The 121,896-nt window shown below is 49.1% G+C and overlaps 4 protein-coding genes across 4 annotated transcripts in view; 1 reads left to right on the top strand and 3 right to left on the bottom strand.

Moving 5' to 3' along the window:
• Positions 1 to 1,169: 1,169 nt before the first annotated feature.
• Positions 1,170 to 2,786, top strand: LOC144718017 (delayed-rectifier potassium channel regulatory subunit KCNS3-like). Its single transcript, XM_078593876.1, has one exon. It carries the CDS (start codon positions 1,210 to 1,212, stop codon positions 2,773 to 2,775), a length of 1,566 nt encoding a protein of 521 aa, XP_078450002.1. The 5' UTR covers positions 1,170 to 1,209; the 3' UTR covers positions 2,776 to 2,786.
• An 11,682-nt stretch (positions 2,787 to 14,468) lies between these two features.
• LOC144717983 (serine/threonine-protein kinase 3-like) lies at positions 14,469 to 66,956 on the bottom strand. The gene is made up of 6 exons (XM_078593843.1): positions 66,304 to 66,956; positions 57,843 to 57,968; positions 52,801 to 53,092; positions 45,633 to 45,688; positions 42,111 to 42,341; positions 14,469 to 14,738 (listed from the first exon to the last, which is right to left on the bottom strand). Exons 1-6 carry the CDS (start codon positions 66,430 to 66,432, stop codon positions 14,580 to 14,582), a joined length of 993 nt encoding a protein of 330 aa, XP_078449969.1. The 5' UTR covers positions 66,433 to 66,956; the 3' UTR covers positions 14,469 to 14,579.
• A 20,040-nt stretch (positions 66,957 to 86,996) lies between these two features.
• On the bottom strand, positions 86,997 to 94,295 carry LOC144717982 (serine/threonine-protein kinase 3-like). The gene is made up of 3 exons (XM_078593842.1): positions 94,236 to 94,295; positions 91,640 to 91,804; positions 86,997 to 88,507 (listed from the first exon to the last, which is right to left on the bottom strand). The coding sequence occupies exons 1-3, from the start codon at positions 94,293 to 94,295 to the stop codon at positions 88,052 to 88,054; spliced, it is 681 nt and encodes a 226-aa protein (XP_078449968.1). The 3' UTR covers positions 86,997 to 88,051.
• Positions 94,296 to 119,422: 25,127 nt separating this feature from the next.
• The window catches only part of LOC144717900 (serine/threonine-protein kinase 3-like), a 30,169-nt gene continuing 27,695 nt past the window's right edge, over positions 119,423 to 121,896 (bottom strand). Inside the window, exon 4 of the mRNA XM_078593681.1 lies at positions 119,423 to 120,203. Coding sequence (XP_078449807.1) covers positions 119,921 to 120,203 — 283 coding nt within the window. The 3' untranslated portion in view covers positions 119,423 to 119,920. The remainder of the gene's footprint in view (positions 120,204 to 121,896) is intronic.

Here is a 121,896-nt window from a genome sequence, read left to right as displayed (position 1 = left end):
GCGCGGATTGCGAGTGCGAGAATACTTTTAATAAAGCAGTCGATGCCTCGGGAATGCGCGCCTGCGATCAATTGACGCGAAGATCTTGCCCGGTTGGAACTTGCGTTCGTAACCACGAGGAGGTCTGGTTAAAGTTGGAGTGGAGCCGAGAGGGGTGGCCAGGAGAGGGCAGTGTGGAGTGTCGTCCCACTCGCATGCGCGAGCCCCTCCCCCCTCCCCCCCTTGGGTCCCCGTAGACATCGGTGCAGTTGCATCGCCTGCACACTCGATAGCTTACCACACCGCCGCATCTCCTGCGTGCGTGTGTGCAGGATAATAATGCAGACGCCCTCCGCATATTTCAGTCGGCGGCGACAAAAAAAAACACCACCTCTGTCACTTCACCCGGATGAGTGAATGAATGCAGAGGGGGGATGGGGGGGGGGGAATCCTTCCGTGCGAGTGGAGAGCGGCTCTCGCCCGCTCGCCCACGCACAGCACGAAGACGCAGAGCGGAGGCCAAAAATATCTCAAGCGAAAGGGGGGGGGGGGTATGGCAGGGTGACGCTCATCCACGATGGATATACTGCTCCTTGCCACGTTACTTTACGACAACCACAGCAGCGCGCGTCGGAGGGTTGAGAGCGCAGAGGAGAGATTCCCTTCTTACCCCCCCCCCCACTACCCACCACCACCCCCCCCCCCGTTTCTCCGTTCCCTCCTCCACGCTACCGTCGCTACCCCGCACGTCCGTTCACTCGAGGAGGAGGGAACCTCGCGCATTGCACGCGCCGTGGCAGGGACACGGCGACGCGCCTGGAGGAGCGAGACGCGCCTCTGAGCGCCTGCAGAGGGGGGGGGGGGTAGCGTCTTTGGAAGCCAAAAAGTACACTTTGTTTAAAATGATCGTACGTTGGAGTTGTATATACATGTACAAAATGAGCTTTGATTTAAAGAAGCTAAATTTCGTGCCTTTTAAAGATATATTTGTATTGCCATGTAAAGTTGCTAATTTGATCGAAAAAAAATTGGCGTCATCATAGGGGATTGTTTAAATTTTTTTATCAACAAAATCCATCTCCTCTGTTAAACTCATCCGGCTTGCGTTTCTAAGCCACGTCGGGCTCTCGGTGCGCGGTGCTTGCGAACACGAGGAGCAGCCCGGCTTGGCGTGAACTCGGCACCCTCCCAACCCCCGCAGTCGAGCGCTCACCAGCACCCTCGCTCGCCATGGTTTTCGGACAAATCTTCCAGCGGACCGGCTCCAAGTGCACAGGCGTGGACGAGAGCGTTGGCTCTGCAGCCGCAGCAGCCGCCGCTTCCATCGCGGTGAACGTGGGCGGCTTCAAGCGACGCCTCGAGGCGGGCACGCTGAGCCGGTTCCCGCACACGAGACTCGGCCGGCTGATGAGCTGCGACTCGGAGGAAGCCATCCTGGAGCTGTGCGACGACTACGACGTGGCCGAGCGCGAGTTCTACTTCGACCGCAACCCGTGCGTGTTCCCGTGCATCGTCAACTTCTACTACACGGGCCGGCTGCACGTGGCCGACGACCTGTGCGCCATCTCCTTCAGCCAGGAGATGGAGTACTGGGGCATCCACCGGCTCTTCCTCGACTCGTGCTGCAGCCTGCGCTTCCAGGAGCGCATGCACGACCGCGACGACTACAACAATGACGACGACGACGACGAGGACTGGGACGGGCACAGCGACGACAGTTCGGACCGCTCCTTCATCGAGAACCTACTCTACGAGGCGCCGGCCGAGGCGGCCCAGGGTGGCCGCTGCTCGCGGTGCCGTCGAGAGCTGTGGCTCGTGCTCGAGAACCCCGCGCACTCGCTCGTCGCCAAGCTCGTGGCCGTGTGCTCGCTCGCCGCGGTGCTAGTCTCCATCGCCACCCTGTGCGTCCACAGCGTGCCCGAGTTCCGACGCCACGACGCCGAGGGCAAGGAGATGGAGGACCCGAACCTCGAGCTGGTGGAGGGCGCGTGCGTCGCCTGGTTCACGGTCGAGTTCTTCCTGAGGTTGGCCACGGCGCCCGACGTGAAGGCGTTCGTACGAAATCCGCTCAACGTCATCGACTTCGTGTCCGTGATGCCCTTCTTCGTCACGCTGGCGGTCGACCGGCTGATGGAGAGCGGCGCCGAGCTGCAGAACGTGGGGCGTGTGGTGCAGATCCTCAGGCTGATGCGCATATTTCGCATCCTCAAGCTGGCTCGCCACTCCACGGGGCTCCGCTCGCTGGGCGCCACTCTGAGACACAGCTACGAGGAGGTGGGGGTCCTCCTCCTCTTCCTCTCGGTCGGCATCTCCATCTTCTCCGTGCTCGTGTACTCCGTGGAGAAGGACGAGGAGGAATCCAGCCTGCAGACCATCCCCATGTGCTGGTGGTGGGCCACCATCAGCATGACCACGGTGGGCTACGGGGACACGTACCCCATCACGGTGCTCGGCAAGATGCTGGGCACCGCGTGCATCGTGTGCGGCATCCTCGTGGTCGCGCTGCCCATCACCATCATCTTCAACAAGTTCTCCAAGTACTATCAGCTGCACAAGGCGCTGGAGGCCGCCGTGCGTCAGGCGGACGAGCAGAGCTTGAGCGCAGAGGATGTGCCCGGCGTCAACATCCGCGACTACTACGCGCGCAAGATGACATCGCTGCTGCGTAGCGTGGCCACGAGAGGCGGCGGCGGCGTCGACTACGACGAGGACAGCGACGCGAGCGGCCGCTGGGCAGCCGAGAGGGGCCCTCGGCTCCGGGCGAGGTCTGGCGGCGAGCGGAGGGAGCTGTCGTGATGGCCGGCGGTGTGCGGACTCTTCGATGCCGTGCGCGCGCGCGTGAGCAAGGCGGCCCAGCACGCTTCTTCTGCCTGAAGTTCCCCCACCACCACCACCAACACCACAACCACTCACTTATGGGGTTGTGTTCTTGGTCCTCGTTTTTCACTCATTTCTGCCTTGCGCCATCATCTCCTAGGCCATTCCACTGTTGATTTGAAGCTTTCGTGACTGCAGGAATGCATCATCTTTGGTTCTTTCGGTAAAGTCACGTAGGTATACAAATACAATAAATCACGACGTTTCGGGCGCTGATGACGGACGCTTGTGTTGCGCCCGAAACGTCGTGATTTAATTTATTTTATTTTTTATACCTACGTGACTTTACCGAAAGAACCAACGAGTATGCATTCCACTGCTGCCCCCCCCCAATCCCCACTCATCATCCTCCTCTATGTCCACCTCCTCCTCTTCCTCCTCCCTGTGTCGTACTCCTCCACCTCCCTGTCTCCTCCTTCTCCTCCTCTGACTCCACTCGTCGTTCTGTCGTGGACTATCGTCTTCGCGTCCACTCCACTGTCGGTCGCAATTTAGTTTCACCACTTCGAATCGCCTTGGCTCCTATCTCCTCGGCCTCCGGCTCTGGTGTTTGCATGTTAATCTCCTTGCTTCCGTTTGCTCCTGACACGGTCCTATAGCCATCCAAGGCGACTGCCAAGCGAGCGGCTTGTCCGACACGGGTACCAATCTCGCCTTCTTTCCTCCTCATCCGTTCACTTCTGATCTCGATCGCGTCTCGTCCACTCTGAGAGATCAAATCCCGCTGACGACGGCGGGAGCACAGATGTCCCCCTGCATCTGAGCACCAACGATTTGCTCCATTGCTTTTGTGCGTAGGCAGTGAAGGAGACACCGCCGAGTGCGTCAATGAATCCACGTTGTCGTTTGATGACTTTCTGTTTGTCGGTCATAAAATAATTTGAACACGCGACCGGCACCGGATGAACAAAAACGATCGCTTGGCAATTAGAAGCTCGACGCAGGCCGCCGATGTCGGTACACAAGTTCAAGTTAATGTATTAGGTATAGCACTGTGAGACATTCGGCTCTTGAATCGGGTGCAACCGCAACAAACAGAAAACAAAAACATGAACAAGAAAACATCTTAAAGTGACTATGTGACTGAGTGCAAAAATAAAATCCAAGAAAAGACAGCAAAATATTGCAGAAAAATCACCGTACACCAACCCTGTGCAAATATCCCAGTGGGATGCAAGTCAAACAACAACAACAACAACCACAAGACAACTTAGATTAAGGCCGTCAGTCTAACTCTGTACTACAACAAACAAACATGGCCAAACCAAAAAACTTTTCGAAAATCACCAAAATAAAGCCATAAAAGCAATGAAACAGTGACCATAGGAACTGTAACAATGGGATTCATGAACACAATGACTCCGAAGCGTGGGATCGCCTTGCGAGCTCGATTTGTTTTTATTGCCCGCCTCGCAGTGGGAGCCCAGTGTGCTTTTGGCAAAAAAAAAGGAATTGAACCTTTCCGTCCCGGTGGTAAGCGGCCTTGTGTGGCCACGAGGCGACTCTCGTAGGCCGGCGGTGACCGAAATCGTCCGATGCAGCATTCTCATCTCTCATCCGTGGGCCATGCTGAGCTCCCACCCACCCACGTGCCAGGCCATTCATTACACAGCTGGGCAAATGAAGGTGACGTTCAAGTGCGGGGCCACGCGAGATGCGAGCCGACTGCGTGTGACCATCGCAGTTGCTGTCGACGAACACAGGATGAAGTGTACGAGCAGCAACGCATTCGTGTTTGGACGAACACAAGTCGGCCGGAATGCGTCCGATCTCGTGACATCTCGGGAGGCAAACGCGCAGGGGTTGAGCCTGCAAAGTGCTTGGATGGGACGACCGCGGTGCACGAAACAGGTGCTATAGGCTGCCCGCGGTGATGCGTTGTCAGCGGAGGGCAGTACAGCAGCAATCCACCGTCAGTTACTCCCTACTCACTACTACCCCCCGTGTCTATGCGCCCTTCGCCTTCATCAACGCGCACTCGCCAGCGTGGTGAAATATGGTCAAGCGTAGCCCCCCGAGACCCGCACCACGTGGTGAAGGACCTCACAGCAGTGGACTGACAGAGGTGTGCAGGTCGATGTACATGGACAATGGGCAGTGGTGTACATGAACAATGGTGTACATGAACAATGGGCAGTGGTGTACATGAACAATGGTGTACATGAACAATGGGCAGTGGTGTACATGAACAATGGTGTACATGGACAATGAACAATGGTATACACGGACAATGTTGTATATGAACAATGGTGTACATGGACAATGGATGATGTATATGAGCAATGCACTTTGTTGTATATGAACTATGGGTGGTGTTGTACATGAATAATGGACCGTTGTATATGAGCAATGAATGGCGTTGTACATGAACAACGGTTGATGGACAGTATATGAACAATAGTTATTGTGGGATGTGAACAATGGGTGGTGTAGTTTATGAGCAACTGATGATGAATATGAACAATGGGATTCATGAACAGTAGACATTGTACTGTATATGAACAATGGGGTAGCGTCCTACATGAACAATGGTGCCATGTATGATCAACTGACGGCGTATATGAACAATGGACGGTGTTGTATAGGAGCAACCGACGATTGATATGTGAACAGTTGGCAGTGTGCATGCACTTTGGGCAGTGTTGTTGACATCGACTTAAATGGGGGGTCGGGGGGGGGGCCCTTCGGTCTCTGTTACCCCCAACTTCGAGACCGAGATGGACGCGACTCGCATTGATTGACGTGGCTTGTGGAAACGCAGCCGAGACGGACGATATTGTGGGGGGGGGGGGGGTCCCCCTTATCTCCCTGCCCTTTCCGAGCCATTCGAGGGGACAATGTGATAGATGGCCCGGGCATTTCCGAGGCCAAATGTCGCCCGTGTTTCTATTAATGTTTTGAAGGCCACAGCATCCGCCCATTTTTAAAATAAACAAAGAAAAATCCACCCGCCTCCGGCCCCCTCCACTCCCCGTCTAGACCGGTTGTGGGCAAACGCTGCCAGCGAACCCCTTGATAATTGGCTACAGTGTACGGTGCGAAAGAAGTTCAACATGCTTACGTAAATCACAGTAGGCGGGGACTCAGCATGAATGGTGCCGTGTGGCCAGCACCGTGCCCGGCCACCACCCCCCACAGCTGACGTTTACACGCCGCTGCGGCTGAACACCATTCGAGTTAAGGCCGAGTCGATCTAGAGGAGAAACCAGTTCAGATATCACCCGCCGTCGACGTTCGCCGTTAGTCGCGATCGGATCCAAGAGGCCGGGTCCGTAGGGCAAAGAGGAGCACGCTCACCACTAAAGCCGGCACTTCCCAAAATTAAAGTTGAATGGGGAAATGTTTTTTTTAATCACCCGAATCTTGAATTTCGTCGTCCCTCCCCGTTGCTGTTCGAGACGGTCGGGTGGGCGGGCTGCAGTCCACGTGGCCCCTTGGTCTCCGTGTTTCTTACGGCAGCAATGGAGAATGCAGATTGTGATTGCCCATGCATTCGGACTGACACCTTGCATGGCCCCAACCCCTAACCCTGTGGCATAGTGACGACATTATCAGCTCGGGGGGAGGGGGGGGGGGGCAATCGGTCAGGTGGGGCCCCCCAGTTTTTTTATTAGTCTCGCACCCAGGCTATTACGTATCGTGCCTCCTCTTGCGTAATCGCATCATCGTCACGCTCACGGTCTCGGACATTTAACGCTGTAGGGGCAACTCCGTCTTTTTACAGTTGAAAGCATATCTCGTGGTGATAGTCAAGGGGGCCCCAACTCGTAGCATTGGCCACTCGGTGACGGCGTGGGGGGAGGTGGAAAGGAACCCCCTGCCCCCACGCTAGTTATGCTACTGCCCTAACCCCATGGCAGAGGAGGTCATAAAGTTGTAAAAAAAAAGGTAACCTTACAAATACAGCTGGGAACGTAGGCGCACTCTGCGCACTGCGGTCTCCCGGCCACCTTGCAGCCCCCCCACGCCTACAACAGATGGCAGGCCACTTTGCGGCCTTCCATCCGAGTACACTAACGCCTAAATTTTACGTCTTTCCCCTCCCCCCCCCCCCCCCCCATTTTTAACGTTTCGCAAATACGTCGTCACTTTATTAACGATGCCACCCGGTTTGCGTCGCATCGTCCGTCCTTTCTCGCGATCCGTCGCCTCTCAGCCTTCGCCTCCACCACCTGCTACTGCTCTGTACATCGCTTCGATTTACCGTCGTTTCGATATACGTCGTCGCGCATTTACGGGACGCATCCTTGACGTAAACCGGGGTTATTATCGGTACAATCTAACCGGGCTTCGCTTCTCAGATCCGGCATAGGTGAAATCACTGGATCACTGGAATCTGGAGTTTTAAAAAAAAAAAAAGTGCGATTCGCTCCTGGTAAATTGTGAAGATAAAGTTTCTCAAGTCTCCAGCATTGGCATGTGAACACGACAGAAGCAATGTCCCATTTCAAAACACTATCTGGTAATTAATACCCATTTGTAAAAGGCACGCGAGTCTTGGGTGCATTGTACGTAGAGCTATCAAATGTGCACCTCAGCATGTAATGACATTGTACGTACGTTCAGTCTTGACATTGTACGTTGTTTGCGGAGATTATACTCGCAATGGCACCGATGTGTTCCGACGTACGCGGGGGTCACGTGGTACGCGTGTGGCAGTAGAAGTTAACGGTGAAACAAAAACGGTCACTTGCATCGCTCAATTTCAGATGCGCTTCTGCGGCCGTCTGGAACGCTCTTCCTTCCGGCATCAGGATGCCACTGGGAGCTTTCACACTTTTACATGATCTAGATTTAAAATAATTCCTTTCGAACTGCTTTCTGTGTTTAGTTTGTTCTTCCCTCGCACCTCCGATTAGCACGGTTGGCGATGTACGGCGCGAAAGAAGTTAAACACACACACGTGAAATAGCCAAACTTCGTTACTTAAAACTGCAAGTGCAACGATGCACCACCCCACAACCCCTTCACCTCGGTAATTCAATTAAACTGTCGCCATTCGAAATTTGCAATTTGACTCGAAGGGGTCGCGATCAATACATTTTTTTATGTTCACCGTCTTGTTTGTATTGTTTATTCTGCTTCGCTGATTACAATCTTTGTTTCGCTGTTGGTTAGCCTCCTTACGAGTGACAATAATTGTTTCATGGACACGAAGCCGAGCGATACCTTTTTATACTATTAGTTGACTAAATGAAGTGCATTATAAAACAAAAAAATGTATCAATTCTAGATTTGAAGCTTTCGTGACTGCAAGGATTCATACTCTTAGTTCTTTCGGTAAAGTCACGTAGGTAAAAAATGAAATTAAAATGAATAAAAATGAAATTAATTTTAATTTCATTTTTTACCTACGTGACTTTACCGAAAGAACTAAGAGTATGAATCCTTGCAGTCACGAAAGCTTCAAATCTAGAATTTATGCCTTTTTTGTTTTATAATGCACTTCTTTTAGTCGACGTGTATTATTCACAATGGGATCTTCATGAATAAAACAACATCGCTTGTTTACTAATGCGATTCAGTGCATGCATCGTGAGCCTCGCGAATGTAACATTATAACATCGACGAATGGATGCATAGTTCCTCCTGCAATCTAAGACTGTGTGCCGTGCAAGAAAAAAAAACACAAAAGACGAATTTCACGTGTTACATTGTCACAGTTAGTGTTTTAATTATTATTGATAATATTATTATTATTGCAGAAGTGCGATACAATCCATCACATCGGTCAAAAAAGCCGGGCAAAATTGTCGCCAACTGACGTACTTTAAAAGCCCACGTATTCACGTACAAACCCAATAAGAAAGATTGCACACCGTGTTACACCTCTTCACGAGAATAAAACCATGCAATATTTACCGGGTTTCCAATTCACTTTGTTTTTCCACATAAGTTCCGTTTATTCAAATTCAAGTTTTTTTGGGGGGGGGGGGGGGAAATCTCATTTATAGGATGGAGATGGATAAAAATGTACTTGTCCATCTGAAAAATAATTCTTACCTGTAGGCAGGACAAACCAAAAAAAATGCGTATTATATTTCAAATTGATCGAGGACCCACCCAGCGAATGGGTTTACATTTTAAATGACATACACGTGGATGAGTTCCATCCAATCACAGACGGCTGCAATCATGACATCACTGTCAAAACAGATGACGTCGGAAGTGGTCCTTCAAGGCCAACAATTCCCGTATGAGTTTACTCAATTTATTTAAATAATCTTGTCTGGAATACGCCGAATAAGTTCGCACAGCTTATTGGAAACCCAGTTACTGAAATGTTCCTTGGTAGGACACAACACCAGGGCAACTGCTTTAAAAAATCAGTAAAAATCCACAAATTAGCTCGTATAAATTAAGCTAACAATAGTAAACGTCTCTCCATAACGACGGTTTAAAAAAGAAAAATAAACAATCTGTGACGGGCTGTATATGAATTCTAACACTACATTTGAGACTTGATATCACATTGCATGCATCCGACCAACGCTATTTGTTTTCAAGCTACAAATAGTATTATGAACAATACAAGCGTGTGTGGGTGCATACGCGTAATGTACGTGTGGGCACAGTGAAAGAAAAACAGGCAGACGTTTGTAGCGCACGTCTGATGCTCGAATGTGCCCATGAGTCCACTATATGCCCCAGTGCAATTGTACCACCTGCACATTCTCGACAGCCGTGCCCTCTGGCAGCAGTGGTTACGATTGTGGTTTTGTCGCTGGCCAAATCGAGCTTGTGTCAGGCCTCGACCTATGCCGGATTGAGCTTGGCTAGTGCATTGTATGGGAGGCCACCAGGACTTGTCAGATGTTCTCGGCCGTGGTGCTGTGAGGTAGCCAGAAGATGGCAGTGATGAGTGGTACGGACGGTGGGTTTTCTCCGGGCGCCCTGGTTTCCTCTCGCACGCGGCCAAAACCCTCTCTAAAGGTCAAACGCCCCCATTGCATGACCCCGCTGAGGGAGAGCTGACACTCAGTGGGGCTTGGTGCCCTCATTCGTCGGCCATGTTGCTTTGGGTCATTCTGGGTGGGGGAAAATGTCCCCGTGGGTTTCAACTCCTCTGACCTGTGGCCATTTTAAACTGAATGAAGGTGACAGTACGCATTGTGTAATATGTACAGATGGCTACGAGTGAATGACTGAGGGATTCATGTACATTATGATGGTCTAGGTTTACGGTGCTGAAATTTGGTTAGAAAAAATATTAAATCTTCATTACTTGAACAAAAATCTTTAAATACAAAAAGTTACAAAGTCATTCACTTCTGAACGGAGGCTTACGAAAGTTTGAATCTGGAGGTTATTGATGTGGATGATTTGAAAACATGGAAACGTTAAGAATGGAAATTGCCTGTGGTTATTTTGGAAGGGCGCGCCACTAAAGCCGATAGAAAGCTGGCAACCCCCCCCCACTTCCAGTGACCAGTGCACGGTACAGTACATACGTACAGCCCCCCGTTGTGTCAGTCCACTGCTGGATGGGAAACTTCACCACGATTTGTTGGCCTTGAGGAATATATGTTGACGATACTTCACCATTCTAGATTTGAAGTTTTCGTGACTGCAAAGATACATACTCTTTGGTTATTTCGGTAAAGTCACGTAGGTGAAAAAATGTAATAAAAAATAAAAAAATAAGAAGCATACATTTTATTCTTATTGTTTATTTATATTTATATTTGATTATTTTCTATTATATTTTTTCACCTACGTGACTTTACCGAAAGAACCAAAGAGTATGGATGCTTCACCACGCCGGGGTGTTTAAGGTGGGAGGATTGAGGAACCATGAATATGTTTGCACTGCCCTCTGCTGCTGCTGCCCACAGCAGCCTATAACTCCTGCGATGCGAGCACGCTGGTCACACATTGAAGCCATTGTTCAGGCTCGCGCCTGCTTAGCTTGCGATATCGTGGAGCGTTCTGGGTGGCCTTGGTCACAGGCGTATATAATGGGTGTGTGTGTTTGTGTGTGTTCTGTCGAAATGCCAGTGCTGCTCAGCCGTGTCGTGCGCGGATGAATCATGGGGACGTGATGGCCGCCATGTTTTACGAGGCTGACGTTGTAAATCAGAAAATAAATTAATGATCTAATTAATCATTCCAAGGAGCATTGAAGTGACCTCCAAATTGGCACTTCTGTTTTCACATTAAAATCAAAGCGTTTCAGTTTCACTGGATACCCCGACTATTATAATAAAAAAAACAAATCCTTAAAGTGGCAAACGCGTAAATATGCGCACATATTTAAAGTGCATGTGATTCGGAAGCATTAACACACGTACACATATTAAACCATACTCGCATCTGTAAAGTGAACTCTATTAATACATAATTTGGTAACACGATAAGGTAAAGTTATCTTAACAGTGGTAAATTTACAGATTACGCTGATTCATTCTGGCAGTTGAAAGAAACTTCCATAAGAGTGTTTTTGGGTTAGATCACGTAAAATACGAATGTGTCGTTATATCCGTCACCACCCGACACAGCCAATTAGTAGTATGTCGTGTAAACGAAGCGTGCCAATTCGTTACAAGTGCAGCTCACCGGTGTGTTGGAGAGTAAACCCACAACGCTTACAATTCGAGTGCGACGTTTCGCCGGTAATTGCAACTAGCATCATCAGGCGGCAGCCAGAGTTGTGGAGAAATCCGTTTCCTTCTTAAATAGAGGCATAGATGTGATGGCGTCACTTGCAAGCCAATCAGATGCGAAGACCAGAGGGGAGGGGTCAATGTGTGCATATAAATTACAATGGATACCCATTACCGGTTGGGTTATTCATAGGGTAACCAACATACAACATGCATGTACACCGTGCTTGTATATGCTGCCGCTTGTTTTCTTCCGTCGCACTTGAATTGTAAATGTTGTGGGTTTACTCTGCAATGCACAACCGGTGTTGCTGTACTAGTGACGAATTGTCATGTTGTGTTCACGTAAGAAACTAAACTAATTGGCTTTGTTGGGCGGTGGCGGGTTTAAAGACACATCTATAATTACGCGATCTAACCGCCCCTAAAAAAAAACCTCTATGGTTAAAAACATTGGTCGCGAAAGCCTTCGACGTATTAAACCGAAAGAAACGTATTCTCTCAGGTGACGTCACACATCCGTCACCTTTACAACGATACAACTATAATACTACGCAAGCCCTTTTGTCAATCCACTGCTGGATGAAGGCCTCCCCACGCCGTGTCAACCACGTGGTTTGCTTCAACCATCCGTCACCCTGCCGGTCAGTGCGAGTTGGTGAAAGAGGCACAGATTCAGGTATCAACTTGCCCACTCGTGTTACCCGTTGGCTGGACATTGAATACAGCTCAATGGGTTCATAGCGCAGTGTGCTCACCACTCTGCCACCACTCTGTAACCTCACCACCACCCCCTTTCACCAACGATATACCGATTATAAAATTACAGATTGCGATATAAATACTATTTTGTAGATTGCGATATGGAGACACTTTGGGTTGGGTCACCAATTTCGGCTAAATTATTTTTCAGACTTTTGCAAAGTTGGTCCCTAGCCATTTTCCAGCCAAGTTTGGCAACCTTCCCCCTTGAGAGTGTAGTAGCCTCCAAATTCAGAGTGCAGATCGATGCTCCACGATCTGCAGAGATCAAATGCCTCCCAGATTGTTTCGCTAACACGGAGTAGGGGGGGGGGTAACCTTCACCCAACAGGCTGGACATTGTATAACGCCGTGGTCCACAAAGCTGAAATTAAACGGTGCATCCTGCCCAACTTTTGCAACTCTGTTCCAAGCTTCAAATGTTGTGCTTGCCTCTGTTTTTGCAACGCGCTTGTTGCGTTAACCGAGCCATTCAAATCAACGACAGCCCAAGTCGGCGATCGTCAGTAAAGCATCGAGAGGCAGGGTCTGAGCTCCCGCATCCGCCCTCACTTTCTCTCCTGGATGGTCTGAGCCCCCGCATCCGCCCTCACTTTCTCTCCTGGATGGTCTGAGCCCCCGCATCCGCCCTCACTTTCTCTCCTGGATGGTCTGAGCCCCCGCATCCGCCCTCACTTTCTCTCCTGGATGGTCTGAGCCCCCGCATCCGCCCTCACTTTCTCTCCTGGATGGCCCAAATCCAGAAAGTCTGGGAGAGGGGATCTCGGCAAGGAAAGGGAAACTAATGGATTGAAACATATGCAGACATAAAAAAAGGGAATATCTGAAAATTAACCCGGGTGTGTTACTCATCTATATAAACACACAATAATCAAGTTTAATCATGAAGCTTATCCACATTGTCCTATACGTAAATAAAACGCGTGCCATGTAGGAATTCATTATGGCCAAGACCACGTGGTTCGAACTCGATCAGTCCAAGCGCGGCGAGGTTAACTTTTTTTTCAAACTTAAAAAAAAACCACGCTCGGACACAAAAGCTGCTCCAAAGTTGACACCGGGCCTCGTGCAAACTTCCTTTAGCCCGCAGCGCCTACTCGGCGGACCGCGATTATTATGACGAACATCAAACAGCCCTTAAATCATCACGATACCGGTCGGAGAAAAAATAAGTATAACCCGTAAAAACAAAGTTTTTCACTATAAATCCTTTATATGCGTGGCGGCTAGAGTCCTCTCGTCCTCTGGCTTGAGATGGCTGCCACCTATGGGTCAGATGATTGCATTGCACCATTAAGCAATTGGTAATTCAATATCATATTTTTGTCCTAAAAAGTGTAATATTTTGGAAAAAAAATTTCACGAACATTAATTGTCACGCACAACGAGTCTGTGTGGAAAATGTCAGCTCGATTGGATCACGGGAAGTGGGTTAAAAAACGACCGAAAGATTTGCACGGTCCTAAGCAAGCAAGCGAACTTAATATAAATGATTTAAAAAAGAGAATCAACCCACCAGTGTCGCGTCGACCGCGGAGTTTTGCTCGGGGCCGCCCTGCGCCTCTAGCAATGCTACTTTTGTTGCGTTTTAAACGAAGCAAATAAAACAGGACGACGATGTTGTTGTTTATGCGGCGCAGCACGCGCCGTCGCAATGACGACAACAACAACAACAACAACAACAAAAACTCGACGCCGTTTCAACGTCAGCTGTTTTACGAATGGGCGACGGGGCAATATGGTGCAATTAGAGCCGACTACGACACCATCACCGATACCTGCTGATGTGAAGCCAATCAAATATAGGTGGGTTACACGACGACTCGATCCAAATATTGCCAATACATCGATTGCCAATACATCCAGTGCCAATTCATCGACATTTCCAATATGAATTCCCGATCCACTCTGGAGCTGGCTGTGCCGGTTCGACCGAGTTGCATCGCTACGAATTCAAACATCGACTCGCAATCCGCAACGACCCACACGTGGCAGGCAAAGACATGACGCCACGTGCTTGCTTTGCTTCCAAATACAATTGATGGGGTGGGGGGGGGGGGTGGCGACATCTCTGATCGGTGATTCTTGTTGTTGTTTCGATTTAAAACTTTCGTAACTGCAGGGATTCATCTTCTTGGTTCTTTCGGTAAAGTCACGTAGAAGGGAAGTACTAAAAGAATAATTTTTTTGTTATGTTTTATTTTTATTATTTTATTACTTCCCTTCTACGTCACTTTACCGACCGAAAGAACCAAGAAGATCTTGTTGTTGTTGTTGTAGTCGGCTGTCCGATGTCATGGCTCGATCACAACGCCCCGCGTGGCTGAGAACCTCACCCTGCAGCCCGGCAGGCTCCGCTCAAAAGTTCTGTTGGCGGCGCTTTTTCCCGTCGATGGCGTCCAGGATGGGCTGCCGCTTTGCCTGGTAGCGTCGGCGCAGCTGCTCCAGGTCCTGCTCCATCAGGGGGTCGAGTGCACCCAGTCTCATGTGCAGCTCCTCCAGGCTCAGGTTTCTCAACTGTGGTGGTGGTGGTGGAGGTGGAGGAGGAGGAAGGTGGAGGGGGAGGATCATTGAACAGAATTGAGAAATTTCGATTTAAAGCTTTCGTGACTGCAGGGATTCATCTTCTTGGTTCTTTCGGTAAAGTCACGTAGAATGGAAATACTAAAATAATAAAAATAAAACATAATAAAATAATATAATATAAAATAAAATGTAGAAAATTTGGTACAATCTGTTCTCCTATAAGGCGTGTTTTTTAATTTTTATAAAGGCGAATTGGAGATACAGGGGTGCTTCAAATAAAATGTTAGCACTTATGTGGGCTATCGTTTTTGATGGGAAAAAGGAACGGATAATACTCCACTGTAACATGACAACAAAATAATGTATGTTGAATAACTTCAAAAAGTCAGTCCCACTTGTTCGCCATCATCGTCAACAAATGTTCACATTTTTTTAAAGCACCCTGTATAATGCGATCAATGTATTTAGGAGAACGTATTTTCATGTATATATAACGCGGATGCCAATTGGATATAACGCGATCGAGTGAACGGAACAACGTCGCGCGAGTAGGAATAAGCGGTCGTACGGCCGCCTCGGCATAGCAGCATCACACAACAAGGCACTGGGATGCTGCTGGATGCTTCTAGATGCTACCCACGCGCCTCGGTCTTTGATCAGCCCACGTACGCATCTCACGTGTTATCGCGCACTGTGCTTTACCCACTATATATTATATTATTATAACGCGATTTATCCATCACGTGGTACTTGCGCCATGCTTATATCAAGGCAAGGCTTCTGCCGCTAAGGTGCTCTTTCTCAGGAATAGTTTGCATTGCTTTCACCCAAAGGGGGCGATGCCGCTATATGGTAATAACACTGAAGTTGCAGCTTATTTTAAATATTGGGAAACTTTGGGACCATGACACCAGCATACGATGGCCTACTACTTTCAAATGACATCACAGGAAATGTACTGCCCGCAGAGATACAGTGGGTGCATATGTACAGCTACACACGGTACACTCAGTGGTGTTAACCAGGGCGGCCTGCCGGTTTCGAACCACGGACTTCTGCAGCAAGCGGTGAACACCCAGCCGCTGGGTTCGAGGAGAGAACGCTACGAGGGGATTGACACGTGATGTACACAGCATTCTCAGCTTGAATCGGTGCTTTCCATCGCGTGGGATGTGTTCAGGAAAAGTATTGGGCACCCGCGGCGTGTAAAATTCTTGATTAGACAAACGACAATTTACGGAGGAGAATGGCGAAAATTTAAAGGTTCACGTCCCATGGTGGGTCACGAAGAAAATTGGGTTTGGGAATCTTAGCACACACAACCGGCCTGTGTCCCATCACAAGGTGCACTATACGCCGGTACGTACACTAACATTAAAATAAAACCTTTTAAAGGCACGCATTGTGACTCAAACCAAGACGACAAGAAGAGCAATTCTCTTCGGATTATGTAAATAAAAAACCCTCCTATTTTAAGAGCGGCAATGCTTGTGGTGAATACGAGTCGGTGGCCCTGAATCAATAACGCCACGAAAGCAGCAGTCCTTAAAGACCCGACCCCTGCCCTAGACAACGGTTATGATGAGGCCTTAATGTATCGCTGAATATTTCGAGGTCGCCCGGTCACCCGACGAGTAGAAACCCGACGGACAAAGGCAGCTCCACCGGGGGCTGGACGCGCTGTGCCGGGCGCGGACATTCCCTACGGCGTTGGCGAACGCAGACAGACCCTAGATTTGAAGCTTTCGTGACTGCACGAATTCATACTCTTTTGATCTTTTTTGGTAAAGTCACGTAGGTAAAAAATAAAATAAATGAAAACAACTAAATTAAATCACGACGTTTCGGGCGCAACACAAGCGACCCACCTGATGTCGGACGCTTGTGTTGCGCCCAAAACGTCGTGATTTAATTGAGTTCTTTTCATTTATTTTATTTTTTGCCTACGTGACTTTACCGAAAAAAACCAAAGAGTAAAAGCAGACAGACTCGGCAGAAATGAACTCCGTGCTTCTCTCGTCGATCGCGTTTCACCCCCATCGCAGCAGCATGACGGGGAGGCGCTCTCTGTACCAAACAGCAGCCCCATTGGGCCAAGTGCAGTCGTGATTAGCCTCATGGGCAAGCGGCTCGTCGGCAAAGGCTCACGCGGCGCGCGCGTTGGAGTAATTGGGACATGCAACCCGCCGGGTCGATTTGCTATTGAAACGTGGGGGGAGGGGGGGAGGGGTTAACGGTTGCCCCGTTTAGCGAGCGCCTCTTAAATCGTCTGGGATGCGTTGTTTTTATTTATTATTATTTTAAAAAGCTCGTGCTTGGCTCCGGCTCTGGCTCTTGAACAATGAGCTCGATAATATTTCGGCCTGGAAGTTGTGATTTCGAAAAGGGGGGCTGGGCTTGCCTGGCAATCGGGCTCGATCCGCGCGTGGGAATAATGCACGGGGGCAGGCGAGTGGGATCCAGTGGAGTACAATGTAGACATAGACGGGGGGCGGGGGGGGGATATCTTGAGAGTTTAACAGAAGATGGGTTCTTTTTTAAATCCTTTATATTAAGTTCACTTGCTTGCTTGCTTGCGTGCTTGCGTGCTTGCTTGCTTGCTTACGACCGTGCACATCTTTTGGTCGTTTTTTAACCCACTTCCCGTGATCCAATCGAGCTGACATTTTGCACACAGACTCGTTGTGCGTGACAATTTATTTTCGTGAATTTTTTTTTCCAAAATGTTTTTAAATATTTAATTACCAATTGCTTAATGGTGGCAGACAATCATCTGACCCATAGGTGGCAGCCATCTCAAGCCAGAGGACGAGAGGACTCTAGCCGCCACGCATATAAAGGATTTAAAGTGAAAAACTTTGTTTTTACGGGTTAATTTTGTTGTTGTTGGGGAGGTGGGTGGGGGATGTTTTTATGTCTGTGCAGGGAAAGCAGAGATAGACAGCTTCAGATCAGTGACAGGCAGTCACGCCTACGATACGTACGGTGCGAAATAAGTTCGACATACAGGACATACATCACGTTTTCTTGTCTGCTGCGTAGCAGCTGCGACGGCTTAAACTCAAACTAAACTTCTAAATATTACCAGGTAAGACCCACTGAGCTACATAGCTTTTTTGCATAGGCGATGTGGTCACAACGAAGTGGCTTATCGTGTGGAAATGTATAACAGTCAAATACTCTTAAGCGCGTGTTGTTTCTAAATGTGGAGGGGAAAAACTGGAGGACCCGGAGAAAAATCCACGCGATCGAACTCACGGCACCTGCATAGGGGCCATCCATAAATGACGTCACGCACCTAGGGGGGGGGGGGGGGGTCAGACATTTGTGACGAGGTGGGGGTTTGAGAAATGTGACGTCACATCAAAATGCGCAACTTTAAATAAATATAGACAACACGTTCTACTTCATTAAATAGACTTTTTCATAAATGACAATAGTTTAACTCGATTAACAGCATGTTTTTTTTGGGGTGGGGGGGGTCAGAGCTTTGTGACGTCATTTGATTGGGGGTCTGACTTTTTGTGACGCCGTGTGACGAGGGGGGGAGGGGGTCAAAAATCGTCCAAAATCGCGTGACGTCATTTATGGACGGCCCCATACCAGGCGATGGAGTTAACATTTTGCCATCGCGGAGCCCTGAGGTGTGGTGGTAGCATCGACGGCTTAGGCCACGATGGACATCTTTAGCTTGAGCCGTGAAAACGAAGACGCTTCACACACAGAGAGAGAGAGAGGGAATCGCAGGCGGAAAACAAGAGGATGGTCTTGAGCCTCGATCCTCAATATGAGTTGGGGGGGGGGGCCTCATCAGTGCGGACAGGCGGTGGACGGGAATTGCATTAATTCTAGATTTGAAGCTTTCGTGACTGCAAGGATTCACATTCTTAGGTTTTTTTCGGTAAAGTCACGTAGGAAGCTTGTGTTGCCTCCGAAACGTCGTGATTTTTATTTTATTTTTATTTTACTTTTATTAATTTTATTTTTTTACCTACGTGACTTTAACGAAAACAAACCTAAGAATATAAAAATGGGAATTGCATTGACGGTGAGGGCTGCAGTAGAGAAGGAACGACCTCCCCGTTTGAGCGCAGGTTAACAACTGGAGGCTGTCACAAAACTCTGGCGACGCTCCATTCACACGAGGCGGAGTTTTATTGCCGGCGTGCGGCTAGGCAGCGTTGCGTCGGAGAGAAACGCAATTTATTTCTCGGGGAAACTTCATGGCGCGGCCTTGCACGCTAAACTCCCCGCGCCGTTGCGAATTCCGCTCAAGTAAAGTGCTGTTCTCTGTGTTGTAATGCCCACGGATGGGGCTTTTCGCATCTGCGTATCGGTTCAGTGGCCCTGGTGGATAAAAGCAAGGCGTGTTTGGTCCCTGCAGACATAAGTGAAACGCGATGTGCTGATAAACCCGGTGACCTGAATGCGATTCCCCGGCCAAGGCTAACACAGCGTTGAAATACGGTGTTTTTTTCTGGAATACTTTGCTGTTTTTCCCAGGATTTTTCTGTTGCGTGTAGTCACTTTAAGATGTTTCTTGTTCATGTTTTTGTTTTGTCAAGAGCCAGCATGGCTCACAGGGTTATACCTAATCAATGAAACTGAAACATCTGGACCGGTCACCAAAACCCGCTATCGACCATTGCGACAAAGTAGCGGATTTAACAAATGTCCGTAAATTATGATTATTGTTGTAAGGTTGTGTTACAAGGTGGTGATAAGTTGCCTATTCGCCACGCTCCATTGTTCTGGCCCTGCGATCTAGCCAAGCGTGGATTCGATTGTCGTGATTTCTGGAGTCGCAACTCTGTTCTTATTTCAACGCTGCTGTGAATGTAGGCACCTCTAGCACCTGCAACGACCAATCCAAAGCACTTTAAGACGACGTTTGAAAATCATCGTTTCTTAGGCGCGCAATTCGACGCGTGCGTCGTGAGAGTAAGAAGTGGGCCCCTGTTTGCAGCTACACCGAGAGCGGGAGAGCGACGAATAGGAACACGTGGATCGGGGAACAAACACAAATTAGAGACGCCGTATTGACAATAAATAAAAGTCAGTGGCCGTGAGCCGGACATGCACGTTGAACTTCTTTCGCGTCGTAGGTAGCCAGCCAATCGGCAGTGCGGGGGAAGGACAACAAACTAGACGCAAACAGCAGTTCTAAAGAAATTCGTTTTAAAACTAGGTGATTTAAAAGTGCTTGGCTGCAATGGCTTCCTAATGTCGGAAGGAGGAGCGTTCCAGACGGCCGCAGAAGCGGATCTGAAAGCGCCGCGCGATGCCGTCTTTGTTCGACGTTTCGCCAACGATCCGCTGCGAGGATGACCGGGGTTTGCGCGATCGCGGTTCATGTTCCTTGATGAGAACGCAGTGGAGATCGTTTCACTGTGTGTGTCAAAACAGTGGCGTTTTCATTGCTGATGCGCAGGTGGGTAGTATGGAGGTGCACTTCGGAGTCCATTCAGCATTTAAATAAAAGCATCGTTATTTATTCATGGGAACTCCACTCTTCCAATAACCAGCCGCGGCACGTCTTAACGCAGGCGGCACAGAGTGCTGCGATGAAGGCGGCCCACGCCCGTCAAGACCGATTCCGCGATGCGGCGTCGCGTGCACGAACAACGCTGACTCGCGTATACGGAGAGAGAGACAGAGCGCGGGCAAACGGACGAAGAGAGATACAACGACGACAAAACCGAACCCGCGCTGAGCCCGAACCGTGAAGAGAACAACACCTTTAGAGACTAAGCGAGGGGGGGAGAGAAAGAGAGAGAGATTAAAAAAATAACTCAAAGGCTACTGCAGCAGTTAATCACTTTGATTGAACCATTGATTTTCGTTGACGTGCAGCGGTCCTGCCCGTGCGGTTGGAGTTCAGTCGTCCGGCATAATTATGAAGAGCGCGCCGCGTTTTTGGTGGCGGCTGTCGGAACGCGTCGATTGGGCGCGTGCGTGCGCGTGCGTGCGCGTGCGTGCGTGCGCGTGCGTGCGTGCGCGTGCGTGCGCGTGCGTGCGCGTGCTCGTTGCGGGAGACGCGCGGTGGTGACGATGACCGTCGGTGCAACATTCCGAGAGGGAGCAGCATCGCGCGTGCCCAATAAGGGTGACTGTAAAAGCGCAGCCCTGCAATTGCTCGCCCGCGCCACCGCTGATTGAAGGGGCTATCGCTCGAGACGGCCCCTCCGGAAGAGTGTTCGGCCGACTCCTCGACGCTGGTCGAGGCATCTTGGCAGAGGTGGGAGTGGCCAGACTTTGACTCCATCGCACACGACATGCTTGCCGATCGACTGACTCCGAAAGAAGTTCAACAGTTTCATAGCCTCACGCAGAGACCCATAGACTCACGCAGAGACCCATAGACTCACGCAGAGACCCATAGACTCACATGGAGACCCATAGTTGTTGTGCATCCCCCACACCTTCGATTAGCACAGTTGGCTACGTGCAGTGCGAAAGAAGTTCAGCACTGTAGTGTACCCCACGCATGCAGCTGGGTGCACAGATTTGGGTTTTTGTAAAGATGCCCATTGTTTTAACTGTCATGCCGGGTGATTGAACCGTGACCTTGTTACAATGACTTTCAACGGAAAATTGCAACGTCTCCAAGCAGCATCTCACGAACTGCTCGGGAAATGTCATGAGGTTATTGATGAACGTCTTAATAATGATAATAATCATAATGATCCTTTAGCCAACAATTACATTTTTAAAATGCGTTATTTCATTTCCAACTGTACTTTTAGGGTTATGTCGTGAGGTGAAGAATCCATTTGGAGCTCTCCACAGAGTCGTGCCTTAGTGCATTTGGTAGAGAACAACCTGCAGAAGCAAATACTACAGAACTTGTTCCTGAGATCCCTTGCAGAGGCATCTTTGATTCACACACTAGGGGAAGCAGTCTCCCACACGTCCTTTTACAGAGAACAGCTTGTTTCTGACAAGTCAAAATATTGGTGGTCGCAGTGATGGTGGTGGGGAACGGTAGTGTAGTGGTTAGAGCCCTGCGCTATAAATCTGTCGACAGGAGTTCGATTCAAGCTCACGGCAAACACCAGTGACGATTATTTTAACCGGTCCCTGGGCCTCCCCTAGGTCGACTCAGTCTAAAATGAGTAACTTGTGTGGTAAGTTACCATCGCCACTGGGGAGACAAAGGCGGCCGGGCGTGGTGCTGACCACCCACCCCTTCGTGTGCCGTTCCTGCCTTCATAGGTGCTCGCTAACAGCACTTGCCCCAACAGTCTGTTTGTTAAACCCAGGATTTCAGTGGTGCTGCGTCAACGCAGCGTCCCCTGCGTTGTTGCAGCTACCACCAAAGCAGTGCGTTGACAGGTAGGCACAAGAACACAAGGTCATTAATCTGCTGACACAAGCGTAATCTATCAGCCGATAATTAGCAAGAGTATCATTTGCTAAAAATCAATAATATGATTCCAAAAAAAGAAACGCTCTTTTTTAAGCGACCGATGTAATTTCTGTCCCTTCGAATTATTCGTGAATACTGCACCGGCAGTTAATTTTGTTCAAGGTAAAATATGGTCAAATAACTCCCTTGCTGGCGCATGGCATGGGGAGGCCCTCATTAAACAGTGGCTGTACATGAATATAATTACAAACACACCAAAGGAAGCAGCCACATGAAGACAAAACAAATATATTCTTTAATTAAACACAACCCTGCTAACGTGAAAATCCATAGAATCGCCTGGGGCGCTGTTGGGGTTGGGGTAAATCTTCGCACGCCCAATAAATATGTACAGTCTTCCGCTTGTTTACCGCTCTGGCCTCAACACACATTGGCCTCTAGGGACTCCGCGGCATCTAAAAATCACCCTCCGTCTCTTGAGGCCGAGCCAATGCCCCGTCCCATCGTCACACGCGCAAAACGCCGCAGCCCCATTGCCAATCCACTGCTGGATGAGGGCCTTCCCACGGGAACTGAATGCCCACACTTGACCGGTGTGGGTTGATTGAAGGGCGGCTGGCACAGACAACGCGAGCACTTGACATGCAACAGCGCAACGAGGGATGGTCGCCCGCTGAACCTCTTGCCGCCTTACATCGTAGCCCTATTGCAGAGGTCGCAACCGGGTACCCGATACCCGTACCCTACCCGATACCCGGCTACCCGTACCCGGCCGGGTACCCGTACCCGGCCGGGTACGGGTACCCGTTTGCGACCCTGGTGCGGCCGGGTACAGGTACGGGTAGGCCGTGAGTCACTGGTGAGTGACCGTTTGTCACTCATTTCCCAACGTCTTGTCTCTTCTCACAATTCAAGTTCCTAGAATCAACCCACCCCCGCATGCAACATGGCTTCATCCCAGAGGTCGCAATCAGGTACCCGATACCCGTACCCTACGGGTACGACCGGGTACGGGTACCCGTTTGCGACCCTGGTGCGGCCGGGTACGGGTAAGGAATCGAAACCCGTTTGCGACCTCTGCCCCATTGTGGCGTGGTTTCGCAGTTATCGAGCACGAGCCACGCGTTCCATTCGACCGCCGCGCATTTGTAGACAGACGGCGCGTTTAATGCGGGGGGGGGGGGGGCTGCCCATGTTTGGTGGCGGTGACATCGCGTTAAGTCCACCCCCGCCCTCTTGCAGGACAGGGTGCTTCAAAACAATGTTAACACTTGTACGGGACTATCGTTTTTTTTAATTGAAAAGAACGGATGACACCGCAATGTATGTTTAAATGTTGACTTAAAACTATCGTGACTGCAGGAATTCATATTCTTTGGTTCTTTCGGTAAAGTCACGTAGATAGAAAAATAAAAATAAAAAGAAAGTGAATACAAACTAAAATAAAAATATATATAAATAATAGACTGCCAGTACGCTCACTCAGTTTAATAGCCATTGATACAATCTACATTATAGACTGCCAGTACGCTCACCGAGGTTAAGAACCAGGCTACAGTCTACATTATAGACTGCCAGTACACTCACTCCGATTAAGAAGCAGGCTACAGTCGACATTAAGGAGTTATTATTATTATTATTTTTATTATTATTTTTTCATTTTTTATTCACTTTATTTTAATTTTATTTTTATATCTACCTGACTTTACCGAAACATCCAAAGAGTATGTTTAAATAGTTTTTTTTTAAGTCAAAAAGTCTCACACTTGTTCGCCATCATCGTCAACACGTGCCTGGAGTCTTCTCCACGTGGTCTCGGGTCCGGAGAAGACACACTTCTTGTGGTGTTGTTGAAAACTCTCAGAAGTGCACCCTGGATTTATTTTGCCGAAGGGGTGGGGGGTCCGTGGTGGTGGAGGGGGCGGGGATCCGTGGTGGCGGAGGGGGCGGGGGGAGTTCCGTGGTAGCGGGGTTAGCCGGGCCGTGTCGGTGAGTCGATGGGGTCGACCCACCGGCGTTCACTGCAAACAAATTGCCATCGATCGCTGTCCGTGGTGCTGGGTGGGCTCCTGCGTTGTGCCGGCGGCGTGTGCAAACATCGGGGAGGCCAGGCCACTTATCAATATGACTGATCTATCGCTCGAGACACTTGGCAAGCCCTACAGCTGAACAGATTATGGGGAGTTTTTACTGTTCTTAGCAGGCTGATGAATTGCGAGAGGCGAATACGCGCGCACGTGTGTGTGCGTGTAACAGAGATGTGCATGTATGTATGGAGTGATAGAGCCAAAGGAGCAAATGTGTCCGAGAGGGGATGGTCGTTGCGGAGATGGAGCGATGAGATCAGGGCAGGTGCGGGGAAGGAGATGGATGGTAGCAGCACTGGATTATGGGGATGAAGGTGTATGGATAGAGTTGAAAAAATAGATGTCCATTCTTAGATTCAATAAATGTGATTCTTTCAAAACATTCATTCAATCATGCGTGAAAGCCTGTTATTTGCAAGTAATGGGAATGATGCGTTAAAGTCACTTTAGGCTAAGTGGATTGATCAAAAGTGCTCAAATGAGAGGGCACAGCAGCAACATTTATTCATAATAGAGGTTTTTTTGGGTTAGATCGCGTAAATATCTAAATGTGTCGTTAACCCGCTACCACCCGACACAGCCAACTAGCCAGGGTTGTTACGTAAACAGAACGTGGCCAATTCGTCACTAGGCACGTTCTGTTTACGTGACGACCCTTACTAGTTGGCTGTGTCGGGTGGTGGTGGGTTTTAACGACAACATATTTACGCGATCTAACCCCCCCCCCCCCAAATACAACAACAACCCAACAACCTCCTTATGGATGATATTGGTCACGAAATCATGCCACGCGTTGTCGCGACATTGATTGTTGTACAGTGTTCACACACGTGCTCCAACGTGTACGCCTCCGTGTGCACCAGCCCGTACTGGGACATTGTGCTGCATGTTGATCAAACAACCCCCTCGACTCGCCGCGTGAGGCGTCCTTGTGCACGTAGCGTATTCTATCCCTGCGCGCAGCAGCGACATGTTCCGGGAGCTGAATGCCAATGTCGGAGGGGGGGTCTGCTCGTCACGAGAGGGCTTTCAGGAGGGAGTTCGTGTAGTTTTACTATTTCCTCGTCCGTTGAAGGAGCGCAGACTCCAATGGGTGACTGGGTGTGACCATAGGTTGAGTCGCGTGGACACAATTGCACTGTTGTGACTTATATTTAATTTTCCATTCGTGACGGAGATGCGCGCATGTGACTGTTGGTGTTCTGATGCTGTTGATGGTTACATCGGTGTCTGCGAGTGGGGGGAGGGAGGTGTTAAAGCCAGGAGGTGTGATGTTTGGGTCTCGAATAAGGCGTTTATTCTGAGCGACCGCGTTATTCCACTCTTACGTTCCACTCTAAGTCGTAACGTACAAATACATTTATTTTAGCGCAATCAATGACGTTTGTGGGGGCATCGTGTTAAATTCTGAAGAAAATCCCTCCTGGCAACAAACCAAACAAAAACCGCCGTGAAAGACGCACAATTGTAATGAGTGAGACAGAAAATAAAATAAACACGTGGTTTGAGAACAAAACAATACATCGCAACCATTGCCAATTATGGTGAAAAAGAAAACATGCCAGCCGGAAGCGCGTGGGAATTGATGAACGATCCTGGAAAGGGAATATCAAAGAGGAAAACCCAGAGCGGAGATCCAATCGATGATTAATTCAAGCCGCGTACGGAGTCTAAATGGGTTTCATGTGAACAATGTCAACACAGATAAAATCCACGTCCACGCTCAAGATACGTTTATGGGATTGTGTTTGTGTATGCTAGTACGTTGTTTTCGAGTCGTGTATTCGTTATGTATTGTGATTGGTAGTCGGTAGCGGACCTTGTCGACTTTCCTGTGGCTTTAGCCTCACCTAACAACAGCAAGTGACTCACTTAGGTCACCGATGATAGGGTGTAGTACATTTTAAATGTGTTGCTCCGGCTGGTGCCCACTCCCAACACGGCCTTGTGTGATCGCCCGTTGTTTATCGCGTGCGCGCGTTAACTCGCCAACATTTTAACAATGCCGTGCACGTTTAGAAATGCGAAAAAACCGAAAACTTGTCTTTAAACACAGTCAACCTCTGCAGGAAACCAAGAAGAAACATACTGAGACACGCGAGACTGTTTTGATGACACGAGCTTCATCGAAATGATGATCCAGTTCTGTTAATGTTCCAATTTAAAATAAAATAAAATATGTAAAACAAAAAAAACTACACGCTTCTTTTTTGGCACCAATGGACACAGGCATCGTGAAATCCGCGTCCCTGTCAAGCGAATAAATAAATGTGTGTACATCTCGACATGACGGAGCCGGCGGCCATCAATTTAAATGCACTTCGAATCATCGTAAATTATTCCCCAAAAGTGACCTTTAAGTATATGCATAGCAGCACTTATGGATTCGTCGCTGCAGTATGTCACGCTGAAGGGCCATTCCCATTGTCACGGCCGGGTCGGGAATCAGCCGAGTCAGCAGTCACTCCTTCTTGGCCTGTCGCCCTCTCTGTCAACGTGGGACCGATGCTAATTCACTAAGTACAGCAACGCGGGCGCTAAGCATACTCTCACACGGAGCAGACGTCTTTCACTGGAATTAAAATAAGAGGTGGGAGAGGTAGGGGGAGAATAACGCCGCTTATTCAGATCAAAACCACATTGAGAGAGTGAAAGATGAACGCATGGATTATTTTTGGTACCTAGATTAAGAGGGCACGTGCATGTTAAATGCATCGGTCATATTGACGTTAAGCAACTTCAGTGGTTCATCTTCGTGGTTCTTTCGGTAAAGTCACGTAGAAGGGAAATAATAAAATAATATAAATAAAACATAATAAAATACAATTCTCACGACGTTTCGGGCACGTCGTGAGAATTTTATTTTATAATGTTTTATTTGTATTATTTTATTATTTCCCTTCTACGTGACTTTACCGACAGAACCAAGAAGATAAATCCCTGCAGTCACGAAAGCTTTAAATCGGAATTCAACTTCAGTGGGTTCGGCGCAGACTCGTCGAATAGACGGGATGGATGCGTGTCGATCATTTGGATTATTTCGCTGCGATAAATTTCCACGCGATGCGGCACTTTGTCGAGCTATCATTTGTTTTCAGGTCGCTTCTAAAAAAGAAGCTAACGACTCAGTGGGCTTCGCCTGGTAAAATAAACAAAGTCTAGTTGTATTTGTGATTTTTTAAATATATTATTGCGATTTGCTTACCTTTCCAATACTTTGCACTCCTATCAAGATTTTGTATTGTTTTGTCGCTGTGGCTTTCTGACCCCGTGCCCCTACTGGACATCTTTGACAAAAAAAACGGCTTTATAACTCATCGGATTCCTCCGGAATAAATAAAGATTCTGACTGATGCTGGATGACAATGACCATGGAATGGCAGCCAAGCCACCGATAGCCGAGTCGAATGCCACGCTTCGTCGTTCGGTTAACGTCTTCAGATTTTTTTTAAAATATAAAAAAAACACAGCACACGTAATCCTTAAAACACCAGCGTCTCGCTCAAATGGTTACAGCCGTAAAAAAAAACGCACTGCCGCGCGCAAAGAGAGCAAAGCGTGGGTATCTTGTTGAAGCGCGCGTGAACTTCACAACCGACACTCGCAATGCGTCTATTTTATATTTCGCCGTGACATTTTTTTTTGACGTCTTCCGCCCACGCGCCTCTTTGCAACTTGCGACGGCGGCATGGAACCCCTCGAGTATGGCCAGAGAGAATTTTTATTCCATCTCCCCCCCCTCCTATCTCTCTGTCTTCCGAGACTTTTTTGCTCAGAGAATTACATTTGGTCACGCAAGCGCAGCTTTTAAAACACACCCCCCCCCCCCCAACTGCGATACGTTTGAGGTATCCCTCTGTAACACATTCCTGCGGAGGGAGCTGCTAGGAACGTTGGGTTGCTCGGTCAATGGCCAGGGTCAACGGCGGCGTGGTGTATTCCGCAAATATGCCTGACTGTGAGGGCGGGCACAAGCCGGCGTGAGTAGGTTAAACGTTGAGTTTTATAAGGGCACCACGGGGTGACCAACCCCTCCCCACCCAGCCCCACCCTCCTCACCCAGCCCCTCCCCACCCTCCCCTCCCCACCCAGCCCTCCCCACCCAGCCCCTCCCCACCCTCCCCTCTCCACCCAGCCCCACCCCTCCCATTTTTGGATGCACGACGGACGGACGGACACAATAATCCCCTGTGGGCTGGTGTAACCAGGAGGTTCCTACCAGTATTATTGCTGCTGTTGTTGTTATTGTTGAACGTGGTTGGCAGGGCACCAGCTCCCCTGGCCGACACGGGTACACTCTGTTGAACAATCGAAAGCTGCTGTTCTTCAGTCGCCGCCGCAGCAGCAGCGGTTAGTGGCAGAACGTGCCACGTGGAGCCAACGACACGCGTGATCATGGTGCGTTGCGGATGGGAGATGCGTGTAATGTGCTGAACTTTCATTATTGGAGAACGATGACGCTGGTTGTCACCACCAGCGGAACGTCGTACTCAAATTGTAAATGTTGTGGATTTACTCTCCAACACACTCATGCAATGTGTGCTGATATAATAATAGGGGTTTCCCCCTTTTTTCTGGCAACAAAACTGAAACCTTTTAACAAGGAGTCATGTGTGCATTAACCACAATACTTGTGGTCAAAATGCAAACAAAAACATACTCTGATAATATAAGGGGAAAACCCCTATTATGGTACTGGCAAAGGAGGCCTAATGATGTACTTATATACTTTATTTGTTTAATTATACTCGCTTACGTTTTTTTTTCTTTACGATATGAAGTTGTTGTTGTTGTTTTACATATATGTACAAGCACATATCTAGCAGTGAAATAGTAAAACTTGACACCTTACAATTTAAATTTCATAAACATGTGACCAGGTATTCATCTTCTTGGTTCTTTCGGTAAAGTCACGTTTTCTACGTGACTTTACCGAAAGAACCAAGAAGATGAATCCCTGCAGTCACGAAAGCTTTAAATCGAAATGTGACCAGGTGTACTAAAATGCTCAGGAATAAACTGAAATGACTCCAATAACAAGATGAAATCCTTTAGCAAGTTAATGTATTCCTTCGCTCTATAAAGTTTGAGCCCCGATCACGTGCAACGGTCGATCATAATGGGAGCGCAGACAAACTGAATTGACTCCCTTCGCAAGCGGCTGGTTTTATTGATCGTGACTCTTCGGGTGATCTGGCGTCTGTTGGTGGGTGGGATGGAGGAGAGGGACGTGAAGTGTGGGGGGTGGGGTGGGGGAGGGAGATGGGATGGAGGGCAGGGGAGGGATGGAGGCGGGGAGAGAGATTGCGAAATGGAGGAGAGGGATTGATGGAGGGGAGGGAGGGAGGGGGGGAGAAAGAGAGGTGGAGGGAGGGATGGAGGATATGAAGGCAGGTGGAAAGGAGGGGTTAGATGAAAGGGAGAGGTGAAGAGATGGAGGGGAGGGAGGGAGGCAGGCAGAGAGGAGGGATGCATGGATGGTGGGAGAGAGGTGGAGGGATGAACGTAACGGAGGGATGGTGGGGTGGGAAGGAGCAATACAGGGGAGGCAGCTTAGTAATATGTTTTTACCCTTTCAACTGGTACAAAAACTGACACCTTTATACAAGGCGTCATGTTTGCAATAACCACAACACAAGCAGTCAAAATGCAAACAAAAAGAAACAACTCTGATGATGATAAAGATATGCGCCAAAAGGCGTCATCTGGTCCAACACCAATGGAGACTAGGCTCTAAGAAAAGCTGTCTCGGGTGTGGACCAATCAACTTCAAGGACAGTGCATATCTTTATCATCATCAGAGTTGTTTCTTTTCGTTTGCATTTTGACTGCTTGTGTTGTGGTTATTGCAAACATTACGCCTTGTATAAAGGTGTCAATTTTTGTACCAGTTGAAAGGGTTAAAACCTATTACTATATTTTGCCACTGGTAAAAGAGGTCTCATAGTGGGAGGCAGCTTGTTGGCGGGGGAGGGGGGGGCCCGGATTAGTAACAGGGAGTTGCCAGAGCGGTGGGGACTTGGCGTGCCGTGCCGAGACTCCCAGCGCACGGGCTGGCGCTTGCCGGAGTCACTGAGGTGGAGGCCACGGAACAGCTGAACCATCGCTCGCTCGTACGCACGCAAGAGTGGCGCTGTGACAAGTCGTGACGGTGCAAGGAGGCCGTGTACGGATGATATTTAGTTGCCTATGTAGATTAAACAACAACAACAGCAAAAATGTCATCACGTTTGGTGATCATAGGCCCAAAACGTCAGGTGGCCAGCAAGAAAAAAAGCACGAATCACGGTGTAACACGTGATAGTTAAAACGTGCTCTTGACTTGAGCAACGTTGTACGAATTGGGAGAGTACGATTCGATAAGGTTTCACCACGCTTGCCAGTGAAAATTGAAAAAAATGGTTATGCATCGGCTGTGTCTGTAACGAGAGCAAGCACGATAACTCCCACGAAGATGGTGACCCAACATGAACCAAACTTTTTGCGTAAACGTGCGTTGCTAAAATCGGCCACATTCATCACGGGACTCCCCGGAACTTTGGCGAAGCAAGTGCGATTTTCTGCGAACTTCTAAACTAACGCACATATTCGAAACACATAAATACCCCGTATTAACGTCGACCCCCATTTTACGTCGTTTTCGCAAACAAGTCGTCACTCGATTCACACCACCAGCTGATTTGCGTCGCCCCAACCCCACACTCACGTCGGTGACAGCATCGTCCGGCCTGTCTCGTTATCCGTCGCCTCTCAGCCTTCGCCTCCGCCCACTCACCCTGTGAATCGCTTCGAGTCGCGTCGTTTCGACATTGGCCGCCGTTGTCGCACATTGCAGGAACGCATCGCCGATGTAAACCCCCGGGCCGGCGCCGCGAGTCGGAACTTTCGAGTACGAACGCGTCGCGTGCGAAGAACGCGTTACAGAAAACCACGCGTACGCATAACCGCACGCTCCGTTACCCCCACTCCCCGCCCCCCAAAAAACCCACAAGTTGTTGTCTTTGAAGATCACGGCTGTGGGTGCCACTGACGCGCATTTCGGTGGCAGGTGTCCGCCTCGTTCGTTTTTTTCTTTTTACTTGATACAGCGAGCGTGCTGTGACGGTTCCACCTGAAGACGGACGCTTTTGTTGCCTCCGAAACGTCGTGATTTTTATTTATTTATTTTTTACTTTTATTAATTTTAATTTTAATTTTTTACCTACGTGACTTTACCGAAAAAACCTAAGAATATGAATCCTTGCAGTCACGAAAGCTTCAAATCTAGAATCGTTCACTGTCGTTCTGCAGCGCAAGGTCCGCGTGCCACTGGCGGGCCCCGTGGGGGCCGTTCGTGAGGCCTCTGATCTGCGCCCCCCCCCGAAATGAAACAAAGAGTGACAACACCACTCCCCCCTCCCCCCAACATCATCATCATCGTCGTGCTGCTGTGAAAACCCCCCCAATGGTTTCAAATGTGCGGCGACCTTCACACTGATGATGTCTCATCAGCGAGTGGCCCTCCGAAAATTAGTGAAGAACACTGCTCTACACTATGAGACATCTCTTTTACCAGTGGCAAAATATAGCAATAGGTTTTTACCCTTTCAACTGGTACATCTGGTACATCTGGTCCAACACCAATGGAGATTAGGCTCTGAGAAAAGCTGTCTCGGGTGTGGACCAATCAACTTCAAGGACAACTTCAAGGAAAGTGCATATCATTATCATCATCATCAGAGTTGTTTCTTTTTGTTTGCATTTTGACTGCTTGTGTTGTGGTTATTGCAAACATGATGCCTTGTACAAAGGTGTCAGTTTTTGTACCAGTTGAAAGGGTAAAACCCTATTACAACACTGCTCTAGTTGAACCCCGCCCCACCCCTACCTCGCCCCCCCCTTCACCCAGCAGAGGCGTGTCGCGGCCTGGCTGCTGCTGCTGCTGTTGCTGCTGCATGTGTACGTGCGCTGCGCCGTCGCGCGTTTGAGAGACGTCCGATAAGTGGGGGCTTGCGCGGCGGGTCGATGTGCTTGACACCTTCCCGTGATTGGGCCCATTAGACCGCGCGCATCAATCCTTCCCTCCGGTGACAGCGTCTGCATCGGGGGATTTTTCGTGCCGGCTCGGGGAGAGAAGAAGAGGAGGAAGAAAAATCACCCGCGACTTTTCCCTTTTGGCGAAACGAAGGGGAAAGTTGCAACGCGTCGTTATAACGGGGGAAGTGCTGGCTCCGTGAAGTGATATTTAAACTCTAAACTAAACTATGAAAAAAACAAAAAATACATTTTTTATTTTACAGCTTTTTTTTCCAGAAGCGAACTGGCCACACACGATAGCTCAACGAGGTGTCGTATCGCGTGGGAATTTATAGCAACCCCAATACTCGAGACGCATGCCGAGTCTAAACGTGGAGGGAAATACCGGAGGACCCGGAGAAAAATCCACGTGGCCACGGGGAGACGGAGAGACACGCAAACCCCAAATACACAGCAGGCATCGTCAGAGTCGGGATCGAACCCACGACCTCCTGTATACCGGGCGAGTTAGTTAACATCTTCTAGCCACCGTGATGATGATGAGAGAGACACGCAAACCCCAAATACACAGCAGGCATCGTCAGAGTCGGGATCGAACCCACGACCTCCTGTATACCGGGCGAGTTAGTTAACATCTTCTAGCCACCGTGGCGCCGAGAGATGATTTAAAGGGACTGCGTGCAGTGGTTAATGACGCAACGTGGTCCTGTAACACGCGTGCGTGGTGAACCTCTGTGACCCTCTGCGTCAATCCGCTGCTGAATGACGGCCGCCAGACGCCGTGAGAATAGGTGGGGGTTCATTTATCGACTAATAATTATACCATTAAGGAATTATTGACATGTGTTTTTGCTTTTAATTCATTGTCATCTTACCCCCCCCCCCCTCCCATTGATACGACTGTGCGAATAGAGAGGCGTTTGTCCGTCGTTCTGCATTAACTTGAGAGCCAAGCAGTCGTACCAGAATGCCCCTCACGAGAGAGAGAGACACGGGAATTCAATTAAAAATTCTGACCCGTCCCGTTAGGAATTGTACAATCCCATCCCTGCCCGTGACCTTGACAGACATTCCATTCCTGTCCCATCCCCCACTCCGCCAGGAATGGTCTCCTCCCGCAATGAAACGAGCTCATTGAGCAGGTACAGGGCGGAGTGGGCCATCGCGACGGCTCGCGGATGCCTTCATCCAACAGTTGATGGATCATGGTTGATTGATGATGGTAACGACACCCTTTGCCCGTGTCCTTGGGCTCAATTCCCATCCCATCTCGTGAGCTGATAAATAATTAAATCCGCCTCCCGTTCGTTCTCGTGGCCATCATTTCTATTCCAGCACATTCCCATTTTTGTTGTTGTTACTTTATTTTAATTCCCATGGGAATTTTGTGAGGCCCGGGGTGGGGGTGGGGGGGTTCCCGAAAGGAATACCAGTCCCGTCAGTAATTCAATTGAATGTCTTCTTCTTAGTTCTTTCGGTAAAGTCACGTAGAAGGGAAATAATAAAATAATAAAAACAAAACATAATACAATTCTCACGACGTTTCGGCCACAACTCAAGCAGCCGTCCTCAGGTGAAGAACAGAAGAACAGGGAACAAGCCCTGTTCTTCACCTGAGGACGGCTGCTTGCGTTGTGGCCGAAACGTCGTGAGAAATGTATTATGTTTTATTTTTATTATTTTATTATTTCCCTTCTACGTGACTTTACCGAAAGAACCAAGAAGATAAATCCCTGCAGTCACGAAAGCTTTGAATCGAAATTCAATTGAATGTGTTAATTGGGTCAACATTTAGCGTGCCAGTAGTTAAAGTAAACACGTTTTGTTCACATGTGTAATGCCCATTGTGCCATTGTTTGGCATCGCCTCGTCGAGATGAAATATCAATTCAGAGCAATGCGTGACCGTCGTCCGTGCGAGAATGTCCCGCAGAATGAGGGTATCGTAGACCTACCGACAACAACAAATATACAACTTGCTCGGTTTATTTTCACGCGGCCACTGGTGTCTATAGGCTGACACCGTCAACGCACTACGCGAGAGAAATCAGGTTTAAATCACGGACGGATGACCGCGATTCGAATCCAGAATCTCGGTGGGTCAGCGACTGGCTGCTCCGACCGTTGAGCCGGTCAACCACCTCCAAGTGATCAAACGATTTTAAATTGGTTGCCCCGTAGCACTGAGACACAGAAGCCTGATGCGCAGAGGCCACGATCAGTTAACGGGTCGGCTGTGGCAGCACCCGGGGGCAGTTGACTAATAGATAGAGACGTACTGCAGGAGCACAACGATGCAAGCTGACTGCGGATTCACGAGCGCGCACGTGCGTGTGCGTGTGTCAGCACTTGCCCCTACAGTCTGTTAAGGCTATATGGGGGATCTTTGTCTTTGTCGGGGAGTGGGGAGCGGCAGTGTAGCGGTTAGCGCGCTGCGCTATGCACCCGACGACACGGGTTCGATTCCCGCTCACGGCCAACACCGGTGACGATTATCTGAACCGGTCCCGGGCCTCCCCTAGGTCGACTCAGCCTCAAATTAGTACCTGGTACGGCGTGTAAAAATATCGCCACCGAGGAGACAAATGCGTTCGGGCGTGGTGTTGGCCACCCAGCCCCTCGTGTGCCGTGCCGGCCTTTCATAGGTGCTCACGAACAGCACTTGCTCCAACAGTCTGTCAAGGCTACACGGGGTGATCTTTGTCTTTGGTGTCTGGCAGTGGTGAGCAGCAGCGGTGGTTAGCGCACCGCGCTACGAAACCCCGGCGACCTCAATTCCATCGCCGCTCTCAGTGACCAACGTCTGAACTGCTCCTGAGCCCTCCCTGGAGAGACTACACGAGTTACTCGGTGCGGAGTGTGAAAACATCGGCACTGGGGAGACAAAGGCGGTCGGGCAAGGCTCTGGCGACGCCAACCCCCCTCTCGTGCGCCGCAACAGCCCTGGCACCCACAGAGGGCATCCTTACTTTCGTAAGGATGCCCTCTGTGGGTGTCAGGGCAATTCTGGCAATTCCGGCAAATCGCCAAGACGAAGTTGGTTGTAATCACCGGCGAAACCGTCACATTACTCAAATGGTAAATGTTAAATTTCGATCAAAAGCTTTCGTGACTGCAGGGATTCATCTTCTTGGTTCTTCTTGGTTCTTTCGGCTGCATGCGTTGTGGCCTAAACGTCGTGAGAATAATTTTATTATGTTTTATTTTTATTATTTTATTATTTCCCTTCTACGTGACTTTACCGAAAGAACCAAGACGATGGTAAATGTTGTGGGTTTAGTCTCCAACATAACCGTTGTGCGTGCCGACGCAGTGATTGATTGGCGCGTTTTGTGTACGTGACAAACGTTTACTGATTGGCTGTGGCGGGTGGTGGTGGGTTAACGACACGTTTATATTCACGCGATCTTTACCCATACAACCTTCATCATGAAGGATCTAAGGACTCGGAGCTTGGGCTGGCTCTTTGCCACTTTCTATCGGGATTTTCCCACGAGATGCGTTGCTCGTTAAGAACTATAGGCGCCACTTGTTTAATTAAACATCTGACCCACAAAGGGGAGTGCTGAATATTTCACCGATGGTAAGTGCTCAGACACCTGATTGGGGGACATTCACGTTGAAATGTGGCCTTGGGTTGTTCCCTGATGAATCGAAGCTATTAGACATGGTTTAATATTTTATTTTAAGGCCCCTCTGAGCTTTATAGCTATTTTTCTGAAGCGACCTGGCCACAAATGATAGCTCAACGAAGTGGCTTATCACGTGGAAATGTACAGCAGCAGCCAAATACTACAAGCGCATGTGTCTAAAAGTGGAGGGGAAAAACCGGAGGAGCCGGAGAAAAATCTACGCGACCACGGGGAGAACATGCAAACTCCAAATATCAGAATCAGAATGTTTAACTCCAAATGTACAGGCGTCAGGTTCGGGTTTGAACCCACGACTTCCTGTACACCAGGCGAGGTGGTTAACACCTCGCCTCCGCGATGCCCTTCATTGAACCCTTTTATTGAGGCCCGGGGCACGATTTATGTCAGGTGGTTAAATATTTAGGCATATATCCGTCAGCACAACGGCCGGCATTTGAGGTGCACGAACTGTTCTCTAAATGTGTCCACGGCTTGTGTTCTCAATCCACTGCTAGAGGAGGGCCTCCCTAAGACTCTACGGATCGTAGGAATTTTATTTACGTATCGATTGATTGTCCAGTACTTTGACCACGCTGGACATCGCAGGTTGGTGAATGCAGGGGGCGTACAAGCGCGGTACGAGAAAGTGCGTTGCATTGTCCTCTACTGCGCACCACAAAAGCCCCAGGGTTCTATGAGAGAAGCTGTTTTGTGCATTGGCGGTCGCACATCCGAGCGCTGTGCAGGGCCAATGCCGCTCAGCTTCCGAGAACCGGTGATGCGGGGCGAATTCTGTATGGTTTTGTCACGGGCAAATATATGCACACCAACCCTTAATATTACACGTAATAGCCTATTGCCACCAATATCATCCATAATAGAGGTTTTTTTGTGGTTAGATCGCGTAAATATATAAATGTGTCGTTGAACCCGCCACCACCCGACACAGCCAATTAGTCAAGTTTGTCACCTCAACAGAACGTGGCCAATTCGTTACTAGTACAGCACACCGGTGTGTTGGAGAGCCAAGTAAAGCGCTATAGCTCCAGTGGCTTCCTAATATCGGAAGAAAGAGCGTTCCAGACGGCCGCAGACGCGCGTCTGAACGCGCTCGATGCGGTGACCGTCTTTGTTCGATGGCCAGCAGCCAACACGCCGCCGCTCCTGCTGCGGGGATGACCAGCGGAGTTCGCGTGAAGGTTTATGCTCCTTGACGTGATCAGCAAGCTATTGTGGTTCGTTTGCGGCAAGCACTTTGTGTGTGTTGTCTTGCGTGGGCAGTTTATATTTGTATCTCTCGATTGCCCTGATTGAGCCCTTTGTGTATAGAGCGGTGGCATTCTTTACACGGGGATAGTGCTTTGTGATCTTTCGATGAAAGGAGCGCGATAAATTAAAATAAATTAGAATTATTTGTCACGAGGACAAAAATATGAAACCGTGCAATATTGATTGCGAGTGTCTGAATGGTGACGTTTATTTTATCTTGGTCATCTCAGTCAGTCGACCCGTGGCACCTGGGTCTGCCCCGTGACCTCCTGCCAGCGGGCGTTCGACACTTCACGTGGCCTCAAGGTGCACATGGCCTGGCACAAGCGTCGTGGTGACGTCACCGCCACCTAGTGGCGAATGGCGGATGTTTTTGTTATTTTAATAGACTTCGTCATGGTGACATGCAATTTTATCGAAGGGAAACTGCACAAAGTAGGGAGGTTACGGCAATGTTCTGCTGCATTTAGGCCCTAATAAAAAGCCAACGTTGTTTTGCGTTTTGTAAAAAAAGAATTCCCGCCGTCACTATTTATGCTCGCACCGAAAAAGCCAAGACTACAACTAAGTTATGATTCTGAAGGGTCAATAGGCGAGCCAAAATAAATATAATCACAATTGGGGACGCAGCCGACGACTGCTTCTGGAATTGCACGCAATGCTAAAATCGAAATGTCTTTTGTCCGCAAGAAAGGTTCACGTGCAGGAAATTTCCATTAGCCATGATTGTATCCATGCACGTGACTCTTTTCTTTTTTCTTATTGTTATGGAAAGCAGAGCTTCTGTACAATGCAAATGTGGTTTTAACCGATGCATCATAGGGTAGGCTCTCTACGTTGAAGGAACTACGTCGGATTTTTAAAAAAATATACATTTTATTTAAACATTCCGCGCAGTCCATATCTATCTACGGAGTTGGATAACGGCAAACGGCCGTCGTGGGCCGCTCCGCGCAGGGCTTTTGTTTGATCCATTATCGAGAGAGAGAGAGAGAATATACAGCCTGGCTGTACACGGGTGACTTTCCATTAATATAATGAGATTTTTTTTACTCAAGTCGTAAACTTTCCAAAACCGTATGCTAATAACCAAAAAAAACCCAAAACAATAATAACAATAATTAAACAGTGACAAATGGAAGGATAAAGAAAACGTTTTCCTTGCTAAAAATAAATGTGCGGAAAAACCCATCTTCTTTTTCATCATCATCATCATCGGCCATGATCGATTCACTGCTGGATAAAGGCTTCCCCAAGCCGTCACCGTCTCTCATGGAGCTGCGAGGTAACAATCTACTTGACACCCTGCACACCAAGCTCATTCGTTTTGCCACTGTTCACCATCCCTGCCAGCAACAGAGCTCGCTTAATTTCAACACGGTCAATGGCTATGATATATTTATTAGCCTGCCTAGTGCACTTGGGTTGGGCCAGAGGAGGGCCCACAACAATAAATACCGCCATTCACCACGAAGTGGCGGTGACGTTAGCACCGCGCTTGTGCCAGGCTAGGTGCACTTGAAGGCCACGTGAAGTGTCCGGAGGCTTGCTTGGCAAGAGGTCACGGGACAGACCCAGGTGCCACGGGTTGACCGACTTAAGATGACTGGCAGATGCGCCAGCGGTGCCCCCTACTGTGCCAACTCGTCGGGTTTTATCCACCCGGCGCTCCGCCCGTTGTTGTGAGCGTCGCTCCTCTGCCCTCCGCTGTTGTTGTTGTTGCTGGTGGGCGACAATGCCACACACTTGAGGACATCCACCGCAGCAGACACGTGGAGCGATGGAATCAGCTGTTGTGCAGGAAGCGGCATGGCCTTCTGCATCGCAAACTCGCGAGCAATTTCGACGGCTTGATAGCCCTACGTCCAGCAGCCGATAGATCACGACGGATGAAGACGACGACGATGACGTGGGGGGCAGGGGGGGGGGTGCACTCCCCCCAGCCATCGGTAGCCAAAGCTATGAGTTGGGACCCCCTTGACGACCACCATGAGATACTCCACGTGTTAAACCGACCGTGAGATGTGTTTTGAACAACAGTGTGGGGGGGTGAATAATAATAACAAAACACTTACTTATTTCAAACGCGGTTTAAAACGTTTCTCTTATTAAAATGCTTAACGACGTGAGCGGGTAAGGAGGAGGAGCCGCGATGCATACCAGCCTGGGCGGGTGCGACCGTGCGAAACGAATCAAATATTGGGACCTCCACCTAAAACCGATTGCCGCAACGCAGCTGCTGCTACACCACCGCGTCTCCGGTCGAGGGCGGCTGACGACGACTGCTGCTGCCCCCCCTCTCCCCTGCTCGACCCCCCCCCCCCGCGAGTTACTCACCACCCCCCCCCCACGCTCGGCGGACGATGAGCGGAGACGGGGAGTTTGAGTGCTCGCGGCAGTAGAAGCGGCTGACGCAGCAGCGCTCGTAACGGCTCCGCGCAGGTGATGCGCACCTGAAGAGGCGGCTGGGCGCGTGCGCGTCGCTTGGATTATAACACTGGTCAACACACTTTTTCTGGAATAAGGTATTCCAACGGTTAGTTTACCACGTAGGCTTTCGCGACCAATATTGTTCATAATCAACGATTTTTGGGTTTAGATCGCGTTATTTATAAATGTGTCGTAACCCTCCACCACCCGACACGGCCAATCAGTAAAAAAAAAAGTGTCACGTTGACAAAAGACAAATAGTTCACTGCTTTAGCCCACCGGTGTGTTGAAGCGTGAAACCACAACATTTACAATTTGAGTACGACGTTTCGCTGGTAATTGCATCCAGCATCATCGGGCAATTCGCCAGAATGGAACGGTTATAAAGTAATTTTGGGGTGCTGATTTCAAATCTGGCATCAGTTTTTGCCTATCACATCAGGTTTTAGAGATATCAAATATTGCATTTTCAATAAAAACTGCAGAAGAAAAAGATTAAATAAATGCGGATATCTACATAAAATGATGTTATAAACACACTATCCTAAAAATACAGCACCATATTTTAACGCTAAAGCAGTCACTGACTCGCAACAACTTGCAATCATAAGTGACAGAGTTAATTTCGGGTAAAATCAATGAAAATGGGGTATGCCGATAGCATAAAAATGAGATGTGATAGAGCAAATCTGAGATCAGATTTGGAATCAGCACCCTGCTTAAAAAGTCCAGGCCAGAAAAAAAATGTTTTTTTTGTTGACCAGTGTAATTATTCACGAGGTGACGGGGGTGGCACTCGGAGGGTGGAAGCGGTGGCGAAGTGGTCGGGGGAACGTCGGTTTCGGTCGCCCCGTGTGGCACGATGCGACTCGGAGACGCTCGCCTTCAAATGCCAACTTGAACTTTGTCCGCGTGGGAAACGTGCGCGTGGTTTTATTTTTCTTCCTTCAACATTTTCCGAGGAAAATTAAACGGGAAAAAAAATAGTTCACCGCCAAAAGTCTAATGAGTTTTCAGGTCACACTCGTGCAGTGCAGTTTCATTATTAGTTGTAGATCTAATAAAGATCGATTCGCCTCCGTCTTGGTACTGGCCTGCACGTTACGTCAAATGCCACGACATCGGTCCGCTCAATTGACAACAGGATGGGATTCAATGCGGTTGGTAGACCTGAGTGGTGGAAATTCCACATTCCCATGGCAGTGGCCAGCCTCTGTTGGGAGACGACCGATATTGATTGGCTTCCTTCACAGTTCTTAAGTGGCACTGCTATGATCTACAACCGGAGGGACTGATGTCACGTGACGAGTAACAAGATAGTCAAGCGACTGCCTGGACTTTGGCTCCAACCATGCTAATACGCCCACTGCCCTCCGCTGCTGCTGAAGTTCAAGTTCATGTATTAGGTATAGCCCTGTGAGCCATTCGGCTCTTGAATCGGGTGCAACCGCAACAAACAAAAAACAAAAACATGAACAAAAAAACACTTAAAGTGAATATGTGACTGAGTGCACACAGATGATTTTTTTGCCCACAGCAGCCTATAACACTGGTGTCGCGAGCACGGTCGTCGCACATTCAAGCATTGTCCAGCCCCCGCCTGCTTAGCTTCCGACATGGGGGCGCGTTCGTTGTGGCTTGGTCACAGGCGCACGCATGTTTCGGTGTGTGTGTGCGCGTTCTGTCTCAATGCCGGTGCTTCTCGGCGTGTCGCATGCGGATGTACAACCACGACACCTTGCTGATCTCGTCAAGGAGCACAAACCATCACACCACGTGATCTCTGGTCATCCTAGCAGCAGCAGCAGCAGCAGCAGCAGCAGCAAGCAGCAGCAGCAGCAGCAGCAAGCAGCAGCAGCAGCAGCAGCAAGCAGCAGCAGCAGCAGCAAGCAGCAGCAGCAGCAGCAGCAGCAAGCAGCAGCAGCAGCAGCAAGCAGCAGCAGCAGCAGCAAGCAGCAGCAGCAGCAGCAGCAAGCAGCAGCAGCAGCAGCAGCTGCAAGCAGCAGCAGCAGCTTTTGGCTAACAATCGAACAAAGATGGCCGCCGCATCGCGCGCTTTCGGATGCGCTTCTGCGGACGTCTGGAACGCTCTTCCTTCCGATATCAGGCAACCGCTGGAGCTATAGAGATTGAAAGCTCATTGCTTTAGAACCGCTTTTTGTGTTTATTCTGTTGTCCTTCCCCCGCATCTCCGACTCGTGCGGTTGGCCGCGTGCGGTGCCGAAAGAGGTCCCACGTGCCGTACAAGAGCGAGCGTTCCAGACGGCCGCAGAATGGCACCTGCAAGCGCGCGATGCAGGAATGAAGAAACTGGATACAAACACGTGTGTGTATACGTGTATACGTGCAGAGCCGGCCCAGCCACTAAGCGACCCTTGCAATTGCAAACGGCCCCGTGGCTAGCAGAGGGCCCCCTAGAGTCACTGCTAGCTAGTGGGTGAAAAAAAATCATACATCAAAGGGGCCTCCAACCAAATTTTGCTTAGGGCCCCCAAAGGTCTAGGGCCGGTTCTGTATACGTGTATATATACAAAACGGAGATGGCGAGCGTCTCCACTCACGAAGTCAAAGCAGGCGTCCAGGGGGGGCCTCCACGCGTCGGCGGCGCCGTAGTGGCCCTCGCGCCCGTTGAGGCCCCCGCCAGGGTCCCCGTCCGGTTCGGCGCGCTCCGCGTACTGCAGACAGCACGGCCGCAGGGTCTGCTCCGGCCCGGCCTCGCGGCCTGGGGCGTAAGGGGGAGACGAGCAGGAGGATGAATCACTCGACGTGCTTCTCTCTCTCTCTCTGTCTCTCTATCTCTCCGCTCTCGCCGGCTCGGTTTCGTCAGTGGCGTCGTCGTTATCGTTGTTGCCGGCGCTCCGTTAACCCTTTTCCCGTTCCGATGATGTACGTGCATGTACGTGTACGTCATTGGAGTTTATTCCTATTCCGTTCCAATGACGTACGTCCTACACATTTAAACATTGTCCAGACTCGCACCTGCTTAGCTTCTGAGATCGTGTGCCTATGTGTACATCACCGGTTTTTCTTCTGATTTCGTTCCAATGACCTATATATACGTGTACGTCATCGGTTTTTGTTCCGATTCTGTTCAAAAACGGAACCGGAAAAAAACTAAAATAAATAACTTTATTGTTACCAAGGCTCCCACAATGCTATGCAGTAGGGCGTGTGGCACAGTTTGGCGTTACCTATCGTAGAGTGCAGTCGTGTCGCTATGGTTCTCTGCGGGGAGTACAACGTCTTTAAAAACAACAGCACTATGCCTCTCTAAATAAAATTAACACTGAGCCACTTGCATTTTCCGATAATGTAGTCTGCAGCCTCAGACGAGTTTATCATCATCATCATAATCATCATAACTGCCACTGTTAATTTTATAATGATATTAAGCATCATTATCATGATCACGAACAAAATCACGTGAACCACCATCATCATACTCTTTGGTTCTTTCGGTAAAGTCACGTAGGTAGAAAAATAATAGATCACGACGTTTCGATCGCAACACAAGCAATCGTCATCAGGTGGGACAACCACAGCAAGAAAAAACTTTAGCAGTATGGATTCTTGCAGTCACGAAAGCTTCAAATCAACACCATCATCATAATCATCACCTCCACCACTAATGTCATCATCATCGTTACCGCCACTATTTCCACCAGGACCACAACAACTATTATCATCAACATCGTCATCATGATTAACATCACCCCCCAGCATCACCACCATGACCAAAATCACGACCACTGTTATCACCGCTACCATCACCATCCTCGGCATTACCAGCATCATCATCACTACCACCAGCATGATTTAAATCACGAATCCGATCATCGTCACCACCACCATCATCATCAACATCACAGCCAGAATCACCACCACCATCGCCAATTCAATATTTTAAAAGCACGTGACCATTCTGAGCTGAGTGACTCGGATACCCACAATAGAGGTTGTTGTGGGTTAGATCGCGTCAATATATAAATGTGTCGTTAAACCCCTCCACCACCCGACACAGCCAACTAGTAAGGGTTGATACGTAAACAGAACGTGCCAATTCGTCACGAGTACAGCACTAACCGGTGTGTTGGAGAGCCAAGCCACAACATTTACAATCTGAGCACGACGTTTCACCAGTAATTACAACCAGCTTCATCAGGCGACAGATTGTAAATGTTGTGGCTCTTGGCTCTCCAACACACCGGTTGGTGCTGTACTAGTAACGAATTGGCACGTTCTGTTTACGTGACAACCCTTACTAGTTGGCTGTGTCGAGTGGTGGCGGGTTTTAACGACAACATATTTACGCGTTCTAACCCAAAAAAAAACCTATGTTACGGATGATATTGTTCGCGAAACCCTCCTACGTGTTAGACGTGGCAGCATGAAGGCAGCCTCGATGCTGAGCCCCGCACCAGAACATGATGTATGACATATAGAACAGCCATCATCATCATCATCATGGGCCATGCTCAATCCACTGCTCGGTGAATGCCTCCACAGGGGCAGCTGCCATCTCTCACGATCCTGCGAGGCAATGAAGGTGCGGTCGTCGACAATAATTCACTGGGTCGTGTCGTGGAGCGTGACGGCGTCAACAAACGCCAAGATTTGTTTACAGCCCTTGGAAGCTTAAAGTTGTCCGTTGTTTTTTTCGTCTTTAAATGAAAATTGACGTTTGGTGAGAGAAGTTTTAGCGAAAACATCACTCTCTCTCTCTCTCCCACAATGCACTGCTTACAGCGGCGCTATGGAAGGAATTTACCGACGGCTGAATCAGCGCTCAACGTCAGAGCGCATCTCTCACTGCACGGCGAACCCAGTGCCATCGCTCCGTGGCACGGCTAAGTGCCTGTGGCGAGCGACTTGGGACATTGCCCTTCCAATACGAACTTGAACTTTTGTCTGCCCGAGACAACTTTTTTAGTTTCACATTTTCCGAAGAAAATCAACGGTGAATTGTTCACCGGCAAAGTCTAATAAAGGTGCAGGTCACACTCATGCAATGCACTTTCATTGGTTTTAGATATGACAAAGATCGATTCGCCCCCATCTGTGGCACGTGTTGTTACCAAGATCGCACGTTACGTCACATGCCATTACATACGTTTGCTCAATTAACAACAGGACGGCATTCAATGCGGGTGGTAGAGCTGAACCAAGCAATAGTGGAAGTGAAAATTGACATTTGGCTAAAGAAGTTTGGCGACAACTTAACTCTCTCTTTCTCTCCCACAATGCACTGCTGCATGGTCACGGAGGAAGGAGTCGCCGATAAATTAATCAGCGCTAAATGTCGGAACGCCATCGTTTAACACCACGCCGAACAAACACAAAAAATAATAAAAATAAAACATAATAAAATGAAATAATTCTCACGACGTTTCGGCTACATTACTTCCCTTCTACGTGACTTTACCGAAAGAACCAAGAAGATGAATCCCTGCAGTCACGAAAGCTTTAAATTGAAACACAAAAAAATCAACAAAGTCAGCCAAAAATTCCGAATGTCAACAACGCTGTTTTGTAAACTCAGTCTGGAACATCATGTTTGCAGATATGGATATACATATTGAAGGGTAGGTGATTCAATGAATGGTTTGCCTTTAGCGATTGTTCACTTCCATCTGACACAACAAACAGAATGACGGATTTCCTCCGAACGCGTTAGTTTTATTTGGCGAAGCTGTACAAGCCCAGCGCCACAATTGTAATGTGGAATTAAACGCAAGTCAAATTGCGCAAAGGGAATGCACGTGGTTGAGCTAAAAGCACCTTGTGATCCTTACATTTTAGAGACATTATTATTTTATAAGTGACTTACAATCTTTCTGGGAGAAAGTCTCCTCCGGTAATCGAGCCGGATGTAATATATATAGGTCATTGCTTATTTACTATCCTACATCGTTCGTAACAGTCTCGTTATTATATTCATATAAAATACATGTTTTATTAATACCCTGGCGCTGATTGCATGTCACGTGCCAAGTATTCGCGAGCGAATTAAAAATGACCGCAATGGATGATTTCACTTGGCCGTAATAATTTCACGTCGGGGTGAAAAACTATGCCGAGGGCACGGTGTCCGCGAACGCCTTCCGACCTTGGATTGCGACCTTTGTGGAAATGAAACTTTCTGAAAACGAGAGGCATAAGGTCAAGAGTAGTTATCGCGTTGCGTGGCGAGAGGTTAACTGGCTCGCCTGGAATACAGGCGATCGTGGGTTCGATCCCCTGACCCCTGACTCCTGCTGTATATTTGGAGTTTGCGTGTCTGTCTCCCCGTGGTCGCGTGGATTTTTTTCTCCGGGTCCTCTGGGTTGTCCCTCCGCATTTGGAAACACGCGATTAGAGTATTTGGTTGCTATAAATTTCCACGCGATAAGCCACTTCGTTGAGCTATCATTTGTGGCCAGGTCGCTTCTGAAAAAGAGCTTTTTAGCTCAGTGGGCCTTACCTGGTAAAATAATACATTGTTTTTAGATAAAAGCTGATGATGATGTCTTTAGATTTCTAAAATAAAAAGGCTCAGTTTACATCACGACCCTTGTGACGTTTGTTTCGATAATGTAACCATTCATTTAACGTGAAGCGTACCCTTTGCTTTGAATAATCATTGCAATATTTCATATGTGCGGCCGCGTGTGTCGAGTATGCAGATTGAACACTGCAAAACAAAATCTGGCCCATCGCGATTCACCACTCCGGATGATTAATTATCCACGATTCGGGTTGATGCTGCGGGTTTTACTCTCCAACGCACCGGGCGTGCTGAACTCGTAACTCATTGGCACCTTGTGTTTACGTGACAACCCTTATTAATTAGCTGTGTCGGCTGGTGGTTGGTTTAACGACGCATTTATATTTAACCCAATAACACCTTTATTGTGGAATTGATTCGAGACTCAATTATGGTTGAGTGTAGCGGCCTCTACTGGCTGCAGGGGTCAACCGAACCCATTAAGTGCAACAGATACCAATCGAAAACTATCGGTTCTTACGCACACGATTCGATGAACGAACAGCGAGCATATAATCTGAATGCAATGAACGAATTGATGCGTTGTTACATGCCGACTGTACATCCATCAAGGTGACTTTCCGTTGAAAATCGACGTCAACAAAACTAAATGGAACGAAAGCTGAAAAGTGGACGGAGATGCATGGCTAGATGCATGCTGCAAATACACCGAGAGACACAGAGAAAGGAATAGATGGATCAAAGAACAAACGAACATTCGATACATCATATTGACAGCTGCGAAAAGTAATTGGGCCAGGACTGGATAGGTTTCTGTAGCGGACGGTGGGCCTACGGAGGAGACCGATGATGGAACAGCTGCAAAAAGGGGTGAGAAAATGAACGGTGCCCCAAGATTCGCGATCACCACGCAGACAGACGGAGTTACGGGATCGGCGCGCTGAATTCGAGGCGTCGTGGGGTTGGGAACGACGTGGGGAGACCTCTGTTCGGCGGTGAACTTAGAATCAGAATACCTATTTGTGCTGGAAGATTCCGACGAGCTATGTAGCTCGTCGTTGTGTTGCAGTCGAAACGTCGTGAGAATTTTGTTTTGTTTTTTATTTTTATTTTATTTTTATTTCCCTTCTACGTGACTTTACCGAAATAACCAAGAATACGAACTATGAAGCGTTCTTCACAGATCTCCAGCAGTGGATGGGACACGGCTGACGATGAACTTGCCGCTGGTTTCTTTTTTTTGTTTAAATAAATTCCGGCCCATTGTGAGTCCGCGTGACTCAGGTCATCCAGAAGCGTGCGTAGCGTCGCTGTGACCGATGGCGCGCGGTCACAGAGCCACGTTCGTTCTCTTGCCGTGCCAGAGCGAGGCAGGCAGAGGTGGGTGCTGACGCGGGAGTGGGGGTGGAGGATATTCAAATACAGCACAACGGAGATTTACCCTCCCCCCACCGCCCCAACCCTTCGTATGTAAGAACAATAGCTCACGTCAGGACAAGTCACCTTGGCAGTGACGTGCTTTGAATCAATTGCGCAAGAGTGACGGTGAGCTATTGAAGTCGTGAGCCGCGATGTGAAATGGAAGGCATGCACGGAAATCCATTCCATTTCTCTGATTGTGCCGAGATTCTTTTTTGCTTTCAGAGTATGATCTACTGTACATGTTTTTAGAATAATAATAAAGATCATTTATGGCCCTTCGTCATTGCATTGTCGGATAGAGCACGACCCATGCCATTAGGGACGTCACAGTGGTGAGATGTTAACTACCTCGACGGGTATACAGGAGGTCGTGGGTTCGATCCTGACCCTGATGCCTGCTGTATATTTGGAGTTTGCATGTTCTGCAGGTAGTCGCGTGGATTTTTCTCTGGGTCCTCCGGTTTTCCCCTCCACATTTAGAATCTACAAGCGTTTAGAGTGTTTGGCTCCTGCTATACATTTCCACATGATAAGCCACTTCGTTGAGCTATCATTTGTGGCTAGGTCGCTTCAGAGAAAGAGCTATGAAGCTTACCTGGTAAAGTGAAACTAGTTTAGTTATATTTCGTCATAGGGGTTGTTTGACTATACTTACCCCACCCCCCAAGGTGGTTATAGCGAGTTGGTGAAGAAGATGCCTGGGAACGATTCGTATTTCTCTCACCAGTGATGTTAGCCTTTGCCAAGAATCAATCGCAGGTGAAGGGGTTTATCGTGCAATGAGAGAACCGCTACACTACCACCAACATGTTTTGCTCACGGTTATTTATTAAAATCTCTTTGAGCAATGTTTATTATTGTTATTATTTTCTCAGCGTGTGTCCTGTACAGCGGCAATGCAGCGCCACCAGAGGAATCAGCGCAGGCGGGGTCTTCATTCAGCAGCGGATTGACAAAGGAAGGTGCACTTTTCAGGGGGTTACAATCGTTTTTTTTATGTTTGCCACACGAGGGACAAACTCACGTGCCGTGCAACAGCGTTTCACGCGTAGGGAAACATTCCATTTTTTTAAATTTTCCATAACTGGAATATGCCAAGTTAAGCGAGGAATCAAATGTTAATAGGTCCAGCCGCTAGTGTCCAAACTGAGACCAATAGGTTTACTGCCCTTGAGAAGCCAGTTTAATTATGGCCGGGTGCCCAGACGTGGAGCCAAGGGTCTCAGCGGTGCTGTTTCAGTGTCTTACGTCGTTGTAAACTTGTGGCCCATCTCCTGAATCAGGGACTTTGTTAACGAGTGACCAGACGACGCATTGTGCGATAATTTTTTTCCGATTTTATTTTTCGTATGTTGGTATGTAACAATCTCGCAGCGGTGGCTAGGAGATGTTAACTACCACGCCTGGTATACAGGAGGTCGTCGATTCGATCCTGACTCTTAGCCCTGTATAATTTTGAGTTTGCGTGTCTCTCTCTCCCCGTTGTCGCGTGGATTTTTCTCCAGGTCCTCCGGTGTTTCCGTCAACACGCGTTCAAAGCATTTGGCTGCTGCTATAAATTGCCACGTGATAAGCCACTTTGTTGAGGTATCATTCGCGGCCAAGGTGGATTCTGAAACATTCCTGCGGAGAGAACTGGTAGGAACGTTGGGTTGCTCGGTCAATGACCAGGGTCAACGGCAGCGTGGTGTATTCCGCAAATATGCCCAACTGTGAGGGCGGGCACAAGCCGGCGTGAGTAGGTTAAACGTTGAGTTTTATAAGGGCACCACGGGGTGACCAGCCCCTCCCCACCCAGCCCCACCCCTCCCACCCCCCACCCAGCCCCACCCTCCCCACCCAGCCCCTCCCCACCCTCCCCACCCAGCCCCTCCACACCCTCCCCTCCCTACCCAGCCCCTCCCTCCCAAACCAGCCCCTCCCCACCCTCCCCTCCCTTCCCCAGCCCCTCCCTCCCCAACCAGCCCCTCCTTTCACGACGGACGGACGGACACAATAATCCCCTGTGGGCTGGTGTAACCAGGAGGTTCCTACCAGTAAAAAATCGTTAATGTAGCTCAGTGAGCCTTACCCGGTCAAATAAAAAGTTTCATATATGTGTTATTTATTTACCGATTTTGCTACCTGCATTACGACGAGTCAATTGGGATCTCGGACCCTTCGTGTTGTAGAACGGCTCGCGAAAGTGGATGTTGCAGAACTAGATCTCTGATGCCTCCAAGTGTCCTTCGGTGACGCAATGGGCGGCAGCAGCCTCCTGCCCACTTACATCAGAATTGTGTTAGCAGGAGCGCATTCTTCCACTGAGGGTGCGGTTTTAATACCGTACAATTTTGCACTACAATTTGGATTTATATAGCGTGTTTTCTTTATTGCGTACGGATTTAAATAACATCTAAATGCAAATGCACCTCAAGGACATTTCGGGAGGGGCATCTCGCCGGACTCAAGTATATTCCTTCCACTTGTTCACAGCCAGAAAAAAAAACGTGTCAAATTAATGCACGGTCTTTTCCTTTCTTACATTACATTTTTTGTCTACCGGGTTTTCTTAATTGAGTTGCTCCGCATGAATAACGTTTTGCGGAGGCCATATACCAACACGTGTAAACGGAACTACGGCCAAATCACAATCCACGTGGCGCGTGGCTACGCGGCGTGGCTCGTGATCCGGCGTTGTCGGAGGAGGGCGAGGGGATCGCGCACACACACACAGACAGGTATTCATTCTAGATTTGAAGCTTTCGTGACTGCAAGGATTCATACTCTTAGTTCTTTCGGTAAAGTCACGTAGGTAAAAAATTAAATTGAAATTAATAAAAATAAAACAATAAAATCACGACGTTTCGGAGGCAACACAAGTCTCCGAACGTCGTGATTTTATTATTTTATTTTTATTAATTTTAATTTCAGTTTTTTTTACCTACGTGACTTTACCGAAAGAACTAAGAGTATGAACACAGACAGGTGTTGACAAAACTTCCCTTCCCGTGAGCGTCGAGGATGTGGCATAACACAGCAAATGTGGACCTCACCCGTGTCCCTCTCCCCCCCCCCCCCCCCCAACTTATTCCATCTGTACGGGATGAAGCGTTTCCATCCCCATCACGTGCGCGAGGTTTTCTCTGGGCGTTCCGGTTTCCTCCCAGGTGCAAACACCCGTTCATTGGGAGAAGAAGAAAATCCCAGCGCTATATAGAGAGGACCGCAGAGCTTGCAGGGGGATTTAGTGCCAGGCTCCCCACGCGCCTTGCTGCATTCTCCCGCTCGTCTGTGGTTACCTCCTCGCTCCTCCGAGTCGTTCTCTCTCTCTCTTGGAGAGTGAGCGAATACTGTGTGCGCACGTTACAAGTTGTTATAACGTATGAGCAACCCAAAGTTGTCATCGGTGGCTGCGGGGCTAACGTGGTGAGCAATGCAGCAAAAAACAAATCTATTTTTGTACTCTACATCTATACTCCCGCAATCTACGCTCTCTGTATTCGACTAATCCACATATTTGCGGTGTATTCCGCAAATACGCCCGACTGTGAGGGCGGGCACAAGCCGGCGTGAGTAGCTTAAACGTTGAGTTTTATAAGGGCACCATGGGGTGATCAGCCCCTCCCCACCCAGCCTCACCCCTCCCACCCCCCACCCAGCCCCACCCTCCCCACCCAGCCCCTCCCCACCCAGCCCCTCCCCACCCTCCCCAACCAGCCCCTCCCCACCCTCCCTTCTCCACCGAGCCCCACCCTCCCCACCCAGCCCCTCCTCACCCTCCCCTCCCCACCCAGCCCCTCCCTCCCCACCCAGCCCCTCCCTGCACGACGGGCACATTAATCCTCTGTGGGCTGGTGTAACCAGGAGGTTCCTACCAGTCAATAGATCAGTGGGCTTTGCCTGGTAGGATGGGGATAGTTTAGTTGAATTTTTATACATTTTGGGTGATTTGTTTACCTTTCTTGTACATTGCACTACTGTCGTGTTTTTGAATGTTTGTTCTTGTAACGTTCTTACCCTGTGCCCCTACTGGACATCTGCGAACAAGAGCTTTCCGGCTCATCGGATTCCTCCAGTATAAATATTCAGAATCTTGATTCTGATCGCGGCCACCCCCTGAGATGATCATGTAGTCACTACGCCACCGGTGCAAAGGCAACGCGTTTCAAACCCTGGGTGCTGCGCTGGCACAAAACAAAGGGGGCTGGGGAATGAGCTTTGACCTGGGGAGTAGTAGCACTTCTCGAAGTAGCGGTTTGTATAACCATACTTCATCACACTGGTCAGCGCAGGTTGGTTGAAGGGGAGGACGGGGGTAGGTGTGCAGAATGACTGTTTCAGACAGCCTCCTCGCCCCTATTAACCGTGGCCAGGAATGCAGCCCAGGTCTTTTGGGTTTATAGTACGGGGTATTTAACTGCTCCACCACCAGAGCAGCCCTGTAATTAATGTATTTAATCGTGCATTGCTTTGAAATATGGATTTTCTTCACTGGGCACATACAGTAAATATACACGTGGTTTATTTTTACACGTGGCTGCTTGAGCATTACTGCCTGGCCAGTGAGAATGTTTCGCTAATATAAAGATGTGTCATTCTAAATCGATGGAAGCTTATCGTAGCTTTTAGCCACTGTGGTGCAATTACCAGAGTAGCTTCTGCGGTGAACATGTACTGTGTGTGTGTGTTTGCCAATGAAACAGGCAGGACTACGAGAAGAAAGACGCAATAAACGACTTAAACATTATTGTTTTTGCATCATCGAGGGAGACAAAATCGGTGGGCTTTGCGAGTGAATCGGTGGCAGAAAATGCGCGTAAATATTGAACTTCTTTCGCACCCCACGTAGCCAGCCGTGCTAATCGGAGGTGTGGGGTGGTGACAGGTGGGTGAGTGGATAACGACGCTGTGGCGTTCAAAGGTCGCACTCATTTAAAGTCGCGCTCATCACACACAAAGCGCTTGCCACAAATGATCCGCGATACCCAGCTGCTGCTGATGATGATGATAATTCTAGATTTGAAGCTTTCGTGACTGCAAGGATTCATACTCTTAGGTTTTTTTCCGGTAAAGTCACGTAGGTAAAAAATTAAAATTAATATTAATGAAAGTAATAACAGAAACAAAATAATATTAAAATCACGACGAGACTTGTGTTGCCTCCGAAACGTGGTTTTTGAAAATTTTATTTCTATTATTACTTTCATTAATTTTAATTTTATTTTTTTACCTACGTGACTTCATCGGAAAAAAAAAACCTCTAAGAGGACGATGATAATCTCAGGGGCATGGACATGCAGCCGGGCTGAGGACAGACATCGGGCATCGCCGGCAACAACAACGGCCGCGCCACGGACACTCACCGTGATGGCCGCAGCCCGTCCGGCCGTGCTGCCCCGCCGCTGCCTCCTCCCCCTCCTGCTCGTTGTTGATCACCATCGTGTTGAGCTCGCTGCCCAGCAGCCCGGCCCCGTGCTCCGCGACTGATCGAGCGGCAGCCGTCGCCGTGGCCGTGCCCGCCCCAATGACCACCTTCCTCGGAGTGGCACCGCCCGCGTCCATGACACCGCCCTTGACCGCCGTGCGCACCATGGTGCGGCCAACGTCGTTATCGTCGTCGTCGTCTTCGTCGTCGTCATCGTCTTCTTCCTCGGCCTTGGTCGTCGCAGACAAGAGAGGCAGCAAGGAGTTATGATGCTATAGACTTTGTTTTGTTGTTGTTTTACCAGGTGGAGAGGTCCACTAAGCTGCTTGGCTTTGTGTTTTTTTTCTTTTACAGAAGCGACCCGGCTACAAACGATCGGTCGGCGAAGTGGCTTGTCTTCGGGTGGAAATTTACAGCGGGCAAATACTCGCAAAACGCGTGACCTTGATTCTAAATGTGGAGGGGAAAAAAAAACCTGAGGATCCTGGAGAAAAATCCACGTGACCACGGAGAGAACATGCAAACTCCAAATATCAGAATCAGAATGTGTATTTATACTGGAGGAAACCGATGAGCTATGAAGCTGAATTATTTTACAGATGTCCAGAAGTCACAGATGTCCACTAGACGCCTGTCCATATATAGGCGCCAGGGTCGGGATCGAACCTACGACCTCCTGTATACCAGGCGAGGTAGTTAACATCTCCCAGCCACCGTGTACGACGTGGCCACGTGGGTCACCCATCCCCTCCCTTCGAACCCTTGCCACTCAAGTTCTCATTTACTTGATACAGCAAGTGTGCTGTGACGGTTCCACTTGAAGACGGAAGCTTGTGTTGCCTCCGAAACGTCGTGATTTGTATTTAATTTTTATTTTACTTTTATTAATTTACATTTTTACCTACGTGACTTTACCGAAAAAAACCCAACAATATGAATACTCAAGTTCTTATTGAACGGCCTCAACGAGAGAGAGAGCTATGGGAGAGCCGCTCTAGAAGATGTTTTGGCCTTTGCCCTGCCACGTTGGCCGGACGTCGTGGAAGAGGTGCAAGCGCCCACGCTTTACCCCACCACGCGGCACGAAGAGACCTGCCGATCGTCCCAAACCAGCGTGCTTCATTGCAAGGCCCGCATGCCACTGGCTGCCCCTGGTGGCCTTTAGCGCGGCCACTGACTTGCTGTCAAAGGCAATGGTTTCAAATGTGTGGTGGCGGCCGTCACATTGATGATGTCTTATTGGCAAAAGTGCCCCCCTCACCCCTTCTGAAGATTATTGAAGATCGCCGGTCTCAACTGTGGTCAACCCATTTGTTCTTCTGGGTGGACAGAGGGCAGTGGCAATTGAATCAACTCTGCAACCGTTGTTTCAACTGCCGCGCCTGGAGATCGAATGAAACTGTCGACCTCTGGATTGCAAGTCCAGTGCTGAGCTGCGACTAATTAAATGAGCCGTGGCTAATTAAATCAGATCTGAGCTGTGGGCTAATTGAAGCATATTTTTGCATCATTTACTTCGGGTTTTACAAGTTGACCCAGCACAGCAACTGTGCTGGGTCAACTTGGAACCTCACAAACCAAGCAGGTCCGACCCTCGAGTCAAACCACGCTCTTCTCCAGGGGTCGGTAACCCTCGGATCTTTAAGGAACCGTTTCGTGACAGTTCTTTATTACGGACCACCGCCGTCTCGTATTCACCACAGTGCAATGCTGGCTCTTGAATTATTGACAGTTTTTTTTTGTTTTTACCGAATTCTACAATGTTTTTTTTATCTTGTTATGTTAGTTGTCGAGCCCTGCCTGTGAGCCTAGACCAGGGGTCGGCAACCTACGGCTCCGGAGCCGCATGCGGCTCTTTACGGGCTGCTTCTTGACAATATGTACGTATGTACAGTATGTACTCAGATGCATTGCGGCTCTTGAAATACTGAATTTTGTACCGAATTGGAAAGAAATGGCTCTTCTTGTTATTTTGGTTGCCGACCCCTGGCCTAGACCTACGGGAGCTGTGATTCGTGTCCATCATCGCAGTCTACGACAAAGCAGCCACCAAGATAGAACTGCAGGTGGCAGCATTAGCCAGCGTTTGGCCGCTACACCATTCGTGCATCCGTCCTCGCAAGCCACGTGCGTGTGTGCGGGGTGCCAAAGGTTACTCGCGGGTGTTCAGTTACGGTAACTTTCAAAATGTCAATCTAAGATGCGTGCATCTGTCTCTCTGCACACGTAAATGTTTTGCCAGCAGGTGTAAAAAAATATATAATCTAACAAGAGCTCTTAGCATGAGATCCACAATCTCGTTATGCTATTATTTCCATCCTTCACGCTTTACTCATTTCGTATGTATGTTGAAACTTCTTTTGCATCGTACGTAGCCAACCGTGCGACCGCATACTTCTCCATCTCATCCCAGGCACACCACCCCCCCCCCCAATCCCCACTCCTCCTCTACTCCTTCTACAACTTCCTTCTTCTTGCACGTGGCTACGTTCCATTAGCAATAATTATACATTTAGATTTTAAGCTTTCGTGACTGCAGGGATTCATCTTCTTGGTTCTTTCGGTAAAGTCGTGAGAATTGTATTTATGTTTTATTTGTATTACTTTACCGAAAGAACCAAGAAGAATAATTATAAAACTAAATATATCTGCTGAATTTATGCACTTCCTCGAAGGCCGGGTTGCTGATGGGATGTGTCAAGAAATACCTTTAAATAGTTTTACATTTCGGCACATATATGCTATCGTCTGCGTATTTCAATTGTCACGTGTTCCCCACAATGGAGCTGTTGCATATATTCGCTTAACTCATGACAGAGTTTCGCATCGAACTAGGACACATAACTGTGGAACCCGTCTATCTAACACGGAGCAAGTTTCACGGGCATCTCACCAGCACTGGTTGCATGCCAGCATGACTCTGTTAATGAAACACTACATCTCAGAACCAGTGCAGAGTTCGCTTGCATTTGAACTGAAGCAATGGTGATTTAAACAAAAATGAAGTACTCCCAGAAGGCCGTGCAGCTGATGGGATGTACAACAACAAGAAATACGAGACAGATGTGTGAAGTAGGCGCATCGTCGACTTATTTATCCCGCAACTTATATTCCCCACAAAGACGCGTACAAATCTAAATTTAGGTTGTTGTTTTTTTTTTGCGGCAAACATAGCGGGTGTCAGGTTTACGCTGAGCGGAGACCGTCATTCTATTCCTCCATCGAAAGATCGGGGTGGAAGGGGGGGGAGGGAGCAGATGATTGCTCCGTTGTTTGTGTTCAGCTGCCACAGTCGCAGCTCTGGGTTACTCCTCCCTCGGTGTTATTTTTCTGGAATATTTGCTGGTTTATCCAGGATGATTATGTTCAAATTCAAGTTAATTTATTAGGTATAGCCCTGTGAGCCATTCGGCTCTTGAATCGGGTGCAACCGCAACAAACAAAAAACAAAAACATGAACAAAAAACATCTTAAAGTGACTATGTGACCGAGTGCAAACAGAAAATCCAAGAAAAGACAGCAAAATATTGCAGAAAAAAACACCGTACACCAACGCTGTGTGCGAAAATCCCAGCGGGATGCGCGTCGTCGCTTTAAGATGTTCTCTGCTCATATTTTGCTTGTTGCGGTTGCACCCGACTCAAGAGCCGCATGGCTCACAGGGCTATTTATCTAATGAATGAAACTTGAAATGAGAAAACTTGATCATCCACCCTCGCCTCCTCATCCACCCTGCCTCCACCCCCCCCTAAACTGAAGCTAAACTAAACTTTTATTTTTCGCTTTAAAGCTTTCGTGACTGCAGGGATTCATCTTCTTGGTTCTTTCGGTAAAGTCACGTAGGATGGGAATAATAAAATAATAAAAATAAAACATTTGAAAATAATTATTTTATTATAAAATAATAAAAATTAAACATTATAAAAGAATTATTTTATTATGTTTTATTTTTATTATTTTAACATAATAAAATAATTATTGTATTATGTTTTATTTTTATTATTTTATTATTTCTATTCTACGTGACTTTACCGAAAGAACCAAGAAGATAAACTTTTATTTATTTTGTATTTTACCAGGTAAGGCCCACTGAGCTACATACCTCTTTTTGAGAAGGGACAGGGCCACGAAGTGGCTAAGGGGCCGTCCATAAATGACGTCACGCGATTTTGGACGATTTTTGACCCCCCCCCCCCTCGTCACACGGCGTCACAAAAAGTCAGACCCCCCCCCCCCCTCAAATATGACGTCACAACGCTCTGTTCCCCCCCCCCCCCCAAATAAACCATGCTTCAAATCGCTTTAAACTATTGTCATTGTAGTGCGTATTTAATGTGGCGCTGCACTCTGATGTTGTAGGAGAAAACATTTATTTAAAAGTCCATTTAATAAAGTAGAACGTGTTGTCTATATTTATTTAAAGTTGCGCATTTTGATGTGACGTCACATTTCTCAACCCCCCCCCCCCCTCGTCACACATCGTCACAAATGTCTGACCCCCCCCCCCCTCCCCCCTCAGGTGCGTGACGTCATTTATGGACGGCCCCTTATGCTGGCCTTAGGAAGTGCCACACGGGAGGGCATTTTGTTCATTCTCATCGCCATCGAATGCTGTCTCTCCCACTCCAGATGAAACACATGCCGCTTGTCCGCACGTCGAGATCACACGATAAATGTCTGACCTCCCCCCTAGGTGCGTGACGTCATTTATGGACGCCCCCTTATCACGTGGACATCTCGAGCAGCCGAATGACTCTGAACTCACGTCGCTTCTAAAAGTGGAGGGTAAAACCGGAGGACCCGGAGACAAATCCACTCCACCACTGGGAGAGAGAGAAAGAGAGAGAGACACGCAAACTCCAAATATGCAGAAGTCAAGGCTGGCATCGAACTCACGACCTCCTGCATACCAGGCGAGGGAGTTAACATCTCACCACCTTCTCCACACACACACACACCCCCGCCTGCCCTTCATCATACCGAGTTGTCCGAGTCTGCGACCTGGTCGGCTTGCAGAGGCTCGTTGCGTTTCGGCTTCATCGCCATGGCCTCGGTGATGAGCTCGCGCAAGATGCTCACCGGTTTGGCCGCCACGATGAACGGGTGCTGTGGAAAAAGAGAACACGCACTGGGTGGTGAGAGAGGCATGCGTGCGCAACGGCGGTACGGTTGCCACCTAACCGCTGGGTTTCCTGGGACGTCAACTTCTTTTTTTGTTATTGAGGTCGTAGCAAGTCATGTGGAAATCTGTCAGTCTTCCCGGAGACATTAGAAGTCTCGGGTTGTGTCAGCTGTGTGATAACGCAGCAATGGAAGACAATGCATTGTCATATGGTGCTCTCATCTTGGGGTATGGTGATCTGTTATTATTACCGCGGTATGTCCTGGTTTTTGTACCCCCGAGGTGGCAACCTAAATGTGGTAAAGGCGTTTACGCTGTTGAGATTCATCTGCGCACTTTTGCCCGCAGTTGTTGTTGAACGTTTCATTTCTATACGGTTCGTGAAATTGTTTTGACCACTTGCGTACAAGTGTTCTGAATTGCTTTGTGACCCCAAGTAATTCCTTAGGCCCTCACCTGGTTTTAATAAAGATTGATGATGATGATGATGATGATGAAATCAAAGGCAAGGAATTCCCACGTTTGTTAATCTATCTCGGTTCTCCAGCAAGGCACGCAGAAGCAGCACAGCCCCAGGGCTTTCCCACTACCGTGATCATGTTGATTACGAATCCAGGGCTGGATTGCGACCTTGGGAAATTCAACCAAGGGCAGTAGCATTGCACACTTGGCATGGGTCCGATACCCCCACCTCTCTTCGTAGCTTTGACGCTTGCCCACCCCCTCCACCTCCCCCCCCTTGAGTCCATGAGTCCCAGTGCAGTTGCATCGCCTGCGCACTCGATTGCTACGCCACTAAACAGAGGCTCAATTACCCAGCAGTCAGAAGCGGCTGCGGTCTGTGGGTTCTGCATGGGGCTTCCAAGGTCGGGGTTAGAGGTAGTGGCAGTCTCGTGAATTATTGCCCTGGCCCAGTGCCCAGACATTGGAATGGCACTCGCATCAGCTGAGAGCCACTCTGAAAAATTAGGGGGCAGCTGGAACCTGACCTGCTGAAGTCCATAAGATACACTTGTTTACGATCTATACGATGACTTGTTTTTCCTTCTTCCAAGTCAGCATGCGTAGCAGGGTTGGCACAGAACGAAGCGGCGGGTCTACGTTGTACAATTGTCTCAATCTCTTCATCGCCTGGGGGGCCCCGGGCTATCGAGTGCGCCGCGCCACTGTGCCCAGCCTCGCGCTTTGCGGAGGAGGGGTTCGCCTCCGGACAAGGCTGTCAGCGTGGGCGAAGGAGTTTCTCTCCCTCGCTCGCGTGTCCGTGCGGCGCGCCATGTGACCGTGGGCACCTCCCGAGGTGCAACATCCACGGCGACATAACAGGGGAAGGTGGATATCTCGCGGTGCCGGGAAGAGGAGGAGGTGGTGGTGGTGGGGTGGGGGGGGGACTACACGAAAAGCGTAGTGCTGGGCGGGTGTGTCATCACGCAACTGATAAACAGCACGACTTAGAAAAATAAAAAAATGTGCCTGGGAAAGACTCACAGGTTTTGCACGTAATCGTGGGCAAACCAAGTCGGGTGGCATCCCTGGATGGGCACCCACGACCGTCTCCCTCCCGTCCCCCAAAGTGAACAACTCCCGGCGCAGTCCCAGTCGCCGTGACTCGCCCGACCGGCCTCCGATCTCCGGACATCCGCGGGAACGTCGAACAGCATCAGGCGGCCGCTCCGGCGAGCGCTCGCCGGACAACCGCCAACAGTTCGTAAAACATCCGGGAGCGGATTTTTTTTCTCCCCATTTCATAAACGATCTCTGCCGCAGCAGCTGACTTTGACATAGGAGGCAGTAGGCAACTGCTCCCTGGGTGCCGCGGATACATTTCCCCAAATCACTCCGGCAGATACAGAACCCCAACATTGCTGCCCTGCTTCGCATTAGGAACGGAACGCGCTTTCTGCCGTGCGCTGGCAACGAGCGATGTTTTTGTGGGGTTCCGAATGAGTTTTTTCCTCCGTGTGTATGCGTAGTTCTTTTTTGTTTGTTACGGTCTTGTGCCTGCGGACGACCGTCAGATGGATACGAATCCGCGCTCATCTTTGGGACGCTTCTCAAGGCCCCGTGTCAATCTTACGCACGTGGGCGGGGTGGCATTTTGCTCCAAGTGAATTTTTTACGCGAATAACGCGACCCGCTTTGGAAGTGCCGCGTTAGAAAAACGTCGTTGTCATCGGTGGCTGTACGCGGGGATGTGCAAAATATTCGCTTTTTTACGACCGGATTTAGCCAGGGGGAATGAAAATGATGAGAATTAAGCAAAAAGTTTGAGGGGTATGGAAAGAAGCGTAGCGAGATGCATGCTGGGAATTGCAGCAACGATACAGAAAGAGGAACACGTGGGTCAGAGAACAAATGAAATTAGGGACATCATATTGACAGCGAATACGATTGTGGCAGGATGTATGTCGTTCGAACGAACGATGGCTGATGGGCCAAGACGGATGACGGAAAGCCAGCCAGATTTGCGACGACCATGGAGGTGAAGCGATGACATCGGCCATTGTAGCCGAAGCGAGATGGTCCGTGGCATCAGAAGGCCGCTAGGGAGGGTGACAACGTGACGGGCCCATTCGTCCAGCAATGGACTCGTCGTGGTCGATGACGATGATGATGATGACGATTTAAGAGGGTTGGTGGAACAAGCTTGAATGTTGATTTAGTACAGTTGTCTAATAACACTTCATCGACAACACCTGTCATACAACCACGTACACTTGGTTCTCAGCAACGGCGTGTCTCTAGCTGAACGTTTATTTACAATGTATACACAACAACAACAACAGCAGCAGCAGCAAAAAACACTGCCGTTTTAAAAACGGAATATGGGTATAATAAAAAATATGTATCACGGTAATTTGTAAGCCTTTATTAATCCACTGCTGGATGAAGGCCTCCTCGTGCGCCACCGCTCACGGAGGCTGTTGGATATCACTCGGCACTAGAGTTAGCGTTGGCAGGGAATCGAACTCGGGGTTCTACGTTCATGGCACATTGCGCAACTACCCATTACGTCACATGCTCCCCGTCAATAATAATAATAACAACAACAACGTGTTGTGAGTCAGCATCAGCACGCCGCTGATTACGGTGTGAACCGCAGCTTTCCATGTGTGCCATTGCTGGCTTTGATATGTGCTTGCTTACAGCACTAAATAGCAAACCGCAGTCGACTTGACATCGAACTCTGGCCACGGATAACATCAGTGGCGAATGACGGTGTCAGAACTTGCGTGGTTTGTTTTGGGGGGGGGGGGGTGGGGTGGGGGCTATTTCTTGGGTCGCCCTAACCTCGAAAATGAGCGGCGTGGTGCGGTTTAAGCTCTGCCCCCCCCCCTCCCTCCCCCCAAAAAACATGCTTAAAATCGCTTTAAACTATTGTCATTGTAGTGTGTAATTATTGTGGCGCTGCACTCTGATGTTGTAGGAGAAAAGGTTTATTAGAAAGTCTATTTAATTAAGTAGAACGTGTTGTCTATATTTATTTAAAGTTGCGCATTTTTACGTGACGTTACATTTCTCAAACCTCCCCCCCTCTCGTCACACATCGTCACAAATGTCTGACCCCCCCCTCCCCCCTCAGGTGCGTGACGTCATTTATGGACGGCCCCTTATGCTGGCCTTAGGAAGTGCCACACGGGAGGGCATTTTGTTCATTCTCATCGCCATCGAACGCTGTCTCTCCCACTCGAGATGAAACACATGCCGCTTGTCGGCACGTCGAGATCACACGATAAACTCATTCAATCGATCTCGATGCGTGCGTGCATCCGTGTATTGTGCGGTGCAAAGGGGAGATTCAATTACAGATACACCCACCCAAAATAGCAGGGGGCAAACTTACCGCGAGAAACAATTGTAGCTCAAAGCCTCGCCATCCCCAATACACGCTTACTGATTATAAATTAAATGCAATATCTGGGCCATTAAGAAAAAAAAACTGTCTGGGAATCTGTAAACGGATCACGATGTACAAGAGTGGAGCACGCGCCGACGGAGACGGCACGCGGCTGCCGAAATAACGACGATCCGGCTTGCTCCCATAAATCTGCGCCATGTCCTGGCCTTGCTTGCGAGCCACCGAGACGAGCGAACGTGAAAATGCGGGTGGAGGGGGAGTGGGGGTGATGGAGGGGGGGGGGTGATGGAGAGGGGGGGGGGGCTCCTACTCTATATCACTGCTTTGTGTCAGGAGGCTTGGGAAGGGCTGCCGACTTCCCCCGTGAATGAGAGTGATACATCTGTCTGCGGGCCCCGCTCAGCCCCGAGCAGCTCCCAGACGCTCCAAACACCCCACCCCCCCACCACGCTTTCCACAACCACCACCACCACCACCACGTGAAACATCAGCTCCCATCTTTCTCACCACCATCACCACCATCACCGTGAAACATCAACTCCCATCTTTCTCCCCACCACCATCATCACCGTGAAACATCAGCTCCCATCTTTCTCACCACCACCACCATCACCGTGAAACATCAACTCCCCTCTTTCTCATCACCACCACCACCACCACCACGTGAAACATCAGCTCCCATCTTTCTCACCACCACCACCACCACCACCGTGAAACATCAGCTCCCCTCTTTCTCACCACCACCACCATCACCGTGAAACATCAGCTCCCATCTTTCACTCCACCACCACCACCATCACCGTGAAACATCAGCTCCCATCTTTCTCCCCACCACCACCATCACCGTGAAACATCAGCTCCCATCTTTCACTCCACCACCACCACCATCACCGTGAAACATCAGCTCCCATCTTTCACTCCACCACCACCACCACCACCACGTGAAACATCAGCTCCCATCTTTCACTCCACCACCACCACCATCACCGTGAAACATCAGCTCCCATCTTTCACTCCACCATCACCACCATCACCGTGAAACATCAACTCCCATCTTTCACTCCACCATCACCACCATCACCGTGAAACATCAGCTCCCATCTTTCTCCCCACCACCACCATCACCGTGAAACATCAGCTCCCCTCTTTCTCATCACCACCATCACCACCATCACCGTGAAACATCAACTCCCATCTTTTTCCCCACCACCACCACCATCACCGTGAAACATCAACTCCCATCTTTCTCTTCACCACCACCACCACCACGTGAAACATCAGCTCCCCTCTTTCTCACCACCATCACCGTGAAACATCAGCTCCCATCTTTCACTCCACCACCACCACGTGAGACATCAGCTCCCCTCTTTCACTCCATCGCTCTCTCTCTCTCGTGTAGCCCGAGCACCCCACACCCCAAACCCCCTTCCGTGGGGGGGGGGGGCTGTATTCCATCGTTTGCATTGCGTCGTTGGCGCATGCCACGCGAGTGCATGCACCACGTGTACCGTAAAGCCCCCCCCCCTCCCCCCCCATCTTATTGTCGATCTACTGCTGGATGAGGCGCCTTCCGGTTGCCAACTCACTGAGGTCCAAAAAAAAAAAACTTGCGAAAATATCGCGGGATGATGAAGAATATCTCACAATATTGGAGGAGGGAAGACCCACAAATGCTTTGTCTTCAGTCGTCGTTGTAATGGACGTAACCTGGATGGGTGGAGGGGGGGGGGGGATCTTTGTCTTTTTACGCCTACGGCAGCTTGGAGCTAACGTGTGGATGTTCAGTACATGGCAGCATAAATTTACGCAATTTATTAAATTTAGGGGCCGTTATTGAACAAGGCAAACACCAGATGAAGAATCTCTCTCATTGTGAGAGAGAGAGAGGAACCTGGGATGAATAGCGCGCTGCGCTACGAACTCGACGATTCATTATCTGAACCGCTCCTGGGCCCTCCCCTAGGTTGACTCAGCCTCAAATGAGTACCTGGTGCGGTGTGTAAAAATAACATTGCTCCCTCCCGTGCTGTGCCGCTCTTCATAGGCGCTCGCTAACAGCACCTGTCCCAAGAGTCTGTCAAGGCTACACGGGGGATCTTTGTCTTTGTATGTCTCCACTCGAATGAGCTCAGTCAGGTACCATTGGCTTACTCTTCCAAGGTGGCCGGACATCTCTGGAAGAGGAACGAGTGACCACACTTTTCGACCCGCCGATCGATTGACCGATCGATACAAAAGAAAGGAGAGACATCCCCCGGGTCATTTCAGGTGCAACCACGCGTGTTTTTTTTGACCGCACCTGAAGTGACCCAGGTCAGCGGCACTGCTCGCTTTTATGCTGCTTCCCTTACACAGCCCCCCCCCCACTTACCCCCCACTTCTTTCTGTGCCGCGTGGCGCTTGTGCGGTTTTGTTTTACTGTGCCGGGCACGGTGAGCGCAGCGCTGCTCGGCTCCGTTTACGGCGTTCAAAGTGTCACCGATACAGCCCCTCGGAGAGCACACACACACACGCACACGCGCACATACACACACACACATACACACACGCGCACACACACACACACGCACACACACACGCGCATACACGCGCACACACACGCACACACACGCACATACACTCACGCGCACACACACACGCACATACACACACGCGCACACAACAACAACCGCCATTCGCCACTAAGTGGCGGTGACGTCACCACGACGCTTGTGCCAGGCCAAGTGCACCTTGAGGCCACGTGAAGTGTCGAACGGCCGCTGGCAGGAGGTCACGGGGCAGTCTGGCAAAACAACCTCCTACCTCCTCGCGGTGCCGGACGGGCAACACTGTCGTGGGCAGTGATGTGGGGGGAGGGCCATTGCCCATTGGCCTCTCCCCTCATGGCGTCTGTGACCACCACAGTGGCTAAACGGGGGCTCTGGACGGGTGCGAGGGGCTGTTCACCCCTCCACCTTCAATTAATTACCACGAAACCACGAATTAAACATAAACCTGTAACACGCGCACACACACACACGCGCACACACACACGCGCACACACGCACACACACGCACACACACACACACGCACACACACACACACACGCGCACACATGCACACACGCACACACACACACGCACGCACACACACGCGCACACGCACACACACACACGCACACACACGCGCACACACACACACGCACACACACGCACACACACACACACGCACACACGCGCGCGCACACGGCGACAGCTGATCGGCGCAATAGCCCAATAACCGATGGACGAGCGTCAACTCGCCCCCCCTCGACCCCCGCTGTGTCCACTACCACCATCACCACCGCCACCCCCCTCCGTGCCCACGTGAGCGCGCGTGAGCTCCTCATGGGCAGCGGTGGCACAGAAGTGAGCGCGATGCGCTACGAACCCCGTGCGGGCCCGAGTTGGGTTTTTTTCCGGCACCGCTGCTGACGCCGGTTTGCGTGAGTCGCACCTGAAACCGTCCTGGGGCCTCCGCTAGGTCGACTTAGCCATAATTAAGTGTCTAGTGCGGTGTGTTAAAATAGTAGCGGTGGGGAGACAAAGATGGCTGAGCGTGGTGTTTGGCCACACCACTCCGTCGTGTGCCGTATCGAACTTCATAGGTAGCCCGCTAAGAGCTCGTGCCCCAATAGCCAGTAAAGGCTACAAGGGAGGTTTATTTTTTGTAAAACCCCAGACAGCCTCTGTCACCGTTTTACCCACAGACCCAGATTCAGACCCATTCCCGAGACACAACTCTAGGTGCAGAGCCACGTTAAGATACGATCCCAAGGTCCTGAAACCACCTTGACACTTGACAGGTATAGGGCATTTGAGTAAACACCCTCCAAGAGTAATGGAAAGCCTCCTCTGAATTTTAGAATCATCTCTCTTGATTAATATGTACGTCAGACGTTTTAGTTTCCAGAAACTTCACTGCGTCCCCTGCTCACACGAGCGTTGGATTCATGGGATGACTTTCTGAATATGGTCCTAATTTTATCCACCTCTCATGGATGATGGGCTGAGACAAACCTCGACAACACTTGAACTCAGAGGCTACCGAGCGTGAGTTGGTTGTTTTGCAACACGGATTTGGGATCTCCATGGCCACGATTTTTGTGCGAGTTAAAGAGATTTGTGACACATGGGGCGAGTTGGGAAAACATCCGAAAATAGGATAACAGAGCTTGGGCAACTGTTGGTGCCGGTTCCAACTGCCCGTGGTTGCCCCTACCTCTGAATTAATTTTCCACCTATGCCTAAGGAAGTAAACACAAACTATCCTTATATTATTGGTTCTTTCGGTAAAGTCACGTAGAAGGGAAATAATAAACTAATACAAATATAAAACAATACAATTCTCACGACATTTCGACTGCAACACAAGCAATCATCATCAGTGCAAATGCGCTTTCACTTTCACCGTTCCTATCCGATGGCCGTCTTGCACCGGGTACCTGCAGCAGCTGGGTGGCCGTGGACCTCTGCTCCGGGTTCTTCACCAGGCACTTCCGCACGAAATCCACGAATTCGTCCGTCCAGAGCTCCAGCTGCCGGAAGGTGGGTGGCGGGTTGGTGGGTATCATGAAGATGGCCTGCGGGAGTCAAGAGTTGCAGCACGAGGCGCGCACGTTCGATCTATTGACGAAAAAGAGTTAGAAATAGTTTAGTAGGCTTTCGCGAACCAATGTTATCAATAATATAGAGGGTTTTTTGTTTTGCTTCTTGGGTTAGATCGCGTAAATATCAATTTGTCGTATGGCTACATTAACCCCCCCCCCCCCCGCCACCCCCACCACTCTGGGCTTCGCACCTGATTGAACCACAGTGATGACGTCACATTTACTCCCACTCTATTTAATGATCGATTATCGAAACAGGAGGAGGATTTCCCCACAACTCTGGCTGTCGCCTGATGATGCCGGCTGCAATTCACCGGCGAAACGTCAGGATTTACTCGAATCGTAAACGTTGTGGGTCGAAACTCTTTGGTTTTTTCGGTAAAGTCACGTAGGTAAAAAATATAAAATAAATAAAAATGAAAACAAATAAATGTAACCGCGACGTTTCGGAAGCAACACGAGCAACCGTCATCAGGTGTTGACAGCTCCAGCAAAAATTACTGAGGCGTGTGTTGCTTCCGAAACGTCGTGATTTAATTTATTTGTTTTCATTTAAATTTATTTTATATTTTTTACCCACGTGACTTTACCGAAAAAAACAAAGAGTATGGATCCTTGCAGTCACCAAAACTTCAAATTTAGAATTAAGTTGTGGGTCTACTCTCCAACACACCGGGTGTTCTGAACTAGTAACTGATTGCCACGTTTTGTTCACAGGACAAACCTTACACGAATTTGCTGTGTCGGGTTTAACGATACATTCATGTTTATGCGATCTAAGCCACCGTCACGACGTTGAATGTGGTTTGCCGACTGTGCCGTGAGAACCTCGCGGGCCGATGTTGGTGTTCGGTCGGGGTTAACAACGGCACTGAACCGGCACGGGGATGTACGGTCAAGTTACTGTTAAACAACTTGTCACCGTGACGAGACGGGGTGTGGTTTGGCCTTTATCTAAGAGTGAATTGTTGGCAAGGGACTGTATGTATGTAATTTATTTTTTATAACAAAAACAAAACATGTATTTTATGCTCTGAAAAAAATGCATTTCGTTTGGTATCGGATTCACTTAGAGTTTGTGTATATTTTATATATTTTTTAAAAGAAACCTATTGGGGAAAAAACAACGATTGTAAAAAGTCAAACACTTTCATCAGTGAGCATTCTGGCACTGGACTTACCAGGCTCGCAGGTCAAAGTTGCAGCGGGTGACTTTCTGTGTTCATAACTCAGAGGAGGGCCGAGAGACGACGAGATACCGACTGTCACCCAAGTGCATGACCATGAATTGAACTTTGACCTCTGGTATTATAGTGCAGTGCAGTGCAGTGACCACCCTGTCACACGTGTATGGTTGTGGGAAATTACTGTTTAACTACAAAGTTGACTATATTACACTACACTATGAGACCTCCTTTACCAGTGGCAAAATATAGTAATAGGTTTTAACCCTTTCAACTGGTACAAAAACTGACACCTTAATACAAGGCATCATGTTTGCAATAACCACAACGAGCTCTAAATACTCTGATAGTGCGCTGTCGTTGAGTTGTACGCCTTTTGGCGTCATCTGTTCCAACACCAATGGAGACTAGGCTCTAAGAAAAGCTGTCTCAGGTGTGGACCAATCAACTTCAAGGGCAGTGCATATCATTATCATCATCAGAGTTGTTTCTTTTTGTTTGCATTTTGACTGCTTGTGTTGTGGTTATTGCAAACATGATGCCTTGTATAAAGGTGTCAGTTTTTGTACCAGTTGAAAGGGTAAAAACCTATTACTATATCACACTACTATGCTAAATCATCTATGCCTGAAGTATGCTGCCTGGCTGCTGGCTGGGCTCCTTTGCTACCGAACCTAGCTGGGTAACTTGATACACGGGATTTTCCGTGGAACAAGTAAACACCCGATTGAAGTTAAACGGCGGAAGAAGTTCAGAAGACGTTGAATAGCGACACCGAAGAGGTGGGAGAAACGAATGCAGAAGACTGACCCACACGGTCAATTTAAAATCGCTCCAACTTTTGCGATGTGTGCTCCTGTTAATGCAATTATTTCGCCAGAGCATTCTTTAAATCCGAGAAAATAACAAAAATATCCTTACAATACACGTTATATATTATCTTGGCAGTTTATTACGTCTAAAAGCAGGTTACACTGAGTGAGAAGAGATTAAAAATGACAGCGGTGTCTTATTTTCCATTGGAGAGTGAACTCGTTGATAAAATAAAAAAAACTTTCTTTAAATTCCATCTCGGGGTTTTTCCAGATTGCACGCATCAAGGTGCGTGTCCAATAGATTTGATGTCAACTGCAGGGGAGGCAGTTTTAGTTATTTCTTTTTATTTTAAAAAGTTGGTTTTAACATCTCGGAAAACGCGTCTGAAGTCGGCTGCTTTTGAACGACACCGTTAGCACGCGTTCATTCGCGTGCGAGTCGCGACCGTTAGCGCGTAACCCGGCATACAAAACTCGCTCGTTTCAAACGTTAAACGCGAAACGCACTGCAAATGCCTAAAAAAAATAAAACAGTTAAGCGCCACGGCAGAAACGAGCAGCGGTCCGAGCGACTTGCACAAGAAGCGGCGGGTCTCCCATCGCCCGACCTCGCGTTTCCGTGTTCTGGTTCCGCGTTTCAACATCGGAGGTCATTTTGTTCGAAATCGCGCCACGGCATCGACCTCGTCGATACATAATAAACACAAAACCTCCTCCTCCTCCTCACTGCTCCCGTGTCATCCACTGCGCGCTTCCTTTGACCGATGGGAGCTGCGCGAATCCGCCCCCCGCCGCCGCCTCCGAGGGCACCAATAAGGCGGCTTGTGTTGATACCGGTGGGGTGTGACCTTTGGCTAAGGGAACAAGCCCGGTTTACTGCAGTACCATCCACACACAAGGCCACGTTCGAATCTTATCTGCGGCGCGAGATGCACTATCATTCAATAAGATAAACTTGAAAGGTTTATCCGATCGCGCCCACGTTAGAGTGACGGGTGTAAATGTTTGCGGCCTGCTTTGTGTTGAACAGACAAAGCACACTTAAACTCGCTTCTCCGAGGTGCACCCACAGCGAGACGGAGTCTCGAATTGAGATTAATTTCCACGGACCCGCAAACAAACGGCCGGTCCATCCTCGGGCAGGTCCACCGCCAGCATCATTAAACTTTTAAAAATAGTGTCATTTACGGCGTTCTGTTGCACAACGCTTCGATGTTAAAAGTGTTGGGTAAAAAAAACAGAAACGATTCTGCCCGCCAGGCGACCTGGGTTCAAATCCGGACAGCTGCCCATGGTTACAACCGACTTCTCGAATGTGCCGCGTCGACGGTCTCGATGACTGCACGCCTGAACAAAACAAAAAGGCCGTCACTAAGTTTGGCTTTGCACTTCACTTGGATGAATGCCGGCTCTGAGAGTTCCAAGTAGACATTGGTTCGTCGCGCAGAGAACATCTCTCTCGGGGTCAGTACGAAAGTGCATCACCGCCCAGTGCGCGGATCAGCGGTCGTTTAAAGAGATCTCAGAAGTAGATCTGTGATGTCTCCTTCCGCGGGGTGGTCTCTAACAACGGGGGTTATGTGCTGCTCCGCAAAGAGGCCAGAATGGCTTGCTTGTCGAATGACAAGATACACGATATCACAAATGAGATACAATTGCGGGGAATCACTAAGTAAACACCAAGCAACTAACACGTTGTGTATTGATAACCTAGTGCGGCACTGGAAACACATGGGAATGTGCTGAGCAACAGGATAACAGATGCTCCCCCTGCGAACGACATTTGATAACAGAGACGAATCTTGTAAAAATGAAATTGTTTTAAATGTCTCACTGGAATAACACAAATTGGGCAATGCATAAAACGACTGACCGTGTTTTTTTTCCCCTGTAATTACTAAACCATACTTGCAACCCTGTATCGGTCCACGTTCCATATTGCTCACAATAACACATGTTGGGGTCAGTGTCGGATTAAGCTAGTGTGGGGCCTGAAACATATGTTATAAAGGGGCCCTAAATAAAATAAAAAAACACGTAAATATGAAAACACGTAAATTTATAACTAGCATAGTAAAGTAATTGTATTTTTCCATTTACTATACAGCCAGATAATACGACAAATCGCTCACCTTGAACTCCCAGTCGTTCATAAAATTGAAGGCATTATAGTACTACAGTAATAGAGCAAGTACAGAATCACTGAACCGGAATTGATAGCTTGAAAGCATTTAGCGCGGGGCCCTTGAAAGTGCGGGGCCCGTACATATGTAGTAGCTACTACATATGTAGAGAATAATCCAGCACTGCGTTGGAGTGCAGTAAAAACTGAGCCAGCCGTTGACTCACAAATGTACAAAGTGCGAGACGAGGCAGAGTGCTTGGCGTTTTTCATTCATCCAGAGTTTCTCTGCACCACTTTGATCCCCCCTCTATCTAGCCACGACTAAAACTTGGCTACTCAACGGTCGAGTTAGGAGGTTCCTCCACATGGAATAAATATTACGTAAGTTCGGATGACATGTTTTTGCCCACTGCGCCCTCCGCAATCCCAATTGTTTTGCAAAAAACACACTTAGACCGCTTCCCCGTTAATCAAGTTCGCTCACTCGCTCGGGCTCCGTTGCGGTATTTACGGCTTGCCACGTCAAATTAAATCATGGCAAGGCGACAGTTGCATGGATCGGAGAGCCAAGAACCGAGTTTAAAAGATGTGTGTGGCTTTTGTCGGCCGCTCGTGGAGTGAAACAGGCAAAAGCTGCCTTCACGGCTGTCTGTTGATGTACACGTACTGTAACAAGGTCTGTCGGGAAGACAGCGTCTCATTCAGACGCTGTCTTCCCGACAGACCTGTTCTTCACCTGAGGACGGCTGCTTGCGTTGTGGCCGAAACGTCGTGAGAATTATTTTATTATGTTTTATTTTTTTATTATTTTTTTATTTCCCTTCTACGTGACTTTACCGAAAGAACCAAGAAGGTGGTGCAGTGGTTATTGCACTGCGCTGCCAGGGCTGGGGACCCGAGTTCAATTCCAGGATATGGCGAACATCAACGGCGAGGCAGAGCTGAACTGGTCCTGCACACACACCGGCCCCCCCTCGGTATCACCAATCAATCGACATTGACCAGCATGGTCAAACAGTTGCAATGACAAATACGGTGGGGAGAGGCCTTTATCCAGCAGTGATCTGCCAAAGAGGTGCACATTATAATAATAACGTTTTAAACACTTTTACAGTTCGAAATCTCATTGACAATTTTTTTCCACAAATTTGGTTAACGTTTCTAGCCTTCTGAGTATAACGCGTGCATATCGATCCACTGCTGGGTGAGGGCTTCCCCCACATCCGTCCGGGTTATTTGACGAAGCGCTGATCAGTGCAGAGAGGTCACGGCGGGAGGGCATTCACGTTGGAGCAAAGTTAATTCTAGATTTGAAGTTTTCGTGACTGCAAGGATTCATATTCTTGGTTTTTTTCGGTAAAGTCACGTATGTAAAACAATTAAATTAATAAAAGTAAAATATTTTTTTACCTACGTGAATTTACCAAAGAAAACCCAAGAATAGCAAAGTTAATGTCCAGGACAGGGGAGCGATCGGTTTTTTTCGCACTGCCTATACGGAACACCCGTCGCGTGTATGGTGGTCACCCAATCCAAGCACTAAACAGGCGGAAACCTGCTTTGTCTTCCGAGATTTCACCACATTCGACTCTTTCTGTGTGATCTGGTCGTAGGCTGAGCATAACTCGTTTTTTTTTCTTTCTTTTATACACCATCGCGTTGCTCCGAGACTCGCCTCGCGGATCACGTGGCACGGTGGTTATGAGATGTTAACTACCTCGCCTGGTATACAGGAGGTCGTGGGTTCGATCCCGACCCTGACGCCTGCTGTATATTTGGAGTTTGCGTGTCTCTCTCTCATCATCATCATCATGGTGGCGAGATGTTAACTACCTCGCCTGGTATACAGGAGGTCGTGGATTCGACCCTGATAATGCCTGCTGTGTATTTGGAGTTTGCGTGTCTCTCTCTCATCATCACGGTGGCGAGATGTTGACTACCTCGCCTGGTATGTAGGGAGTCGTTGGTTTGATCTCGACCCTGACGCCTGCTGTATATTTGGAGTTTGCGTGTCTCTCTCCACGTAGTCACGTGGAATTTTTTTCCGGGTCGTCCGGTGTATCCCTCTAAATTTAGTCAACATGCGTTTAGAGTATTTGGCTGCAATCAATTTCCACGCGATGAGCCACTTCGTTGAGCTTTCACTTGTGGCCAGGTCGCTTCTGAAAAAGAGCTACATAGCTCAGTGGGCCTTACCTGGTAAAACAAAAATGTGATGCACGAATTGTAAATCAGAATGAAAATTAACACATCCATTTAATTTAGGCACGTGCTATTGTTTTCATTATCAAATTACCGAGATGATATATATACATAGTGCAACAGTATTGAGTTGCAACCATTATGAAGCCTTGGGTGTTTTTGGGTAAAGGTTCAGCCCTGCAATTGCTTCCCAAGACCACCGCTGGCGGAAGGGCCTTCAATTTGAAAGAGCTCGAGACGACCCCACTCTCAACAGCGATACAGTTCGGTGGGCCTCACCTGGTAAAGTAAAAAAAAAAGATGTTTAGTTTAGTTTCACACGAACACGCGCATTTGACCTTGGCTGCGCGAGTTCATTTACAAACGGCAGTAGCATATTTACAGGCCTCACAAGATAATGTTATTGTCTTCTGAGGTTAGGCATTAACTGCCCTACCGCCTGCTATCTCCAGCAATCGCTACCTTTGAACGCAATACGCAGTCGTGCAGCCTTTGTGGACGGCGATAAAGGCTATAAAGACGGCCGCCTGGACAATGGCAAACTCCCAAGACTGCTGGTCAACGCACCTGCGGCTTGTCAACCCTTTTGGTAAAAAAAATAAAAGACAGGGATAGAGGTGCAGCCCCGCAATATGCTGGATCGCGTAACTGCTGGTGGAGAAGCCGTCGACTGCGAGGCACTCCGACAGAGACCCCCCACCTCCCCCCCGTCGCTCAGAGAATTACGTTGGCTAGACATCCTGGAAGAGATGGGCAGGACCCACACTTTACCCCACCACACACGCGCGCGCGTGCGTGCGACCTGCCGACGTATTACATAACCCGTGTACCTATTGCTGGGTGGACAGAGGCCGGCCTGGGAGAGGTTATTACGGAAATGTCCCATCGTTTCAACCGCCGCGCTGGTAGATCGAATTCGAACTGGCAGGCCCGCAGGCTAACCGATATAACCACGACAGCATCCCTCTACCAGATGTTTTTTTTTTAATGTATTGTTACATGAGTGAGGATTGGTCTCCCCGCAGACTCCTTGACACCAGGGATTTTTAGTTAGGAGTAGGAATACGACCGTGTGCCATGTTCCCTTCTCGAAGACGTCGGCGATCATGGCCTTCTTTCATTCCACACCTCAGATTAACACGGTTGGCTACGTACGGTGCAAGAGAAGTTCGACACACAAACATCTATACAATCTTTGAAACAGCTTAATACTGGTAGGAACCTCCTGGTTACACCTGCCCACAGGGGATTATTGTGTCCGTCGTGCAGGGAGGGGAGGGAGGGGCTGGGTGGGGAGGGGAGGGTGGGGAGGAGAGGGGCTGGGTGGGGATGGGAGAGTAGGGAGGGGAGGGTGGGGAGGGGCTGGGTGGGGAGGGTGGGGCTGGGTGGGGGGTGGGAGGGGTGGGGCTGGGTGGGGAGGGGCTGGTCACCCCATGGTGTCCTTATAAAACTCAACGTTTAACCTACTCACGCCGGCTTGTGCCCGCCCTCACAGTCGGGCATATTTGCGGAATACACCACGCCGCCGTTGACCCTGGCCATTGACCGAGCAACCCAACGTTCCTACCAGCTCCCTCCGCAGGACTGTGTTTCGCTGTTTTGACTGGCTTATCGTACCTCTTTCTCAGTTAAAACATGATATTCAGTCTCTTGTTTTCTCATTACATGAAAAAGAAATCTAACTTGCCTTTCTCTGACATATATATTTTTTGAATCGACCTTTTTGTACCCTGCGGTTCGTCATACATTTGTTACTCATCTCGTCAGAGAGTAAAAAAAAAGATATATTACATCGTAAAGACAATGGCAGCAATTATACTCGATGAAGATTAAGCCTCCTTAACGTCGGACCGAACTCGTGTGTCGACAATGTTCTTAAAATAACATTGGAATTAGTGCTGGAAGGCTAAGCACAGAGCTCGCAATGACCGTGTTCTAACGTTGCTTGCCCCACCGTACACACGGTGAGTCATATTGTGAATGTGTGCGAACATGTTTAGTGCATTCCACGGATAATTGTATTGATTTTAACGGGTGCGTACGCATGTCTTGATACAGTTGAACGCGAGCAAAATCGCGAAAATCGTGAATTCACCTTATTTCAATGAAATCAAACGAAATTTAACATTCACGTGTAACATACTGCAGCACTTCAAAAACAAATGTTGTGATCAATACACATAACAGGGCATTGGAGGCGGTCACCTGCGTTTGATTCCTGGCCACTGCTAACATGAATGGCGAGTGCTATCTGAACCTGCTGTGGCCACCAACTTCGCAATAACCACAGCTCGTTACGGTATGGTCACACAACCCCTATAACGGAGGTATTCGCCCAGCAGTTGGATCGATGAAGAGCTCCGAATCATGTTTGCTAATTTGTTATGAACACTACACGCCTACATGCTGCACGTGCATTGCGATCAGGGTTTACTAGCCTGTAACAGCCTGTTGAGATCTGTGCTGTTAGCGAGCACCTATGAAAGCCGGAATGGTGCACGAGGGGGTGGGTGGCCAACACCACGCCCGACCGCCTTTGTCTCCCCTAGTGGCGATGTTTCCTACACACCGCACCAGGTACTCATTTGAGGCCGAGTCGACATAGGGAAGGCCCATGACCGTTTCAGACAAATCGTGAGCGGGTATTCGAACTCGGGTCGCCGGGTTTTGCAGCGCGCCACGCTAACCGCTGCACCACCGCTCCCCATCACGCGCGCGTACGCACGCGGTATGAAACTGCAAGCGCAGTAGTGCACTGACCGCTCCACCGTGTGCATGTAGCAAAACTATTTTTTCTAATGTATCGTTCAAAACAAAAAACCCATAAACGATCTCTTTACGCGAGCGACATTACATCACTATCGATATAATTGGTTGAACTCACGATGGCCATTACCGACGAGCGAAGCATTTTGTTTACAAACACATTTCACATTCTTCACAGGGCGGGGTGTGTGCGTCTGGGTTGGGAAGCTCGTATGGGACAGTCCATAGCAATTAGTGATTATTATTATTGTACATTTATTTTGAAATGGGATCCATCACAAACATGGGATCTTGCATTCCAGCCATTTTCATGTGCAATTATTACATCGGCGCTTAATGGCTCGACTGGGGGTTGGGGGGGGGTGATTGAGTGTGGTCCCAGTACTCGCTCAATGATCTCACTCGGAGTAGCAGCAGGGGGGGGGGGGCAGAGAGGGGTGGGCGGTGGGGGAGGCATGCTCCGAGCGAGACACACTTATTTGAGATTAGTAACAGAAGATTAGCACGCGTCTCATTTCCACCGTCCCTGGAGGTTAGCCGACACACAATGTTTTATAACCGATATTCTTTAATTTAAGTGTGCTGTAATCCCCCCCCCCCATACCACCTCCGCGCACGAGGAGAATGTTGAAGACATGCGAGGCACGGCAGACCCATGGCTCTCGCTGGGGTTCGGGTTAGAAGGGAAATGAAAAAGTGGCCTGGGATCTGGTACAGGTTTCAGTGGCAAATTGACCTTGCGAGACTCGAAAATAGTCTGGAGTTACACCTCGAGTTACGTTTCAGGGCCCGATAACTTTCCGATATTTTGGTTATTTCTCTACGGTGGCTCGGAGATGTGAACTACCTCGCCTGGTATTCAGGAGGTCGTGGGCTCGATCCCGACCCTGACGCCTGTTGTATATTTGAAGTTTGCATCTCTCTCTCCTTGTGGTCGCGTGGACTTTTCTCCGGGTTTTCCCCTCCACATTTAGAATCAACATCACGCGCTCAGAGTATTTGCCTACTGTACATTTCGATGTGACGATAAGCCGCTTCCTCGAGCTATCATTTGTGGCCAGGTCGCTTCTGAAAGAGAGCTACGCAGTTTCAGTGGGCCTTACCTGGTGAAAAAAAAAGAAATAGTTCATAGTTGTATTTGTCCTGGAGGTGTGGAGTGGCTACGGGGGAGATCACAATCCCCTCTCTGTGTGTGAGATCGTGTTCTCACCGTGACCTTAAAGTGCACCTAGCCTGGCACATGTGCCGCGGTGACGTCACCGCCACGTGGCGGTTGTTGTTGTTGTTGCTCTCATGCCACCCCTGCTGCGAGCACGTGGGCGCACGTGACGTTGATATGTCGTGCCAGCCTGTAGTGACACATGTTTTATATAAACGATGATAATTCGCACACATTTGTCGATTTAGTGCTCTGTGTAAGTCTTCCCAGGACGTATCCGTCAGTTGGTGCATTTGGTATCCGATCCATTCTCAGAGCACGCTGCTGTCATCACGAAGACGCAGGGTGTCACCACAGCCTGCAGTGGGTTTGCAGTCGTGTGTGGGTGGGGGGATGCGATGATTGCTCCGTGTGTAACCCCAAAATTGGCCAATTTGCAGGTCATTTTCTCAATTGGTAAATGTGGTGCATGACGCCGGTGGCACACAATGGCCTAACTTTTTTTCTTTTTAAATCACGCCACGGGATATTTCAACGTCTGCCGCGCGGCAGACGGCAACGCGATGCGCGCGGCGATCTCAACGCGCAGTTATAATAATTAACCCGTAAAAACAAAGTTTTTCACTATACATCCTTTATATGCGTGGCATCGGTTTTATTTTATTATTCATTTCTGTTTTTCTTGAGTAAGAGTTTCATTTTTGTCACATTGGTATTTTAAATAAAATATGAAAAAAATTTTTTCCTAAAAAGTGGAAAATTTTTGAAAAAAAATTTCACGAAAATAAATTGTCACGCACAACGAGTCTGTGTGCAAAATGTCAGTTCGATTGGATCACGGGAAGTGGCTTAAAAAACGACTGAAAGATTTGCACGGTCGTAAGCGCGCAAGCAAGCAAGCAAGCGAACTTAATATAAAGGATTTAAATAAGTATAACCCGTAAAAACAAAGTTTTTCACTATAAATCCTTTATATGCGTGGCAGAGAACTTAATATAAAGGATTTAAAAATATATTCGCCTGTGGAGGACGCGGGGATCGATCCCGCGACCTTTGGCATGGGAAGCGAGGGTGCTACCAACTGCGCTACTCCGCCACGGCCTGTGAAGGGGTTACGCTCTGGGCTCTTACACTGTGACGTTCAGCCAAAGCCATGAATGAGTTCTATTTGAATATATGTAAAATATTTTTTTTTGCCTAAAAAGTGTAAAATTTTAGGAATTTTTTTTCACGAACATTAATTGTCTCGCACAACGAGTCTGTGTGGAAAATGTCAGCTCGATTGGATCACGGGAAGTGGGTTAGAAAACGACCGAAAGATTTGCACGGTCGTAAGCAAGCAAGCAAGCACGCAAGCAAGCAAGCACGCAAGCAAGCGAACTTAATATAAAGGATTTAAAAAGCCAGGGCGACCTGCTCGGATTGAAACCCTCCCGAACCTAAATTTCGATTTAAAGCTTCTTTCGTGACTGCAGGGATTCATCTTCTTGGTTCTTTCGGTAAAGTCACGTAGAATGGAAATAATAAAATAATAAAAATAAAACATAATAAAATAATTGTGAGAATTATTTTATGTTATTTTATGATAGTATTATTTAATTATGTTTTATTTTTTATTATTTTATTATTTCAATTCTACATGACTTTACCGAAAGAACCAAGAAGATCCTCCCGAACCAATCGGCCAACGCCCCTGCCGCTGAGCCGTGTCACGGGCCACGGTTTGGCCATTCTTCACCAACGCTGCTCACCTGTTAACGAGGGGGCAGAGAGAGAGGGGGGGGGTCTGCTGCTGCCGCTCCTCGCCTATGAACGTTCACGCCCCGTACCAAGGGTGGCACAGTCGGTTTTTTTACAATCGGGTTTAATTGTCTTCTTATATTAAACCCGATCATCTGAGATTGGGAGAAATCCGGTTTAATTGGTTCTAATTGCAGAACCGCACTTCGCCAACTTCTCACCGATGGGCTTCATCCATTCCGAGCTAAGGCACTCACTGGCGCCCACGTGTTCATCAAGACCAACCTGCCCGCCGCATTCTACGACTACCCCGTGCCCGACGCCCCCCCCCCCCCCGAGTACGATAGCAGCACCGACGAGGAAGCAGCCTAAGCCTTGGATCAGAGTTTCGTAGTCATTAAACCAGGTTTAAATTCCCCGCAATCGGGTTTAATTGTATTAAAGAAAAAACCCGATGCCTGCCGCTGGAAAAATCGTTTTTTTTTCACCAATGCCCCGTATACCCGCGCGCGCGTGCTACATTATGTCCATTGTTGCCAAATGCACACATTCATGTGAGTGACGCGGCATCGGTGTCTGCGTATGTATTCTCAGCCAAGTAGCCTGCGCCTTGATGAAATGGCCATCATGCACGTGTCCCAGTCGGTACGCAAGTGAATATATATGTCGTGAAAAGTGTGCGGAGGGAGGGAAGGGAGGGTTTTAGTGGGGGTGGCGCGGTGGTTAGGGGCACTGCTCAGAGATGCGAGTGCGCCTCTAAGACCAAGGCCAACATTTTCGGCGAATGTTGTCTTCATCGTTCCGCTCCGCTTCGCCAACCCGCATTGACCAGCGCGGCGAAGTATGGCCACACACAGCGCGTGGCCGACGTCGCCTCGGTTGAGGCCTATCATTCCAGCGGTTGATCGCAAACCCAAATCCCGTAAATCGTCGTCGTCGATGATGACTGCCGCGCCAATTGCGACGAGCTCACGCGACGCGCGCGCCACGCGGAAGTCACCGCGCGCGTGCGCGTGCACGAGAGCGCTTTGCCGTCGGTGCCTCGTTCGTCTCGGATCGCAGGGATGCGGGGGAAGGGGGGAGTCGCCACGGTGGTCGAACGTTGAACGATCGAGACAAATTCGCGACGCGCGCAACCGCTAGTTTTGTCTGCGCCATTCCCACCACCAAAACCTCGCAACTTACACCACCCACTCACCCACCCACCATCCACTCATCCACCAGCCCCAGGCCCCCCCCACCGTGGCTTACCCCCCCCTCCTCCCCCACCACTTGCAAACCAACACGGGCGCAAGTTGCCTTAATCGCCACGCTGTGTGTGCGTGTCGGGAGTTTTGGGGGAGGGGGGGTTTGCACAGTATTTTAACATTTGTTAACATTTGTTAACAGAAAGGAGATTTTGACGGCCGTAACGTTTGCTCGTTTGTCGCACGGTGTCAGGACTTGACTCGCTCACCGTAACACACCGTAGGTTTGTGTTTAAATGCTCCACTACAAATGGAGAAAGTGATTGTAAATGTGTGATTAATTCCCCTTGTAGAATGCCTCAGTGGCTTGTGTCTATTATTTATCACTCGTCTATTGCTACGACCAACAGTTCCTGTTCCGAAGAAACTCATCTATTCCCCCTCCCATGTTTGTGAATTCGGCCTTGCAGACACTAACGTTTCGTCTCATCCTACACACACTATTCAACCCCCAACTCACTCACTCACCCACTCGCCCGACCATCCACCCACCCGCTCGCTCGCTCACTCGCTCGCTCACCCACCCACTGACCTACCACACACTGGTCCTTACCTTGCTCGACTTGGCAAATCTCTGCCGTCTCTTTTTCCCATGCAGTTCCTAATCCTTTAGTCGATTTAAAAAAAACATTACGCATCGAAATATGGTATCCGTTACACGTTCGGTTGTTGCTAGCGGCAATTCTAGTTTTGGGGCCTTTGAGCTTCTGGTCAACGACTGTGATGAATAAATACATTCTTGAGTTGAAGCTTTCGTGACTGCAGTAATCCATACTCTTTGGTTCTCTCGGTAAAGTCACGTAGGTAGACTTTACCAAAAGAACAAAAGAGAATAAATACATTTCAAGCCTTTAAAATCGGTAGTTATACACTTTATTACATGTCGAAATATAAAACAAACGCCGGTGCATGCCGCCACTAGTGAACATGTGCACGTCACGATACTGTGTTGTATTGTCTTGAACAGCACGTGCCAAGGTGCTCAATTGACTTGTACCACTGACGCTGCTGGGAAGTTGCCCTTCAAAGGTGTTTTATGCATCCCGTCTCAGAGATCGTATTGCATCGGGGGGTCTGTGACCCCTTCACTTCGCCAGAGTGATATGAATAGCATTTGAAGTCATCGTAATCACGGTGAACTTTAAAACTATCTCGATTCGGCTCACGGTTGATGGTCATATAACCTTCACTAACCACGTGGCCGTAATGCCCCTTTTATAGCGGTCGTCATTTTAACAGGATATGCCATATATATGTATACACACAAGCGCGTTGTTTTTTACGCGACACTTACACAATCCATTGTGTGTGCATTTGCTCAGCAGTAAAAAAATTTAAATGTGAGTAAAATGTATACTTGAGCTCTTTCTCCTGCAAATGCATCACGAGCTTATCCACCGATACGCAAACCATACAAATATCGAGCATTGGAACCACCACAGAGCATCTGAATTTGCAAAGCTGTCATCCTAAATGGCTTCGAGATAATAGCTCGAAATGTATGTTAAACAACACAATCATTAGCCGAGGTCATTAGTTCAACAATCCATAGCTACCAAACTGCCCATTAATCTTCATTGTGGGCCCAAGGGACACGCGGCTCTACAAATAAATGCGCCCTAGGCCCGAATTATGAGCCGGTGTTAAGTCGAAGTTGCGACAGGGCATGGCACTGTGCGCGTTGACGCGTTCGTTGGTTAGGAGCTGCATCCAGCCTTCAAGCGAAAACAAAAAGACGGATCCTTCCCGATAAACACCACTCGATCACCTGCGCACCGTATATTTTCAGATAATCCAAACGACTTGAAGAAATGTGACGGGGGTTTTGTGTGCGTGTGTGTGTTCGTTTTGTTCCCACGTGGTCTCAGCTAAAGTTGCCCTTCGTAGCGTTCAAAGTTGCGCCGGGCTGCGGGCTTTGCGCGGGGTGAGAAATATTCTCATCGACAAAGTTTGTTTTGTAGCGCGATCACATGATCGTCTCCTTCTCAAGCGACCGAATGTTCACGCCCGGCACATCGCCACAAACAACACGTGGTACGACCCCGAAACACACACACCAGAGAGCCGTACAGCACAACCACGAATATGTACTCTGTGATAGGAACGTATGTATGTATGTTGAACTTCTTTCACACCGCTAGTAGCCAACCGTGCTATTCGGAGGTGCGGGAGAAGGACAACAGCCTAAAACACAAAACGCAATTCTAAATAAATGACCTTTCAATCGAGATGATTTCAAAGTGTATATCTCCAGTGGCTTCCTAATATCCCAAAGGAAGAGCGTTCCAGACGGCCGCAGAAGCGCATCTGAAAGAGCGCGGTGACCGTCTTTAGGTTTTCTCATGCAACGACTGGCAGATGATTCTTCATTCTTGGACTTTTTACAGTTGCAGATTATCGAAGTGTAAAAGTTAACAGTAATAAGAAAAAACGTAAAAAAAGTTAAAAAAACAAAAAGTTTTCACATTTTAAAATGTACCTCGATAAATGCGACTTATAATTTGTGACCAAATAAGAAAAAAGCCGACAAAAATATTTTTAAATGCGTCTTAACATTTTAAAGTTACCAAGTATAAAATAACTACAGATTCAAAGCCATACTATTCTAGGGAAAAAGTTTTGCTGGCTGACTGGCTTCCTGGCTGGCTTGCTGCGGCACAAGTGTGCAAATGCGCGTCCCACAGCGGCGATTGGGTTTGTCATCCTCCAGCGTCGTAAAAAACAAGTCATGAAAAAAATCACACACGCACGGATTATCCGACTCTTTCCAATACGCCGTTGTCCTCGCAAAGTGTTCACATATCTCTCCAGAAGCCGGTGTGCATCTATAAGGGCTAGACACATTTTGCATACCAGTATTTACAAACGGCCCTCTTGCTCCGGGTTTGTTTCACTCTTGAGTTTTGGGCAAACATTCGTTCAGATTTGTTTCCTGAATTTCGATCGGGTAAATCCTGAATAGCAACGTAACGCGACTTTGCAGTTTTATTCACATTATACCGGTTTTTTTTTTCTCTCCAAGAGTTATAATTTCCTCCAGACATGGAGATGGATGGACAGAGCTAATGTATTCATTTAACCTCGGCTTTAAAGTGTTAATGAAACACACGGATTTATATATTTTTTTTAAACCAGATGGAAACAACATTTTGCAAAAGCCAATATGGACACTCGCTAATGAAGCCTCCTGCCCTGCTGGTTGTTTGCATTTCCAAAAATAGCAGAGACGCGCACAGCATCCTGTCTTGGGAAATGTATTTGAACAGCACAATAAACGCCTTGCATTGAACCAGAGTAAACGTGGAGGAGTTTAATGTTTCAGAGAATCCACACAACCGACGTTGTATATTGCATTATTAATCGCGTGCTTCAATTGCAAACGGGTTCAGTGCATGAGCTTGATAACTGGAACCAGTTACACGTGGATTACATTTGAGTGTCTCTGTTTCGGCATACCACGCTCGACTTACGCACTGCACACGTGCACTAAGTTACCTGCGATCGAAGCACTCTTTGAGTGTGCCCGATCTCATCGGCGCGATCGGACTTGGACAACGAAAAGGTGGAAATCATTGGTCACGTGACGTTATCATGCCACGTGACGCCAAATTGACGTCAAGTGGCCTAACTGGCAGATGCAACTTTGAATTTTTAGTGTGGCCCTCTCGAAAATAAAAATAGGTGAAGCAACATGTTGTAAACAATTGCCAATGTTATTTACTGCAACATGTTTTGTTTTTCATTTTCCCACAGAATATAAACCTTGCAACGATGAGACTTCATTAATTTCCTCCAACACTGATAGCGAAAAGGGAATGATTTAAAAAATAATAATAAACAGATGTTTGCCTGAATTGAACGTGAAAACAAAACAAAAATCTTCATTACGATTTCAAGCTGCCCTGCTCCAGAGCTTAGAGCCCTTCGCTAATCAGCTCTTGGGTGAAATTGCCCGTGAAGTCACAAAACTCGCTCTAAAAGGTATCAGCCCAAGGAAACTTGCTCCGTTTAAGGCCGTGCTTATTTTCCCAGTTCTCTTCACTCATTTCCCTTTTGCTACACACGCACGCACACACAAACGCGCATAGAAAAAAAGGAACTTTTTAAATCCGTGTCAGAGAAGCAAAAAGAGCAAGCGAGACAAATGAGCCGCTAGAGGGAAGAAAAAAAATCGACTTTGTTTGTTTCAATATTTACGAAACTCGCCCTGTGCCTGCAGACAAAGGGCAGTCACCATGTCACGGTGGTAGAGTGGGAGGGCCCAAATTAAATTCGTCTAAGAAATATTTTTTTTTGACGAGACGCAGAGCCACGATGCACAGGACATCGTCATCGGCCACGATCGCTCCACTGCTGGATGAAGGCCTCCCCCGAAGCCGCCGCCGCCACCTAGCGAGATGATTTCAGTGTTCCGTCTCCGCGGCTGACGTTCCTCTCGGAGTTGGGGGGGGGGGGGGGTTCCTCTCTGCTGCCACCGTGAGTTTGGACCACAGGTCGGTCGGTCGGTCGATCGGTCATCGTTTCCAGCGACGTGTTTCTGCCCCAAACTAACTCAATTTTCTTGACGGTCAAAAATAAATAAGTGAAAAGATTACGTCTGAAACCACCACGCGCGCTCCTCCTTCTGGAGCCGAATACGCTTGCGTGTAATGATAAACAAGCGTCGTTAACCCACCGCCACCCCCGACACAGCCAATGAGTTTGTCACTTGAACAAAATGTGTCAATTAGTTATCACTTCAGCACACCGGTTGCGTGCTGCAGAGTAAGGCCACGATATTTACAATTCAATGACGGCGTTCCGCGGGTGATTACGACAGCCGGCTTAACCAGGCGATTTGCCAGAATATTTACGCGATCTAACCCCTAAAAAAAACCTTGATTATGAATAATATTTGTCGCGGAAGCCTACGTGTTACACTATGAACGAGCGTTTGAAGAAAAAAAATTTCTCTAACAAAAAATAAGAGAAATGTAACATAATTTATTCGTAGAGTAGTGTCAAAACACAACCGCGACCTCAAGACGCTGCACAGACACGGGGGGGGGATATTTATTTTATAGCGAGGCAGTCATTAACGGCTACTTTACTCAGTAAGAACTTCAAATACACAACCGTATGGATAGACATAACTCCTACAAAGGAGATCTGGCAACGCTGCATAACACCCATCAGGCCTCTGTGTTCAACATTTGTCATCTGCAGCAGTAGCAGCAGCTGCAGCCACGATCAATGCATTCCTTTTTTACTAAAGGTTTACGTGGACATTCATTTGGCTCAATCATGGAATGATACATAAATCGTCCCTCCATTCAAAACAAAGGGACAACTCTGACTTGAGTAAAACATCTGCCGTCTTGCAGAAACCGCCAAAAATGAACACGTTTTATCAATAACACCGTGGCCTTGAAAAGGAAAACGAATGTTTAATAGGGGACGTTTCGCACAATGTCTGTTAATCACCGCCTCCTCCATAGGCGTTCGCAGTTTTTCACCGAGCGTTGTGCTGCACGATGTCCGACGTTTCGCTCCACGGGCTGGGGAACTTCTCGCGACAGTAGTGCGACCTAACCTCCGCTCCCGTATCGCAAAAAAACACATTGGCGTGTTATCTTGAGAGAAAAAAAAAGTTTCGGAAAAGAAACAAACTGTCTCCCGTCAAAGCCGAAATGAGAAGTGCATCTGCTGCCCATTAGTGCGGGGTCGATGGCGTGGAAAGCCCTGAGTGTGGTAACCTCGTGTGTCCGCGTGTGTGTGCGAGTGTGTGCGCGCGTGTGTGCGAGTGTGTGTGCGAGTGTGTGCGCGCGTGTGCGCGTGTGTCCGCGTGTGTCCGCGTGTGTGCGCGCGCGTGCGTGCGTGCGTGTGTGTGCGCGTGTGTGCGCGTGTGTGCGCGCGTGTGCGCGTGTGTCCGCGTGTGTGCGCGTGTGTGCGCGCACGTGCGTGCGTGCGTGTGTGTGCGAGTGTGTGCGCGCGTGTGCGCGTGTGTCCGCGTGTGTCCGCGTGTGTGCGCGCGCGTGCGTGCGTGTGCGTGCGCGCGTGTGCGCGTGTGTGCGCGTGTGTGTGCGCGTGTGTGCGCGTGTGTGCGCGTGTGTGCGCGTGTGTCCGCGTGTGTGCGCGCGTGTGCGCGTGTGTGCGAGTGTGTGTCCGCGTGTGTGCGAGTGTGTGTCCGCGTGTGTGCGAGTGTGTGTCCGCGTGTGTGGCCCCCCGCAAATGAGTGGCAGCCTGCAGCACGGGTCACGGCGGGCGATGATGAGACAACAGCGAGGCCACACAGCTTTTCAACACTTTACAGCAGCAACGCTAAATCTAATTTGGGATAAACGGCGCGACTGCATTTGTCTGCCCCGAGGCTCATTTTGCTCCTTTCCACACCCCCACCCCCCCGCTCCCGTCCCAGACTGCAGATGGTCGTAGGAGGATTTTTCTTTGCAAATTATAAGTGAAAACAATCTCCACCTGTTTTAAAAAAAAACGCATAAAAAATTCGCGAGCCGTTTACGTCCGCGTGTATTTGCGCAGATCTGAACCACATTTCAAATTCCGCGTGTCCTCGAAATCCTGGGGTAATTCGGGAGGCGTTGTGTCCCCCGGTTTATCCACGCCCTTAACAAACCACAACGTTCTTCGCACGAAGACCAAATTCATCCCATTGACAGCTTTATATATTGGAACAAAACAAAAACACGTTACAAACTCAAAAGCAATATTAAAGAAATCTAAACAAAACCCCGTGAAAACACCGAAAATTGCAAACCAATTCACGGACACGCAATACAGCTGCTCGTAGTAGTTTCCCTCGAGTACCCAGTGCCACAACTTCTACCTGCCAGGCAGCGTTGCCAACGCCTTCACAGCGCGGCAGACGCAACCTCGCGCAACGCGTGAGCGTTCCTATTTCGCACGGCGTTAAAAAGCCGGCACCGCGATGGGGACGTCCAAGTGTGTCGGTTCCGCTCAAACGGCTTCCCGAGACCACGAACCGGAGGAGAGGAGGCACCTCCACCAAACACATCTCAGCGGGCGGGTCGATGCGATGAGTTCCACGGCCTGGGACTCACGGCCTCGGTTAACTACACTGGCAGCGGTAGGGGGGGGTGATGGGGGGGTGGTGGGGGGGGGTCACATCTCTCATCGTCACCGCCTGATCCCACCGTGTGTCCTGTCGTGCCGATTCGGTTGAGCGCCGTCCACCGTCTTTCAGGAACCTCCGCTGCTGTGCCAGCGATGCGGTGCTGCTTTTTGAATGTTACCGACGATTCGCTGTGTAATGTTTCAGCTTTGAGAGTGGTTTTATTACCCCCCCCCCCCAAAAAAACAATTTGTTCCAACTTTGTACATTTTTTTGAGGTCTTGAGGCCTGTTTGACCATACTTCACCACGCGGGTGAGTGCGGGTGGGTGAAGAGTGAGGAGGCATGAACTGTTCAGATGAAGCTCGCCACCGATGTTAGCTGTGGCCGGGAAACGAACTCCGCTCACCGGGTACATACACGCAATGAATGAATGACTCTACTGCACCACCCCCAACATTAAACTGTGTGTTTTAAATGACCACCAATCGAGTTAGGTGGACACGACAAGAAGTTACTACGTGATAAAAATAACAATTTTGGAGTAAACAGACAGGGCCTTTGATTCTGCTCTGCATGGCACCAAAGACAAAGGTGCCTCTGTTGGGCCTGAGTAGGCTGTTGAGACAAGAGGTATTGATGAGCAACCGATTAAGGCTCGTTAAATGTCGCGCAGGCACGCAAACAGGACCGGGCTCTCGGGAAAACACTCTGTGCAAATAAATACGGACAGAGCCTAATCACTCGATCAACACTGCAACTCACGGGGGGCAACGCTACTTAGTAAGAGAGCGGGGCACACTTATTGAACACAGATTAATACAGATTTTTTTTGTTTGTTTAAAACACTACCCACGTGCACGAAGCGGTGGTGCGTGCGCTGCACTATTAACCTGGCGTCCTCGGTTAGATTCCCGACCAAGTGTTTGAATTCACAATGACTGCACCGCCATTCACAATGAACGGTCAATATGAAATTTTAAAAACTGACTGGGAAAAATATTTTTTTTTGCGGAAGAGAATTGCAATGATCGAGATCATCGTGGTAAGAAGAACAAGTCAATGGGAATTCGACCTCGGTTCCTTGGCGCAAGAAAAGTTGGGGCTCACCTCAACATTTCTCGGCCGTTTGCGGCATACAGATTTTTTGGTTTTGTTTCAAACACTACCCACGTGCACGAAGCGGTGGTGCGTGCACTGCACTATTAACCTGACGTCCTCGGTTAGATTCCCGACCAAGTGCACTGCCATTCATAATGAACGGTCAATATGAAATTTAAAAAAAACTGACTGGGAAATATTTTTTTTTTAGCGGAAGAGAATTGCAATGATCGAGAGCATCGTGGTAAGAAGAACAAATCAACGAGAATTCGACCTCGGCTCCGTGACGCAAGAAAAGTTGGGGCTCACCTCGACATTTCTCGGCCGTTTGCGGCATCAAATCACGTCGGCGGAGAGAACTGAAGACACAAAGCGGTGCTCCTGAAAGCACGCACGAGCGTCGAGCGGTTCCGTCGAACTCACTCGGGCCCTGTACGTGTGCGCGCGTGTGCATGCAGAGTACCCGCATGGGGTGAATGTCGGCGTAGGGCGGTTTCCCCTCGGCCATCTCGATGGCGGTGATGCCCAGCGACCACACGTCCGCCAGGCAGTTGTAGCCCATCTCCTGGATCACTTCGGGCGCCATCCAGAACGGCGTGCCGATCACCGTGTTCCTGCGAGCCATCGTGTCCTGGACGGGGGGACAACGGCCGCCGTGAGCACGCGGCTGAGTGCAGGCGGTGCAGCTGCACCGGGGGTGCGGTGTGGTGGGGGGTGGGGGCTAATATTGAGGTGCAATTTTATTGAGGGACTGTGGCTGTTGTTGTTGTTGTCTTTCTGTGGCCTGGGACTGTTGTTGTTGTTGTTTTGCCGCCTTGCCCCAAGCTTGCATTTGGTGTTGAAAATTTGGCAGGAATTAATAGACTTTGCAATTTGGACTTGTATACTTTATCTTCTTGGTTCTTTCGGTAAAGTCACGTACAAGGGAAGTAATAAAATAATAGAAATAAAACATAATAAAATAATTCTCACGACGTTTCGGCCACAACGCAAGCAGCCGTCCTCAGGTGAAGAATGAAATATTATATATTATTACTTCCCTTCTACGTGACTTTACCGAAAGAACCAAGAAGATGAATCCCTGCAGTCACGAAAGCTTTAACTCGAAAATTTGTATACTTTATTTATTACTTATTCACGTTCGTTGACTTACACACCTTTCACAGATTTTGCACTCACATCGGATTTGTATTATTTGCTGTTGTAACTTTATGACCCGCCCCTACTGGAGATCTGTGCAAAAGAGTTTCATAGCTCATCGGATTCCTCCAGGATAAATAAAGATTCTGATTTTGCTTTTGAATTGGCCGGAGGGGTTTCCAGGGGCCGGGGCTAAGAGCACCAGGAAAATCGGAGCCCTAGGCCGCCGTGGCGAGATGTTAACTACCTCGCCTGGTATGCAGGATGGTCGTGGGTTCAATCCCGACCCTGACGCCTACTGTAAATTTGGAGTTGCATGTCTATCTCCCCGTGGACAAGTGCATTTTTCCTCTGGATCCTGTTTTTTTCCTCCACATTTAGAATCAACGTGCGCTTAGAGTATTGGCTACTGCTATACATTTCCGCGTGATAAGCCACTTCTTTGCGCTATCATTTGTGATGGTCAGATCGCTTCTGAAAAAGAGCTATATTGCTCAGCGGGCCTTTGCTGGTAACATAAAAACGGTAGTTATCTTTACATAGGTTAAAGTAAATACATTCGAGGTTTGACGATTATGTATTTTCCTGTGACCGTCTTGAGTCGGTGTTGGGAGGAGTTTGTCACGGCGGGGCCATTGTCGGAGCTGCTCCGAGACTTCTGGAACGTACGATTGCCCGTGCGCTTCAAGACGTTCGCAAGTATGTTCCCGTGTTTTATATCAACCACGTTACGTCACCGCTGACCAAGTCGAGCGGGGGGGGGGGCAGCAGGGTTCGTCACTCGCTCCGAGGCCCAGCCGAACCGCCGCTCTCTCCTTCTCGCACGACCGCGAATTGTGACGCGACAATAAACCGTGGCGACCAACTGGCGATTGTGTTCCGTGCATGCAGTGTGCGTTTGGCAGATGCTGGAATTAAACAAAGAACTTACAAAAAAAAACATCCTCCCGGCGCCCACCCCGCTGCTGCTTATACGTTGCTTTTTTTAGTCGTCTTCCCACAGGGAGATGCTACCGCAAAGCGCGAGGCGCGTCGCACGCAACGGTTGCATGTGCTATGTCACTGTCTGGATTATCATCGAAGTCAGATGCCACCGTGATAAGAGCGAGCACCAGCTGACGAATCTCCACCGTTTTGCCGAGGGGAGAGTCACCGAGCTTCAAAGCACTTCTCTCCAAAAGGGGTTCAAACATTGGGATGTTTGGTCAAGTCCACGAATGAGAGTTTGGCACGTGGGAGGACAACTGGAGTTACCGCACATGCTAGGGGGAAGCGCTCGGCACCTCACAGATAGATTCAACAATCCATTGCTGCACTTACATCTGCTGGGCACATCGCGGACCAAACCCTGCCTCGCCATGAAGATCTGTCCAAGTGCTCACTAGGCGCCCAACTTGGGTAGCTGCTGAGATCCGACGGGGCAAATTCAGCGTGGCATGAATGGTAAGCTGTGCTTGCCCTGCGATTAAACTGGAGCCCTGTCAGCGGAACGGGGAATATCCACGACTGGCACAGGTCACGTTCACCTGCCACCAGTGGGCATGGACTGACAACTTTCCAAATGCGTGACCTCTCTCCCCCCCCCCGCAAAGAAAACCACGGTTTCGGCCTGCGCTCGCTTAAGTCAATCGCCGCTGCTACACAAACGCAGGCGGTTAATTGGGTCGCTCGAGTCCAACTTACAATTCCCTGCTCGTAAAGGAATGCTGTAAGCGGTCAGCACACCACACGCACGCACGTAAAAAAACAAGCCCCTGCACCGCTGGGCCTGGCCACGAGCGTGGATATAGTGTTACCAGCGAGCATGGGAGCTGGCCTGCACCCAATTTAGGGCGCAGAACCCGAGCTAATGGTTATGGAGCTCCGTTTAAAAGGGTGGCTGACGGGGGGGGGGGGCGGGGGGGGGGCAACATGCTCGTTAAAAGTGAGGACTGCCGGGTGGACGACGGCTTGGATGGGTGGACGGGTGGACTGGCTGGATGGGTGGATGGGCGCATGGGTGAACGAGTGGATGGGTGGACGTGTGGACGGGTGGACGTGTGGATGGGTGGATTGGTGGACGTGTGGATGGGTGGAAGGGTGGACGGGTGGTCGTGTGGATGGGTGGATGGGTGGATGGGTGGACGGGTGGATGGGTGGATGGATGGGTGGACGGGTGGACGGGTGGACTGGCTGGACGGGTGGATGGGCGCATGGGTGAACGAGTGGATGGGTGGACGTGTGGACGGGTGGACGGGTGGACGTGTGGGTGGGTGGATGGGTGGACGTGTGGATGGGTGGAAGGGTGGACGAGTGGTCGTGTGGACGAGTGGACGGGTTTGATGGGTGGACGTGTGGATGGGTGGATCGATGGGTGGACGGGTGGATTGGTGCAAGGGTGGATGGGTGGATCGATGGGTGGACGGGTGGATGGGTGGACGGCTGGATGGGTGGAAGGGTGGATGGGTGGACGTGTGGATGGGTGGACGGGTGGATGGGTGAACGAGTGAACGGGTGAACGGGTGGATGGGTGGATGGGTAGATGGATGGATGGGTGGACGTGTGGATGGGTGGAAGGGTGGAAGGTTGGACGTGTGGACGGGTGGACGGGTGGACGCCACCTCCCCTGCCGCCCAAAACTCACCGTGAGCTGGCCCGCGACCCCAAAGTCGGCGAGTTTGCTGTGGCCGTCGGTGTTGAGCAGGATGTTGCCGGCCTTGATGTCGCGGTGGATCTTGCGCTTCAAGTGCAAGTACTCGAGGCCCTTCAGCGTCGACTTGAGCACCGTGGCGATCTCGTCCTCGCGCAGCTGTGACGCACACACACAAAGACAAAGGTCACCTGTATAGCCTTAACAGACTGTTGGGGCAAGGGCTGTTAGCGAACAGCTCCCATGCCATGCCACATCTGTCTCCGAGTGACAATGTTTGAGCGCTGCATCGGATACTCATTTGAGGTTGAGTCGACCTCAGAGAGGCCCAGGACCGGGTTCAGATAATCGTCACTGACGATAATCGTCAGAAACACATGCACACGTACAGTCGTGCCATTAAGTTATTTTTTTTTTCAAATTTTGTTGGATACCTAGAAAAACAACTGGAACCCTTCATGTTAGAGAAACGTCTGCGTAAATGGATATCACAGAGTTACCTCTGAGATCCCTTCAAGTGACTTCTGGTCCACACAGTAGCGAGCAGAACCTTGCCAACCGCTCTGCCAGTGAGGGTAACAGTCATGAGGTGTGGAGCAAAACTGATCTTTCAAATTCTCAGAACTGATATTTAGTAAAAAAATAAGTTTGGAACCTTCTTTTTTGTAAACGTGTATTGGCACAATCATCGATGACAACCAATAGTCTACAATCGAGAACCTGATTTAATAATTTCTTCAGAACTGCTTTTTGTGTTTCGTTTGTTGTCCTTCCCCCGCACCACTGATCAGTTACGGTTGGCTATGTACGGTGCGAAAGAAGTTCAACATACAGGCGGCTGCCTGGATTCAAACCCAGGGTCTCAGCGGTGCGAGCCAAGCGGCACGGCTCAGGGGTTAGACCATTGAGCAATCTTCAATCACAAATTGGTCAGCCCGGGACACGGAGCCGAGGTGGCTATCTAAGAGATAAAGGGGCTGTTTGTCTTTTTGGGCTGAGACTTCCTTTACGATCCACAATTAAGTCAGTGGGGTTTATTTTTGTCGTTGACAGCGCAGTGCGGAGCTGTGACAACCACAAACGAAGCCGCCGCACCTCAGAATTTAAATATTTATTCATAACGGAGGAATCCGATGAGCAATAAAGCTCTTTTCAAAGATGTGCAGTAGGGGAGGGTCAGAACTTGACAACTACAAACAGTACAAAAACACGATAGGAGTTCCAAGTATAGGAAAAGTAAACACATGTAAATTAACCAATTGTTTTTATCTTGCCAGGTAAAGCCCACTGACCTATTAACTTGTTTTCCAGAAGCACAAATGATACCTCGACAAAGTGGCTTATCACGTGAAATTGGATAGCAGCCAAATAATCTAATTTAATGTTTCCAAATGTGGAGGGGAATACTGGAGGACCCGGAGAAAAAAATCCACGCGACTCCAGGAAGAACACGCAAACTCCAAATATACAGGCATCAGGGTCGAGATCGAACCCTCGAACCTCCTGCATACCAGGCGAGGACGATGACATTACACCACCTGGCAAAGAACACACCTTCCTCGTTGCCATGGAGGTGGCCGACTGGCTCAGAGGGTGGCACCACTGCACCGGCACCAATGAAAATCTGAGATGGATTCCGGCTTTCAGCCACCCGTGATGAACCCGGGTGCCGTGGTGGCTAGGAGATGTTAACTGCCTCGCCTGGTGTACAGGAGGTCGTGGGTTGAATCCCGACCCTGACGCCTGCTGTATATTTGGAGTTTGCATGTCTTACTCCCCGTGGTCGCATAGAATTTTCTCAGTGTCCTCCGGTTTCTCCCTCCTTATTTAGAAACGTGCGTTGAGAGCATTTGGCTGCCATACATTGCCACGTGATGAGCCACTTCGTTGCGCGATCATTTGTGACCAATGTGGCTTCTGAAAACATCATAGCTCAGTGGGTCTTACCAGGTCAAATAAAAAAAATAGTTTATAGTTTAGTTGAATCGAGCGTATCAAGTTGATGGTCGCAACTGGTCACCGATAAATGCACGAAGCTGCGGTGATCGGGTTGACTGCGCTGGCCACCGTGGTTGTGAAACTCCTTACCGCTGGAGATGAATCTCTTGGGTAATGTTGACATACTTAAGTCCCGACAAAAAAGCTTCCCTTTACAAAATGTGTTTACCGACTAGTTGCGTTCCTCTTCGGCGCTTACTTTGCCACCCGGAGAAGTAACGAACTTAGCTTTAACTGACACGAGACGGACAATCTATGTTGATGAAGAGCTATGGTTGAAGTTGTTTCAGAGATCGGGATCTGCCGTACCATCTCCCAGCGTCTTTCTCTGACACAGGGTGCTGCACCACGAGTAGCGAGAGTTCTGAACAAAGCGTTTCTGCATCTCCGTCACAGGATGCCGATGGCACGATCAGCACGGACTTGAGAGACACGAAGACGAATTTCAACGCATCGCGCAAAAAAAAAAAAAGTGTTATTTTTTTTGTTCGCGTCGGAATTTTGCCGTTGAATTGTACGTGGGCACGTGCGTTGAACTTCTCTTGCACCATACGCGGCCAACCGTGCAAAATCAGAGGTGTGGGAAATTCACCGACGCGTGGAAGCCAGCGATGTTGGCAGCGGAGAATGAGCTCTGCGCAATGTGCTCCATGGCAATTACGTTCACTCGGGCCACCATCTATCACGAAGGACGTGTACATGGCTGGGGAAGAAAAATACATAACCCCCCCCCCACACACCACCATCTCCCCACAATTAAACAAACGGGAAGCAGCGTGGGGAGCGCCTTGGTCCTGACCGGTTTCTCTTATGAAAAAAATTCAAACGGATCCATTTAACCGAGGTCATAAACCTCACAACGGCAGGAAGCGCTGGGGAAATGCACTCCCCACGATTTCCCCCCTCCTCCTCCTCCTCCTCCCCTTCTCTTTTCTGACCATTTTTACGAAAAAAAATCTCTCTTTTCAACCGGCGTTATGCGGCCAAAAAAATATATGAATCCCAGCTGAACGTCGCGCACCAAAATGCGAGCATGAACTCGCAAAATTATTCCGTCGAGGCCTTATAAAAATTCTTACGAAAACGAATTGAACAAAACAAGCCCCTCAAGTTCTGATAATTGGCTTGAATTATGTCCGACCATGACTCATGTTTACGACTCGTACATGTGCGTGCGTGTCCACGCCCACGTGCATACTCAGCTTCGGAGGTACGTGCATGCATACACTGTGAGTATATTAACACGTAGGCTTTGGCGACCAATTTTATTCATAATAAAGGTTTTTGGGTTTAGATCGCGTTATTTATAAATGTGTCGTAACCCTCCACCACCCGACACGGCCAATCAGTAAAAAAAATGTGTCACGTTGACAAAAGACAAATAGTTCACTGCTTTAGCCCACCGGTGTGTTGAAGAGTGAATCCACAACATTTTCCATTTTTGAATTACCAGCGTTTCGCTGATAGTTACATCCAGGATCATTGGCAAATTGCCCGATGGTACTGCATGTAATTACCAGCGAAACGTCGTACTCAAAAATTGTAAATGTTGTGGATTCACTCTTCAACACACCGGTGGGCTAAAGTAGTGAACTCTTTGTCTTTTGTCAACGTGACACTTTTTTTTACTGATTGGCCGTGTCGGGTGGTGGAGGGTTACGACACATTTAAAAATAACGCGATCTAACCCAAAAACATTTATTATGAACTGTGTATATATATATAATTCGTACAATTTTCTCCTTCGGAGGTATCAGTCAATATGCATGCGCATGCTTGTAACGGCATGAAGGAAACGCGGTGTTTTACTTGTAACCTTAGCGTCACATCTTAACACACCGTTCTCATACGAGCCAGATTCGCAAGATCACGGACGGGAAACTGTGGTTGACCCACCTCAGCGCTTGGATGGGCGACTGCCCATGCATATCAGGTGCTATAGGCTGCTGCGTGTCTACACTTTGGGCAGCAATAGCGCAGCAAAACTCATCGTTGTACTGTACTTCGATGCACCCACACCCGCGCTCCCCGCCTGCGCCACCGCACCTCGCGCTGGCCACAGCGGCGAAGTATGGTTAACGCATTCTCGTTTCCCCCCCCCCTCCACCCTCCTCAGTTATATAAACCAATGTCAAAGCCATCTCTTTGACATTCCTCAGCAAGTGTTTTCGCTGTGGTGGTCCCCACCTGATGAAGGATGCTCGTGTTGCGCCCGAAACGTCGTGAATTAATTTAACTGCTTTTCACTTTTTATTTTTTATTTTATTTTCTTATTATTTTCACCTGCGTGACTTTACCGAAAGAACCAAAGAGTATGGTTAACGCAACCCGCACGAACCCGCATGGCCGTGGGTGGTCCTCATCCAGCGGCGCCCTCACCTATTCGCGTGTACGTCAATTCTGTCCAAAGGTTCAGTCTCGGGTCACAGATAGACGGCCGTCAAGCCGTCCGACAATCAGCGGCGTGGTGCTTACGATGCTTCTGTTGGTGCTCAACACTCCGATGGCAAATGCGGCTCGGGGGGTAGGGGGGGTGGATAAATTGCGCAGGAAATGATGTCGATGTTTATTTATTTTTTGGGGGGGAATATCTGAATTTGAACATCGCGGAGGAAGAGGAAAAAAAACTGGCGTGGGCCGAAGAGGCGGTCAATGACGTTTGGCATCGCCGCTGTTAACGCTCTGAATGTTGACGACGGTCAGAAGTGTTCGTGATTTCGGGGGCTTTTGTAAATGAGTTGCTTTAATGTTTTCTTACGATTATTACTAGTGGGGAGGGGGGGCTGTACATATATATTTTCATAAACCTAATAAATCTTACAGGGTCTCCACGATGCGAAAACATTGCTTCTTTAAAATATGGCCTCTCCATGACCCCCTCCTCCCCTCCCCACACCACTCACCCGCTCTCCCCCCCCCCCCACCTCCTTGCTTACCCGACACCGGCTATCGCAGCCGGTGTGCTTGTTAGTAAGAAGGCCCTACTGCTGCTGCTGCTGCTAAGCTGCTGCTGCGTGTGGGCAATGCCCTGCTGAGCGAGAGCCGTTAAATCAATATGGAGAAGAAACATCACGTAGCCACTCGCAGCCTCTCTCTGGCCTCGAGACGACGACGTCCCAGCCTGGACCACCCCCCCTCCCCCACCTTTGTTCTCGAAGGGTCCTCAGCCAGGGAGGTGTTCAGCACCACGCGTGGCATGCAGTGGAGGTCGTCGGGTTCGAGCCCGACCCTGACGCCCGCTGTGTATTTGGAGTTTGCGTGTCTCTCTCTCTCTCTCTATCCCCATGGATTTTTCTCCGGGTCCTCCGGTTTTGCCCCTCCGCATTTAGAACCGACGTGCGTTTAGAGCATTTGGCTGCGATACATTTCCACGTGATAAGCCACTTTCATGGGACCTCCTTTGCCAGTACCAAAATATACTATGAAGGTCTTTTTGGTGTGCCTTTTGGCGTCATCTGGTCGAACACCATATGAGACTAGGTTCTAAAGAAAGCTGTCTCTGGTGTGGACCAATCAGTTTCAAAGACAATGAATAAATTATCAGAGTATTGTTGTTTGTTTGCATTTGACTGCAAGTATTGTGGTTAATGTAAGCATGATTCCTTGCAAAAGGTGTCAGTTTTGTTGCCAGAAAAAAGGGGAAAACCCCTATTAGTAATACGCCACTTTGTTGAGCTATCATTTGTGGCCAGGTCGCTTCTGAAACAGAGCAACGTAGCTCAGTGGGACTCAGCTGGTAACAAAAAAGTGACATCTTTTTTCATAGGTTAAAGAAAATACATTCTAAGTTTGACAGATGACGACGATGTTGTTTCCTGTGACGGTCTTGCGTTGGGGTTTTTTTCTCCGAGGTGTTTGTCATTTCGGGGCAATTGTCGGATTTGCTCTGAGACTTAGAGGTTCGCAAGTGGTTTGCTGTACTGAAGACGTTGGGCTGTACGGCTGCATGGGCACTTCAAGACGCTATGAGAGTGGATGTCTTCAAGGGCAAATCTTAAGACTTTGAAACACACTGCTTGTGTGACTCAAGCAGTTTACGAGTGCTGATGCCATTGGGGTACGAATCTTAAAAATCGTATTTTTTTTTTATATATACTGAGATTTTCAGAAGAATTCCATGTTTACACCATTGGAACCTCCTTTGCCAGTCGCAAAATATGATAAGTGCGCCTTTTGGCGTCATCTGGTCCAACACCATGTGAGACTAGGCTCTAAGGAAAGCTGTCTCGGGTGTGGACCAATCAATTTCAAGGACAGTGCACATTATCAGAGTTGTGTTTTATGTTTGCATTCCGACTGCAGGTATTGTGGTCAATGCAAATATGACTCCTTGTAAAAAAGGTGTCAGTTTTGTTGCCAGATAGAAGGGTAAAAAAATCTATTATCAATTCCATGTTTGGTGTTCATTTGAAAACTTGTAGAGCTCCATTCGCTTTTGCACACGTCACTTCATTTGAGCTTTCTATCGTTCAACTGCGCACCTTCAGGTGAGGTTCCAACGTGGAGCGCAATATCAGAGGGCGTTATTAACACCTTTGTCAGGCCGTCATCGGCTGGGTGTGTCCGGGTCAGCAATCCACGCTTTGCAAACCACCGAACAATGGGCCTCGTCACCCTTCTCCAGTCCTTGCTACTAAGTGCGAATCGGAGATGCGGAACCCTTCCAGCCCGCAACCTTCGATTACCACGGTTGGCTACGTACGGTGCGAAAGAATTTCAACATACATGCATATTTAAAAGTCTACTCCGGTCTAGCGTACAAAAACACTGCGGTCCACACCTCCGATTAGCACGGTTGGCTACGTACGGCGCGAAAGAAATTCAACGTGCATATATGTATACATCTACTCCAGTCCATCGTACAAAAAAACCACGATTCCACGAGAAATGATGGACACCAGAGTCACGGGGCGACGACGCTGGTGCTGCGATTCCCATGGGAACTCTCACGCTCGCGACGCACAACGGAGCTTGTAGGTCTGTAGTAGTAGGAGGAGGGGGGGGGGGCGCCGAGGCGAGTGAGCAAGGAAAATTAATAAATTACATAAATGGGAAGCTGTGGGGTGGTGTGTGTGTGTGGGGGGGGGGGGTGGATGGGTTGTGTTGGGGGGCAACTCACACCTGTATGGGCCCATCGCGGGGCTCGCACGTGCTCGCGCACGCCGCAGCTGCGGCGCGTTCCAGCGCGCGCTGTTGCCCCACCGCTTATTTACGACAGGGAGCCCACTCTGGACGTGCCACTGAGAACACTTTGGTTTCCGAATGGGGGGGGGGGGAGTGGGGGGTGCATAACGACGCCCCCAGCGCACACCGGTTGCACCGGCGCGCTCACCCCTTGGTGTTTTTTTTTCCCGTCGTCTTCTTCGTGAATTAAAACAAAACGGAAAAGAAACCGGAAAAATTCCGTCGATCGAACGGCGTCACCGCGCCGCTGGCCTCGTGCGCGCGCCGAATGGAATGACGGAGCTGCCTTGGGGGGGGCGGGGGGGGGAGAAGGCGCCCTCGTCGTTAGTATCACGACTGCTACGGCAAGTGGCAACACGGGGAAGGCGAATGAAGACGATGCAGACGAGCGCGGCGGAAACATGAAAACGAAATGATGCGGAAGGTTACCGCGCGCGTTTAAGCTGCGTCGTTATAAATCCCTGAGTGGCGAGAGAAACAAACAGCGTATCGCCTTCCTCTCGCCGTGCTGCGGGCCGTTATTTATCGGCGTTTTGTTCTCCGCTCTCCGCCAGTGGGATTTGGGAAACATTGAGACTCCTTCCAAACACGCCACCCGCCACCCGCCACCCACCACCCGCCTCCGCTCCCTCGCGCCCTCCTTCTGCAAGCAGTAAAAGAGGAATTTCACTTTATACCGAGTGCCAGGTGGTACTTACAAAATAATTAAACACAACATCTGCTGAATTACACAATCCCATTTCAACGTCCGGTCAATGCGGTGTAACGACCTACGTGACCAGCGGCGCACGGATTCATTGCGTGCCGGTGTGATTTCAGTATTTCCACAATTTCAATAAAATAAAAATTCTTTGTAGCCAAATCAAAATTCTTCTTTGAATTTTCAAATAAAAAAAAACCCATTAAAAAGGGGGGGGGAAACATTTACCGGCTTGTTTTATGGGCCTTCTGATTTTTGGGAACGAATTGGTGCTTTTTATATATATACAGCGGTCAAAAGAGCGGGTTTTATTTGAGTAAGGAAATGCTGAATACTTTCACAAAAGCATGTGGCCGCAGATTGGCTACCAGCTGTGCCTCAGTAGAAGTAACGTAACAGCCGGGACACATTTAGCAATCGCTGGATTTTCGTTCGCTGCAACAATGATGACCGTTGAGTTCCGTACATTTACTTACAAAACCTTTGTATTCATTAATATTAAGTTTACTTCTTTCAGTACACGTTTGCTATTATCAACCTCCAACTCTTCCATTCCAGTAGCTTTCTGAGTTTATGTTCTATGGTTCTTTCGGTAAAGTCACGTAGATAGAATAAAAATATATAATAATAATAAAAAGTACAAATAAGGTGAATAAAAAATAATATTCACATTATTTGAAAATAAAGTGAATGAAAAATAATATTCACTTTATTTTCATTTTCATTATTTTTGTTATTATAATTTTTTTCTATCTACGTGACTTTATATATTCATATTCTTGGTTCTTTCGGTAAAGTCACGTAGATGGGAAATAGTTTAATATTGTTATTATTTTATTATTTCCCTTCTACGTCTTTTGTCAACGTGACACATTTTTTTACTGATTGGCCGTGTCGGATGGTGGAGGGTTGCGACACATTTATAAATAACGCCATCTAACCCAAACACCTTTTATTATGAGCACAGAGGAGGTTCAGAAGTCCGCGGTGGGGTTGGATGGGGGGGAGTGGACAGAAACCACCGCCGGGGTTATCGCTGCGTGTGCACCTGTACCGACCGCCGCGAGGGCAGGCAGGTGTCCCTCGCGATGGGCAGTGTGACCCCAGTGTGTGCCCGGCACGAGCTGTGTCTGTCTCGCCGCCGGGTCTTTGTTGTGCTGTTGTTTTGGTAACGCTTCGCCAGGACGCCGGCCACAGCGCACTAACGCCTTGTACCCTGGCACGGACTTAACAGCCTCGTGGAGAGATGTGGACAATCGGTGACTCCTGTCCTCGCCGGCGAACACCATCAAAGCGACCTTTTTGTGTTTATTGCTCCGAGAGATTTTAGAGTCGTCGTCCTTCAGAGACCCCCCCCCCCCATCATCGCCACGGCAGGGACGACGCGGTACCTGAACACCCTTCACCGCCCACAGGGTTGGGGATTGATAGGACGAGGGAGTGGTGTCCGTTCCCAATTAACAGACCCCCCCCCCCCTTCCGCGTATCCCGCCTGTATTGGGTTGCGCGATCGGGTCGGTTGATGAGTCACTTTATAGAGGCGGGGCGGAAGGGGGGTACAGGTGGAGGCGTTGGGGGTACTGAGGGTGCTGAGGACGTCTACGATGCAGCGATGACATCGACTCGTGCACAGAGGTGCCGGGTGGATTATTACATCGCAGGATCGTATAAGATGGTGGCGACGGTTTGGGGTGATCTAAACCACCAGCAGTGGATTGATCATGGCTGGTGATGAAGACAGTGAAAAAAAAGTATTTAAAGCACTGTCAAACATGATTGAAAAAAAAAATCTAAATCGCACATGATGTACAGATGTAATAAAGCAAAAACATGAAATCCAGTTTTTTGGCAAAAAAAAAAAGCGAGTTTGAACAATGCCATGGTTAGCTGTCTTTGCTTGACAGCTGGAAAAAAAAACATCGGGCGCTTTTTCTTTTACCTGGATTGCAGCTTTCGAACATCGAGGGTGACAAAAAAATAACAAAGTACGAGTTGAATTCTTTTCCATAAAATTCTGAATCTCACAGCATGCCAGTAGAAGGTCCAAATACCTTAACAGAATTGTTTTAAAGTAGAATACACTGCAAAGGCCTAACAGCTTCGCTTAGAAAAAAAAAAACTTACAAAGACAAAGATCCTCCGTGTAGCCTTAACAGCCTGTTGGGGCAAGTGCTATTAACGCGCACCCGATGAAGGTTGGGATAGCACACGAGGGGGTGGGTAGCCAGGATCACGCCTTTCTCTCCCAAGTGGCAATTGTTACACCTTTGTACCAAGTACTCATTTAAGGCTGAGTCGACCTAGGGGAGGCCAATGACCGGTTCATATATTCGTCACGGTGGCGGAATGTTAACTACCTGGCCTGGTATACATGAGGTCGTGGGTTCGATCCCGACTCCGACGCCTGTATATGTGGAGTTTGCATGCGTCTCTCCCCGTGGGCGTGTGGATTGTTCTCCGCCTCTTCCCGTTGTCCCCTCCACATTTAGAATCAACTTGCGTTTAGAGTCTTTGACTGCCATACATTTCCACGTGATGAGCCATTTCGTTGAGCTATCATTTGTGGCCAGGTCACTTCTGAAGAAGAGCTACATAGCTCAGTGGACCTTAGTTTTTAATCACCGATGTTGGCCGTCAGTGGCAATCGAACTCAGGTCGCCGGATTCTTAGCGCAGTGCGCTAACCGCTACACTACCGCTCCCCACACACACAGACACGGACGCACACACGCACACATTGTACTGTAAACATTCGCGTTATTTTTTCGTGCCAGCGTTCAGAGTATGAGAGTGAACGTGCCAAAGAAAGCACAGCCATTGCGGGTTCAGCAAAGTTATTTTCTTACTGCAGATTTATAATGAAAAGTTGTTTGGTATTTTGTGTTTTATTACGGCATTTAATACAGAATAGAGCATTTTTTAAAACACATCAATCTGGATTTTTAAAAAGAGGGATTATGATTTTCACTGTTGATCTCGAGTCGAAGCACAATATTTAAACAAGTATAACTTTTTCCGGCGTTTAAGAAAAGCTGAACTTTACGTACATTTCAATAAACATGGGGCCGCGAGCGATGCGCGATCCTGACTTACGTTAGCGGCGCGCGCCAAAATTCTGTTCAAGTAACAAATTTACGGCGCAAATGGCAGGGTCGCCGTACAGAAGCGGGCATCTCTCCTGCGCCCAGACACGTTACACATCCTCGCAGCATTCGAGCAGCGGTTAGTCGTGACCTTTGCACTTAAGGTGCATGTCGGGTGACCCAGAGTGCGGGGGTTTTGAGGACCGCACACATCCCCGAAACTCCCAACCCAGATGGGCTGCAAGGTGGCCAGGAGATGTCGGTACGGCGAGCGGGTTTTCGAGTCCATCCGTGAAGAACATTGTATGTGTGTGTGCTACCCTCTCGATTTCGTGGAATGGTAGTGTAGCGGTGAGCCCGTTGCACGAGTTCGATTCCCGCTCATGGGCAACGCCGGTGACGATTATTTTCACCGGTCCGGGGCCTTCCGTAGGTCGACTCGGCCTCAAATGAGTACCTGGTGCGATGTGTGAACATTGCCACTGGTGAGACAAAGTGGGCCCGGCGTGGTGTTGGCCACCCACCACCTCCTATGCCGTTTCGGCCTTCATAGGTGCTCGCCAACAGCACTTGCCCCAACAGTCTGTTCAAGGCTATAATGTGGGATTTTGCCTTTGTTTATCCTCCCATTTCCGTCCGTGGGTTTCCTCCCACGTGCCAAACTCTCACGAATGGTGGGATGGTGCCTGTGTGTCTGTGCGTCTGTCTCTCTCTCTCTACGCGCGTGTCGAAATTCTTCCGCACCGTACGCAAGCCCGACCGTGTCGGGTCGGAGGTTGGGCGAGAGAGAGCGAGTTCGAAGGGGGGGGGGTGGTGGGGGGGGGGGAGAGAAGCCGGTGGAGGTGTCAATGCCGGCTCCATCTAATCCCGAAACTCGACAACCCTTGACCTCCGAGGAAGTTAGCAGAGCGGGGGGGGGGGGGGGCATTTAAACAACAACAACAACAACAGCAAAACACTCCCCCCACTCCCCCTCCTCCTCCTCCCAGCTTGGCGGATTTGTTGCAGGCGCCGTGAAGCGCCGTTGATGGGAAGGGGCCACTGGCACGAACGGCACGAGGCTGGGGTAGCGCAAAGGAAATGAAAATAAACGACGACGACGACGAGAAGGAGGAGAAGTATAAGGAGGAGGCCACCGTTGGAGATGTGCGTGGGGCCAGTGGTGGGGGAGGGTCGGGGAGTCGGTGGGGGGGGGGGGGCAATGTTTAAAACGCGAGGGAGTCGTGGGGGGGCGTAGCGGTCAGCTCTGCGCTACGAACCCGGCCACCCGAGTTCGATTCCAGTTTCACGGGCAACACGGGTGACGATTAAACAGTGTCACAAACACACTTTGCTTTTGTGACCAGGACAGTGATAATTTGAAATGTACCTATTTTCAACTTCGAAAACGTGGTGTGCATTTGTGTCATTCCTTCACGTAAAGTCTTGGTCACAGAAGCAAAGTTTGTGGGGAATAATATCCATTTTCTATACTTGTGAGGTGTAATCAATTAGAAAATAATACTTACTTCCCAGGTACAAAAATCGTATTACACAGTGTTATCTGAACCGGTCCGGGGCTTCCCCTAGGTCGAGTCAGACTCGGATGAGTACCTGGTGCGGTGTGTAAACATCGCCACTGGGGAGACAAAGGCGGCCGGGCGTGGTGCTGGCCACCCACCCCCTCGCGTGCCTTGCCAGCCTCGCGAAGAGCACTCGCCCCAGCAGTCTATCAAGGCTATACGGGGGATCTTCATCTTTGTCTCGCTGTTCACCACAACGAGTCCTCTCTCCCCCTCCTCGAGAAGAGCCGCCCAGACATTGTTTTTGGCCCAAGCAGCACATCCCACTTGAACGTACTCGGCAACAGCCAGACCAAACAATCACCGTAATGGAATCATCTGGATAGAGTTACATCCAGCACCAACCCTCCCGCCCGACCAACATTCACTTTTCTCCTCCATCACCGATATCAAACCGAAATCGTCTTTACTGCAGTTCGAGGAAAAGGAACTTCTTCTTCTGTCGAGTTCGAAAGTTAGAATTCTTTCTTGAAAAAAATAAAAATCCTCTTTTCATTTTTTTTTACCCTCTGACAATTGTCTGTACAATTGTACAATTGGCATCATTTCATGCAATCTAGATTGAAACACTAATTTCTTTGAGAACTGCTTTTTGTGTTTAGCTTGTTGTTGGCTACTTACAGCGCGAAAGAAGTTCAACATACCGTACATACATACTTGAGATGAAGGCATTGCACCACCTTGTGTCAGAAAACGGCCCAAGAAGGTGAATTCTCATAACTCCTTGCGTTTGCTATCAAATGTCTCATTATCCAAGACGCTCAACCGATTTGATCCCCACTTCATCCAGTTTCAATCGGCCTCCTCGGTCCACCTTCCATCCGCGGCGAGGGGACAATCCTCGACAATGGCACCAGGAGTGGGGAGCGGTGGCGCAGTGATTAGCTCGGTTGGCTAAGTACGGCGCGAAAGAAGTTCAGCGTACAAGCATACATCATCTGGGTCCCGAGATTTCTGCCACCGCTGAGCAACGATCCGACTGGACGAGCCCCTACGCTGAGCAGCAGTTTACGGGATCGTCCCACCGCTGTGAGCCACGGGAGTTTCTGTCAGAATCAGAAGCGGAATCTTGATTAGGCTGGATGAATCCGATGGGCTGTGAAGCTCTTTATCATTGACGTCAATCAGGGGCAGGTCAGTAAGCTACAACAACAAACAATAAAAAAAAACACGATAGGAGTATAGGAAATGTGAACACAAAGCGTCGCCTTGACCTCAGCCTTGTTGACACTGTGGGCGCCGTGGCTGCCAGTGGTGACCTTTGCCGACCTCTGGGTTGTCACAGCCAGAGGGGCCTTAAGCACGGCTGGCATAGGATGGACAAGATTGTGGTGCCGGTCACGTAACGACTGCTGAGGTCACGTCAGTAGGCGTGTTAATAATCCGCACGAAGGGCACACGTTGTATACACATGCACGTAGCGTATGTGTCACGCGTTGACCGAAACGTTGTTTTGATGAGAGAAAAAAACACACACTTTGTGAAGGTCATTTTTTGCAAGCCATTGGTATTCAGCCAGAGTCCATCACATCTCACTTCCCGTTTAATCATTGATGGCAGAAACCCCAGATACAAACCCCAGGATCTTAGCCACTCAAAACTCCTCTGGGGCGTTACTCTTTGCTCAATATAAATTATTTCCATTTTCTCCAGTGCGCCTCATTAATAATCATAGTTCTCATTAAATAATGCAATTCATAGAGAATTTTAGAAACAGAGAAACCTCAATGTAACTATTCTCCAGTGGAACTGACCAAATAGAATTTTAGATCTTGATTTGAAGCTTTCGTGACTGCAGGAATCTATACTCTTAGTTCTTTCGGTAAAGTCACGTAGGTAAAAATGAAATTAAAATTAATAAAAATTAAACAATAAAAATCACGACGTTTCGGAGGCGGAAGCTCGTGTTGCCTCCGAAACGTCGTGATTTTTATTGTTTAATTTTTATTAATTTTTATTTCATTTTTACCTACATGACTTTACCGAAAGAACTAAAAGTATTTACCGAAAAAACCAATGAGTATAATTTTAGATTTTGGGAATATCACTCGAGTGTCTGGGTTTGTAGAGCACGTACAAAGTCAGAGATCCCCACATCGCCCTTAACAGATTGCTGGGCCAAGTGCATCTATGAAGGTTGGCACGGCACATTAGGGACGTGGGTGTCCAGCAGCAATGACCTCGACCTGCTGAGTGCTGAAGTGTACACCGCACCGAACCGGGTACTCGTTTTGAGGCTGAGTCGAGCTAGGGGATGCCCAGGATCGGTTCAGATGTTCTTCACCGACTGTGAGTGGGAACGGAACTCGGGTTACCGGGTTCGTGGTGCAGTGCGCGAACCACTCGCCCATTGGAGCACATGCACAAGACAAAAAGGTCCCCCGTTGTAGCCTTGACAGACTTTTGGGTGCAAGTGCTGTTCGCGATCACCTACGAAGGCCGGCACAGCACACGAAGGGGCGGGTGGCCAGCACGACGTTTACAGACCAAACCAGGCACTCATTTGAGGCTGAGTCGACCTAGGGGAGGCCCAGGAATCGGTTCATATAATCGGATTGCCGGGTTCGAAGTGCAGCGCGCTAACCGCTGCACCACCGCTCCCCGCGTGCACACGCGCTCACGCACACGCGTACACAGCAACCCCTCTGTCGCCCTCACCAGGGAGGCACATATCTTGCAATCAGCGAGATCATCTCATTCTCGATTTGTTTTGGTGAGACGGCGCCCGTTGTCTTTGAAGGCGTCCAAAGTTATTGTTTGCATAAAACGATCCAGAAAAAAAAGCATTCGGTGCAAGCTGTCCCATTCAACGTATTTAAGCAAAAATAAACCGCGCGCGCGCAGTTGAAACGAACGTGGAGGGACCGTTCGTTTTGATTTCCCCACAACCTCACCCCCCCTGCTCTCCCTGCAACCCCATCGTCCGCTTTAAGTGAACCGCTAATGGAATTGTAAATACAGTTCCTCAACGTCGCATCGGGGGAGGACAATTCGGATGGAATTACTGCGGAGTTATTTTTTTTGTAAGTGCTTCAGGATTCTGATCTTAAGTGGGGTTTGTGCATTAAACAATGTTTTAACTGCCACAGCCGCAGTGATGCCCGCGAGTTATTAACGTGGAAGTGCACGTGCATCGACCGCAGAAGTAAACGTCGTCTGCGATGTAGTTTTCCACGATACGATATTACATTTGGCGATTATCGCGATATTATTTGCCCTTTAAGGATGCAGTTGTTTTTCACCTTTTTATCTTATCCAGGGTTTTTTTGCGCTTTGCTGTACTTCAAGCTAGAATAAGATGTCAAAGGTTGTTCGACTTAGGTTTTCATGACATTAGCCTGCCTTAAGTATCATAATCCGTGCAACTTTGCAACCGATAACGCTTATACTAATGGACATTAGGAATTACGTGAATTTTGAAAATGATGGAATGTGACCGTCACTGTATCCCGAAAATCTATGACAAAGCACTCAATTAATGAACTCTAAAATCACGAATGTAATTCACGTTTAAACTTGGTGATTAAATTCGTGAGACCTTAAGTTACGTCGATTGAATCCTATAAAAAAAACAAGACGTTTCCGAACATTTGAATGAGCAGCGTTGTCAATCACCGCGACACGAAAACATTTTGCAAAACGGACGATGCGATGATCGCGCATCTCACGTCGTCAGATTGCAGGTCGCGGCATCGCAGCAGACCTCGCAAAGAGATCTTGGGAGACCAGGCCACACTTTCCCGAGGGCTCCCACTCTCCCACCCGCTCGCCCACCCATTCGCTCGCTTGCCCGCCTGGTCTCCCGCCCGCTCACCTGCCCGTTCACTCGCCCGCCCGCCCACCCACTCGCTCACCCACCCGCTCACCCACCCGCTCGCCCACCCGCTCGCCTACCCACTCGCCCACCCGCCCGACTCGCCCACAAGCAGCTCCCACAAGACAAAACGCTACCGCTTTCCCATCCATGTTTTGGAAAAGTATCGTTCGCCAGCGGGGGGAGGTGTTGGATGATTTTGTAGTTGTTGTTGTTGTTGTTGCGTGTGCCACGCGCTGAAATTTCGGTCAAATTCTTTAGATGCTGAACGTATGACAAAATATGTTTATAATCTGAGAGCGTGTTCTCCACGACTGTAGTCATTTTAACTGAACCGTTGTGAAATGTTTTTTTTATATATATATAAAAGAACCCCACTCACCGCACAGTCTCTAACTGCACAGCACATGCCTCTGATTTATTTATATTTTTCCACCTTTTGGCACGGCCTTGTCAACCACATGCGTGGCCGAGCATCGGCCGAAGAATGATTTGACGCAGGACGGCAGAATACTTTACTTATGGGTGTACCCATGTACGTGTGTGCCCTGTGTGTGTGTGTGTGTGTAAAAGGTAAAGGTGCAGCCCTGCAATTCCTCGCTCGCACCACTGCTGGCGGAAGGGTCTCCCACTAGCGGAGAACCCCTCTCGGGGATATATTGGCCTACTCTTCCATGCTGGCCACGCATCTGGGAAGACGAGCACCTACCCACACTTTACCCCACCACACGTCACCTGCCGATCTACTTGACCGCAGTGGTACCCATTTATTCTGCAGTGTGGGTAGAATCCGTGGGAGATTCTACAAACTTGCCCTGCGGGGACATGGAAATATCAAGGGCGTAGCCATGGAGTCTACATTGGGGGGGACCAAGTATCCCAGGGGGTCTGGGGGTCTCCCCCCAGAAAAAATTCTAAATTTGAAAACTAATTTCCTGCCATTTCCTGCCTAAAATCTTAAAAAATTCACTAACACACGGGATGGACTTTTTATTTATTTTTTACAATAATGTCTAATAGTGTAGTGTATTACATTGCTCAGTTTTATTTTGTACCTTTTCTTGTTTCATTGTATGTAATGGCAAAGATTAGGGATTAATAACGTACAACCATAACCACAATCATGTAAACAGAAATCTATTTTATAGCAATATATTGGGGGGCGGGACATTTTGAGCATATTTGAATTTTATAATTACGGCCTTGAGAAAAGAAACCGGCGGCCTCTGAGGATTGCAAGTCCAGCGTGTTAACCACTCCAGCGATGTGCGGTGTGCGTGCGTGCGTGTACGTTTATACACGCGTGTCGGGGAGTGGTAGTGTAGTGGTTAGCGTGCTGCGCTATGAACCCCGTGACACGAGTTTGATTCCCGCTCACAGTCAACACATCGGTGACGAATGTTTGAACCGGTCCTGTGTCTCTTGAGTACCCGGTGCGTTGTGTAAACATCAGCACTGGGGAGACAAAAGTGGCCGGGCCTGACGCTGGCCACCCACCACCCATTCGTGCGCCGTGCCGGCCTTAATTTCTGCTCGCTAACAGCACGTGATCTCACGGTCCATTAAATGTTATCGGAAGATCTTTGTATCTATTTATATCAGATTTGTTCCGCAGATGCACTTTGAGCAGGCGCATTTAGAATATATTCTTTCTCTGGTCATAACAAAAACGAAAACTATGAACATTTTTATTTTATTTTACGAGGTAAGGCCCACTGAGCAAAAGAGCTCTTTTATCAAAAATGACCTGGATACAAATGATAGCTCAACGAAGAGGCTTATCGTGTGGAAACTTAAAGCAGCCAAATGCGCTCGAACGCACGTTGACTCTAAATGTGGAGCGGAAAAAACCGGAGGCCCCGGAGAAAAATGCCACGCGATCACGACGAGAACATGCCAACTCCAAACACACAGCAAGCGTCAGGGCTGCGATCAAACTCACGAATCCCTGCATACCCGGCGAGGGATTTAACATCGCGGGAAGGGGGATGTTGTTGGATCTGCGGCAGTTTTGCGGTGTTGGCACTTCAGTATGCGGAAGACCCACAGCGAGCCGAGCCTGATACCGCAATTACCAGAGCATCGAGCCCATGGCATGAGCTCACCGCGCAGACGCACGGCTACTCAAGCAAACAAACAGCAAAGCACCCGCTTGCCAGCAGTCGCGCACACACGCAAAAGACAAAGATCTCCCAGTGTAGCATGTAATAGACTGCTGGGCAAAGTGCCGTTAGCGAGCACCAAATGAAGGCGGCACGGCACACGAAGGCGTGGGTAGCCAGCAACCACGCCCGGTCGCCTTTGTCTCTCCAGTGACGATGTTTACACAGGTACTCGTTTAGGGCTGAGTCGACCTAGGGGAGGTCCAGGACCGGTTCAGATAATCGTCACTGGCGTTGGCCGTGAGCGGGAATCGAACTCGGGTCGCCGGGTTTGTGGCGCAGCGTAGCGCTAACCGCTGCACACAGATGCGCGCTCACACACAACCGCCAATGTTTCGTTTAAACAAATAGTGATTAAGAATAAATAATTTGTACGCTTCGTGGTTTAATACGCCGAGATACGTACGTGCAAACATTTCTTCCCATCAATTTTGCCCATGTTGTATTTATTGGAGATGTGTCTGTGTGTGTCTCTCTGTATGTGTGTACGTCTGTGTGTGTGTATGTGTGTGTGTCTTTGTCCGACAAAACAACCCCCTACCTCCTCGCGGTGCCGGACGGGCAACGCTGTCGTGGACAATGCTGTGGGGGGGATGGCCAATGCCGAATGGCCTCTCCCCTCATGGCGTCTGTGACCACCACAGTGGCTAAACGGGGGCTCTGGACGGGTGCAAGGGGCTGGTAACCCCTCCACCTTCAATAAATTACCACTAAACCACGACTGAAATATTTAACTAATAAGCTTGTGCCGGAGGCCCCGGGGGGACAGGCGTCTATGACGTCTCCTGGCCAAACTCCGAGTGGGAAGCCTGTGTAGATTCAATGGTAATACGTTGTCTCAGAGTGTTTACACAACCGTCGGTCCTGGCCTCCCCTAGGTCGACTCAGCCTCAAATGAGTACCTGGTGCGGTGTGTAAAATCATCGCCACTGGGGATACAAAGGCGGCCGGGCGTGGTGTTGGCCACTCACCCCCTCGTGTGCTGTGTCGGCCTACATAGGTCCTCGCTAACAGCACTTGCTTGCCCCAACAGTATGCTAAGGCTATCGGGAGATCTTTGTCTTTGTCTTAACTAACAGCCATCTTATGAATATCATTGATGAAATTAATATTACGCACGAAAATAAATACGGATGTTTGTATCATGATAACACAATCATAACAACACAATGTCTCGCACAGTTATTTCATAGGAGACCGCACAAAAATTAAAAAGCGCCGTTACCCAAAGCGTTGCCTATTGTATATATGTTTTCCTTTGAAGCAATATTCTTGACGAATATGTTGAGTTTTGTTACCAAGTAAAACTTTTTTTTTCTTTTACCATTGAAGTCCCACTGAGCTATATAGCTCTTTTCAGAAGCGACCTGGCCACAAATGATAGCTCAACCAAGCGGCTTATTATCACGTGGAAATGTATAGCAGCCAAATACGCTAAACGCACGTTTCTCAATGTGAAGGGAAAACCCGGAGGACTCAGAGAGAAACAAAAATCCACGCAAGCACGGACGGAGTGAGGTGCAAACTCCAAATACACAGCAGCAGGCGTCAGGATTGGGATCGCACCCACGACCTCCTGCGTACCAGGCGAGGGAGTTAACATCTCACAACCGCGGTGCTCTCTCGCCGCTGGTAACTAACAATTTTTCCCGTGAGAATTAGTTTTTTATATTTGTATTGAAGATTGCAAATAGCGAGACTCCAGCCCCAAGTGCCACACCTCAGCCCTCGCTCTGTGATCCCCTGAGTCCTGGCTGCTTCCAATGTTGATTTTGTTGTTGTTGTTGTTATTGTTGTTGTACCCACCACAAAAGTATATCACCTCTGGTGGCAGTAGCTCTCTCGCTACATTTCCTCTTGCCTCGGCAGTCCGCCTGCTGTATTGTTTCACCTGAGGACGATGGCTTGTGTTGCTATCGAAACGTCGTGATCTATTCTGTTTCTACCTACGTGACTTTAGCGAAAGACTCAAAGCGTATGGATTCCTGCAGTCACGAAAGCTTAAAATCGAGATTGTTGTTGTTATTGTTGTTTTGATTTAAAGCTTTCGTGACTGCAGGGATTCATATTATTGATTATTTCGGTAAAGTCACGTAGAAGAAAAATGTATAAAATAATAAAAAATATAAAACAATAAAAATTCTCACGACGTTTCGACTGCAACACAAGCAATCATCATCAGGTGTGAAATCTACAGAAATATTATTTTTTATATTTATATTACTTTATTATTTCACTTCTACGTGACTTCACCGAAAGAACCAAGAATATGTTATTGTTGTAATTGTTGTTGTTATTGTTGTCGTTGCTTGTACCCGTTCAGTGTGCTGAAAGGGCTCAGCGGTTCTCCACCGAGGTTCCACTGACCTTGATTGAAACGTAGTGACGCTCGTAAATATTCCGCTCCACACAACTGGACGCGTTCCATCAATTTAGCTGAATGATGAACGAATATATAAAAAAAACTAATTCGGTCAACTCTAGATTGTCTGCCGTAACGGTAGACAGCGAGATAGGAGGTGGCCCGATAAAAATATAAATTATAATGCAAAACATAGGTACATGTGGCTATTAACGCACACGTGATATGGGCACAGTAAAACAGTGTGACACACCTCTGCCTGTATCGCTTCTTGAAGTAGTCACGTGGGCGTCGGGGTCGCTGACCTCTTGACGAGGGAAGAGCAGATAATGATTAGCAAGCCACGTGCTCGACACGTCTGCTCTGCGGTTGGGGTACAACCGAGGGTGGAGAGTTCACGAGGAAGAGCGAGTTGGCTATTGAGTGAGCGCATCACACACCGGTGTGACTAAGTTCGCAGAGTAAGGGGCACGGATAGGCGCGGTTCATCCGGCTGTCCGGACCATCAGCCCATGGATGAGAATCTTTATTTATAACTGGAGGAATCCGATGAGCTATAAAGCTCTATTAGACAGATTTCCCAGTAGGGCAATCGAGAGCTCGCTGTGTTTAAAACATACGTGAAAAAAAAAGAAGGGGATAAAAACCTAAATACATTTTTTTTTCTATAAACAACGCTGCAGCACCTTCAGGCAGACGTTAGGCAGAAGTTGGGCAGACGTTATACAGCACCACGCGCTCGGCGTTGATCGATGAGATTTGGCAGGAGCTTATCGACGCGCCTGCCACCACCGCCGCTGTTGTTGTTGCTGTTGTTGTTGTTTTCACATTTGGTGCGATTGCCACCCCGCAAGAGGTTATTGCAGCCGCGGCGTTTGTGCAGTCACCGCGTCGGTTTTGGAAAAACTAAAAAAAAATTTCGCACGGCAGCCCGCAACAGGTACACACAACCCCGGTCCAAGCCTCGGGGCCATCCGCGGCTGAGATCTCCATCAGCGGGAAAGCGACAGGATCGACTCGCGCCTCGTGATTATTTTCACAAGAACATTTCTCACCCACCCCGACCCAACGCTACCCCCCCCCCCCAACTCTCACCCAACTCCACCAACGAACGTTCCAGGAATAGACTCGAGACGCATCATCTTCTCGGTACGAGTTCCCCCCACCTACCCCCACCACCACCACCCCATCCGCCTCGTGGGGATATGCAGCGCTCGCTTCGCTTGATTTTTCGAAGAAACGTCGTGGTAGGCGCCCCCGGGGCGCGCTAAAGCGAACACGGAGCCGTCCTCTCGGCGCTCGAGATGAGTACCTGCAGGGACGCAGCTGCAGTCCTTCACGAGAACTAGCGGGCGTCATTGAGCAAACAACTCCTGGGGGTTTGTTGCAACTCAATTAAAGAGGAATGCCGCCGCACGCAGCGAGCGAGCGAGCGCTGTCACGCGTACGGGATATGAACCTTTTAAAAAATATATATATTTCGCGCGTGCTTCTGCACAAGACGAGAAACACCGCCCCGTGAGCTTTTCGGCCGAGAATGTTTACCAAACAACGAGCGGGGTGGGGGGGGGCTTTTAAAATCGAGCCCGCAGATTATAATTATCGCTGCGCCACCGCCATTAATTTTGAACGTGGAGTTTAGAGCGGAGGTTATTTTCGCAAACGTGCACGCGCGTGCCCCCCTCCCATCTTGATAAAAGCCTGCCAGCGGACGTCATCGTTCGGGGCTGCTCGCTCTTGGGGGGCTGGCGCGACACCGATTCACAATTAGCCACATTCTGCGTTCAGAGTGCTTCATGTCAGAGAGGGCTGTTGCGAGCTAGCCGCAGTTCGCCGGCTGAAAGAGATGCGCAAGTTTGTGAACCCTTACCCATTCCGATGACGTGCGCGCACGTTCTTTTCGATGATATCATCTTTAGCGGTACGTCTTCAGGTCGGGGAGACGTTACCGAGGCTCCCACAAGGCCATGCGGGAAGGCGTGCGGCGCAGTTTGACGGCAGCTATCATAGGGTGCGGGTCGTGTCGCTACAGTTCTCTGTGGTGAGAACAATGTCTACGCCTCTCTAAATAAAATTTACGCTAAAGCACTCAGTCCCGTGTGTTCATATACCTTGCCTGGTATGCAGGAAGTCGTGGTTTTAATCCCGATCCAGACCGTGACGCCTGTATATTTGGAGTTTGCATGTTCTCCCCGTGGTCGCGTGAATTTTTCTCTGGGTCCTTTGGTTGTTCCCTCCACAATTTAGAATCGACATCTCGCGTCTAGAACATTTTGCTGCTGTACATTTCCACACGATGAGCATCTTCGTCGAGGAGATCATTTGTGGCCAGGTCGCTTCTGAAAAAGAGCTATACAGCTCATTGGGCCTTACCTGGTAAAATAAAAAAAAAATGTATTTGCTCTCAGCGGTGGCTGAGCTTTTGATTCGGTTGTGTAAAACAGGGGACGTTGCAAGGACCTCACGGGACCGCCCAGTGGCTTTCCGCACACGTTGAGCAAGTATCTGGCTCCCGCACGCGCCGTGTGCCTGCTGGTGCGGAGTGAGCCATGGAAAGTGGACGCAGAAGTGGCCACGGCAGCCCCAGCGTGGCCAAGCGAATGAAGTAAACTCCCATTCTCCCGAGGGCTACGGGAGGAGGAGGAGGGGATGCTGACGACAGCGATCATGAACGAGAGGCTGAACTTGATGGCACCCACAAGACCCCGACGTCCTCGTGGGTGCCCGACCATCGTCGGTATCGCAATAAAAATAAATATCAAAGCATCTCGTTAAATGGAAGCTTGGTCCAAAAAGTCCCGTGACACCTGTGCACATAAAATAACCCGACACAGTGGCATGGGCCCTGGTGCGAGGAATAAAATAGGGCCCTCCACCCCGTGTTCAATTTCCCCTCCAATCCCATGGGTCTCCGGTGCAGTTGCACCGACTGCGCACTCGGCAGCTCCGCCGCTGAACCGGCAATAATGAATCGCGCATTAAGGGCGGACAAATTACACCACGCGCAGCATGCCACGTCCCCTACACGTGCTCGGAGACCTCATTTTGAATGGCCCCAAGCCACCGCCAACTTCTATTTGATGTTGGAAACGTTGCGGCTGAGCCCAGAGGGCCACCGCACGGCCCCCCCCCCCCGCCTGCCGCCCCCACCTTCAACCTGCGCCATTCTCTACGAGAGGGCCCCCCGGGTCGTCTGGGCACGCGGCGCGACGTCTGGGCACGCGGCGGAGAGCCGCTTCGGGAAAAGCGCGCCTCTCGCACGCGCGGCGGCGGTCCTCGTCATCTCGGGACCGTGTCCAAGAAGCACCGCCCGTCTGCCGCGTGGCGGCGGGGACGATCTTTTGGCCGTAACAGGTTTGTGAAAACGGATTCGGCCGCGATCGTTTCGCCTTGTCATGCCGCCAGCTCATACCAGCCGCGGCCAAGAGGCAGAGCACGTGGCGAGCTCGTGCCAGGGCCCCATTTTTTATTTCCGCGGTTTTGGCGAGCGGCGTGGAAGGGAGGGTGCGGTGGGGTGGGGTGGTAGTGGGGGGGGCATTCTCTCCTTTGACAAAAATGTTCTGTAGATGGTCCGATGGAGCCCGGCACACGGCCGCATCGAAGACGGCTAAGAAGACGTCGGTGATTACCGGGCTTGGACCAGAAGCCAGGCGGACGTGTTTCCTTCGCGGGAGGTTGGGCGAAGTAGTCTCCGGCTGAGCGAGGTTGTCGCTGTGATGCATGTGCGTGTGCACGTTGAACTTCTTTCGCGCCGTACCAAGCCGACCGTGCTAAACGAAGGTGCGGGGGGAAGGGCAACACAACTGCGCGTTCCTGGCTAGGTGTGCGCGTAATGTACCGCGACGCGTTCGTGCGCGAAGTTAAACAACTCGTGGTTGGCAGAAGGGGCTGAAAATATTTCGCCACGACCACCACCAACAACCACCACCACCAACAACTACAACAGGAGATATCGCCACTGGGCACTAACCGACAGTGATGTCACCACGGCGCCGGCTCGCTGTCCTTTGAGGCCAGTGCGTTATTAGCAAACACCGCTCAAAATGTTTATTTTTGGTGTTTGAACATTTTAACAACCGTTTTATTGCCAGAAAGGGCAAAAACCTATTCTTATTTTTGTTCAACACTTGCCCTATAATTGAGAACGTTTATTTTGGCAGTATTCCTCTTGAGCAGCGACAGAGATGACCAAGCAGGGGACCGTGAGTTATACTGGTAGGAACCTCCTGGTTACACCAGCCCACAGGGGATTATTGTGTCCATCCGTCCGTCGTGCATCCAAAAATAGGAGGGGTGGGGCTGGGTGGAGAGGAGAGGGTGGGGAGGGGCTGGGTGGGGAAAGTGCGGAGGGTGGGGAGGGGCTGGGTGGGGAGGCTGGGGCGGCGGGGGGTGGGAAGGGTGGGGCTGGGTGGGGAGGGGCTGGTCACCCCGTGGTGCCCTTATAAAACTCAACGTTTGACCTACTCACGCCGGCTTGTGCCCGCCCTCACAGTCGGCCATATTTGCGGAATACACCACGCCGCCGTTGACCCTGGCCATTGACAGAGCAACCCAACGTTCCTACCAGCTCCCTCCGCAGGAATGTGTTTGTTGATGGTGTCTTTTTAACGACGGGCCTCCTTGAAAAGTCTGAAATTTTGACAAAACGCTCCGCACTGTTTATGGCTTTCAATTACGTTTCTTTTTTCCCATTTTTACTGGAAGAAAAAAAGCTAAACATTTTTTTAACGCGAAACGACGAAAACACATGTTTCCGCATATTCATCGCTTAGCTGGTGTGAGCAGCGGGGCGTGCGCGTATTGTTCTCAACACTCGCTGTAGTTACTGCGTCAGAGTGAAACAACGTTCGATCGTGTGCAAGTGGCATTTTTTTCTTGTTTCGAACTGGAAACCGATGTCAAAAAATGAAACATCTGCCAAAGTAAACCGAATCATAAACTGGAGCAAATGTTTCTGCCCTGAGCTCTGCCCTTGGCGATCGCAGTCGCGATGATATCTTGACAATCGAAGTCGCAAGACCTTGGTAATCGCAGTCACGATACCTTAGTAATTGCGGTCGCGTTACCTTGGCAATCGAAGTCGCGTTACCTTGGCAATCGAAGTCGTGATAGGTTGCCAATTGCGATAGTTTTCCAATCGTGAAACCTGGGCAATCGGAATATATTGGCAATCGCGGTCGCGATACCTTCGCCTTCACAGGATACGCATCCTCAAACATTTTGACATTCGAGAATGCAGCAAAATCTACCGGCCGTACAACGCGCGCAAAAAAAAATTCCTTTCAGCACGAGTCAAGGAGGTTTCAACTTCCAAAAAAAGTAATACATTTGTAAGGAACACTATGTTACTTTCAATCACACAGCACTGTATTTGACAGATTTCTTTTTTTTAAAGCTCTATCAAAACGCGGTATTTTCATGGCCTCCAAAAAAAGACGCAACATGCACTGGCTTTAATCCACCTGGCCAAATAATGCATTATTGTTCGATAAAAATAATACTTTCCAACCCAATTACACACGCGCGCGCACGCTCGAGTGCTAACTACAGTCTCACGTGCCCCTTTTTCCCTATTTTGGAAACGGCCTGCGCATGCCCTTGTATAGACTCTACAGAGCCACGCGCCACCACCCGGCAGACGCGACGCTCATCCGCACGTGACACCGCGATGACACGCGCCCAAATCAGCGAGTGCATCGGCGCCAGGAAGCACTCGAGAAACGCTGCGATTTAGTAGCCAAAATTGTGGATAATTGTCACATTTGTGGCTGTGTCACCAACGCAACACAAACGTTCGTGGTCCTTGCGAGTAGCATCGAGGAACTGCCTGTAGATGTCCCAATAGAGCTGTAAGGTCAGTTCAACGTGAAGGCTTTCGCGACCAATATTATCCATGGGAGGTTTATTTTTTTATTAGATCGCGTAAATAACGACGCATTTATATTTACGCGATTTAACCGAGTTTAGCGAATGCTTTTACGAGCTGTAAGATGGTCCGTATTTAACGGCGTGTACATGTCAGGGTGTGTACGTGCGTGCGTAGGTATTTATGTGCACGTAGCCTGGCACAAGCGGCCCCGCTGAGGTCACCGCCACTTAGTGGCGAATGGCGGTTGTTGTTGTCATGTGGAGAGCGGTAGCGTCGTGGTTAGTGCACTGCGTTCTGTAAGGCGGTGGTCTGAGTTCTATTCGTGGCCATGGCTAACATTAGTGCTGATTATTTCAACCGATCCTGGATCTCCACTTAGGTCGTCTTAGCTTTAAATGAGTACCTGGTGCAGTGTTTCAATTTCAGCACTGGGAAGACAAAGGTGGTCAGGTGTAGTGCTGACCACACAACTCCATTGTACGTCCATGGCCTCAATAGGTGCTCACCAACATCACTTGGCCCAATAAATCGTGTGGCTATAAGTGAGGTCTGTATTCATGCACAACATGAGCGCACGTTATGCGTTTCGTATTTAAAAGCTAAAGGTACAGCCCCGCAATTGCTGCTCACTACCCCTGTTGGTGGAAGGGGCACGACGAGAGAAACCCTCTATGGAGAGTCCCTTTAGAGGGTCTTTGGCCTCCTCTTCCATGCTGCCGAGACGTCTTGTTTAACATCTGTGTAAAATTTGTGTGTGTGTACATAGCCACGCAGATGAATAATTGCATTACATTTCAGTCAAATTGGACGCATTCTGCTTGGTTAAAGCCAATCAGTGAGTGCATTGTTGGCGTGGCGTCGCCCGCCGACGTATTTAAACCGCTCTTTGTCGACTTCCAAAAAAACCGTGCGGTTTAAACCCCCCCCCCCTTACCCTCTCCGGCAGCTCGTAGACGTGATAAATTGCAACTGAATGCCCTGGACGTGATAAATTGCCACTAAAGGGCCACGTGGTCCGCTGATCAACTGTGGTGGTGCCATATTCTTAGGTTTTTTCGGTAAAGTCACGTAGGTAAAAAATTCAAATTAATAAAAGTAAAATAAAGATAAAATAAAAATCACGACCTTTCGGAGGCAACACAAGCTTCCGTCTTCAGGTGGAACCGTCACAGCACGATAGCTGTATCAAGTGTGTGTTTACCTACGTGACTTTACCGATAAAACCTAAGAATATGAATCCTTGCAGTTACGCAAGCTTCAAATCTAGAATGTGGTGGTACCCATTGACACTGCTGGGTGGACAGAGGCGGGGTGATGGTGGGGGAGGCGGGGATAACAACTTGAACCCGTGACCTCTCGATTGCAAGTTCAGCGCGCCAGCCATTCCATCACGGTGGCTCCCACCGTTATTGTAACCTGCCCGTCATTGTAACCTCACCGTTATTGCCACCTCACCGTCATTGTAACCTGCCCGTTATTGTAACCTCACCGTTATTGTAACCTCACCGTCATTGTAACCTGCCCGTTATTGTAACCTCACCGTTATTGTAACCTCACCGTCATTTTAACTCGACCGTCATTGTAACCGACCAAGATGACGGCGCCGTCACCGTGGCCCCAAGCCGCCAGTGACTTCGCCGCCACGGCGAAACTGATTGTCGCGCGGCCGTCGGGAACAACTGCCGGGGATTGCAAAGAGGCCCGACTTGCCGTCTTGTTCCGCAGGCGGATGATGTCGGAGACGGAGCCGGCCCCGCAGAACTCCATCACGATCCACAGGTCCGTGTCCTTGAAGTAGCTCCCGTAGTACTTCACCACGTAGGGGCTGCAACGTAGGACACGTGCGCGCCCGTGCGCGCTCAACGGTTACCTTGCCGTGGCGTAGAAACGACGTCAACAACTAAGGGGGTGCGACAATCGGTCAAGTTGGACACTAATATTTGATTTTCTTTGGTTTGTATTTGTCAATCGTGATGAACTAAAATCCATATAAATTACATTTGAAAGTGTCATCAGAATTGTAAACTTTCCATGTTCATTATGATCCAAATTCAATCTGATTTTTGGAGAACCCCTAACTTTTATGCATGAATCAAGGGAAGCTCTTGAGCTACTTTGGGCCGTAAACATGTGCTTACTTAGCTTATGCCTCGTACCTCCACTGGAGTTAAGCAAACAAAGCAACCCACTGGAGTTGGTGGTAGCCTCACATTTGCCCTTTACCGGTTCGCACCCCTTTGCCGATCACGGAGCCACATGGCCGCATGAGCTAGGCGGCAGGCAAAGCCGTGGCGTAGCGGCTACATTATCAGCTCAGGGAGTGTGTCAATCGGTCGGATGAGGCCCCAATATTTGATTTGTCTCACACGGCCGCACCCAGGCTATTCTATATCGCGGCTCCTCTTGCCCTAATCACACCGTTACGCTCACGGTCTCGAACATTTAACGCTGTAGGGGCGCTCAGTCTTCTTTTCAACACTGTTGTTGAAAACACATCTCGTGGCGGTTGTCAATGGGGACCCAACTTGAACTTGGCCAACCAGGGTGGGGTGAGCCCCAGGCACCCCATGACCCCATGCTCGTCACGCTACCGGTGCCTCGTGTGGCAACCCCCAACCGCGCAGTGGCTGTGCTCATCCAGCAGTGGAACCACGACAGGCCTCTGACGTGTCCACGAGCAATTTACGATAACACGCTTGATGCTCGGTCACGTGATGCCACCCATGCTCATCACAAACGGCGACACTTAAATGAGCTCGCTCAAAGTGGTTTCCCACTCAGACGAGTTCTGCTCACGAACCCGAGTCAGTGGCGGAAATTCCACGTTCTTATGGTGGGGGCGGGAGGGGGGGTGAATTCTCGACATCGCACGACAACTGTTGATAATCCCCACGAAGTGGTAGTCGTTTTTCAATGCCCGAAGGGGGGGTTTGAATTCGACACGTTCTGATTTATCGGGAGTTTCCGTTCAAAAATAGGAGACATCACACGATCGATTAAAATCAGCTAGGTGATGTATCATTTTGTCTCATTTTCCGAAACACAATCGATGCTCGTTCGTAGCTATTTCTGCACACATTCACAGTAGCACCAAGCAAGGCTGTAACCGGTGCCTTCACTGGACAAAATGTGTAAGGCACGCGTGGAAGCATTCGCTAAATAAGCTGGACGAAATCCGTCGAGCGGAGCTTATGCTGACGCGACACTTTCTCACTCCACCATTCTGAATGCATTTATTCAACACCATTTGAAGAACATCCACATTTAAATAATGTTTTTGTGCGTACACGTGTTTTTTGACATGCGGTATAACTTAAACAATAAAAAGATGTGAGCTACAAATTTAACACGTAGGCTTTCGCGACCAATATTGTTCATAATCAACGATTTTTGGGTTTAGATCGCGTTATTTATAAATGTGTCGTAACCCTCCACCACCCGACACGGCCAATCAGTAAAAAAAAAAATGTCACGTTGACAAAAGACAAGATGCATTACAATTCCTTATAAGGGAAACA

The sequence above is a fragment of the Lampetra planeri genome, chromosome 4 (genome assembly GCF_965212315.1).
Source record: "Lampetra planeri chromosome 4, kcLamPlan1.2.h2, whole genome shotgun sequence".
NCBI lineage: Eukaryota > Metazoa > Chordata > Hyperoartia > Petromyzontiformes > Petromyzontidae > Lampetra > Lampetra planeri.
The sequence above is the reverse complement of the archived record's forward strand: the minus strand, read 5'-3'. Positions and strand labels throughout refer to the sequence as shown.

Coding starts and splice junctions, on each gene's coding strand:
- LOC144718017 (XM_078593876.1), top strand. CDS start 1,210: ATGGTTTTCGGACAAATCTTCCAGCGGACCGGCTCCAAGTGCACAGGC.
- LOC144717982 (XM_078593842.1), bottom strand. CDS start 94,295: ATGGAGCACATTGCGCAGAGCTCATTCTCCGCTGCCAACATCGCTGGC. Junction 91,805..94,235: donor TCGCTGGCTTCCACGCGTCG/GTGAATTTCCCA, acceptor TGTGCGTCACAG/CTGCGCGAGGACGAGATCGC. Junction 88,508..91,639: donor GGGTCGCGGGCCAGCTCACG/GTGAGTTTTGGG, acceptor CCCCCCGTCCAG/GACACGATGGCTCGCAGGAA.
- LOC144717983 (XM_078593843.1), bottom strand. CDS start 66,432: ATGATACCCACCAACCCGCCACCCACCTTCCGGCAGCTGGAGCTCTGG. Junction 57,969..66,303: donor CGGCCACCCAGCTGCTGCAG/GTACCCGGTGCA, acceptor CTTTTTCCACAG/CACCCGTTCATCGTGGCGGC. Junction 45,689..52,800: donor GACGGGCTGCGGCCATCACG/GTGAGTGTCCGT, acceptor TCTCGTTTTCAG/AAAGTTTCATTTCCACAAAG.